A 101392-nucleotide genomic window follows, 5' to 3' on the forward strand; every position below is an offset into this window, starting at 1 on the left:
AAATTTTCATCTGCCAGGGTTTTTGTGACAGGAGTCCTGCTGGCACAGTGGTTAAATACTTGAATGCTAACCAAAAGTCTGGTGATTTGAACCCAACAGCCGCTCTGAGGGAGAAAGATGTGGCAGTCTGGTTCTGTAAAGATTACAGCCTTGGAAACCCTATGGGGCAGTTCTACTTTGTCCCATAGGTTCTCTATGAATCAGAATCAACTCGGTGGCAACGGGTTTGGTTTTTTTTTTTGGAGGGGCGGCTAGAAGTTTCCATGCATCTTTAGCCAGTGGCATCCTATGAGCTGTGAAGGGTTCTCAATTGGTTTTGTCCGTTCCATGTCCATGCCAGGCCATGCCATTACTATCTCTTCTTTCCCATATATTTCAGCATGAAGATGAGTTCTGCCACAATTCTGGTTGGCCCTAAGCTAAGTAGAGTGAGAGAGCCAAGATCTAGTTAGAGTGCCTGTCCTAATAATAATACACCCACTCCTCACTTATCAACATGGTTAGGTCCCAAAGACCAGGTTGCTTTGTGAAAATCGAGGATAACCACATCAGATCACAAAATGGAGGATGACTACATCATTACATAACTGCCAGGTACATCATTACGTAACTGCCAAGCCACTGAGAATCATGGCCCAGCCAGGTTGACACATAACCTTAACCATCACAACCAGCATTACTCTGGCCTCACACCTCAGTGTTCTTTACTGCCAGACATACATCTTAATGTGCAAAATAGTCAGATAGTAGGTTTTTTACTATTGTCATAGATGCAAAATGTCAGATAATGAGATAGTCAATAAGTAAGTGTAATAACAACAACATTTATTGCATTCTTACTGGGTACCAAGCTCTGTACTCAGCTCTTGCAGACATGACTCATTTAATCCTCACAAAAGCTCTATGTGGTAGCTAGTATCCCCATTTTACAAGTGAGGAGACTGAGAAACAGCCCGAGGTCAATAGCTAGGGAGGGGTAGAATGGAGATGCACAGCCAGGAAATATATGATCTCAGCGCCTCACTTTCATCCACTGCACCACACTGAGTCCCAAGTTGGGGGACAAATATACAGTTATAAGAATCCATTGGACCTCTTTCTTAACTTCTCTGCAGACACTTTGAGAAGGAATTCATTCTCCCCTCCTCATAGTCACGTGGGGCCAAGACTAGGAGACTTTTAAAAGGTTCCCAGAGAGGGGAACATCCTGCTGCTTGGAGTGAAGCACAGCATTTACTTTTTGACCAAAATATTTCTTTACACACCCTAAACTTCTCCAGGGAGAGTGACCCCTACTGGTTCAGGCAAGTTGTCCATGGGAACCCTTTAGCCCTCACTACACAGCGAACTCACAAAAATGTATGGGGTTGAAGAAGTCCTCATTCAAACCCAAGGTAACCTTCCTGTTCTTTTTGTATACAGTAAGGACCTCTTTGAAATGTAGCTTCCTCTTGATTCTGTCCTAAAATTCAGAATTGAAGGGACGTGGAGAAATTCTGCCACCCATATGGCTCTGTAGAAGATTTTGCAACGGTTGATTCCTTCACTTTCCCTTCGCCTAACATTCCTGCTTTTTCCCTGAAGGTGGTCTGCGATCATAGTTTCAATGAATTCTTGGCAGCTTGTTGAATTTAGAAAACACTATCCTTTCCCCCACTGAATTGTCTTGGTCCCTTTGTCAAAAATCAATTAACCATATTTCATAGGACATCCCAGTTAATTGGCTGAATAATATATTTAGTGCTTTCGTTTTACCTCCTAGTTTCTTTCATAGTGCCTGAGGTCTTAAAAGCTTATGAGCATCCAACCAAAGTACAACAATTGGTCTCTATTTGCCAGGAGCAATAAAGGCAAAAGGAGAGTCTGGAATAGAAGGAGGATATGGAATGTGTCTCCATGAACAACTGCCCCCTTTGCCATGAGACCAGAAGAACTACCATTACTGAACATTTTGATGAGAGATTCTATAGAAGAATCCTGATCAAAGGTGGGAAATGTAGAAGAATTTCAAAATCTCATGGACTCCTGACTTCCTGGGGCCATGAAAGTTGGATGAACCCTTGAAAATATTGCCCTGAAATAATCTTTAAACCTTAAAACAAAAATATCATCTGAAGTCTTCTTAAAACCAAATACTAGTTTAGCTTAACAAGTAAAAAATGTCTGCCTTGAGCATTATGCTCTTTTAAGAACTATGTATATGGGATCAAACTGACAACAGCAACTCGAAAGATAAGAACCTTAGGGGGCAGTTAATTTATGCTAATGGAGGAGGAATAACTCAGAAAAAGAGGGTGAGAATGTCACTAAATGGTTCATGTAGAAACTGTTGAATTGGTGTATGTTCTGCTGCATATATTCTCAACAACAAAATAAATAAAATTAAAAAAAATCAATTGACCATAAATGTATGGGTTTATCTCTAGACTCTCAATTCTGATCCATTGATCTCTGTGTTTACCCTTATGCCAGTACTACACTGTCTTGATTACTAGAGCTTTGTAGTAAGTTTTAAAATTGGGAGGTGTTAGTCTTCCAACTTTGTTCTTCTTTTGCAAGATTGTTTTGGTTATTCTGGGTTCTTTGCAATCCCATATGAATTTTAGGATCTACTTGCCAATTTCTGCAAAAAAGTCAGCTTGGATTTTGATGGGGATTATGTTATATCTATAGACCAATTTGAGGAATATTAAAAGCTTAACAATTTTAAGTCTTCTGATCCATAAACAGGAAACCCTAGTGGCGTAGTGGTTAAGTGCTACGACTGCTAATCAAAAGGTCAGCAGTTCGAATCCTCCAGGTGCTCCTTAGAAACCCTGTGGGGCAGTTCTACTGTGTCCTATACAATCGCTATGAGTCGGAATTGACTCTGCGGCAATGGATTTGGTTTTTGGGCTTGATCCATAAACATGGAGTGTCTCTCCATTTATTTAGACCTTTTAAGATTTCTCTCAGCAATGTTTTGTTGTTTCAGTGCGTAAGTCTTGCACTTCTTTTAAGTTTGTTCCTACCTATGTGTTTTATTCAGTTTGATGCTATTGCGAATGGAATTGGTTTCTTATTGATGAGCTTAGAATGTGTTCTGTTCTCTGGCATGCTGGGGGGAGAGGTATTTGAAATGGTTCATCAAACAGTCTTGGCTAATTGAGAATGATCCTATGTGATATATATGAATGCTCAAATGTCAAAGTACAGTAAAGTACCACCAATGACCAAAGCCTTACCAAAACCATTGAGTCTTCAAGGAGTCAGAAGGTGCTGCAGAATGTCCCAGAGAGTCAGAGTTGCCACGCTTAGCATCTCCACACTACTGTCTGCATGCCTCCATCAACAGTCATGTCACGTTGCAGCACAGTGATCTGCCTATGCCTATCCCTTCCTGCCCTGTGAGTGCATGAGTATAAAGACCACGACTTACTATTTTTGCATCCTCAGTGTGGAATATCATGCCCAACACATGGTGGACAGTCCATACAAGGTTACCACATGCCATGACATGTTATGACAAACAGACTTGAGAGTTATGACAAACAGACTCAACAGTTTACATGGCCGTTACTGTGGGCTCCACATACCAGTAATTGTCTGTGCCACCTGCTGGAAGGGCAGGTTTAAATTGCCTTGTTTGTTCTTATTGACCTCAACCCTCCCTGACCCAACTTAATTGGACCAGGACTGGAACCAGCACTAAACAGGGCTATCAGAGTCCTCTTGTGAGACTCTGGAAGTGGGACACTGAAAGGCTGAGTCAGGTCTGTTTGCAGAGCTAAGTTACAAGGCTATGGAGCCATGGAGAGCCAAAGCCATCTGCATGATTGTGAGACAGCAGCAGCCACGAGGAGGCAGACGAAAGCCAGTCTGCAGAGAGGAGCAGGAATGAGGGTCATAGAGTAGAGAGGCAGCTGCCTCATGCCCTGCTGGCTCTGTAGTTTCCTGTTCCACTGTGAGAGGCCAGGCTAGACTTTATTTCCAAGAGGGCTCTAATCTTTCAGAGGCTGCCCACTGCTGGCAGTCCACCCACCAAACCAGGCCTGCAGATGTATTTTAATTGGCTCACACACCATTTAAATACGTTTGATCCAACACACTAAAAATTGGAGATTTCACATGCAAATCCAGATTTCTTCCTTGAAAATGGGAAGGTCTGGGCATGCTGGACCCACAATGCAATAAAATCACTTGGAACTGAGTAGTGGTCGCCCCTTTTGGACAGGGCCTGTGTGCCCCTTCACCACAGTCCTCATCTCTTCCTGTTGCTTCTTACTTCTCCACTGCACTCATATACATCCCCTGGCTGTCCTCTGTAGGAAATTAACTGCTGATCCCAATTTTATAATGAGCCCCTTCTTAATTTGAGTTAGCCTGAGTAAAATTTCTGTTCCTTGCAACTGAAATAGCTTTGACTAGAACTCTGTGGCCTACACATCCATGGCAATACAGAATTTTATTTCTGGACTCTCAATTCTATTCCATAGGCCTATATGTTTCATAGATCATAGATCTCAACCACTGCCCATCCAACAGCCAACACCTTCTTTCTTTTGTGCCAACAGGGTCCCAATTTATGTTAAGAGGCTGGTGGATATCTCTTGGTCCTATGGCAGGTAGGCCCTTCCCCAGCCCTAGGGGAAGTCCCGTGTTTGGTCTAAACCAGTCTGGTGATACCTTACCTTCTGCCAATGATTGGTCCAAAGTGGGCATGTGATCCAGGTATGACCAATGAGAAGCAATGATGAATTTACTGGAAGACTTCCCTTTCCAACCAAAAACAACAGATCCTTGTGAAAGAAAACCTTTCGTGACTGCTCCTTTTCTATTTACTTCATTTGTAAATGAATATGGTGCCTGGCACTTCAGCAGCCATCTTGTGACCATGAGGTTCCAAGTATAGGGTCAAATGACTAACATGCAGAGGATAGAGAAGGAAGACGAAAAGATGCTTGGTCCTTGATTATAACACTGAGCTCCTGAACCTTCCTGGAACTTCATGATTCTGGGCTTGTTGTTAACAATAATTATTCTAATGGTATAAGCCACTGTTGATTGGGTTTATTGCTATTTGCAGTTGAAGGTATCTTAGTCCTTTGATATTTGTTAATATAACCAGGGGGGTCTCTTGCTCTCATCATTCAAGACTTTCTGTTGTTTAACATTATTAAAAATGAATGATTAACCACATTCATTTTAAAGTCAATTCCTAAGATTCTCTTTCATCTCTTTGCTAGTACCACCAGGGGCATGTATGTATTCTTGAGAGAATACTTGAAGTAAGGAAAACAAAGAAACCATATAACCCTGGTTACATTGAACATCTCACCAGTTTCTAAAATCTTTCCCAACACTGAGAGAGATAGATGACGTTTCCTTTAATGAAAATAGGAGCTTTTGGATAGTTCAAAATTAGCTACAAAGCATCTTCAGCTAAAGGCCCCACTATTTCAGAGGCTTGGACAACTTTTGTAGCAGCTCTTGTATCATTCAGTAACGTGGATTTTTTTTTTTTTTTAAAGGGCAGGCTATTTAGAAGGTAAAGAGTTTTCAACTTTCATTTTCTCAAGAAGAGCACCACACTACCATTAAACCAAATCCATTGCTGTCGAGTTGATTCCAACTCATAGCGACCCCATAGGACACAGTAGAACCGCCCCATAGAGTTTCCAAGGAGCGCCTGGTGGATTCGAACTAGCTCCCCTTTTGATTAGCAGCCATAGCTCTTAATCACTACACTACCAGGGTTTCCACACTACCATTACTGTTCGTTTTAATCTAAGATTCTATAGAAGAATCCTGCTCAAACGGGGGAAAATGCAAAAGACAATTTCAAATTCTCATGGACTCCAGACTTGCAAGAGCCATTGAGCTGGATGAACCCCTGAAACTACCGCCCTGAGATAATCTTTAAACCTTAAACCAAAAATGTCTCCCGAAGTCTTCATCAAACCAAACAATACTCATTACTGTAGAGTTGTTTCTGACTCATAGCGACCCTACAGGATATAGTAGAATTGCCCCACAGGGTTTCCAAGGAGCAGCTGGCAGATTCAAACTTCTGATCTTTCAGTTAGCAGCCGAGCTCTTAACCACTGTGCCACCAGTGCTCCAAACTAAATGATAGGTTAGCTTAACTAGTAACAAATGTCTGCACTGAGAATCTTGCTTTTTTAAAGAACTATCTATATGGGGTCAAACTGACAACAGCAACTTAAAAGATCAGATAGGAAACTTAGAGGACGGTGAGTTTATGTTAACGGGGGAGGAAAAATTTGGAAAAGGAAAATGAGAATGGTTATACAACTCGAAGAATGTAATCAATATCACTGAATTGTACATATACAAATGATCGAAGTGGTGTATGTTCTGCTGTGTATATTTTCAACAACAATAACAAAAAATTAAAAAAAAAGAACGCCACAGCCCTCAATTGCAAGTCCCTGTACCCCCACCCCTGGAAAACATTCCTACCCCCAAACAAAACCTCTCATCCCCTGCCTCCGGCTCCACTGGGTTATTTGAGGGCAAAGGGAGCTGACATGAGCATCCTGCAAAGTCTGGCCAGCTGGAAGGCCAAAAAAGACAAGGAAAGTCTTTGTGTTACCCAAGAGAGCTCAGCAGCCCAGAAATAATGAGCCACAGACACTCATGGTACAAGGACATGTGGGTGTCAGAGAGAGGTAATTCTGCTAAGCTGCATCCTCTCTGACACCATGGGTTGAGGGTGCTGCATCTGTGGTCCCGTAGTTCAGGGACATGGGGTTGTTTGCAGTCGACCTAGGACTTGAGCCTGAAGAAGTCGACCCATTAGAAGACAGTGTCATCTCCAACAGACGCAAAGTCATAATGTTGGCACTCAAACGTGTAATTTTCTCCACTTATTGGAACAGAGATGACTATATTAAAGCCAAGTGACCAAGAACAAGATGACCTCGGATGGACAAAGCTTCCAAGACCATTATGCCAAACAAACTGTCACTAGAATATTATGACAACTAACAAACTTGGACCCTTGACATGTCCATCACCAACATGTTTTAATAAGAGATGAACGTACACATTTGGCTTCCTTGCAATGTTTCCTTCAAGCAGATATCTCCAAGCTGAGGGTCAGTCTTCTCTGGATTTTGATGGGATCTGGCAGCCTTCTCCCTCCTTCTCTAGGTCCCCCACCTTCATGATGGGGGAAAGGTTTATGTAAACCGAACCCCGGAGGTGGACGCTAAGACAGAGCTCCAGTCTTTCCTTCTAAACCAAAAACCAATTGACTTCCCTCTCTTCCTTTGAAAATGTACAAATGTCACACATCTAGGCACTCCCTCCCCTCCCCGCCCCATGGCATCCCTGCCATGAGGTCTATCACTGGAACCCCAAGAGCTGCCTCTATGTGATGGCCAAGCCTGGGCAGCCTAGCAACAAGGGAGGAAAGAAGAGCTTTCCTTCAGGAATCTGGGTTTCCTGACCCTACGGGAGTGTGTGGTTGGTGTAGCATCCTTTCTGCTTCTCCGCCCTTTCAGCCATCCACCCATGCTCATAATCCACAGCGCTGGTGCTTCACAGAGAGAAAGAGGAAACCTGAGTAAACTGTTTTCTTCCCCCAAGAGTCGCCATCAGACTGGCCAAGGAGGGAACCAGAAAAGATGCCCGAAACGGCCTCTACTGCTTCCAAAGGGGAGGCCCCTGCTTTGCCTTTGGACTTGAGTCTCACCTCTCTTCGGCCTCAGACACCCAGCTCCTGGGGTAACAACTTTCTGAGGTTGTCATCTGGTATAAGCCCAGCTGTTCCCATGGACATATCTGGATCCCCTGAAGCCAGAGACAGCAACTCCAGAGGAGGGTGGGGGGCACATGGCTCAAGTTCAAATGCATGTCCATCTGCCAGAGTCATCGCTAGTCAGGCCCTGGGGAGGCAGACAGAAGGGCCACTTTTGGACATTTCTCAGACCCTAGGAAATGTTGCTCAGGCCACACCCAGTTACCTGCAATTTCAAAGAAGAAAGCCTTGGGACCAGGGATATAGGAGAACTGACTGAACAAGTTGGGTTGGGAAATGGCAGGTGTCAACTCACCTGGATGGGCAGGTGTCACATGGGTCTGGGCCTGGTCTCTGTCTACAGAGATCAGATCATTTGTTGTTGTTCACTCAAGATGTGACCAGCTGATTCTGGATGGCGTCACCGAACACTTCCAAGGTGGCACTTTCCCCATGCGGAGCCACAAGTTAGTAATGTACCTCCCCTGACACATACAGAGAACCCCCCAGAGCCAACATCTTTCCATCCCTGGGTGAATCTTGATGAATATGAGCAAATGGAGTCAAGACACAAAGCCCTGTTGGTCCAGGTCATACTGTCAGGTTCTTGGTGGTGGCAGTGACAGTCAGGTCCCCCAGCTGGGCTCCACCAGCTCTCTGCAAGCTATAGCCTCAGAGATCAGCTCAGCCCCCCAGCAGTCACTACTCTTGTGAGCCAGAGTTCGACCTGGGGATACCAGTGCCATGCGTCCCGCATCCGACCATCTCCTGGCCCCACTCCCGGTGGCTGGATTCCTGTAGTCCACGGCCTTTGGTCTCGATGGGCAGAAAGCAAGAGGCCAGGGCGGCCAGGAGGCAGCAGCCGCTGTAAACCACCAGTGTCAGGTACACAGAGGATTCCAGCATCACCTGGGAAAGGAGATGTACACAGGTGAGAATATCCCTTCTGAACCGGAGGCACCATCAACTGTCAGTAATCTTAGCGAGGCCAGGCCCTGCTGGAGTGCTCCATGCGATGGTCTCATTTAGTCCTCTGAGAGCTGGGTAAGATAGGGACTTTATCCCCATTATTCCCATTTTATACAGGAGGAAACTGACGCTCAATAAGGGTAAGTAGCATACCTGTGATGATTCATTTTATGTGTCAACTTAGCTAGGCTATGATCCTCAGTGGTTTGGCCAGACACTGGACTGATCACTGTTCCACGATATGACGTGACGTGACGTGACGTGACGTGATGTGATGTGATGTGATGTCACGTAATGTAATGAACTTCCATGATGTGATGTGATGTAATTAACCAATGAGTTGAAAGGGGGCTTGCCCTGGGGGTGTGGTCTGGCTCTAGAATGTAAATGGATATTATGGCAGAGGTCTCTCTTGCAAACTTGCCTTCTCCGTGTCTCTCTCTCTCTCTCGATTTTGCACTTTCCTTGTCACCTGACCTAAAGGATTTTAGGATCTTAGGATGTAAGCCTGCAGAAGTTTCCAATCTGCCACCTAACCTGCAGATTTGGGACTCACCAGTCCCTACAGCTGCATGAGCCATTTTCTTGAAGTGAATCTCTCTCTCTCATTACACACACACACACACACACACACACACACACACACACACACAAAATGAAATAAACCAAACCCATTGCTGTCAAGTTGATTCCAACTCATAGCAACTCTGTAGGACAGAGTAGAACTACCCCATAAGGTTTCTAAGGCTGTAATATTTATGGAAACAGATTGCCACATCTTTCTCCCTTGGAGCAGCTGATGGGTTCGAACTGTCAACTTTTTATTAGCAGCTGAGTGCTTTACCACTGTGCCACCAGGGCTCCATATATATATTTGTGTGCGTGTGTGTGCGTGTGTGTGTATATATATATATATATATATATATATATACATAGACTGTATTTTTACACAAATAACACATGTCTTCTATGTCTGTTTGCCAACCATGCCCTCCCATTGCAAGGTATTTTTGTAAGAAAAGTGCTATGCTAGTATTTTTACAACGTGTAAAAAAAGTTTGGCATAGCAGTACTATATATATATATATATATATATATATATATATATATCGACTCGACGGCAATGGGTTGTTGGTTTATATATATATACACATACATATATATACAAACACACCTCACTAGTTCTGTTTCTCCAGAGAACCCTGACCTAGACAATATCCAAGTTCATAGAGATGATAAGGATGGGACTGAGATCTGAACCCAGGCCCGCTAGGTTTAAGAGTGTGTACTTTCCCAGGGCGGTGTCTCTGCCAAATACCCCAAATCACACAGCAGAGCTGAGTCGCATTTCCTCATCTGCCAAATGGGCACAAGGGCAGTAACTAATTGCCATCAAGTTGACTCTGACTCATGGTGACCCCACGTGTATCAGAGTAGAACTGTTCTCTACAGGGTTTTCAGTGGCTGATTTTTTAAGATATAGATTACTGGGCCTTTCTTCTGAGGCACCTCTGAATTGCCAGCTTTTCCATTAGCAGCTGAGTGTGTTAACCATTTGCTCCTCCCAGGGACTCCAGGAGGCCGGTAGCCACCTCCTGATGAGAGGATACCTGGGCAGCACCTGACACCATGCAGACACACGGGAAGTTCTCAATCGTTATTAGTCAGTAATGACACACAATGGCCCCAAACAACAAAGCAGAATAGAAATACTTGGCTACAAACAAACTGGATATAAAAAGCAAAATGATTTTAAAATAACATCTCTAAAAACGGACAGAGACCCATCAACAGAGGGATGGAGAAAGAAAATGTGGCATGTACGTACAATGGGAGATTATTTAACCATAAGGAGAAATGAAGTCCTGATACAGTAAAACCTGTGAAAGCTGGAACCTGTATAAGGCAAAAACCTGCCAGAGAAGGAAAGCTCAAATAGTGTCCATGAAAACAAGCAATAGAAAAGTGGTAAGACTGTACCCTGTCAAAGGCGGAAAACTCGCGAGACCTGGAAAAACAAGGCAGTCCTGCTGAGTTCTGGTTCTCACAGGTTTCACCATACGTGCTGTGATATAGATTAGCCTCAAAAACATTATGTTGGATGGAATAAGTCAGATACAAATGGACAAATATTGCATGATCCCAGTTGTATGAAGTAATCCAGAACAGGCAAGTGCATACAGACAAAAGGTTATTAATGATTACCAGGGGCTGAAAGAGGCTGAGAAGTTATTGCTGAAGGGGTACCGAGTGCCTGTTTAGGGTGATGACAAACGTTCGGAAATAGATAGTGGTGATGGTAGAACAACATGGTGAGTGTAATTAATGTCACTGAACTCTGCACTCAAAAATGGGTGAAATGCGATGACTGCCCTGACAGGGAACTCAACAGAGAATCCCCGATGGTCTGACTGAGACTAGAAGGACCCCGGAGGTCATGGTCCCTGGACCTTCTGTTAGCCCAAGACAGGAACCATTCCCAAAGCCAAGTCTTCAGACAGGGATTGGACTGGATTATAGGATAGAAAATAATACTGGTGAGGAGTGAGCTTCTTGGATCAAGTAGACACATGAGACTGTGTGGGCAGCTCCTGTCTGGAAGGGAAATGGGAAGGCCAAGGGGGACAGAAGCTGGCTGAATGGACTTGGAAATAGAGGGTGGAGAGAAGGAGAGTGGTGTCTCATTAGGGGGAGAGCAACTAGGAGTACACAGCAAGGTGTATATAAATGTTTGTATGAGAGACTGACTTGATTTGTAAACTTTCACTTAAAGCACAATAAAAAAATAAAAATAAATCTCTGTTCATAGACAGATACTACTATATAAAATAGAAGTACCTCTTCTAATTGTTTATAATATAGGTGTGGGAAGTATATTTAATAAAACTTTTATGACAAAAAAAATTTTTATTTTTTTTATGATTAAAAAATGGTTTAAATGGCAAATTTTTTGTTATATAAATTTCACCACAAAAAACGTTTTTAAAAAGGATAGAAATGCTTCAAGGCACACACACATAGAGGTGTAAAATCTGCAATAACACCTAACTGTCCAACACTCAGAAGCAGGGACTGGGGCATTTGTTTTCCACTAAATCATGTTGGCTTTCGCCCACATTGTTTTTGGCCAAGTCATCTGGAGCTCCCAGGGCTTTCTGCATAGGAAAGTCCTGGCTTTGATTCCCAGCTTCCTCCTACTTCCCATGTGTGTGGTCATGGGCAAGTTCAAGTGCCTTTCTTCTTCTGAGCCTATTTGCTCATCTGCAAGCAATACTTCTTCTCCGTAGGGTAGGCTGTTAGGATACAACAAGGGGATGCACCCAGAGAGTTCTGTAGAAGGTTCAGCACATAGTGGCTGCTGGTAACACACTGGCTTTGTAACTGCCCCCCTCCCCGTATTTGGGGTGACACCTACCTGAGCAATGAACGGAGTGATGAGAGCACCCACTCTTGCCATGCCACTGCAGGAGCCCAGGCCCAGTGCCCTCGTTGCAGTGGGGTAGACCTGAAACACAGCAGCCAGGTAGGGACTTCTGAAAATGCAGGTCCCTCCCTCCTCCCCAGCTGAGGCCTGACAGGCGAGTCCCCCGCGGGCAGGCCTCAAGTTAGGGTGATGCCACTAAGGGATGGGAGACTGGAAAGGAGGTAAGAATTCAACTGAAAAAGAGGGCAAAGGGCTGAGCTGTGGGAGGGAACCCAGTATGGGGGTCCTCCTTGCCCTCGGTGGTGGGTGGTCCCCATAGACCCCTCCCTCCAGGAACTGCACAATCAGGATCCAGGTCCTGCTCCACCTGCCACTTTTCGTTAGTGGCATCACCTTGAAGCACTACCCTGGACTTTTAAGTACTTTCATAGATACAGTGATTTAAATGCCCACGCAGTTTCCCCCAAAATTTGCACTCGATTGTAGAAACATGACTAATCTCCCCCGTTGCAAAGTAAGAAGGGACTGGGTATCCTCCAACCACAACTGGTTGCCATTGAGTCAGCTCCAACTCATGGCGACCCATGTGTGTCAGAGTAGAACTGTGCTCTGGCCTTCTGGGTTACAGTTGGGTTCAACCAATGGGAAGCACCACTGGAGGATGGGAAGGGGGGAGGAGAGAAGGGCTGGGGTATTTATTCCTCTGCTCCCTCCCTCCCAGGTTGCCTCAGGCCTGCTGTGTCACTCAACTAGATGTCAGCTTCTCTCAAAGCCACCCTCTCCACACAACTCTCTCTTGGGACCCAGAAGGAGCTCCCTTCCCTCACCTCATTAACCTAGGGTGGCTACAGCTGCCCCAGCCACCCCCGCCCCACTGCTTTATCACTTGTTGGTTTCCCTCAGCCCTGCCCCCACGCCACTGTAACTAGTCCCTTTATTAAACTCCTCTTAACTACCTAGTTACCCGGTTTGACTGATGCATGCTGTGACATATATTGGTATCGGCAGGGAAAAATTTGGAAGAATATACACTGAACTATTCAAGAAAGTTGTCTCTTGGACAAAGGGGATGTGGGGAACTTCCATTTTTGGTTCTTGATAGTCGTGTAACATTTGGATTTTTACACTGAGAATACATTTTTCTAAGCAGGAGAAAAAGACTGAAAAATGAGTTAAAATAGTGAAAAGCTCCACAGTCCCCACGCAGAGCCAAGAGCAAATTTTCTTTCCGAGGAACCCAGGCGGAGTATTTCTGGAGAGCTCCCACCCTCCCAGCCCCAGCTGCTCCCAGACACCTCTCCTACCTCAGGTGTGTAAACATAGGCTGCTTGGAAGCCTCCAGAAATAAACGCTCTTGCAATGAAGAGTAACATGGTGAGCACATTTCTAGGGAGGAGGGAGAAAAAAGCAGATGAGCAGCTATTATTTCTGTGAGCTTGTTTCAGCAAAGTCCTATCTGCCCAGGCAGAATGGGCACCCCAGTAATTGACAAAGGCCACCCCCCCAACACACACTCATGCAGGCACGCAAGCTCATGTGTGTGCACACATGCCCACTACACACATTCCAGTGGCCATCTCCATAGGCCTGTTTTTATAAGTGTATCATTCTCTAAAGCACCAGGCTGAGAAACAGAAATATTTGAGGTACCCAGGTTGAAGGTAAGGTTGGAGAGAAGTGATAGAACCAAGTGAAAGCTCAGACAGGAAATTCTGGGGCAGGAATTGAGCCAGGAGCCAGCTGAGCTAGGGAAAGCAAACATCTATCCAGTACTTTTAGGATAGTCCTCAGCCCCAAACCTCCGTTCAACTGTTCCGATAGGTGTCCCAGAACGCCAACATTTTCAGGTCTAGGTTATGTCTCCCAACCTTCCTCAGGCCAGGATGTGGCCCCCTGGTTCCTGATCAGGTTTGGTCTGGAGCCCTTCAGAGTTCAAGAGAAGGACAGGCCACTTGCATATTTTGAGGATGGAAAAATGGAGAAACCCCAAAACAGAATTAGAAAACAGGGTCTATTTTAAATATTTCCATTTGGCAGATTAATGCTTTAACACACATATAAATCAAACAGCTATATGCCTGGTCTTATTAGGAAATGGTGTCAAAAGTCTAAATTTGATGTAGTTGGGGTGAGACCTTGGTCAAAATGCCCTCTTGTCCACACCCCCGTCAGAACCCTCGACCCTGAACCTGATCTTTTGGTCAGTTGTGAGGCTGTCACGAACCCCAGTTCTAGCAAGTGGCTAGTAGGGAACAGGCGAGACCCCTCAGATAACCCCAAGGAGGTGTAATCTGCAGCCTGCAAGCCCAAAGAACCACTGACCACAGATATAAACCTCGGGGCCAAAGAGAGCTGGTCTACCACCCACCTTCCAACACAGATAAATAGCAGGAGGCTGCAGAGGAAGAAGATGGCGAAGCACAGGGCCATGGTCTTCTTGCGGCCCAGGCGGTCGATAATCCACAGAGTCACAAGGACACCTGGAAGGGGAGCAGGGGCTCTGTGAAAGGCAGCTTCTGACGTGGCCACCAATTACTCCACTTCCTGGTCTTCACACCCCGTGCAATTCCCTCTCTTTGAGTGGGGGCTGGACCCAGCAGCTCACTTGTAATGGCTAGAATATGGCCAAAAGGATGGGATGCCATTTCTGAGATGAAGTTATAAAAGATCTGACTTTGTCTTGCTGGTGGCCTCTCTCTCTGGCTCTCCTCATGGGTTTGCTCTGACGGAGGGGGCCACCTGGCAAGGAACTAAGGGTGGCCTCTAGCCAACAACTCTATGGGGCAGTTCTACTGTGTCCTATAGGGCCACTGTGATTTGGAATCGACTCGACAGCAACACGTTTGGTTTTTTGGTTTCTGGCAAATAGCCAATGAGGAGCTGAAGCCCTCTGCCCCACAACCTTCAAGGAATGTGAGTGACTGTGGAAGTGGGTCTCACCCTAGTCGAGCCTTCACATGAGATCACAGACCCTGGGCCAGTACCTCAAAAGTAGCCTCTTGACAGATACTGAAGCAAAGGACCCAGGTAAGCAACTACCAGATTCCTGACCCACAGAAACTGCGAGATAATAAACATGTATTGCTTTAAGCAGCTAAATTTTGGGTTAATTTGTTATGCAGTAATGGATAACCTAACAGGTACCCAAGGAGTCTGAATAACGGCATTCACTGAATCCAGGTGAGATGCGTAAGTTGGAAGTCAGAAACAACTGGGTTCTAAGGTTTTGTCTGGCTTCTAACTTGCTGTGTGGTCTTAGGCTAGTTCCTTGCCTTCTCTGAGCCTCAGTTTCTTCATATGTAAAATGGGAATAAATAACTCTCTACCTCAGTAGAGGCAGTATAGCAAACATAGCGCTTAGTAGTAATCATAATTAAAATTTAGCCTAAGCACTTTTACATCTAGTATCTTGTGTAATCTTCAAAAATACCCTCCAAGTTCCAGACAGAGCAATTAGGCAAGAAAAAGAAATAAAGGGCATCCAAATTGGTAAGGGAGAAGTAAAAGTATCCCTATCTGCAAATGATATGATCTTATACACAGAACACCCCAAAGAATCCACAAAGGAACTACTGGAACTAATAGAAGATTTCAGCAAAGTATCAGGATACAAGAGAAACACACAAAAATCAGTTGAATTCCTCTACACCAACAAAGAGAACTTCAAAGAGGAAATTACCAAATCAATACCATTTACAACAACCCCCAAGAAGATAAAATACTTAGGAATAAATCCAACCAGAGATGTAAAAGATCTATACAAAGAAAACTACAAGACACTACTGCAAGAAACCAGAAAAGACCTACATAACTGAAAAACATACCTTGCTCATGGAAAGGAAGACTCAATATTGTGAAAATGTCTCCTCTACCCAAAGCGATCTATAGATACAATGCAATCCCAATCCAAATTCCAATAACATTTTTTAATGAGGTAGAAAAACAAATCACCACTTCGTATGGAAAGGGAAGAGGCCCCGGATAAGTAAACATTACTGAAAAAGAAGAACAAAGTGGGAGGCCTCACTCTACCTGATTTTAGAACCTATTATACCGCCACAGTAGTCAAAACAGCCCGGTACAGGTACAAAAACAGATACACGGACCAATGGAACAGAACTGAGAACCCAGACATAAATTCATCCACCAATGAGCAGCTGATATTTGACAAAGGTACTAAGTCAATTAAATAGGGGACAAAACAGTCTCTTTAACAAATGGTGCTAGCATAACTGGATATTCATCTGCAAAAAAATGAAACAAGACCCATACCTCACACCATGAACAAAAAACTAACTGAAAATGGATCAAAGACCTAAATAAAAAATCTAAGACAATAAAGATCATGGAAGAAAAAATAAGAAGCCCTAATACACAGCATAAACAGAACACAAAACATAACTAACAATGTACTAACACCAGAAGAGAAACTAGATAACTGGGAGCTCCTAAAAATCAAACACTTATGCTCATCAAAAGATTTCACCAAAAGAGTAAAAAGATGACCTACAGACAGGGAAAAAAATTTTGGGCTGCAACATAACCGATCAGGCTCTAATCCATAAAATCTACAAGATATTGCAAAACCTCAACAACAAAAAGACAAATAACCCAGTTAAAAACTGGGCAAAAGATATGAACAGGCACTTCACCAAAGAAGACATTCAGTCAGCTAACAGATACAAGAGGAAATGCTCACGATCACTAACCATTAGAGAAATGCAAATCAAAACTACAGTGAGATACCATCTCACACTGACAAAAAGGCTAGCATTAATCCAAAAACACAAAGTAATAAATGTTGGAGAGGTTGTGGAAAGACTGGAACACTTATACACAGCTGGTGGGAATGTAAAATGGTATAACGACTTTGGAAATCCATTCAGTACTTCCTTTAAAAGCTAGAAATAGAAGTCCATACAATCCAGCAATCCCACTCCTTGGAATATATCCTAGAGAAATGAGAGCCCTCACACGAATAGATATATGCACACTGTGTTCACTGCAGCACTGTTTACAATAGCAAATAGATGGAAACAACCTAGGTGCCCATTAACAGACGAATAGATAAACAAATTATGGTGTATTCACACAATGGAATACTATGCAATGATAAAGAACAATGATGAACTCAATAGGGGGAGAGCAAGTGGGAGAAGGGAGTAAGATGTATGTAAACCTACATGTGACAGACTGATTGGAATGGTAAATGTTCACTTGAAGCTTAATAAAAAAAAAAAAAAAAAGAACAATGATGAATCCGTGAAACATCTCACAACATGGATGAATCTGGAAGGTATTATGCTGAGTGAAGTTAGTCAGTCAAAAAAGGACAAATATTTTATAAGACCACTATCAGAAGAACTCAAGAAAAGGTTTAAACAGAGAAGAAATCATTATTTGATGGTTACGAGGGTGGGGCAGGAGGGAGAGGGGAATTCTCTAGATAGCAGACAAGAAGTAGAAGGGAAGGACAACACATAATACAGGGGAAGTCAGCATGACTGGACCAAAGCAAAAGCTAAGAAGTTTCCTGAACACAACCAAACACTTCGAGGGACAGAGCAGCAGGGGCGGAGGTCTGGGGACCATGGTTTCTGGGGACATCTAGGTCAAGTGGCATAACAAAGTTTATTAAGAAAATGTTCTGCATCCCACTTTGGTGAGTAGAGTCTGGGGTTTAAAGCTAGTGAGCAGCCACCTAAGATGCATCAATTGACCCCAACCTACCCGGAGCAAAGAAGAATGAAGAACACAAACTACACAAGGAAAATATTAGCCTAAGAGACAAAAAGGGCCACATAAACCAGAGACTCCATTAGCCTGAGACCAGAAGAACTAGATGGTGCCTGGCTACCACCAATGACTGCTCTGACAGGGAACACAACAGAGAGTCCCTGATGGAGCAGGAGAAAAGTGGGGTGCAGGATTCAAATTCTAATAAAAAGACCGGGCTTAACAGTCTGACTGAGACTAGAGGAACCCCAGGAGCCATGGCCCCCAGACTCTCTGTTAACCCAGGACTAAAACCATTCCCAATGCCAACTCTTCAGACAAAGATTAGACTGACCTATAAAACATAAAATGATACCGTGAAGAGTGTGCTAAATAGTTCAAGTAGATACACAAGACTAAATGGGCAGCTCCTGTCCAGGGGCAAGATGAGAAGGCAGAAAGGGATAGGAGCTGGCTGAGTGGACACAGAAAATCTGGGGTGGAAAAGGGGAGTATGCTGTCATATTATAGGAATAGCGACTAGGGTCACATAACAATATGCATATAAATTTTTGTATGAAAAACTAACTTGAGCTGTAAACTTTCACCTAAAGCACAATAAAAAAATTTTTTAAAAAGTAACAAGGAAAAAAAAATACCCTCCAAGATAAATGCTACTAATAGTCGCATTTTAAATACAGGTAGTCCCTGAATTATGAATGAGTTCCATTCCTAAATCTGTCTTTAAATCAAATTTGTACCTAAGTCGGAAAACAGTTAGGTACAATTTGTATCTAATATCAGTTAGTCAAATGCTTGTCTTCATATATAGTATATACTGTACCTTTCTATGCATAAAAACATTAAAGAAACACTTCCAGATACATTAAAAACATTTTTAACATAATACAGTAATAATAATAATAACGTTTTGATGTGCATCACACCGTTTGTTATTAAAAACTATTGTATATACCTCGAATTTTTAATATAATAATAGGCTTTATGGGATCATTTCGTAACTATGAGTTGCATGTGTAAGTTGGATGTTTGTAACCTGGGACTGCCTGTACTTATTCAATCAATAAATTAAGTGCCTACTATATGCCCGAGCCCTGGTGGCACAGTGGTTAAGAGCTCGGATGCTAACCAAAAGATCAGCAGCTCAAATCTACCAGCCTTGGAAACCCTATGGGGCAGTTGTACTCTGTCCTATAGCATCGCAATGAGTTGAAATCGATTTGCTGGTAACAGATTTGGTTTGGTTTTTGCGTACTACATGCCAGGAATTCTTCTAGAAGCATGGATGTGTCAGTGAACAAAGAAAAACAGCAAAACAATAACCATAATAAATAAGAAAAGAAGAGCCTGAATTTCCGAGAAGTAAAGGGAATTGGTGAGTGGCAATGCTGAGTTTAAGTCTTAAGACTTTCATCTTACCCACTAAGCTACAGGAAAGGGCTTTAGAAGAAAGATAGACAGTGTAATACAGGATTGAAGACTCTGGGGTGGGACCAGAGCTTTTGTTTCAGCTCTCCTGGCTGTTGAACCTTCAGTCTTAGTTAAGTTTCCCGAGAAGCAGACTCTGGGCAAGGAGGCAAGTGAAAGGTATCTACTTGGGAGGTACAGTTCCTGTTCTGCTGGACAAGTTATTTGACCTTTCTGAGCCTCAGTTTCTTCAGTTGTAAAATGGGAATAATTATACTACCTCACAAGATTAAATGAAAAGCAATTAGCACAGTGCCTGGTATAGAGTAAAAAAAAAAAAATTTTTTTTTTTTTTACTCAATAAATACTAGATGTTATTACTGTTATAATTATTATCACTCCTTTCAAAGGAAAAGATAGCTCACCTTCGCATTATGTGCAGGCTTGGATTTTCTACAGCTCACTGACCTTTCCCAGTGTGACTGGTTTGTGAAGCAATTCTTCATGGGTCTCTCGTATTTCTGCACATGTCGTGAGCCAAGGCACTAGCTGCCCTTTCATTCAGACTCTCATTTCAAGGATGTTTGTATAACAAGCAGCCTTGAAGGATAGAATTAGTGTCTTCCTCTGGAGCAAAGGGCAGATTTGTTTACTGTCCAGTAATAATGGTGTCTCGCTGTGGGGCAAAATTTGGACAAGTTTCTGGCAGTCCATTACAAAATGTTTGAATTCTCTAAGCTTGGCGTTCCTCAGCTGTATTGCAAATCCATTTCATGGATAGCATCTACCTGGGCTCTTTGCTTCACAATATACTACTCATGCTGATATCCTATTCATGCTGCTTGCTGTGCCATGAGTAATAATGTCTTTAGTCTCTGACCCAGGAGTCTCATATCTTCTACCAGCATGCATGTAACTGGGTTGGTAAATTTGTTAATAGTATTCAAGTGGGGTAAAATCTCAGCCCCTTCACAGTTCTGGAAAACTTATAACTAAAGTTTAAGGAAAAAAAAAAATCCCCTGCTCACCTAGAAATGGGATTTGCTTCTAAGTAGCACCAGATTGTGCCACCAGCCCAGCAGCTCCACGTTCTCAGGCTTCCCTGGCCCAGACCCACCTCATGCAGGTGTTTTACCTGGGAACTCAGAGAGGGTAGTCCACAGCAGGTCCATGTAATCATCCTCATTCAGGTACTCACAGGCCAGGCTGCATTTGGCCTCTACCGTCTTCTTCTGGCTGGAGACTGGGGGGCAGAAGGGAGGCAGAGAGAGAGAAAGAGCTGTATACCAGGCCTTGAATCATGTCTTCTTGCTCCCCACACCTCCTTCTCTGGATATGAGATAGCTGGGGTTTCCATCTCTAAGTATGGAAAGAGCCCAGGTTCAGAGTCAGACAGACTTCACCGTGAATCTCAAGCAGCAGTGCTACAGTTTCATCTTTCTGAACCTCAGTTTCCTCGTAAAACTGGGCCTAATGAAACCACTGTGCAAGGTAGTCGAGAGAATGAAAATAGGTTGTGTATGTGAACATGCTTAGCCCAGAACTGGCACATAGCAGGTGCTTTTGTGGAGCTCTGCTGACGCAGTGGTTAAGAGCTCGGCTGCTAATCAAAAGGCCAGCGTTCAAATCCACCAGCCATTCCTTGGAAACCCTATGGGGTGATTTTACTCTGTCCTATAGGGTCGCTATGAGTTGGAATTGACTTGACAGTAATGGGTTTAGGTGCTTTTGTGGCAGACGGACTCTAGGGGGAGGCCTCCATGATCCCTGCCGTTATGGGTTGAATTGTATCCCCCAAAGAGACATGTTAAAGTCCTAACCCTGGTATCTGTGAATGTGACCCTGTTTGGAAGTAAGGTTTTTCTTTTGTTATGTTAATGAGGTCAAACCAGAGTAGAGTACAATGGGTCCTAAACCTAATTACATCTGAGTGGTGTTTTACAAGGGGAGTACAGAAACAGACATACTGATACACACAGGGAACATATCATGTGAGGTTCATCTATAAGTCAAGGATCATCAAGAAATGCCTGGGGCTACAGGAGCTGAAAGAGACAAGGATTTTCCCAGACGGCTGTCAAAAAGTGAGGGACAGCCTAGCCCTGCCAACACCCTGAATTTGGACATTCAGCCTCCAAGACTGTGAAACAATAAATTCCTGTTCTTGAAAGCCACCCACTTGCGGTATTTTTGTTACAGCAGCACTAGGAAACTAAAACATCTGCCTCCTGGTGTTCACATCTTTCTGGGATTGTGGGTGGGAACTGTGACTGGGACTTGCTTCTAACCAATGAGATACAGCAAAGGTGACAGTGAGCACATGATCATGTGTATGTGATCCTGTTACATAAGATTGTAATGCCTGTCTTGCTAGGACCATGTCCCACTGTCTCCCTTGATGACCATGAGAAGGCAAATGGCCATGCTGGTAGCGCCCGTGGCAAGGAACAAAGGGCTTTTAGTCCTACGACCACAAGGAACTTCATACTGCCAGAAACCACATGAGCAGGGCATTGGATTCTTCCCCAGCTGAGTCTCTAAATGAGAGCCCAGTCTTGGTTGACCCCTTGATCGAAGCCTAGCAGAGGACTCATCTAAGCTGTGCTCAGACTCCTGACCCACAGAAACCGTGAGACAATAAATGTGTGTTGTTTTAAGCTACTACATTTTGAGGAAGAGTTTTTTAATTCTCATGGAATCCAGATTTCTGGGCTTCGTGGAAGTTGAGGTGACCTACCCATGTCGTTGCCCTGAGATGATCTTTGAACCTTAACTTGGGTAAAGTGGTTTCTGAAAAGTCACCTTTAAGTAATTATCTATTACAGCCGGTTTCAACAAACAGCAATTCCAAAGGTCAGACTAGAAGCTATGATTTAAGGTCGATCAGTAATTATTTTAATTGTTATTCAAGAAAATGCTGCATGAAATCCTGCAGGACCACAAATTGTTTTATCATCTCTATTCTGGCCCTGTTTCCATGGCAATGTGTAATTACCAGCAATAAATGGGACCATAAGAATCTGTAAAAGAATTTCTTCTTTGGAACATTTTTGACTCTCTAGTTGGAAATGATGCCCTGACTTGAAAATCATGACTTCCATTGATTTCTATTATTGGCTTAATATTATTTTTGTTTTAACAGTTTGTAGTAATATTGTTATTCAGCAATAGGTAACTAATGCATGCTCATTTCTGCTCATCTCCATCACCCTTCATCCTTTATTGAAAGTAAATCAGAGTGGAACCTGGTGGCCAAATACATGATGGCAATAATACTCTCACTCTTGGTCCAGGATGAATTAATTGTGAAGGGTGAACTCTACATTGCTGTATTCCAGCCCTTCCTTTACCCCCAAAACACTGGACTGGTCTCCTAAAGATAAAGGGGTAACACCTATCTGAGTCAGTCATTTAATAAGTGAAACTCAAAGAAGGTGAGTGTACCCCAAACATGAAAAGTGCTTCCCACAGCTTCCCCGTCTCAGATGGTGGCATCTCCACGCTTCTAGTTGCTCAGGTAAAAAGCCCTGAAGGTATCCTTGACTCAGGTCTTTGTTATATTCCATAGTCAATCCATCAGTAAATCCTGTTGGCTCAACCTTCAAAATCTATTAGAACAGGATCAGCTGCTTTTCAGCACTTTTACTGCAGCCATATTGGTCTGAGCCATCCTCATCTCTCACCTGAATCACTGCAATAGACTCCCAGCTAGCCTACCTGCTTCTATACTTGCACCCCCCTCCTGCCTTTAGTCTATTGCTAACACTGCAGCCAGAGAGGTCCTCTTAAAACCTAAGTCAGATACATATTTAAAGTGCTGAAAGAAAACAACTGTTCACCAAGAATTCTATACCTGGAAAAACTTTTTAGAATGAGGGCAAAATTAAGTCACTCCCAGAAAAACAAAAGCTGAAGGAGTCTGTGATGACTAGACCTGCCCTACAAAAATGCTAATGGAATTCTTCAGCTAGAACTGAGAGAATAAAACATGTCCTGCCTAGTGCACCCTTGAAGAAGACCTGGTGGTGCAATGGTTAAGCACTCAGCGGCTAACCTAAAGGTCTGCGATTTGAATCCACCCAGCGGCTTCATAGGAGAAAGATCTAGTGATTTGCTTCCCTAAAGATTACAGCCAAGAAAACCCTATGGGACACTTCTGTCAACACAGTGTATCCTTACGGGTCGTCTCCGTCTGTCATTGTCTTTCAGCTATTTTGTTGTTGTTAGGTGCTGTCCGTGGATTGATTTTCAACTCATGGCGACTCCATGTGACAGAGTAGAACTGTCCCATAAGGATTTCTAGGCTGTAATCTTTACAGGAGCAGATCACTAGGTCTTTCTCCTGCAGAGTTGCTGGGTAGGTTCAAACCACCAACCTTTCGGTTAGCAGCCAAGGGCTTAACCGTTGCACCACCAGGGCTCCTTTGAGCTATTTTACAATTCTGCAAATCAAAGAATTCTGACAGTAATGTAAATTATTCCTGTCCATAGAAATGCAAATAGCATCTGGGGGTGGGGTGGTTTGCTGATAAAGACAGGTTGCAATACTCACTGCTGCAAATGTCTCCTGCTTGAAAAATTTCTGTGGTGAGCAACACTAATCCATAGTAAGAAAACGCATTGGAAAACCTGCCAGGAAGTAAGCAAGAAAGGTAAGGAAATGAATGAACATAGAAACGCAAATCTCCTTTTCCCCTTCCCCTTGGGAGGCACTTCTGTGTGCCAGTCTTTGGCCCTGGGCCACACTGGGCCTATGGGAGCCTTACTGGGGTTCTCGAAGCAAGTAGGCAGACTGCAGGTATGAAGCATGTCGTTGTTGCTGTCGTGTGCCATCGAGTCAATTCCGACTCATAGACACCCTACGGGACAGAATAGAACTGTCCCCATAGGGTTTCCAAGGCTGTAAATCTTTACAGAAGCGGACTGCCACATCTTCCTCCCGAGGAGCCTCTGGTGGCTTTGAACCACCAACCTTCTGGTTACCAAGTGAGCGCTTTAACCGCTTCTACTAGGGCTCTTTCCCATAAAGATTACAGCCTCCGAAACCCTGTGGGGCAGTTCTTCTCTGTCCTATAGGGCTGCTATGAGTTGGGACTGACTCCATGGCACACAACGACAACATCTTTAAGAGCCTCTTTGTAACCTGCAATTTAGGTTTTTCCTTTAAAATACAGATATAAAGTTTCCTTTAAAACTATATTTATCTGCGTAAAATGTGAGTCAAATTAAAGAAAGAGATTTTTAAAATAGCAGTACAGGGATACCTGGATAAGGCAGAAATCAGGAGAGTGAAGCCCAAACGAATGCATTTTTTTTTTTGCAAACGCACACAAATAAAAGAGCCAAGGGTTCTCTGTGTTTCACATTAAAACAAAACCCCAAACAGCGGTACCATGGAAGTGGGTAAAAGTGATCAACAAGTAGCTCTTACCATATAAACCACAGCAACAAAGTTGTCCATCTAAACTGGGGTGTGAAAAGGTCCCTTATTTTGCCTCGGTCTTCCTGTTTCAAGACAAAGACAGGTTTACTCTGCTCACCTGTAGGAGCCAGGGACAGCCAGCTGGTGGCCTGAGATTGGCAGCAGCCGCTGCTGAGAGGGAGGTTTCTTGTGGGTGGGACATGTGGGGCTCTGGAACCCAGGACTCAAATCCACAGCAGTGCAGCTGAGGAGCCTGACTCCCAAAGGATGGACCCAATGTCCCCCTCTGCTCTGGACCTGGAGCTGGGAAGCAGACTCCTCAGGCCTGAATCCCTCTGGCTTCAGACTCAGGGGCCAGTCCAGCGGTGTCCAACCATTTCACACACACACACACACACAATTAATTATTTACACACACAATTAATTATTAACAATTAATGTGCTGAAAATCGATTCACCAATTTGCCAAAAGGTTGATTCACTAAGTAACTAATGTATTTTTTCACAAAAGGAGCCCTGTTAGTGCAACAGTGAAGTGCTTGGCTGCTAACTGAAAAGTTAGTAGTTCAAACCCACCCAGTGGGAGAAAGGCCTGGAAATCTGTTTCTGTAAAGATTACACCCTAGAAAACCCTATAGGGCAGTTCAGTTCTGTCTCATGGGTTAGAATGGATTTGATGGCACCTAACGACAACTTATTTACCATATCTTTTGCTTTACAATGTCTTTTAAAAAATATGCTTAGTAAATATGAGTATCTTCTTAGATATATTTAAGGAACATATCTCTTAGCAGCATTTTGAGGAAGGCTCATTTATTTAAAAATGAAGGGAGCCTTAGTTGTGCAGTGGTTAAGTGTTCAGCCGCTAACCAAAAGGTCAGCGATTTGAACCCGCCAGCTATTCCACTGGAGAAAGATGTGGCGGTCTGCTTCCTTAAAGATGTTGTGTACCTCGGAGTTGATCCCAACTCATAGCGACCCTACAGGACAGAGAAGAACTGCCCCAAAAGGTTTCTGAGGCTGTAATCTTTACAGGAAAGAGCATTAGTAGAAGCAGTTAAAGCTCTCACTTGCTAATTGAAAGGTTGGTGGTTCAAAGCCACCAGAGGCTCCTCGGGAGAAAGATGTGGTAGTCCGGTTCTGTAAAGATTTACAGCCTTGGAAACCCTACGAGACAGTTCTGCTCTGTCCTATAAGGTCACTACGAGTCAGAATCGACTCCACAGCAATGGGTTCGGCTTTTGGTTTTACAGGTGAAAAAAAATTACTGGTCATAAGGTGGTTTAGTCTACCTGTGAGTATGAATAGGTAGACTATGAAGGCTATGAATGGTCTGCGTGAATAAAAGTGTTTTTGTAATATATTATTGAAAAGAAGATAATATTCATTAAATATGCTTACGGAATATATTTGAGAATGTCTTATTTAGTATATTTATGAATAGATTCATTAATATATAAATAGGAAGAGATTCATTACTATATTTATAGAAAGAATGTATCAGTGATTAGATGTATTAATAAATATAAATCAATGGCCTTCCAGTTGACTCTGATTCATGGCGACCACATGTGTGTCAGAGTAGAACTGTGGTCCATAGGGTTTTCAGCGGCTGATTTTTCAGAAGTAGATAGCCAGGCCTTTCTTCCGAGGTGCTTCTGGGTAGACCTGAACCTCCTGCATTTTGCTTAGCAGCTGAGTGTGTTAACCATTTGCACCACTCCAGGACTTCAGTATATACATAGAAAGAATATGTTCATATTTTCTAAATATATTTAAAAAGAATATTTTTTAAAACACATTTTTGGTAAATTGTTCCATTTGGCACATTAAGTCAGGGAAATTGGCTTTTGGAGAATTGGTCTGCTTCTGGAAAGCTCTTCTCTCCTCTTTTGCTTGTCTCAGGATTCACCACCTGCTTGGCACCTTCCTGGACCATCCTAAGAGAAGTGAGCTCTCTGCGTCTGTGAGTCTTGGTGCCCCGGGTACCCTCGCTGGTTTTCCCTGCTGCCACGGAGCAATCATGACCCACCATCGAGTAAATTGAACCCCATTGCCAGTTACCCTGGAACACCCAGAGATGGCCCAGGGCAGCAGCTCCACCCAAAGTGACGCCTACAACCAGAGCGTTCACTCTGGCAACTTTGGGACACGCTTTTGAAACTGCTGTGTGCTTTCTCCACCTAGTACATCTTCAAAAACAGATCTCTCCTGCACCCCCAAATGTTTGCGATGGTCCACTGTACTGCGCCAGCCATTTCCAAGTGTATTCAGGGTATGTTTTGTGGCCTGTACATTTGTCAGACCATGCCAAACAACTTCTCCTAGCCTGATGAAAATCCATCCAGTTCTTTTTGCATAAAATGGAAACGACCAGATATACAGTTTTATTTTTAAAACATAAGTTCCTTGTAAAGTCTGTTGTCTGCTTAAGGGTATTTGTCATGTTTCTCTTATCTGCTTGGATAATCTCTGAGGACAGGGACTGAAGCCTAAATCTGTACGCCTTCTCCCAACACACATACACACATATTCACTTACGCACGCGCACACACACGTACACTCATGTGCACGCACACACATATTTTCACAATAGTGGATCCCCTGATTGCGCTGCAAGGAGAGCAGTGCCCCATCCATTAATGAGACACAGCGTGCAGTCGGCCCCCTGGATCGGAAGCTCTCATGATGTTTTTAATGTAGTTTTATCGCACCGCCGTTGCCAATCAGTCACAGAAGCCATTCAGACGGCACTGGAGCCGAAAGGTGAAGCCAAAACAGCCCATGCTCGCGAGAGTGGTTCCAGGATTGATTAGCGGACTTGACATTTCTCCATTCAGGGGCTTTTAGGACTTGGCAGTGAGCACACACAGATTGGGGTGTCCAAATTCCTCACGCAGGTCCTGACCAACTGGTCCCCACCCATCCCATGTACACACACACCTATGCCACAGACACACACATCCCACCCCATGTGTACATGCTCACCGACGTGTGTGCTCACAGATGTATACACCCCATCTCACGTACATATGTTCAGCTACACATGTGCTCACAGATGCATATCCTCCACCCTGTGTGCACACGCTCACCATGTGTATGCTCACAGACCTGTACATCCTACTCCATGTAAACATGCTCACCTATGCACACATGGACACACAACCCACCCTGTGTACACATGTCACCCACATGTGTGTTCACACGCATGCGCACACTCCATCCTGTGTATACACACTCACCACATGTGTGCTCACAGACACACATGCCCCATCCCATGTGCATGCTCACTCATGTGTGTGCTCACAAACATGCATACTCTACCCCGTGTGCATGTGCTCACCTGACACACATCGACACACATGCCCGATGCTGCGTGCACACGCTCACCCACACACATGGACACGCATGCCCAAATCAGTCCTGGCACTGACCTGCCTGGAGATGATGAGCTTTCCCAGTGGCATGGGGGCTCCGTTTTCTGTCGCTATCCTCTTCAAGGTCGTGATGGCCTTTTCCTGGTTCCCGGACAGCACGTCATACCTTGCACTCTCAGGCAGCCACTGTGGGGACAGGAGACCCAGGAGTGCCCAGTGAGGGTGGAACAGAACACGGGTTCCAGCCACAAACTCTCATCTGTACGTGTTGACAAGACTGGGGGCTCTGGAGCCAGGGGCCTGACTTCGAATCCCAGCTCTACCATCTATTGTATCAGGTGTGTGACCTAATGGTGGCTCAGTGGTTAAGAGCTCAGCTGCTAACCAAAAGGTTGGCAGTTTGAATCTACCTGCCGCTCCTTGGAAACCCTACGGGGCAGTCCTACTCTGTCCTATAGGGTCGGTACGAGTTGGAATCGACTCGATGGCAACGGGTTTGGTTTTTTTTTTTGGGGGGGGGGTGTGACCTTGAGTAATTACTTGACCTCTCTGTGCCTCCATTTCCCCAACCATAAAATGGGGATAATAATAGATTCTACTTCTAAGGTTGCTGAGAGGATTAAATGAGACAATCTAGGCAAGGTGTTTAGCACAGTATCTGGCATGGGTTAGATGGTAGCTCATAACAATAACACTTTGTCACTGCTATTTTTTTTTATTATTATTACTACTGCTTGGAGCCACTTTCAGAGTCCCAGGAAGGGAGGAATTAAATTAAGACTGCCACTCCCACCATCATCAGAAACCTCACCCTCATCTCTCAGGAAACTATCCCCCACCTGTGTGTCTTGCATCATCTTGCAAACTCAGCCCAGGAAAACAGGCCTAATGGAGCCCCAACCCTAAGTGAGCAGAAAAATACATTTCTGTAAAAACGAAGCACCAGCTATCTGTGAAACTGCGGGCTTAGTGGAGTAGTAGAAAGAACATCTGATTCAAATTATAGTTCTGGCTCTAATTTGCTGTGTGCCCTTGGGCAAATCAATCCATCTCTCTGGGCCTCCGTTTTCTCATCAGTAAAACAAGGAGGTAGCACAGATTGTGAACATCCACTAAAATTCTTGCTTCCCCTTTCATAGTTTAGAGTTGTCCTGGGAAATGGCTGCCCAAGGAAGGACTACATTTCCCGGTCTTCCTTGCAGAAGATGAGGCCATGCGATTTGTTCTCACCAACAGCATATGGGCAGAATATTCCTGGCTAAGGTATTTAAGAGATGAGTATGCCGTTACCACCTGCCCTTCCTCAGTCTGATGTTTGCATGCAGAAGACTCCAAAGACCTAGAGGATGGCAGAGTCACAAGCTGGAAGGAACCTGGGCCAAGAATCACACCTGCCAGCCAGCAGCACCCATCTGGACTATTATGTGTGTGAGAAATAAACTCCTACTGTGTTAAGTTACTGGATTTGTAGGCTTTATTTGTTATAGCTGGTGTCATCCTAATACTATTTTAAGCATCCTAGGGTTAATCACAGTCCTACCTCAAATGGTGATTAGGAATATATATGATAATGCATGTAAAGAGCCTAGCACAGAGCCTGCGACGTAGCTAGGGTCAGGAATTATTATATTACTGTCATTACCAGGGATTATTGTAGTATTTACCACAGAGGAGACCCAACCATTTAAGGCTTATTTTGGAGCCCCAGTGGCCATAAAACGTTTCGGATGTGGTGTATGCATGAAATGATAACTGTGTGAGGTGATATTGTTAGGGGGTGTGTTTTGCGTAGAGCTGAGATGGGGGGATCATTTGAGCTCCTGGAACCAGCCCTACCTGAAGCCACTTTTTTGACTTTCTCTAATAGGCCTATTCCTCTCTTTTGCGCAAGCCAGTTTGAATTAGGTTTCTGTCACAACATAAGAGTCCCAACTAATCAAATACAGTCACCTTAAGTGTAGATCACGTAGAGGTAGGAGCCCAGGCATCCTCCACTCCCAGCTATCTCAGAGAACATCCAGCAGTATCAGTTAGGAGGAAACACAACACCCAATACTGAGCTTACCCCAGGTCCTGTTCCCTTGTCTCACCTGACATAAAAAAAGAATCTTCAAAGGTGGCTTTGGTACCCTCCTTCACCCCTTCGATACTATGAAAGGGGAAGCAAGAATGTTAGTGGTACCAAGATAGTGGAGACCAAGGGGCCAGGGAGCAAAGGCTGAGATCTCTTAAAGGATACCTACAAAACACAGGATGGCAAAGAGGAAGAGTGGAACAGCCGAGAGGATGAGCAGCCAACGCCAGCCCAGGGTGGGCATCACGAATATAGCCAGGATCACCTCGAACACTGTCCCAATGGCCCAGAAGACCTGGCATGGGAGAATCAGGGTCAGTGGCAGGGAAGCACGGTCAACACATGTGAACACAGTTACACACTTAGAGGATCACTGAAAACAAGGGCATCTGAATGCTTAGCTCTTGGGTCATTAGGATCAGGGAGGTTAGAATGGCTACCACTTTTCCTGTGGTCCACGTGGTTAGACTAAGGCCGCCATATTGTCCATCTTCTGAGGGTACCATTCATACTGTATAATATTTGTATGGTGCCCCTGGAGTTGTGCAATGTGGCAGCTCTGGTTAAGAAGATTAACATGATCAATACCATATGAGGCCCATATGGTAGTGAACACATGGGTTTTTGTCTGTTGACATCCATCTCCTTCACCCAACAGTGCCCAGTATTCTTTATCAGAATTGCCTCTTCTCTGTGGAGATGAAAATCTCTGTTTGCCTCTCTGGAGTCACTAGCCACCCTTTTTCACCTTGCTGTCTGTGTGGATGGCATCGACAGGCTGCCTTGCCCTCTGGCTTCCCCTTGGGTCTAGGCAATGGGGAGATCTACAGGAGATGGGAGGGAGGGAAGAAGGAGAGAGAGGTTGGGGTATTTATTGCCCTGGCTTCCTCCCAGTGGGGTAGTCATGGGCTGGCTGCAGTCTTCAGCCGAAGGTCATAGCTCCTGTCAGGTGGCCTTTACCACACAACTCTCTTTTGGGCTGCTAATTACTCCCTTTTTTGCCCCTTTGGAGTCCCTGGCTGGTGCAAACAGTTAATGTGCTTAGCTAATAACTGAAAGGTTGGCTGTTTGAGTCCACCCAGAGGTGCCTTGGAAGAAAACCCCGGCAATCTACTTCTGAAGAATCAGCCAATAAAAACTCTATGGAGCACAGTTCTATCCTGACACACATGGGATCACCACGAGTTAGAATCGACTCAACAGCAATTGGTGGGTTTTTTTTTTTTTTTTTTGCTTCTTCAGGCCTACCATGGTGACACCCCTGAGGGGACTTTATAAATAGTTCCTTTATTAAACCTTCCTCCTCAGTTCTGGAAGACCCCAAATCCTCTTTTGATTAAATCAACCTCCCTAAATCCCCTTTTGATTAAATTAACCACAGTCTGGTTCTGTTGCTGACAACCAGGGGCAATAGTCAAAATGTCTACCAACTGGTACAGCAAGAGCACTGACCCGTGAGAATGATGGAGGCCAGCCATAGTGTGCGAGTCTTGGAGCTGCCTCTGCCCCACCCTCATGGTGCCAAGAGTGAACTCTTTTGTTGGTGGATTATGGGGAGTTCTAGGGGATCCTAAGAGGGACAGGGTATCAGGCAACAAGGGCAGTTAAGGTTTATGATCCGCTGGCATCGACACACTTCAATATTTAAAACAACTGATTCGTCCATCCTAGTGTGGACCAGCTGACTTTGAGCCCTAATTGGCTCAGGAATGGATAAAGTCAGGATGGTTAACTTGGCCTGTGGGGTTAACGTGGGCAGTATTTTCAGCATGGTCACAGTGATTATCACTGTGGATATCTGTGTCTATTGTTGCTAGGTGCCGTTCTGACTCATAGTAACACCATGTATAACAGAACAAAACATTGCCCAGACCTGTGCCATCCTTACAATCATGGCTGTGTTTGAGCCCATTGTTACAGCCACTGTGTCAATCCACCTTGCTGAGGGTCTTACTTTTTTTGAGTGATCCTCTGCTTTACCAAGCAGTGTCTAGCAAGAGTAAGTAGCTATTCTGCCACTGCCTGGTGGAGGGGGCCGTTGGGCAGCCCCCAAGATCATTCAGATCATGCTTGGAAAATGGGTCACATGATCCTGGCAGAATGGGGGCTTGAGAGGGACTGGTTAGACCAAAAGTGTTTTAAGGCAGGACTACAGACCACTATATTGAACGATGTCGGAAGTATCAAAACAAGATGGAAGGAATACACAGAGTTGCTGTACCAAATAGAATTGGTCGATGTTCAACCATTTCAGGAGGTAGCATATGATCAGGAACTGATGGTACTGAAGGAAGAAGCCCAAGCTGCGCTGAAGGCACTGGCGAAAGACAAGGCTCCAAGAATTGACAGAACACCAACTGAGATGTTTCAACAAACGGATACAGCACTGGAAGCGCTCACTCGTCTCTGCCAAGAAATTTGGAAGCCAGCTACCTGGCTCACAGACTGGAAGAGATCCCCATTTGGGCCCATTTCAAAGAAAGGTGATCCAACAGAATATGGAAATTATTGAACAATATCATTAATATCACATGCAAGGAAAATTTTGCTGAAGATAACTCAAAAGCAGTTGTACAGCCTCCATGTACAACTGTACAGAGCAGACCATGTCCCATCTGCCTCAAGTCCAGAACACAGCTGTGCCCAGTCACCTCAACGTCACTTCTGTTGATCCCTATGGCAGACACCTATTGCTGAACTCGGGCTCTGCTGTCACCTGAGCTGCTATGGCTTCTTCTACAGCTGCCACTTCCGCTGCTGTGGAAGGGTCAGGAGCCCCCTGTGCTGCGCTGCAGCTTGGCTCCCACAGTTGAAGAGGGCTACAGTTAGGGGCCAGAGAGTGAGCTGTCTCACCAGCAGCTGCACAGAACTCTCTCTGCGTGACATGGCCTAGTATGAGCAGGAAGGGGAGCGGTATGTGTGGTACTCAGCCTTTTAAAGACTGGAGATGATAGCGGGGTGGGTGTGGTTAAGATTCTATTTCCTTCTCTGGAAAGAGACCCATGCTTCACAGAGGAGGCTAGAGCCATCTGTTGGTTGTCCGGACAGTCTCCAAAAGGCGTAGTTATAGTCTTAAATATTTCTTCAGCTTAAGCCAGCAGTTCATTTGACCTGTTGAGTTCTTTGTGTGTGACTCCAACCAACTTGTTCCTTCTGGGAGAATAATAACATACTTAGTTTGTTAGTGAGAATATCGTTCTTTAATGGGGTGTGAGCAGATCTGGGTTTCAGACCAGTAGATAAGGGAGCTGACATTTGTTGAGTGCCCTCTGTACAGGAAACCTTGGTGGTGTGGTGGTTAAAATCTACAGCTGCTGCCCAAAAGGTCGGCAGTTCGAATCTACCAGGCAGTCCTTGGAAACCCTATGGGGCAGCTCTACTCTGTGCTATAACCAAAGTAACCACTGCTGTTGAGTCGATTCTGACTCATAGCGACCCTATGGGACAGAGTGGAAACCCTGGTGGCATAGTGCTTAAGCACTACGGTTGCTAACCAAGAGGTCAGCAGTTCAAATCTGCCAGGCATTGCTTGGAAACTCTATGGGGCAGTTCTACTCTGTCCCACAGGGTCACTATAAGTCGGAATTGACTCAACGGCAATGCGTTTGGTTTTCTCAGTGTACATTGTATCATTTAATCAACACAATAAGCCTCAAAGTGTCTTATTCCTCTCTTACAGGTGAGAGAAGTAAGGCTCCTAGATGTAAAGTATCTTGCCCAAAGTCTTCGGTAATCAAGAAGTAGAGTCAAGATTCAAACTCAGGTCTGGCTGATTCCAGAACCCGTTCTCTTCCCACTGGAAAAATCATTGTGGTTCAGGAGTCAGTACGGAAGGGAGAATTTTAACTTTAGACTTCCAGTTTGCTAATAAAATTGCTTCTTGGCTCATTAGCCTTTGTCAAAGGAATCTATTCTTATATCATATGTCTACAAGCCAAAGAAAGTCCAAAAAAGTTTAGGTTGTTTAGTTCTAAGACGCTTGTTTGAAAGCTGCCTTTAGACGCCTCTGTCCCGTGGAAGTCCTTTCTTTATTGGTAATCCAGACTCCCTTGTTCCACACGTGCCTTGCTTTGTGGCCTATGATGATACCACTTAGAGCCTGGAGTTTTCCATTTCTTCCAGCAAGTTTTGTTTTGTTTTTTGTTTAAGAGAGGAGTATGTAAGGAATTACATAAACTGGTAATCTTCTGATGTGTATAAAATCCCACTTGTGGTGACCCTGAAAATTTCATTTTTCCTACTTCAGGAAATGCATACCAAAGATGTTGGAAGGTCAAGGATAATGAGGAGTATTAACCCACCCAAAGAGATTGATAAATAAATCTCTTCATCTGAGTGAAGAAAAAAAAAAATCTGTTGCAGCAGTACATTGATAAGGAACTGTTAGAAAGTCAAGCCAGATTCAGAAGAGGACCTGGAACCAGGGATATCATTGTTGATGTCAGATGGATCCTGGCTGAAAGCAGAGAATACCAGAAAGATGTTTACCTGTGTTTTATTGAGTATGCAAAGGCATTTGACTGGGTGAATTATAACAAATTATGGATAACGTTGCAAAGAATGGGAATTCCAGAACACTTAATTGTGCTCATGAGGAACCTGTACTTAGACCAAGAGGCTGTTGTTCAAACAGAACAAAGAGATACTGCGTGGTTTAAAATCAGGGAAGATGTGCATCTGGGTTGCATCCCTTCACCATACTTATTCAATCCGTATGCTGAGCAAATAATCTGAGAAGCTGGACTATATGAAGAAGAACGTCGCATCAGGATTAAAGGAAGACTCATTAACAGCTTGCAATATACAGGTGACACAACCTTCCTTGCTGAAAGTGAGGAAGACTTGAAGCACTTACTGATGATCAAAGACCACAGCCTTCAGTATGGATTGCACCTCAACATACGGATAACAAAAATCCTCACAACTGGAACAATAAGCAACGTCATGATAAAAAGAGAAAAGATTGAAGTTATCAAGGATTTCATTTTACTTGGATCCACAATCAACACCCATGGTAGCAGCAGTCAAGAAATCAAATGATGTATTGCATTGAGCAAATCTGCTGCAAAAGACCTTTTTAAAGTATTAAAAAGCAAAGATATTACTTTGACGACTAAAGGTGTGCCTGACCCAAGCCATGATATTTTCAATCACCTCATATGTATGTGAAAGCTGGACAGTGAATAAAGAAGACTGAAGAAGAATTGATGCCTTTGAATTATGGTGTTGGCAAAGAATATTGAATATACTATGGACTGCCAGAAGAATGAACAAGTCTGTCTTAGAAGTACAGCCAGAATGCTCCTTAGAATGTCTCATGTACTTTGGACATGTTATCAGGAGGAACCAGTCCCTAGAGAAGGACATCATTCTTGGTAGAAGTCGAGGCTCAGCGAAAAAAGAGGAAGACCCTCAATGAGATGATTGACACAGTAGTTGCAGCAATGGGCTCAATGCATAGCAACGATCCCGGGGATGGGGCAGGACAGGTCAGTGTTTCATTCTGTTGTACATAGGGTCGCTATGAGTCGGAACTGACCCAATGGCAGCTAACTACAACACAGGCCACAGAGGTGGCCAAGAGTGGAACTCTCACACAGACAGAGACCAGTCTGGGTAGAAACGGGTGAAGAGCAATGATGTGGGCACAGACAGGGGCTTGGTACACTCAGCTACACTGGTCAGCACCAAGTCTCAGATAAAAGCCATTTCCAGTTCAAGAGGAACGTACCACCCACCTACCATTATTTTTTAAAAGGGAGATGGTAGATTGAATTTCTTTGTCAACTGAGGAATTTTTTCATATTGCAAAATAGCCATGTCAGAGTAGATATATCTGATCCACCGAAGTCTTTGCACACTGTTATATTTTCCTTAACTCCTTTTTCCTTCTCCCTAAGAACCTCCTTACTGTTGAGACTCTCCCATCAGAGACTCAGTATTCTCTAGAGATTCAGGCCCATCCTTCTTACCTCAATCAGCAAAATGCATTTCGCTCTGGCTTTCATGGGAAGGAACTCAGCATACAGCGTCACCCTGAGGAAGCAAAGAGAAAGAGCATTAAGGGCAGGACTGGATAGGAAGTTTGCTCCCATTTCCTGAATTTCTAGACCAACATTCCTCCAAGTGTGGTCTGTGGACCACTTACATCAGAATTTCCTGGGACAATGGCAGATCCCTAAGCCCCAGACAGACTCTCAGAGGTGGGGCCCTGAAATCTGCATTTTTAACTAACTCCCCAAATGATTCTCATATTTGATACCTGCTGCCATCGAGCCCTATCCACAACCCAGTAAATCCAGGGGAAAATATAGTGATTGAATCATGGGCAGCTTCCACCCAGAAAGTTCCCCAGGTTTCCCTCTCTCTCATGTCGCTAGTAATCTTAAAAAGCCATTCATTCTGTAGGATACCCCTCACCCTGAGTCCATCTGATGTTTCCTTGTCTCTAGACTCAGGTCGTGTTTTCTTGGCAGGAATATCACAGAAATGATCCCCAGTTCTTTGGTGGCACGGGATGCCACCCCTCCCATCGCCAGCAATAAGTGACTTTCATCCCCTGATCAAGTTGATGTCTGACAGATTTTTCCCCCTGAGATTATCGTATTTTCCATTTTTGATTAATGAGTATTTTACGGAGAAATATTCAGAGCTTATGCCAATATCCTGTTCTCCATAGAACGTCTGTCACCAGCTTTAGCACTCATTAACTATTTCTGCCTGAATCAACCACCAGTCCGGTGGTAATCAAATGATATTTTTTATTTCCATCATTCCTTCTACATTTATTAGCTAACATTCTACTGTAAGGAAGAACATTCCATTCTCCTATTTATTTATTCAGTATGGACTTACAGATTTTTATTTTATTTAATAGGTTGTGACTCATTACAACCAGTATTAATTGATGCTCAGACTGTACAAGATCTGGCCAGGGGGAGCCCCTTTGAGCTAATCCTTGTATCTTTTTGACATGTCCCCACCATTCTTCCAGCTCTTCCTTACCTTCTGGCACAACAAGATGTCCAGACTCATTCCTTTCTCCAAACCTGGAGCCACCCATTTTTCTAAGGAGCCCTGGTTCCTTTTGGTGGAGGATGGTATTTAGAAACCAAGATCTGGATGCTAGGTGTGCTCATTGCTACTGGGGCATCTTTGCTTCTAGGCTCTTTCAGTGGACAGACCTAAGATCTCTCTCTTTCTCTCTCTCTGTTTGAACCCCTAGCTGAGATCATACTCAATACAAAATTTTGAATCCTATTTTTCATTTCATTTATAAATAAGCATATTTCTTTTATTCTGTAGGATACCCCTCACCCTGAGTCCATCTGATGCTTCCTTGTCCCCAGACTTGGGTCATGTTTTCTTGGCAGGAATATCACGGAAATGACGTTTCTATCATATATATTCCATCGTATACATGAACCATGATTTCCTTAATGATATCCACATTTTACTGAGCATCTACTATGTGCCAAACACTGCTCTAGATATTTTACATGGATTATTTCATACATCCAAGAGAATAGCAGTTGCAAAAGATTATACTGGTTATCTTGGATAACTTCTTTGCAATTTTACCCAATTTTCCAAATGGTATGTTTATATTACTTAAAAAAAAAAACAATAATAATAACAAAATAAGAAGCGTGTTTACCTTTACCCCACTAAACTAAGGTCAAATAACTAACTGTGCAACATGCAGACTAGTATATTCTAATGGCAGAGTTACTCTTGTTCTTAGCTGTCAAGGATTTGTTTTTTAAATAAACCTAGAGCAAGCAGAGGGAGGCTCTGTGCACAGTAGTTAAGCACTTGGCTGCTAACCAAAAAGTTGGAGGTTCAAACCCACTAGCCACTCCACGGGAGAAAGATGTGGCAATCTGCTTCCAGAAAGATTACAGTCTTGGAAACTCAGTGGGGGCAGTTCTACTCCATCCTATAGGGTCACTGGGAGCCAGAATTGACTCAACAGCAACAGGTTTGGTGTTGTGTGCATGTTTTTTTTTTAATAGCATGCAGTCTTTTTATTTTTTTCTGTCTTAGTCATTTAGTGCTGCTATAACAGAAATACCACAAGTGGGTGACTTTAACAAAGAGAAATTTATTCTCTTACAGTCTAGGAGGCTAGAAGTCGTTAGTTCAGGACGCCACCTCCAGGGGAAGGCTTTCTCTCTCTGTCGGCTCTAGGGGAAGGTCTTTGTCATCAATCTTCCCCTGGTCTAGGAGCTTCTCGGTGTAGGGACCTCAGGTCCAAAGGACAGGCTATTTTTCTGGCTCTTATTTCTTGGTGCCATGAGGTCCCCATGTCTCTCTGTTCGCTTCTCTCTTTTATTCCTCAAAAGAGATTGACTTAATACGCAACTTAATCTTGTAGGTTGAGTCCTGCCTCGTTAACATAACTGCCTCTAATCTTGCCTCATTAACATCCTAGAAGTAGGATTTATAACACATAGGATAATCACATCAGATGACAAAATGATAGACAATCATACTGGGAATTATGGCCTACGCAAGATGACAGATATTTTGGAGGGGGGCACAATTCAATCCATCGCAATTCACCCTTTGGCCCCCCAAAATTCATGTCCTCACCACATGTAAAACATTCACCCCATCATATCAGAGCAAAAGTCTTAAATCCACTCCAAGTCCAAAATCCAAAAATTCCTCTTCATCTGTGAAATCTAAAATACAAGTTACCTGCTTCTAAAGTACAAAGGCAGAACAGGCTCGAAGTAGACATTTCCATCACAAATAGGAGAAATTGGAGGGAAAGATGGGATAACAGGCACCAAGCAAGTCAGCAGAACATATTACATTAGTATTCAAGGCTTGAAAATAATCTATTCTCTGATACCATTTACATAACAGCCACGCTGTCCAAACTCTAGGTGTTGGCCACACTCTCCAGATTCTGAGTGGAGGCCCCTCAGCCCTGGGCTTCAACTCCACCTTCCAGGCCCACTGGAATGGCAACTCTGCTCCCTCAGACTTGGACAACCCCATTCTTCTAGTCCATCTGAGTGGCAACTTCACCCTTTGAGACTGAGACCGCTCTGCTTCCTACGTTCCTTGGCCCCTCAGTCCCTCGGGCCTCACCGACTATGTCTGCCCTGCTTGGGCAAATGTTCCAAAGCTCTTTATCTCCACTGATAAGTGCTTGGAGACACTGCACTCCACCAGTAAACTTCGGCCAGAAGGCACTCAGCTCTCTTACTCCTAGCTCCACTGATAAGTGCCTGAAGACACCCCGCTCCGCCAGGACCCTGCTCCGCCAGGAAGCCTCCTTTGCAAAGGCACTCAGCTCTTGCTCCATCAGTGGGCTCCAGTGCTGTCTCAAGCTATTCTCCTGGCTCAGGTTTCCTGGTGGTATAAGGTGCCCCTGTCTCCCTGCTCACTTCTCCCTTTTATATCTCAACAGGGATTGGTTTAAGACACAACCTCATCTTGTAGATTGACTCCTGCCTCGTTAACATAATTGCCTCTAATCCTGCCTCATTAACATCATAGAGGTTAAGATTTTCAACACATAGGAAAATCACATCAGATGACAAAATGGTGGACAATCACACAATACTGGGAATCATGGCCTAGCCAAGTTGATAGATATTTTAGTGGGATCTCATACCATCAAGTAAGTAGTGCTAGGACCAGAGTTTGTCCCTTGGACCCAGGGACCCTGTGCTGAGAACCTCCTAGTCCAGGGGAAGATTGATGACAAGGACATTCCTCCAGAGCCATTAGAGAGAGAAAGCCTTCCCCTGGGGATGAAGCCTTGAATTTGAACTTCTAGCCTACTAGACTGTGAGAAAATAAACTTCTCTTTGTTAAAGTCACCCACTTGTGGCATTTCTGTTATAGCAGCACTAGATAACTATCTTCCCTTTTTTTCTCACTTAGTTTTAGAAGTAGTACATCAATGTATTACATTGTAAAAAATACTTTAGCAATAAATAAATACACAGAGTATATGATGATCCTTTCTCTTTCCTATGACACCTACTTCCATTCCCCTTCCCCGAAGCTATAATTAATAGCAGTTTGCTTTGCAAACTTCCAACCCCTTCTTTATGTATGTAAATAAGTAAGTAAATAGGTTAGTAAGTAGATAAATAAATAAATTTAGGCAACCTGAATGATTGATTGATTTCTCTTCCTTCCTTTCCTTTCCCTCCCTCTTCCCTCCCTCCCTTCCCCTCTCTTCCCTCTTCCCTTTCTCCCTTCCCTCCTCCATCCCTCCCTTCCCTCTTCTCTCCCTCTCTTCTCTCTTCCCTCCCTCCCTTCCCTCTTTCCTCTGTTCTTCCCTCCCTTCCTTACTTCTTCCCTCCCTTCCTTCCTTCTTTCTCATAACACAGCAGATGCTGCCAGCGTTCCACCCACAAAAATACCCCCATTCTTACCACTTCGATGCATGCCAGCCCAACTTCCAGTTGCCAGACCTGCAACTCTTTCCCCAAGGGCTTTCTCTGGTCACCAAAGCTTGCTTTGCCAACCTTTGTGGCAGGCCAGAAGTACAAAGGATTAAAACTTCCCAGAAACAGCCCTCAACAAATGACAGTTTCCTCATCTTTTGGGTCAATTTGGAGACAGGTGCTACAGAGTCTCCCAGAGCAATCTCCTTGCTCTTGAATCTTTGTGTCAGGATCTGCTTCCAGTAAGACGGTTTGGAAAATCTTTCCATATTAGTACACATAGATCTACCACATTATTTTAACAGCCGCAGAGTCTTCCTCATTGTGGCTGTACCATCCTTTATTTACCTACCCTCTGTTGATTAATACTTAAGTTGTTTTCAATTTCTGGAGTCCTTGGGTGTTGCAAATGGTTTAACGTACTTGGCTGCTAACCAAGAGGTTGGAGGTTTGAGTCCATCCCGAGGTGTCTCCAGAAGCAAAGCCTGGAGATCTACTTCCGAAAAATTAGCCACTAAAAAGCTAACGGAGCACAGTTCTACTAACACACATGGGGTCACCATGAGTCAGAGTCAACCCGAAGGTAACTGGTTTTTTCAATTTCTTGTTTTTGCAACCCATGCCACAACAAACACCTTTTCCTGTAATTCCTGTGCTCCATATTCAGCCATTGTTTACAGCAGTTCATTATGAAAATGAGCTTCTTGATCTTCCTCCAAAGTATTGTGATTATTACAATCACACTGAAGAATGAAAGAATGAGCAACAAAATTAGCAAGGCCGAAGAGGCAGCTGACGCTGGCATAAATAAATTCCCGCTGCAAAGAACCGCGTTTACAGCGCTTGGCAATTAGAGATCTGACCTTTGGGTCACATGCTTGGAAAGAAATGACCTGGGATCTCCATTTGGCATTTCTGCTTGGTCTTTGGAGGGGCCAGCAATGCCAAGGACAGGTTTATGAGCAAGTTCACCCTAGACACAAATCTGGAGCACTTTCTGAAGCAGGTTTCAAGGCACAGCAGGTGGGCAGCGACCTGAGGTATTAATCTATAAGGGCAACATAAGGTGGGTGCCAGCTAATTAAGGTTCCCAGCTCAGCTTTTTACAGGACTAAAGTACACAGAGAGCCCTGGTGGCACAGTGGTTAAGAATTCAGGCTGCTAACTAACTAAAAGGTCAGCAGTTCAAATCCACCAGCTGTTCCTTGGAAACCCTATGGGGCGATTTGGGTTTTTTTTTTTTTTTTAGTGTTGCTACGGGTCAGAATTGACCTGACGGTGTTGGGTTTGGTTTTGGTTGGTAGTACACAGCACCCTCTACTGGAAAATAAAAAATAAAAAGCACCCGCCCAGAGCCAGCTTGCATCTTGAGTATTTTCGTGATGCAATTAGAGATGACTGTCACTTTTTGTGCTTATTTGCATTTTCTAAATTTTCTAAAGTGCAAATACATTGTTTGTAATGATAAAAATAAATGTAACGTTAACTGCCTTAGGTTAACTAAAGTCGGTTATTTTTTGATGCCCCTCAATAGGCATACAATTACGTGGCATCCTCCTAAACGTGGTTCCTCTTTCCTGCCTGAAAGGGAATTGAACATGTTCAGACCCACAAGCTCATATCCACCTTCCCAAAATCGTCACTAAATAAGTACCAGGGACTCAGCGAGCATTCACGATTTACCAGGGCCTCATGGAGCCCCTGGGTGGTGTAAATCGTCAACGTGTTGCTTAACCAAAAGGCTGGAGGTTCAAGCCCACCCAGAGGTATCTTGGAAGAGGGCCTGGCAATCTACTTCTGAAAAAGCAGCCATGGAGCACAGCTCTACTCTGACACACGGGGGGTCATCATGAGTCAGAGTGGATTCCACGGGAACTGGTTTCTGAATATATATGCTCAGAACCCTTTCAGCAATGTTTACTCAACATGGTAAGAACTTTGGCTTCAGACAGACCTGGATTCGAACCCAGTTTTTCCATGTGGTAGATTGGTTTGCGAAAATGGCCTCAAGTGCCCCTCCCCCCATCCACCTGCACATCTATGCTCTATTGCAATGTGACTTGAATCTAGGATGGCTTTGTGATTTGCTTTGACCAACAGAATGTAGCAGAAATGATGTGTCAGTTTCAAGCCTAGGCCTCAAGAGGCCTTGTAGCTTCTGCTTGCTCTCTTGGAGCCCTGCCCAGGTGCTATGTGAGCAAGCCCGAGCTAGCCTGCTGGAGCATAACAGGCATGTAGAGCAGAGATGAGTCAGCTGCGGCCATGCTTAACCAGCCAGCCCTCGGTTAAGTCAGCAGTTGATTGAAGCCACTTGAGTGAGCCCTGCCAAGACCAGAAGAACCACCAAACCACTATACTGCAGAACCATGAGTGAAATAAATGGTTGCTGTTTTAAGCCATAAATGTTGGCGTAGTTTGTTACAAAGCAAAAGCTAACCTACACACCACTTAGGGAGTCCCTGGGTGGCACAAACAGTTAAGTGCTCAACTACTAGTTGGAGGCTCAGACCCCTCAGAGGTGTCTCGGAAGACAGCCCTGGCAATCTGCTTCCAAAAGGTCACAGTTTGAAAACCCTATGGAGCAGTTCTACTCTGCACATGTGGGGTCGCCATGAATTGGAATCGACTCAATAGCAACTAACAACAACACACACTGCTTAATAGCTGTTTGACCTCAAGCAACTCACTTTATGAGCGCAGGGCCTCAGTCTTCTCAACTGTATAATGGGCATAATAAGGTTGCTGAATGGACAAAACGAGGTATCGAGAGGAGAGCACTTACATAATGCCTAGGACTTGGTAAGCTTGGTAAGCTGATATTACTATTGTTATTATCATCCTCACTATTAATGTTATTATTGCCATTATCACCAAGGACCAATGTGAATATCTACTCTGGGGGAAGGAAGAAAGTAAAGAAGAAAGAGAGGGAGAAATGGAAGGACACAGAAAGGCACAGAGCAATTCAGAGGGCTAGGCTTCTTATTAATAATTTGTATTTATATTAAAAATCCAGAATCTACCATAAGGACTTTCGGTTGCCAAGCCTTTAAAAATTATACAGCTAAATCTTACTCATTTGGTCTCGTGAGGTTGTGCAATTGGGTAAAGCTGTGCTAAATTAATGGAAAGTCTTAATTACATTTAATTACATCAGAAAATATCTTCAACTAAATGTTTCCAAATAATGAGCTGAGGGGAGCCATTTTGTAACTAGATAAGAACATCGTTGAAGGTATAATTATTTTTATCTAAACGGTTATAGTGCAGAGAAACTCCTGTCTCTCTTGGGTGGTTAAATATTTCTTTTGTAACTTTGTTCATAGTTTTTACTTGTCCTCTTCAGAGATAAAAGAACCATATAGTGGAGTGGTTAAAGAGAATATGTTTGGAGGATCATCATAAAAAAAACCGTTGCCATCGAGTCGATTCTGACTCATAGCAACCCTATAGGACAGAGTAGAACTGCCCCACAGAGCTTCCGAGGAGCGCCTGGTGGATTCAAACTGCTGACTTTTTGGTTAGCAGCCATAGCATTTAACCGCTATGCCACCAGGGTTTCCTTGGAGGATCAAGGCACCTTTAAATCCCAGCTCTGCCATTTATAGCTGCGTGAGCCTGAGCACGTTCCTTAACTTCTGTAAAGCCCCAGCTTTCTTACCTGTAAATGGAGATGATAATACCTGTATCTCAAGGTTTTGAGAGTTTTTAAATGGTCATATATGTAAACCACAGGGCCCAGGGCCTAGCATGCAGTAACAGCTCAAAAAAAATAAATAAATAAAAATAGGAGGACTAGAGTATTATTCAATTAAAAACAAACAAATAAACAAAACCTATTACCATCGAGTCAATTCTACCTCACGGCAACCCCATGTGTTACAAAGTAGAACTGTGCTATAGAGTTTTCTTTCTTGTTGTTATTGTCAAAATGGTGTTTGCCAACTCAACACTTATCAGGTGTACTATTTCATGATATCAGTTACCTTAATCATGTTGTATAACCATCACGCATCATCGTACAGGGTTTTTTTTTTATTGTAATCTTTACAGAAGCAGATTGGCAGGCCTTTTTTTCCGTGGTGCCGCTGGGTGGGTTCAAACCACCAACCTTTAGGTTAGTAGCCAAGAGCAAACCATTTAAAACGAACAGCTAAGTGGAGAGACCTGACATTTGAGGTATGTAGGTGGGGGGCAGGCACGCTTTAAGGAATGCTTTAGTCAAAGTTTAATTTTTTTTTTTTCCTAATTTTTCTCATTATTGGTGCTGGAGTCTCTGCTTTGCTACTCTTTCCATCCCCAAAGCCCATGCTGGGAGCCCTAAGGCAAAAATGAAAAAAAAAAAAATCTCCTTTGTGGTCGAGTTGATTCCGACCCCATGTATTACAGAGTAGAACTGTGCTCCGTAGCATTTTCTTGGCTGTAACCTTTATGAAAGGAGACCTTGGTGGCACAATGGTCAAGTGCTTGGCTGCTAGCTGAAAGGTCAGCGGTTCAAACCCACCAGCTGCTTCGAGGGTGAAAGATGTGACAGTCTGCTTCCCTAAAGATCACGGTCTTGGAAACCCTATGGGGCAGTTCTACTACATCCTATAGGGTCCAATTGAGTCGATGGCGATGGGTTTTGGTTTTTTAATCTTTATAGAAGCAGACTGCCAGGCCTTTCTTCCTTGACACCACCAGGTGGGTTCAAAACACCAACCTCTAGATTGATTGCCAAGGGCAAACTGCTCATGCCACCTAGGGACCTCTATTGCTGTTGGGTAGATTCTGATTCAGGGCAGCCCTCTGTGTCCCCAAAGCCTGTGCTGAGAGCCCTAATGCAGATGCCTCATTTTAGTTTGCAGCATCTACAAACACAGGCCTGGAGAGAGGGAGAGGTACGGCCTTGCCAGCTGCTCTCTATCCTATATTTTATGCCTGTGGTGTCCTGCCCTCTCACCTGCACTGCTGGCTCTGGGGTGGGCATTTCTCCCAGAGTCCATTGGGATGAAGCTCTTTCCCCTTTGCAGCCCTTTCCCTTTTGCTGTTTTAAGATGTGGTTTTCTCTACTCTAGTAACTCTGCTAGGAGTGGTGCAAATGGTTAAGTGTTGGACTACTAACCGAGAGGCACCTTGGAAGGCAGGCATGGCGATGTGCTTCCAAAAGGTCACAGCCATGACAGCCCTACGAACACATGGCGTCTCCAGGAGTCAGAATAAACTCAAGAGCAACTCACAACAGGAGCTCTGCCATTGCAATTCCATCTGCTTATAACCTTCCAGAGGTTTCCCAACATTACTGCAGCTGCCATCCTTTCCCTGCTTTCCAACACTGTTTAAGATCTACTCTATTTCATATAATTTTATGTCATTCCCAGGAAATTTGGAGGAAGAAGAAGTAGAAAATAGTGCCTCTCAGTCTGCCATCTCGGGCAAGAATGACTGTGGACAGTCTGAATGTCTAGTTCTTTTCCTTTCCGTCAGATGGGAAGAAAACCCACGTGGTTGCTTGGAGGTTGTTCCTGCCATCATCTACCTGAGAGTCCCTGAGCAGGGAATTTTATTTGTGCTTTGATGAGTGCATTCTTTCCAGCCACTCAGGGAACACTGTACCCTTGTCAATGAATGGCTCATGAATGGGGCTGTGGCTGTGTCTGCAGGAATTCCTGGAAGAACTTGGCCCAAAGCCCCTGCCAGCCCAGATTTATGGTCTTGGCTTTGGTAATGACTTCTGCATCGAGCTTCAGTGGTTTTGCAGCCCATTCCAGAGCCGGGGCAATATGTCAACTGCTTACTATGCAGAGCCCTTGGGGGCATCAATCATGAATGAGGCGGGGGGAGGACTGAGGGAAATTAAGAGCAACTCACTGTCCTTCCAGCCTCCTAGTGGCAGGAGAAGCGTGGGGATTTGTTCCCATGTGGATCCATGTGGTCACTTCGCCTTTCCTCCCCACTTGTTCTTTCCACTATGAAACACAGTCCCTTGAGCTTCTTACCCAAGGGTAGTCTGTCGCGCACTGTTATGTGCACTTTAATGTGTCGCCATTTCATATTCAGTGACTCCATGAGGTGGGTCCATTATGATCCCATTCTAGGGAAGAGGAAAACTGATGTGTAGAAACGTTAAACGACTTGCTCAAGGTCACACAGCTATTACGTGACTGAGCCAGGATTCAGACCCAGGGAGTCAGGTTTCCCAACCCATGGTCTAGGCACATTACTTCAGAATGAGCGTTAACCTTCTAGACCATCTCTCCTAGTCATCCTCAATTGTGCCGTTCAGTAGGCTCAAGAATTCAATCACTGGACTGTCAACTCTCTGAGGGCAGGGACTGTAGTAGTGCAATGTCCAGTCCCCACTCATCAAGGCTGATCTAGCTACTTCTGCTGTCAAAGAACAAACCCACCACCAACGCTGAGCCCCCCACACGGAACCATCCCTTGTCACTTGGTGGCAGGTTATTGACATTGGATTCCTTTCATTTTAGAAGGAGCAGTGATTGATCCTGACCAGATTGGCACATGATCTGGGTATCAGTTTGTCTTTCCTCAACCGTGTTACTCAACTCTGCCGTTGTAGTGCTAAAGCAGCCACAGATAATACATAAATGAATGGGTGTGGCTGTGTTCCAATAAAACTTTATTTACAAAAACAGGCAGAGGGCCAGATTTGGCCTACAGGCTGTAGTTTGCCAAGCCCTACTCTAGGCCCAGGACAAATGCCACTCACTTAGGAAGTCTTTCCTAACCCCCCTTCCTACAACTCTGAATACTCTCAGTACCTGTCATGGATTGAATTCTACCCCACAAAATGTGTGTATGAACTTGGTTACGCCATGATTCCCAGTATTCTGTGGTTGTCCTCCATTTTGTGATCGTAATTTTATGTTAAACAGGATTCAGGTGGGATTGTAACACCCTTACCAGGTCACATCCCTGATCCAATATAAAGCGAGTTTCCCTGGGGTATGGCCTGTACCACCTTTTATCTCTCAAGAGATAAAAGGAAAGGGAAGTAAGCGGAGAGTTGGGGACCTCATACCACCAAGAAAGCAGTGCCAGGAGCAGAGCTCATCCTTTGGGACCTGAGGTTCCTGCGCTGAGATGCTCCCAGACCAAGGGAAGACTGATACATCACAAGGACCTTTCTTCAGAGCCAACGGAGAAGGACAGCCTTCCCCTGGAGCCAGCGCCCTGAATTTGGACTTCTAGCCTCCTGGACTGTATACAATTTTCTTTGTTAAAGCCATTCACTTGTGGTATTTCTGATATAGCAGCGCTAGATGACTAAGACAGTACCTTTAAAAAAAACACCCTCTTATGGCTATGCTGTGTTTAGGTTAGGAGGGTGTGAGAGGCAGCATTCATGATGGTTAAGAGCACGGATGTCATAGGCAAACTCCTGGTCCCACTTACACACTGTGTGACTTTGGCAAATGATTTTGCTGCTGAGAGTCAGTTTTCCCAACTGTAAAATTCGTATTGTAACAATATAATAACACATACCTTCTGGGGTTGCTCTGAGGTGTAAAGGCGAAATGTCTGACCGGTGCTATTATTTTTCTCATTATTTCACTTTTACAACCTTCCAGTTCTTGAGTGGTTCTATTGTTGGTGTTAACTATTACAATACTGATAATGAAAATATTCTCTGTACGAGACTGAACGAACAAAGGGACAATGGCCAGACCACGTACAAAAAGAGAACGCAGACCCACTATCTGCAGCATCCAGCCTGGAAGACAAACCACTATCTGCAGCTACCAGGCCAGAAGACAAGGCAATAATCCCTCTAACAATGAGCCTCAAACGGCCAGGACTTGATCAGTAACTGACAGCTTCCTTCGTTTTTGTCCCCACTTCCAACGTAGGACCAACCGGAGATGACTAAATAAGTTCTCCTAACCAAGCACATAGAAGTCACACCCTGGGTGATGCAAATGATTAAGCATTTGACTACTAGCCAAAAGGTTGGCAGTTTGAACCCACCACGGAGAGATGCCTCAGAAGACAGGCCTGGCCATCTGCTTCCGAAAGGTCACAGCCTTGAAAACTCCACGGAGCAGTTCTACTCTGTGCAAGTTGGGTAACCATGAGTCGGAATCAACTCAACGACGACTAACGATAACAATGATCACCAGTCCCATTAAATGCCCCATTCCTAGTTAGCCCGCCCCCAACTTTCCCATGCCAACAGCCTCCCATCAGGACACACCTGAAGTCAGGCCTTTTTTCCATCGTAAAACTTTCCTGCTCTCCTGCCTGCCTTTGAGTCTTAGCCAAATGCAAGTGAAGGTGGTTGACTCCCTTGCTATAGCCTTCGTTTGTTCTTATTTGGGTGTTCTTTGTCTAGTTCTAGGAGTCCTGCTGGTACCATGGTTAAGTACTCAGCTGCTAAACCAAAAGGTTGGCAGTTTGAACCCAACAGCCCCTCCGCAGAAGAAAGACGTGGCAGTCTGCTTCGGTAAAGATGACAGCCTTGGAAACCATATGGGCAGTTCTAAACTGCCCTATAGGGTCGCTATGAGTTGGAATCCACTTGATAGCAATGGGTTTGGTGTGACAACATTACAGTCCCTTGATGCTTCTCAGAAGCCACAGTGTAGCCACTTTTGCACCCCCTGAAGCCATGAACACACATATCTGACTGGCAGCCTATTCGGAGGGCCGCTGGGTGTTTACTTACGACTGGGGGATCCCTCCGATCCCGAAGCCCACCAGGCCCCGGAGCACCAGGATCCAGGTGTACACAGGTGCGAACGCACTCAGGATGCCGTAGTACAGGGTCCAGAGCACGCTGACCTTCAGCCCCTGCGGAGAAGGGAGACACCAGGTCACAAGGGCTTCTCCAGCACCTGCAGGTGGGGTGGTCTCTGTAACCACTTAAATGTACCCATCAGTGGGCAGGAGTGGGCAACAAGTTTCCTAGGTGGTACAAATGGTTTGCGCTCAGTTGCTAAGCTAAAGGTTGGCAGTTTGAACCCACCCAGGACTACCAGTACTGCAGAAGAAAGACCTGGTGATGTGCTCCTGTAAAGATTATAGCCAAGAAAACCCAGTGGTGCAGTTCTACTCTGTAACACATGGAGTCCCCATAAGTAGGAATCAACTCAATGGCATCTAACAATAACAATGGGACCACGTCCAAGGGTAACCCACGCAGTCAAGGCGGTGCAGGGGAAAATCGTGGGATATTTTTGGTTGTCCTGATGATTGGCACTTAGTGGACAGGGGTCAGAGGTGTTAGACGTCTCCTAATGCACGAGACACAAAAAAAATTCAGCCTACGTCCAGCACCATCTCAAATGCCCCTCCCACACAGTCCTACAGCTGAAAACTCTGTTTATAATTATCTGCACTAAGACCTTCACTCTGTTTTGCATATAAACAGGATTTTGTGTGTATGTGTGTAGTCTGAATAGACGGTATATTTCCCAGGAACGTAACTCCCATGTAATTCAAAGGAAGACTGTACTTTGTTGGATCCAGAATTTTGCAAAATTGTTCACCATTTCAGAAAACCATGTTGCCAATGCCAACACTGTTAGGGATTGAATTGTGTCCCCCCAGAATGTGTGTCAACTTGGCTAGGCCATGATTCCCAGTACTGTATGGTTGTCCACCAATTTGTGATCTGATATGATTACGTATGTGTTGTAAATCCTAACCTCTGTGATGTTAATGAGGCAGGATTAGAGGCAGTTATGTTAATAAGGCAGGATTCAATCTATAGGATTAATTAGGTTGTATCTTGAGTCAATCTCTTTTGAGATATAAAAGAGAATCAAACAGAGTAGGGGGACCTCATGCCACCAAGAAAGAAGCACCAGGAACAGAGCACATCCTTTGGATCCAGGGACCCTGCGCTGAGAAGCTCCTAGACGAGGGTAAGATTGATGACAAGCACCTTCCCCTAGAACCAAAAAAGAGAGAAAGTCTTCACCTGGAGCTGGCACCCTGACTTCTAGCATCCTAGACTGTGAGAGAATAAATTTCTGTTTGTCAAAGCCATCCACTTGTGGTATTTCTGTTAGAGCAGCCCTAGATAATTATACAAACATTGTTTGTGGTACTTGAGTCATTGATGGAACGCACCAGTCTGGATTCACTGGGATTCGACGTGTATATATAAACATACCTGTTTAAAACATGGAGCTCTGGGGCACAGTGGTTAAGAGCATGGCTGCTAACCAAAAGGTCGGCAGTTTGAATCCACCAGCTACTCCTTGGAAACCCGACAGGTGTAGTTCTACTCTGTCCTATGGGGTTGCTATGAGCCGGAATCGACTCGACGGGAACAGGTTTGTTTTTTGGTTTTTGGTATTTGCACCTTATTTCAAAATATCAGATATAAAGAAAAGGCATTAATTAAATTGCTGAAATCCAAACTTCTTTGGAGTCAGAGGCAAATATTGACGACTTCCGTTTATCATCTAGGCATAGTTGTGTAGGAACACTTGGCATATCAAAAAGAAATCTTATTCTATTAATTACGTTCCATTTTTCTTTCTTCCTCATGTCATAGTCAGGGCATGATCATTGATTTCCTTATTTAAATTATGTGACTTTATTTCTTTCCGGATATTAAAGGAGTTAAGGAAACACGACTAAATTATTTTATAACATATATAAAAAGGACCTAAGTTTAGACTCACTGAGGGACACAACCCTACAAGAGAAACCTGGGGTGTATTCCTGGAGCGTTAATTCCACTTAAAGATCTGAGAAAATACTAAGCACGAATGTAATCTAAACTATCACTTTCTATCACAACCAACACCAAACATGTTATAGAGTAGAATGCTAGTTTTACATGGATTTTAAACACGCACCATGAGGTCTGGGGAAGGCCTCACTCTGCAGGTGTCTGTCACACCTCTGAGGCTGAGTCCACCTGCCTCCCCCCCCGCCCAGGGACACTTCAGGGGAAAAGACTGAAACATTGATGTGAGCTTTATAACCTTAAAATGTCACACCCACTCCCAAACCAAAAACCAAACCTGTTGCCATTGGGTCAATTCTGACTCATGGCAACCTCGTGTGTTATAGTTTAGATCTGAGCTCCATAGGGTTTTCTTGGCTGTAATCTTTACAGAAAACCCTTGGTGGCACAGGGGTTAAGTGCAAGCTGCTAACTGAAAGGTCGGCGGTTCAAACTCACCAGGTGCTCCATGAGAGAAAGATGTGGCAATCTGCTTCCATAAAGATTAAACCAAAAACAAACAAACAAAAAACCTCATTGTCATCAAGTTGATTCCGACTCATAGGGACCCCATAGAACAGAGTAGAACTGCCACATAGTGTTTCCAAGGCTGTGTAATCTTTTTTTTTTTTTTTTTTAATGAGTCTGTGTACTCCTTGGCTGAAGGGTGAGCCACAAGGGTGACTACTTCATTACTGAGCTAAAAGGGTGACTGGAGGCCATACTCTCAGGGTGTCTCTAGTCTCTGTCAGACTAGTAAATCTCGTCTTTTGTGTGTGTGTGAGTTAGAATTTTGTTCTTCGTTTTTCTCCAGCCCTGTCCAGGACCCTCTATTGTGATCCCGGCTGGAGCAGTCAATGGTGGTAGCTGGGCACCAGCTAGTTGTGCTGAACTCAGTGCGGTAGAGGCTGTGTTATTTGTGGTCCTTTAGTCATTTAGACTAATCTTTCCCTTGTGTCTTTGGTTTTCTTCATCTTCATTTGCTCCAGACAGGATGGGACCAATAGGTGTATCTTAGATGGTCATTCACAAGCTTTTAAGGCCCCAGATGTTACTCAGCAAGGTAGGATGTAGAACATTCTCTTTATAAACTATGTTATGCCAGTTGAGCTAGGTGTTCCCCGAGTGGCTGCAACCTTTACAGGAGCAGATTGCCAGGTCTTTGTCCCACAGAGCCACTAAATGGGTTTGAACCACCAACTTTTTGGTTAGAAACCAGATGCTTAAGCACTGTGCCACCAAGGCTCCTTTGGTGAATTGTTCCTGTTGTTATCGTTAGGTGCCTCGAGTCAGTTTCAACTCATAGCAACCCTGTATACAACAGAACAAAACACTGTCCAGTCCTGCGCCACCCTCATGATCGTTGTTATGCTTGAGCCCACCTCCGAGTGGGTTTGAACCCCTGAGGGAGCAGGAGATCAGTGGGATGCAGACCCCAAATTCTCATAAAAAGACCAGACTTAATGGTCTGACTGAGACTGGAGGAATCCCGGTGGTCATGGTCCCCAAACCTTCTGTTGGCCCAGGATAGGAACCATTCCCAAAGACAACTCATCAGACATGGAAGGGACTGGACAATGGGTAGGAGAGAGATGCTGATGAAGAGTGAGCTACTTGTATCAGGTGGACACTTGAGACTGTGTTGGCATCTCCTGTCTGGAAGGGAGATGGGAGGGTAGAGAGGGTTAGAAACAGGCAAAATTGTCACAAAAGGAGAGACTGGAAGGGCTGACTCATTAGGGGGAGAGTAAGTGGGAGTATGGAGTAAGGTGTATATAAGCTTATATGTGTCAGACTGACTTGATTTGTAAACGTTCACTTAAAGCTCAATAAAAATTATTAAAAAGAAAACAAAACAAACTAAATGAGACTAAAGGGGCACAGCTACCCTGAGGCAAGGACCAGAAGGCAGGAGGGGACAGGAAAGCTGGTAATAGGCAACCCAAGTTGAAAAGGGAGAGTGTTGACATACTGTGGGGTTGTTAACCAATGTCTTAAAACAATATGTGTACTAACTGTTTAATGAGAAACTAGTTTGTTCTGTAAACCTTTATCTGAAGTACAGTTAAAAAAAAAAAAAATTCTAGCTCAAAAGGAAAGACCAGACTTGCTGGCCTGACAGAGACTGGAGAAACCCTGAGAGTATGGCCCCCGGACACACTTGCAGCTCAGTAATGAAGTCACTCCTGAGGTTCACTCTTCAGCCAAAGATTAGACAGGCCCATAAAACAAAACAAGACTAAAGGGGCACACCAGCCCCGAGGCAAGGACTAGAAGGCAGGAGGGGACAGGAAAGCTTGTAATAGGGAACCCAAGGTTGAGAAGGGAGAGTGTTGACATGTTGTGGAGTTGTTAACCAATGTCGTAAAACAATATGTGTACTAACTGTTTAATGAGAAATTAGTTTGTTCTGTAAACCTTCATCTAAAGTACAAAAAAAAAAGATGCACTTAAATTTTTTTAAAGCAAGGTGATATTAAAAAAAATTAAGTATAATATATAACATAAGAGAACAGGTAAGAAAGGAATCACTGATCTTTCAGAAACCCTGGATTTAGTCCAATAATAATAAAGCAACATTTCTGTATCCCTAAGCCTTCGACTGTGAAATTGGTACCTGCCACACATACACTTAATTCCCTCCTTTTGGTTGAAGCTAGCTTGATAGGAATTTTCTTCCTCTCAACCCACGGAATCTTGAATCAGACTCAAGATATAATTAGCAGCAGGGAAAATAAAAGGAAAGAAGAAAAACAGCAGGAGAAGAGGAAAGGAGGAGAGAAGAGGGGACCCAGACTGGTGCATGGAGGCTAAGCCCCCCTCAAGGGGCTGCCCAGGGCCTGTGTTATCCCTGTGAGGTTACTGGGTGACCTGTCCTGCCAAGTCACAGCAGATCACAGCTGGCTGTGGTTATGTCTGCTGCCCAGAAAACAAGGCCTCAGCACCCATGGGTAAGTACCGCCATGGCCATTATGAAGGCCAGGCACAGGCAGCGAACCCATTCAAATGCTGCCCTAGAACCTGCAGAAATGCCCCCAGGCCTCTGGGCTCCTCGTTAACTAGAGGCCTTATCCTGCCTCACATCTGCCCTGCCCTTTATGGATTGTTAGCTCGTTCTTTCATTCCTCCATCCATTCATTCGACATATGTTTATTGAGTACCCCGTGTGCCGGACACTGGAAATGGTGCTATACATTATTCACTCATTCATTTGCTCATTCAATTATTCATTTAATATGCATGTATTGAGGACCTGCTGTGTGCCAGGCACTAGAGGCATTGATATACATTATTCATTCATTTGTTCATTCAATATGTATGTGTTGTGTTTATGGCAGGCTCCAGAAATACTGATAGATATTATTCGTTAATTCATTTATCCATTCACTTATTTAATATACATGTATTGAGCACTTGCTGTGTACCAGACACTAGAGGTATTGATATATATTATTTATTCATTCATTCAATGTGCATGTATTGAGCACCTCCTGTATGCTAGGCATTGGGCTTTGGGCCTGGGGCTACAGCAGGAAACATGACAGCCAGGGTCTCTGACTTTCATTTCCATCTTAAAAGCCACTTTCACATCCTTACTCTTGATGAGGATTCCGTGGGAGTTCCAAAAGCAATCCTGTAGGAAGAGATTGTTATTTTCATTTTCACTTCATAAATGAGCAAAGCCAGGGTAAACGAATACTTCCTTTTATAAGGATCAGCACAAAGCTGGTTCCTATGAGGGGGAGGTTAAAGAGGTCCCAAGTGTCTAATAACCTTTCCAAGCTGCTGTACCACTGCATGGAAACCCTGGTGGTGTAGTGGTTAAGTGCTACAGCTGCTAAACAAGAGGTCAGCAGTTCAAATCCACCAGGTACTTCTTGGAAACTCTTTGGGGCAGTTCTGCTCTGTCCTATAGGGTCACTATGAGTTGGAATTGACTCAATGGCAACAGGTTTGGTTTTTTTGGTACCACTCCATCCATCATCTCTGACATCAGCTTACTCCCTCTCACCTCAGTACTCTCCCTCCTGTATTTGGGTTACCTAATTTCTTGCAACATCTTACAAAACTTATGAACCACATAAAGGAAATGGCTCATGAGGTTTTGGAAGCTGGCAAGTCCCAAATTCATGGGTCAGGCAGAGACTTCTCTCTGGCCCTCAGTCTCTGCCCAAAGGCACTCAGCTTTCTTGCTCCGTGGGCCGGAAAGCCCACTGTACTGTCTCCTGTGGGTCGCTGATGGTTGCTGCTGCAGGTGTCTCCTTCTTTGGTGGTGATGGGCTCTTCTCTTTGTTCTGGAATTGGCTTTCTTCTAAGGCAAAACTGACAAGTCCCCTTGGTAGGCCACAATTACTCTATACACAATCACCCAGGTGGGGGTTGCAAGACCACGGCTATAAAGGCCACACAAAAAGGTAATTAATTCACCACAAAGGGTCAAAGGGGTTAAGTGAATTGCTCAAGATCAGCAAGGCACAGAGCCAAGACTAGATAGAATCAGGACTTCCAATCCCAAATGCTGTTCTTTGACAAACCACTCTCTTGCTCTAGAGTCTTTGATGGCTCCCCATTACCCCTGACAGAGAACATAAACGCAGGATGCGGGTTTAATCTAGCAAGGACAGGTGGGCCTGGGTACATGAGAGAGAATGTGTCCTGGCTGTCAGCCTCTACTCAGCTCTACCCAAAAGTTGCCATGACAGAATGTAGGTCCTACACTGGCAGATTACCCAATTTTCAAGAAATGCCCTGAATCCATTTATTTTTTGTGAAAAAATGTATCATTTTTGAAATGACGGCAACTGATTCAAAATCCTGTAAAACACTGTGTGGGATAAAGAAAACGCATCTCAGGGCTATATTTGTCTCATGGGCCACTAGTTTGCGACACGCAGCCTAGAAAAGCCAAGCTCATCCTGGCATTTGAAGCTCCTGCTCTAAGACACTGGGTCTCACTGCTACTCAGGTGCCAGACCTGCAACCCCCAAAAGGAACACACCAATGTCACACAGCCTTGGCACGGCCTTGTCTGGTCACCCCCACACTCTCTGATCTCGTATTATCCAATCATGCTCATTTACAATGAAAACACAGGGTGAGGAGACAGAGTCCCAGCACCGACCAGCCCCCTCCTTTTCTTCCTTTGTCTTAGTCATCTAGTGCTGCTATAACAGAAATACCACAAGTGGATGGCTTATAACAAAGAGAAATTTATTTCTTCACAGTAAAGTAGCCTAAAAGGCCAAATTCAGGGCGTCAGCTCCAGGGGAAGGCTTTCTCTCTGTCGGCCTTCTCATCAGTCTTCCCCCGGACTAGAAGTTTCTCCTCGCAGGGACCCCAGGTCCAACAGACGCACTCTGCTCCCGGCACTGCTTTCTTGATGATATGAGGTCCCCCCTCTCTGCTTGCTTTCCTTTCCTTGTTATCTCTTGAGAGATAAAAGGTGGTGCAGGCCACACCCCAGTGAAACTCCCTTTACATTGGATCCGGGCTGTGAGCTTAGTAAGGGTGTTACAAATCCACCCTAATCCTCTTTAACATAACATGATGATCACAAAATGGAGGACAACCACACAATACTGGGAATCATCACCCAACCAAAATAATACACACATTTTGGCGGGGGACATAATTCAATCCATGACATCCTTCTTAGACACAACACAGACCTAGTAGCCTTTGAATTCGATAGTGACCTGATCACATTCTGAATTTTTTTTTACGAGACCCAAGCAATAATGGCTACCAGGAGCCCTGGTGGAGCAGTGGTTAAGCACTCAGCTGCTAACTGAAATGTCTGTGATTCAAACCCACCAGCCACTCCATGGGAGAAAGATACGGCAGTTTGCTTCCCTAAAGATTACAGCCTTGGAAACCCTATGGGGCAGTTCTACTTTCCTACAGGATTGCTATGAATTGAAATTAACTTGTCAGCAATGAGTCAGCAAACAGTGTTCTAAATGGTTCACATACATTTTCTCATGTAATCCTCCTAACAACCCTTTGAGCTCCTATTGTTATCAACCCTATTTTACAGATGGGGAAACTGAGGCTCAGAGAGGAGATGTGATATAGGAAATAATACTGGAGTCATTATTCCCTGTCCTTGAGTATAGAGAATGTGACCCAGCTGGATGGAGCTGGGCTCACGGGGACTCCCAAGGACACATCAACTGGGCCCTGAGCTATAAATATAACAGCTGTGATAATCTTGGAAAATATCTTTTAGGGAACCTTTCACATAAGCCAAAGCACAAAAGACTTTCCACTCTTACCTTTTTCTATTAACATTTAGTGAATAGAAAATGTGTTGGACCAATGAAGAGCCTCCTGACTGTCAGTTACTGAAACCTGCACCAATGATCGTTAGGAAAGACAACTCAAAGTGTAAGATCACAGTTTCTAGCCAACCTGTGAACAGCGGAAGCTTTCAATGGTTTTGCCCATTTGTAACGTTAATATATCCTGATGACTGTAACCTTCTTTGGACTCGGGCAGACATGGCTGTGGCAGCATGTTTGTCTGTTTTCCCATTCTTTCTTATCCTGTAATATTTCCTTGCACTCACCAGACACAGGTCTAGCAACATGTTTGGGGCACTGGAATATCAACCTGGATTCGCTTATCTCTGTGCCTTCAAGGCCACACACCAGCCACAAGCCTCCAGGAGGCAGAAACTTCTGAAGTGGCCCCCTGAGTCCTAACCCAATATGTGATTTCCCTGCAAAGTCACGCAGCAAGCAGACACCCTCACAGGAAGCTCCCAGCTGGGCCGAGGCAGATCAAGAAGCTAAGAGGAGACTGTCCACACTCCAGAGGCTCGCCAGCTGTTTGGCTCGCCCCCTATTCCTGGAGGAGTGCCAGGGAAGCTTTATAATTAGAACCTGCTCCATCCTCTCTGAGGTTGGGCCAGAATTCCAAGCAGGGGAGAAAGAGGCTCTGCAACCTGGGGGGCACATTCTCTCCTCTCTGATTTCTCACCAGCTTCCTGTTGGGTGTGAAATTTAACAGGACCATCAGTAGACCTGGAAGGGGACCTTATAGGCAGCTCCCCATCTATTTGGGATGATGAATGTTTCACTGCCTAACTTAACTCTGGGAAATAACTCAGTAATGTCTTAGAGCAGCCAAGGTCAGGGTTAAGGATATGGACTCTGGAGCCAGAAACACCTGCAATTTAACAACAGCGTTCCTATTTATTTGCACCATGAGCGTGGCAAATTGTAGGAGTAATAATAGGCATTTCTGAAATGCTTCCTCTGTACCGAGTGCTTTATGTACAATGTACCATTGACTCCTCACAGCAGCCCTATGGGAAAGACAATTATTATCTCATTTACAGATGGGGAAACTAAGACACAGAGAGGTTAAGCTACTTGCCCAAGGTCACGCAGCCTGTAAGTGGAGATCTGAATCCAAGCAGTCTGGCTTCAGAGCCGGTACTTTTCACAAGGATGCTATATTATCTCTGAAGCCAAAATGAGCCCTTTAGGCAAATATTAAAATTAGGGCTAAGCATTCTCGAGTGATGGAGGAAGACATTGAAAAATTTACTCTGCACAACACTACAACTGGGCATCGTCGGCATATTGACTCTAGAGCCAGGTTTCTCAGCCTTGGCACTATTAACATTTACTTCCACCATTGAGTCGATTCTGACTCACAGCAACCCTACAGGACAGAATAGAACTGCTGTTTCCAAGGCTGAAAATCTTTACAGAAGGAGGCTGCCACATCTTTCTCCCACAGAGTGGCTGATAACTTTGAACCCCCGACCTTTTGCTTAGCAACTGTTTAACCACCGTACCACCAGGGCTCCCGGGTAATTCTTTGTTGTGGGGGTTGTTCTGTACGCTGTGGGATACTTAGGGGCATCCCTGGCCTTTATCCACTAAATAGATGCCACAAATACTCCAAGCTAGTTGTGACAAACACAAATGTCTCCAGACATTGCCAAATGTCCGCTGGGGCCAAGATCACTCCCTGTTGAGAACCACTATTCTAAAGGGCAACCAAAATGTGGCTTCTTGTTTTTAGTTGCCATCAAGTGGGTTCTGACTCACAGCCACGCTATGTACAACAGAACGAAACACTGCCCGGTCCTGAGCCATCCTCACCATCGTTGCTGTGCTTGATCCCATCGTTGCAGCCACTGTGTCAATTCATCTCATTGAGAGTCTTCCTCTTTTTTCACTGACTCTCTACTTTAACAAGCATGATGCCCTTCTCCAGGGGCTGGTCCCTCCTGACAACATGTCCAAAGTATGTGAGAAAAAAAGTCTTGCCGTTTTTATTTCTAAGGAGCACTCTGGCTATACTTCTTCCAACACTGATTTGTTTGTTCTTCTGGCAGTCCATGGTATATTCAATATTCTTCACCAATAAAAAAAAATAATTCAAAGCCATCAATCCTTCTTTGGTATTCATTGTCCAGCTTTCACATGCATATGAAGTGACTGAAAACACTACCGGCTTGGGTCAGGCGCACCTTAGCCCTTAAAGTGACATCTTTGCTTTTTAACACTTTAGAGAGGTCTTTTGCAGATTTGCCCAATGCAAAGGTCCTTTGATTTCTTGACTGCTGCTTCCGCAGGCGTTGATTGTGGATCCAAGTAAAATGAAATCCTTGACAACCTCAATCTTTTCTCCATTTATCATGGTGTTGCTCATTGGTCCAGTTGTGAGGATTTCTGTTTTATGTTGAGGTATAATCCATACTGAAGCCTCTAGTCTTTGATCTTTATCAGTAAGTGCTTTGAGTCCTCTTCACTTTCAGCAAGCAGGGTTGTGTCATCTGCATATCGCAGGTTGTGAGTCTTCCTTCAATCCCGATACTGTGTTCTTCTTCACTTAGTCCAGCTTCTCAGGTTATTTGCTCAGTATACAGACTGAATAAGTATGGTGAAAGGATACAACCCTGACACACACCTTCTCTGATTTTAAACCACTCAATATCCCCTTGTTCTGTTCAAATGACTGCCTCTTGGTCTAAATGTGGCTACAATTCACAAAACTCAGTAAAATCCACCTACGAATCCTTATAAAATCCAAGTCTACAACCCTCTCCCCTAAGGCCCACCATAAACACGAAGATGTCTATATTCTACAGAGCTGCCGCCTGGGAACACCATATGAACTATTGCCCTTAAAACCAAAAACCAAACCCATTGCCAAAGAGTCAATTCCAACTCGTGTGGCAGAATAAACATGCTCTTCCAAGAGAGTCAGGATCCTAAGCCAATAACCCTCATAATTTCCTGGAAAATGAAGAATGTTCATCAGTAAAGTCAGTTGCTGGAGAGAACAAGAAAGTGGAGATCTCATTCATCCCAGCTTAGTCACTCAACAAATATTTACTGTATGTCTACTATGACCCAGGTATGGTGTCAGGTACTGGGGACACATCAGTGAACAAAACAGGCATAGTCCCTTTCCTCATGGAATTTACTGAATCCACCTGGCAATCCTCTGATCCTATGCCCATGGCAGACATCACCAATCAATTACAGCATTCTCGTACTGAGCCTTCTGAATCCTCAAACCCATGTTCCTGGCAGCCCCTTCTAAATTATTAGCCCAGACACAAGGGACAAAAACTAGTTTGCTCTTTAATTTTGGACACTCAAACAATAGCTATTCCTAATCCAGCCTCTTCCTGATATAAATGAGGAAACTGAGGCTCAAGAGGGAGAAGCAACTTGCTTTAGTCATACCAGTGGCAGATCCTGGCCCCAAATTAAGGTATTTTAACTTTTTCTTTTCCCCTTGTATTCCTCACTGTTTCATGATTCAGCCTTTGGATAACAGAATTCAGGATATATCAAAGTTTTTCATTATGGGTTTCTGCATTTTTTGTGTGTGCATGTTTGCCTCAGGAACAAGTAAAAAAAATATATATATATATATACTTTTAGCCAGAGAGAGGAATGAGTTGTCTACCCCCACAACAAGTCTGTTCAGGAAGAAGCCACATTAAGACCTCAGCAGAGCGTTTTCCTGAGATTATTTTAAAGGCCCAAAAACTAATGTTAGGTTCAGCCTGAAAGCAGCCACAGTTTCACAATTTCATTAACTGCTGCTCAGCTCCACAAAGGAAATGGCTCTATTTTTATAAGAGGTGCTTCTCTTCCTTTCCTTTCATTCCTTTTTTCTTCCGTTCTTTCCTCCCTCCCTCCCTTCTTCCCACCTTTCTTCCTTCCCACACTCTCTCCTTCCTTCTCTCCAACCAACGGGAAAATCACTCATACCCTCCTGAAATAGGAAGTGAGTGGGATGGTAGACGGGGGCAGAGTCTACAGAGCTCCGAGCTAAAGACCAGAGTAATCGCCTCGCCTCTCAGGTTAACAGGAAGGAGGAAACAATTTTGATCCTCTTTGGGAGGCTGGAAAGGTCTTTCCAACAGACTTCTCCAATCCCTTAACCCACCAAGATTCTCCAGGGTTTGATGGCTGCAGTTAGTTTCCAATCTTGCTGACTCTGGCCCTGTCGCATCCAGTTCTTGGTAGATATCAGTCAACATCTCCCAGGTATCTGCTGCTGGCCCATGTGTTTCCCCTTCAGTAACAGTAGGAGAGGCTGTAGCGAGAGTCTACTTCCCGTACAGCACTGTTCAAACACTCATTCATTCCTTGAGTCAACATATATTTATTGAGCACGTGTAGATTTAAGCCACTAGCATCACGGTTAAGGCAAGTGTCTTAGGCTGGGTTCTCTAGAGAAGCAAAACCAGTAAAGTGCATGTATATTATATCAAGGAAATGGCTCATATGGCTGTAAAGGCTGCAATGTCCCAAGTCTGTAGGTCAGGCTGGAGGTTCCTCCTGATTCACACATAGCCACAGGGGCTGGAGAACCCAAGATTGGCAGGTTTGAGAGCAGGGCTCTTGCAAACACTGGCTAATCCCAAGATCGGCAGGCAAGACTGCAGGTAAGCTGCTGGCTCAAGTCCCAGGAACTGGAAGTCAGGCAAACAGGGGCCAGCTGCAGGAGCCCAAACCCAGTGCGAGAAAAAGCCCCCAAGCCTCACGAGAAAGCCCACTTATATTCGATGCAGGCCACACCCCCAAAAAGCTTCCTTTCAACTGATTGGCTACTCACAGCAGATCCCCTCATGGAGGTAATCACATCATACAAATCTCATCATGGGGATCATCACATCATCATACAACTGCCAAACCACTGAGAATCATGGCCCAGCCAAGCTGACATACAACTTTAATGTTCACAGCAAGGTTTCTAGACTTAGAGCTGGGGACAAGACCTGGCTCTATGACATCCAAATTGTGTGACCTTGGACAAGTTGCCCACTCTCTGTCCCTCAATTTCCTCATCTGTAAAATCAGAGTGATAACAGTTCCTGTTTGGTTGGTTTTTATGGGGATTGAACAAGTGTGCCTTGAGTTTGGTGTAGTGCCTACCACACAAGGCACTACTTTATTTTCAGTCCGTGACATGCCAGTTGTAGGGGACCATGCCTGTTACCTACCCGGTATCTATATCCTCCTTCTTCCTTCCCAGCAGAAATCTAAGTTTGTTTAGTATCCACCCACTCCCAGCTCCAGGAGTCAATTTTGATCAGTCTAAACCAATAGTTCTCAAAGTGTTGTCCCGGGACCAGCAGCACCAGTATCACTTGGGAGCTTGTTAGAAATGCTATAATTGCAATGCAGCTAACATGGATCACATGCCTGTGATATACCCAGCATTATCTCAAATATACAAAGCAATTCACACTCGTGATCTCAATTAGCCTTCAGATATATAGGTTCTGTTATTTTCTTATTTACACATATGAGGAAATTGATTTTCAGAGAGGTCAATTCACTTGCCCAAGGTCACACAGCCAGGACTGGCAGAGTTGGGACTGAACCCAGGTCCACCTGACTCCAGAGCCCAAGCATTTAATCACTACATAAGTCTGCCGCTGGAGAAACTGCCGGCTGATGGAGGAAAGTCCATGAAAGAGCTCAATAAAGCAGTCAGAAAGGGTAGTAGTTTAGAATGAGCACGACTGGAGTGGTGGCTATTCCCTCAGCAGGGCTTTTAACCAAGTAAACCTTGGCAGGATTTATAGAGGTTGAGTCAGAGTTGACTGGAAGGCAATGGGAACTGGAACTGGAATTTCTCTCCTGAGGTCCAAGTTTACAGTTTGGAGGACCGTGGCTTCACAGGAAAAGAATGAAAGAGCTCAAGCACAGTCTAGCAAAAACAAGAGTGACATAAAATAGAAGCGGGACCATCCAAAGCCAAGAAGGTAACAAAGAAGAAAAACAGTAAGAGCTCACTGCAATTCCAGGCCACATAAATTCTCTTCTTGTTTGCAAATCCGTTTCAGGTTATGTTTGAGCCTGGGCTCCCCTAGAGGCAGACCCCGAGACAAGGATTCCAGTTCAAATAGTTTATTTAGGTGGTGATCCCAGGAAGCACCAATAGATTGTTCCCTATTGGGAGACAGATGGGGAAGGAAGGCAGACAATTCAGAACGCGCTCACGAGCAGGTCCCCACTGTGGGCTGCGATTGAGAGATGACCCACTTTAGAGCAAGGGGCTGGGGTCTTCAGCTACCAACTTTTGCCTGGCATTTGTTGAGGCTGCCCCCAGTGGTGTTATGGTGAAAGGAAATGGAAAGTGCCAGGGGATATGGGTGGGCACCAATAGCATCTTCTACAGATTGTATTCTGAAATATACACAGCTTGGCACCATTAAAACAAACAAAAAAATAAGACCAAAGGGGCACAGCAGCCCAGGGGCAAGAATTAGAAGGCAGGAGGGAACAGGAAAGTTGGTAATAGGCAACCCAAGGTTGAGAAGGGAGAGTGTTGACATGTCATGGGGTTGATAACCAATGTCATAAAACAATATATGTACTAACTGCTTAAAGAGAAACTAGTTTGCTCTGTAAACCTTCAGCTAAAGTACAAAAAAAAAAAAAAAAAAATGATTACAGCCTTGACAGAAAGCCCCAAGACTATGGCCCTCAGACACCCTTTTAACTCAGAACTAAAGCCTGAAGGGTGAACCTCAGGAGTGACTTCATTACTGAGCTGAAAGTGTGTCCAGGGGCCATATACTCCCAGGGTTTCTCCAGTCTCTGTCAGGCCAGCAAGTCTGGTCTTTCTTTTTGAGTTAAGGCTGTAATCTTTATGGGAGCAGACTGCCACATCTTTCTCCCACAAAGCACTTAGTGGGTTCACACAGCCAGCATTTCGGCTAGCAGCCAAGCGCTTAACCATTGTACCACCAAAGCTCCTTTGGCCCCTAATTAGGCTCCCAATTGCTAAAGCAGCCAGGTTTTGCTGCTTGTCAATATCATCATGGCGTGAACCCAAAGGGCATGAGCTTAGAAGAAGTTGCCTTACGGTTTTCCTGCCGTACTGGTCTGAGATGTTTCCCCAGAGCGTGGAGCTGGACATCATGCCTACAAAGACCACCTGTGGGTGGAAAGACAGCTTCCATTAGACGGTGGCAGGAAGCATCACAGAGCAAGGGAACGATGCAGCAAACCCGTGACATCACTCCCGGGTAACTGTAATAATGAATCAACATTTACTGAGTTCTTGGTAAGGGGCAAACACTATCTTAAGTGCTTCATGTTATCATATAAGTTTCAATTGTGTGCTACCAGGAATTATCATGATAACTCAGTGCAGGAGGAAAACCTTTACTCTTAGAGCCTCATGAGCTCAGAAAAGTAAAACAACAATAATTTAAAATTTATATACTTTGTCAGTTTAAGGGACATGCACAGGTGGGTTCCATATTCCCAGCAATTCAGCAGGATGTCTGCGACCCCTGAGTGGTTGGTGACCTGGGATGGGGTTGGTGGTAAGTCTGCCAGGATGGTGGGGTAAAGGAAGCTGAGGCCACAGTGTTTCCATCCAGGGTTAAGTTCTCTTCTGCTGAGCCCTTGGCAGCAAGAGGAAGGGGACACCCCACAGGACACCCCAGGGGACAAGAACTGAATGCAACAGGAGAGAAACTCTGGGCTTCCTACCGAGGTCAGCAAGGCCACCTGCCAGCTGGGCAGCTGCCATTCGCAATGCAGCTGTGGAGCAAGGATGCTCAGAATCATCATCTCCATGGCGTCGGCCATCTGCAGAGAGGAAGGAAGCATTGTCAGGCCAGAAAGGCTGAGAGAGGAAGACTCAGCCTTCCGAACGGAGGGCTGGCCTCTTGTCAGGTTCGTGACCCTAGAGAGTGTAGGAGACCCCCTCTTCTACTGCCTGCTGAGTGCCCCATCACACATCAAAACATACCGAAAAGCTCTAGGAATTAAAACAGTGTGGCATCATGTAGGAATTGACAAATAAACTTAACATTCTCATTTTGTGCATGTTTTTTCACGTTTAATAAAATATGGGCACTCCCTAAATGAAGTGGGAAGATATCATGTTTCTAAAATCTGAGAAAAACATTTTTATAGAAGTAGAGAGACAAGGATCTTTTCTCTTCAACTCACCTCAAGACTAGTTTGTCTTTGGTTTATAGGTCATTGTTCATGTAGAATTATCAGTGTGTTTAACAAGTGCAACCTTTTAAAACATACCAGAAAGCCCCGGTAATGAAATACTGTGGTACCATTACAGGCGTAGACAGACAGACAACGGGACAGAAATGAGAGTCCAGAAGCAGGCCCATATGGCCATGAGAATAAGGTATACAGTAAAGGTGGCTTTTCAAATTAGTGAGGAAAATGATGTGGGAAAATTGATGATCCATTAGGAGAAATAAGTAGTTAGATGACTGTCTCATACTATTCACAAACATTTCAGTTGTATTATTAAAAGTCTAAATGTTGTTAGCCGCAGATAGATTGGAGATTTTAATAAGGGGTATCATGAGACCCTCGAGGCAAAAGACAAGTTTTTGTCTCTGCCCATTTTTCCAGGGAGAGCTCTACAGCTAACATCAGAATCTCATAATACTCCTGAACCTGAACCCCAAAGGGCTGGGAACCACTTAATTAGCTAGAAGCCTCGATTCCTCCTTGAGGGCAATGGCCAACCACACCAAACTCCCCTGATGCACAGAGTTACATTATCGCCACTGTCACTCAGATAAACTCTGTGGATTGGAGTTCGAGCAAAGGCCCAGTGTGGAGGGAACTGTGGCCTTCCTTGTAGACTACAGAAACCCAGTCGAATAGCATGGGGGTTCCTTGGAGACTGAATGTGAAGTCAGCTCTCCCTCCCCCCAGAAATACTTGCCCAAGCCAAGCCAGTGAGGACAGACAGCTTCCATTGGAATTTCCCAAACCCAATGGCTTCCACCGCATCTTCCACCATGAAAGTATCTGGGAAGGAGAGAGAAGAGGGGAAGAAGGGGTCAGTGTACCCCAAGTTGGAGTTAGTGTGGAGGTGTCTGTGGTGGTCCCCAAAGAAGCTAATTAAAGACAGCAGATGTTGCTTCTAGAATTTATCCTAGAAAAATATACCAGCAAGTGTGAAGCTCACTGAAACATTGTTTACAACAGAGGAAGCTGGAAATCCCAGGTGTCTATCACTATAAGTCAGAATTGACTCAATGGCAATGGGTTTTATCAATAGGGATTGGCTAAATAAATTATTATACATTCATATTATGGAATATGACCCAATTGTTTAAAAGAACACAAAGGCATGGGAATATGCACATAATATATTGTTAATTATTTTTTTTAAAGTAGACTACAAAATATTGGAAACGTATATATATGCCGGAAAGCCTGGTGGCGTAGTGGTTAAGAGCTATGGCTGCTAACCAAAAGGTCGGCAGTTCAAATCCACCAGGCGCTCCTTGGAAACCCTACGGGGGCAGTTCTACTCTGTCCTATAGGGTTGCTATGAGTCGGAATTGACAGCAACGGGTTTGATTTTTGGTTTATATATATACAGACCAGTTGCCATCAAGTTGATTCCAACCCATGGTGACCCCACGTGTTTCAGAGTAGGACTGCACTCCATAGGGTTTTTTCTGTGGCTACTATTGTTCAGAAGTAGATGGCCAGGCCTTTCTTCCAAGATGCCTCTGGGTGAATTTGAACAGCCAATCTTAACCATTTGTGCCACCCAGGGACTCCTGTGCTCATCACCACCACCACCATCACCACCACCACCACCACCACCATCACTATCACCATCATCACCATCACCACCACCATCATCACCATCACCACCACCATCACTATCACCATCATCACTGTCACCACCACCATCATCACCATCACCACCACCATCATCACCATCACCACCACCATCATCACTATCACCATTATCACCATCACCACCACCATCATCACCATCACCACCACCATCATCACTATCACCAGCATCACCACCATCATCACCATCACCACCACCATCATCACTATCACCATCACCACCACCACCATCACTATCACCATCATCACCATCACCACCACCATCATCACCATCACCACCACCATCATCACTATCACCATCACCACCACCACCATCACTATCACCATCATCACCATCACCACCACCATCATCACTATCACCATCATCACCATCACCACCACCATCACCATCACCACCACCACCATCACTATCACCATCATCACCATCACCACCACCATCATCACTATCACCATCACCACCACCACCATCACTATCACCATCATCACCATCACCACCACCATCATCACTATCACCATCATCACCATCACCACCACCATCATCACCATCCACCCTATCACCAAAATCATCACCACCACCACCACCATCACCACCACCATCATCACTATCACCATCATCACCACCACCATCACCATCACCACCACCATCATCACTATCACCAGCATCACCACCATCATCACCATCACCACCACCATCATCACTATCACCATCACCACCACCACCATCACTATCACCATCATCACCATCACCACCACCATCATCACTATCACCACCACCATCATCACTATCACCATCATCACCATCACCACCACCATCATCACTATCACCATCATCACCATCACCACCACCATCATCACCATCACCACCACCATCACCATCACCACCACCATCATCACTATCACCATCATCACCACCATCATCACCATCACCACCACCATCATCACTATCACCGTCATCACCACCATCACCACCACCATCATCACTATCACCATCACCACCACCATCATCACTATCACCATCATCACCATCACCACCACCATCACTATCACCATCACCACCACCATCATCACCATCACCACCACCATCATCACAATCACCAGCATCACCACCACCATCACTATCACCATCATCACCATCACCACCACCACCATCACTATCACCAGCATCACCACCATCATCACCATCACCACCACCATCATCACTATCACCATCATCACTATCACCATCATCACCATCACCACCACCATCACTATCACCATCACCACCACCATCATCACCATCACCACCACCATCATCACTATCACCATCACCACCACCATCATCACCATCACCACCACCATCATCACTATCACCATCATCACCATCACCACCACCATCATCACCATCACCACCACCATCATCACTATCACCATCATCACCATCACCACCACCATCATCACCATCACCACCACCATCATCACTATCACCATCATCACCATCACCACCACCATCATCACCATCACCACCACCATCATCACTATCACCATCATCACCAACATCATCACCATCACCACCATCATCACCATCACCACCACCATCACTATCACCAGCATCACCACCATCATCACCATCACCACCACCATCATCACCATCACCACCACCATCATCACCATCACCACCACCATCATCACTATCGACATCATCACCATCACCACCACCATCATCACTATCACCATCACCACCACCATCATCACCATCACCACCACCATCATCACCATCACCACCACCATCATCACCACCACCACCACCATCACCATCACCATCATTGTGGTAAACATACTCATTACCATCACCTTTGTCATCATCCTCAGCATTGTGGCCACCATCCTCAGCCAAGTATTGTGTAATGATGCCGACTGGTAGGGATTGTGATGTAACCGTGCCTGCTGAAGCAAGCCATATGGGCCCAGCCTACATGTCCAGTGTCACCCTGGGCCCCCTGGGCCCTCCCCCTGCCCCTTCACCAGACCCTTCTGAGAGTGCCACCTGGGGAGGCAACATTGGCACCTCAGAGCCCCTGATCACTACCCGGGCTGATGCCCCAACTGCAGGGTGCCCTCACCATCAGTGGGATTGGCAAACTCCTTGGGCACAGCTGCCCCATCGTCCAGCTCGACAGCCTCTAGGCCCGTGCGGACCCCTTCGATCTGGACTTCATGCTCTCCGGAAGCCGTGTCATCCTCTGACCTTGCACTCTCGCCTGTGCGACGGAATTTCACCACACTGGAAGACAGAGACAATCTGGTCAGCATGGCTAGGACTCCCCCTCGATGGCCTTGCTGCTCAGCTTTTGTGCCCAAGACAGGTGAAAGGCTTTTTTCATGGTCCAGAGAGTTGAATGAGTGGAAGATGACATTTCTGTTGAGTGGGACTGCTGGGGGAAGGAAGAGACAATTTCAAGAGTTATCTTGAGGGGCTGCCATGTACAGTTGGGTAGGTTGGGCACTGTACAACTCCAGGGGCCCCATGCATATGGTAGGCAATGTGAATAAGGATATCTTTGTTCTAGACCTGAATACTGTTTGGAAGCAAGTGTGTTTCAGAGTTTAGTTCTTCATCTGCCTGTATGTAAACCAAAAACCAAACCCATTGCTGTCGAGTTGATTCTGACTCATGGCAGCCCCATACGTTAGAGCAGATCCACCCCATAGGGTCTTCTTGGCTGTAATCTATATGGGATCAGATCGCCAGGCCTTTCTTCTGCAGCACTGCTGGGTAGTTTTGAACTGCCAGCCTTTAGATTAAGTGCTATGGCTGCTAACCAAAAGCTCAGCAGTTCGAATCTGCCAGGTGCTCCTTGGAAACCCTGTGGGGCGGTTCTACCCTGTCCTGTAGGGTCGCTATGAGTCAGAATTGACTCGACGGCAGTGGTTTTTTTTGGTTTGGGGACTCACCTGTCCGCAAATAACAGAGGTAATAATTTGGTCACCCACGAAGAGTTGTCCACACAGCATTTTTTTTTCTAAGTGAGTGCCAAAATTTAAAAATTGGAAAAATTCATATAAAATACCAGATTCTTGATTTCTCCTGAAAATTTGATTATCTGGCCATCTGGGGCCTGCATTCCTAGAGAACTATGCTCCACAGAATTTTTAGTCGCTGATTTTTTAGAAGTAGATCACCAGGCCTTTTTTCTGAGGCACCTCTAGGAAGACTCAAACCTCCAACCTTCTGCTTTGCAGTCGATCACTTTAGCTGTTTGCACCCCCCGCCCCAGGCACTCTATAAATTTAAAAAAGAAAAAATAAACAACCCATTGCCATGTAGTCAGTTCCAACTCACAGTAACCCTATAGGAGAGAGTAGAACTGCCCCATAGGGTTTCCAAGGAGAGGCTGGCGGATTCGAACCGCCGACCTTTTGGTTAGCAGGCAATCACTTAACCACTGTACCATCAGGGCTCCCCTCTATGAATTAAAAAACCAAACCTGTTGCCGTCAGGTCGATTCCAACTCATAGCAACCCTATAGAACAGAGTAGAACTGCGCCATAGAATTTCCAAGGAGCACCTGGAGGATTTGAACTGCTGATCTTTTGGTTAGTAGCTTTAGCTTTTAACCACTATGCCACCAGGGCTTCTCATACAGGTTGCCACTGAGTGGACTCTGACTCAGCGATGATATAGGACAGAGTAGGACTGCCCCATAGGGTTCCGGAGGAGGCAGTTCCAGATTCGAACTGCCAGTCTTTTGGATGCCAACCGAGCTCTTAACCACTGTGCCACCAAGGCTCCCCTCTATAAACTAGGTACTGTTATTCCCATTTTAAAGATGAGAAAACATGCTCAGAGAGGTTAAGACTGTTACCTAAGATGACACAGCTTGAAGCAGCTGAGGCTCAGGCCTGGGTCTCTTCGGTACTGGATAGAGCCCTCGGCCCTGATCACTAGGCACCAGTGTCTCTCCCAAGCGCTCACACGCGTCTGGGGAATGAACGAGAGGCCTGAACAGAGCTGGCCCTCGAGGACAGGTTTGCAAGGCACTGGGCAACAGCATGTTTGGAGCGAGAATCAAAAGGCAGAGCTCAATTCCAGCCTGGCTGACAGCTCTTCAGGGCGGGAGTCCTGGAACCCAGGGAGACTCAGAACCCTGCAGGGCTGGTCACAGCACAGACGGCCCGGTCCCACTCCGAAGAGTGTCTCACTCAGAAAGTCTCAGCCGAGGACAAATTTGCATTTCTAGTAAGTTCCCAGGAGGTGCTGACATGGGTGATCTGGGGACCATACTTTGAGGGGCACTGCTGTAGTGCATCCAAGTCAGATGAACGGTTCTGCCGCCCCCCCACCCAGCTCCCTCAGCCCACACCCCAGCATGAAGCAGTCATGTGGGAGCAGCTGAGCACCCGCAGCTCACACTCCTCACTCAAGAGGCCCAGAATTCCTGTAACACAGGACTCAAAGAGACAAATGTCCCTGACGTCTGGAGCTGGGCACTCTTCCCAGCTGGAAGGCAGGCGTCATTTGGGAGCATAGGCTTGGAAACAGCCTGCCTTCAGCTGGAAGTCTGGCTAGAAGGTGGGACAGGGGCCGCTTTTAAGCTACCCTCTCTCAGCCAGGACTCCATTTTATTCAGGTTATGTGTTTACGTAGCTTTAGGGGATGCTCTAAAACCAGCAGTGTGTGCCTGCAACACAGCCCTCAAAACACAAAAGCCACAACCAAAAACATGCTGATTTGTAGCGTTTGCCAATAGCCGTGGGGTAAACACTCCCACATGGACAATTTCAAGCTACCAACAGGTTAAATAACAGGCTTGCAAAATTCCTGAGTATTCAACAATCAGTCAGCTCCCCACAGTTGGTATGAGCAGGCTCTGTTGTTGTTAGCTGCCAGAGTCACCACCAGCTCATGGTGACCCCAAGCACAGCCAAAAGAAATGCTGACCAGTCCTGTGCCATCCCCATGAGCGCTTGTAGATTGGGCCATTGTGATCCACAGGGTTTTCTCTGGCTGTAATCTTTACCGAAGCAGATTGCCAGGTCTCTCTCCTGAAGAGCCGCTGGGTGGGTTCGAACCTCCAAACTTCTGGTTAGCAGCTTAACCATTGCCCCACCAGGCTCCTAGTTGTTGTGTTGTGTGCTATGGAGTCAATTCCGAAACTACTGTTGCATATTACGACACGAATGAACCTCCAGAAACATTCTGCTGAGTGAAAGAAGCCAGACAGAAAAGGCCACATATTGTAGGATTCCATTTATATGAAAAATCCGGAGTGAGCAAATACAGAGAGACAGAAAGCAGATTGGTAGTTGCAGGGCCTGGGGGAAGAGAGGATGGGAGTGACTGCTCAGGGGCCCGGGCTTCCCGTGGGGGATGAAAGTGCTTTGGATCTAGATGGAGGTGGCGGGTACACAACGTTGTGAATGCATAAAATGCCACCGAATTGGTTAAAATGGTCAACTTTATGTTATGTGAATTTTGCCACAATAAAAAAAGAAATCTCTCATCCCTTAACACTGTCACTGATGTTCCCGGAATCCAGTTGTCCCTTTATTAAACAAATAGTTATTGAACACAGACCTTGTGCCAGGCCCAAAGGTGCTGCTAGGGTAACACAGGTGAACCAAACAGACTCAGACTCCTTCCTACAGTGCTCACAGTCTACGAGAAGGGGGAACAGGCATTAAATATATATATTTTGTTTTACTAAATATGTGGCACAAAGAGTTAAGCGTTCGCTTACTAACCAAAAGGTTGGTCATTTGAGCTCACCTAGAGGTACCTTGAAAGAAAGATCTGGCAATCTGCTTCCAGAAAGTCACAGCCTTGAAAATTCTATAACTGACCAACTTGTGTAGAAATTGTTGAATGGGAACCTGAACTGCTGTGTAAACCTTCACCGAAAACACAATAAAAAATTATCAGAAAAAGAAAACCCTTTGAAATGCAGTTCTACCCCGCAACACGCGGTGTTGTCATGAGTCGGAATCAACTTGATGAAAACTAATTTGGTTATAGATATATGTGCATGTGTGTGTGTGTGTGTTTAGAGAGAGGTATACAGATAAAGATACATAGATTGGAGTCCCTGGGTGGTACAAATGGTTAACACACTCTGCTGCTAACTGAAAGGTTGGAGGTTTGAGTCCATCCAGAGATGCCTCAGAAGAGAGGCCTGGTGATCTACTTCCAAAAAATCAGCTATGAAAAACCCTGTGGAGCACAGTTCTACTCTGATACATGAGTCACCATGAGTCGGGGTTATCTACATGGCAACTGGGTTTTATAGATACAGATACAGCTGTATCGCTATCGGAAACCCTGGTGGCGAGGTGGTTAAGAGCTATGGCTGCTAACCAAAAGGTTGGCAGTTTGAATCTACCAGGTGCTCCTTGGAAACCCTATGGGGCAGTTCTACTCTGTCCTATGTGTCACTATGAGTCGGAATTGACTTGACAGCAGTGGGTTTGGCTTGGTTTGGTTTGGTATAGGTCTCTTGCACATCGTGAGAAATGCTGTGAATAAAATGAACTGGTACGGTGAGAGAGGGTAGTGGACTGAGGGAGCAGGGAAGTCTGGCCAGGAAGGTGACATGTCAGTTCTCGAACCCGCTGAGTAAGGGGTGGTGTGAAATGGGTTCCAGGAAGAGAACCACAAATGAGGAGAGCTCTCTGTCCCCAGGAAGCAACACCCAAATCAAAAATATAAACAGTCCCTCAGAGTATTCCTGGAAGATGGAAATATAATTTTGAGCCCCACTACTAACCTAAAAGTTAGCAGTTTGAACCCACCCAGCAGCACCTTGAAGAAAGGCCTGGTGACCTGCTTCTGTAAAGATTACAGCCAAGAAAACCCTATGCAAAGGAAAGGAAGGAAATAGATATTTATGTGTGCTACCGATTCATTTTCAGGAATGAAGGGAAGGTCAATGGCTTGTCCTTGACCCTGAGGGTGACATCACAGAAGGAAATAGCTGTGGGGCCTGGTGCTCTTCCTTGAGTCTTGCTGAGAAGGCGGCTCACATCCTCCCCTCAAGGACTGTCCAGGGATCCCTACTTCCTACTGTGAGTAGTTGCCACCACTGTGACCTTTTTGGAAGGCAATATGTGATATCTTTCAAAATTCTAGATGCCCTGTGCCTCCACTCAGAATTTCTCTGCTAGGCATTTGTCACAGGGATAGGTCTCAAGAATCAACAGTTTATGGTACTAATAATGACATCTGTGGATTACTAGCTTGCCAGTGTACAGTGCTTTACATGGATTATTTTAGTTAATCTCCGCTATAACTATTTCCTAAGGTCCCTGGGTGGTACCGACCATTCAAGCCCCACTACTAACCTAACGATTGGCAGTTTAAACCCACCCAGCAGTGCTGTGGAAGAAAGGCCTGGTGATCTGCTTCTGTGAAGGTCACAGGCAAGAAAATCCTATGGAGCTCAGTTCTACTCTGTAACGCATGGGGTCGCCATGAGTCAGAATCGACCCGAGGGCAACAGGTTGGGTTAATCACTATCCCCATTTTACAGACATGGAAACTGAAGTACAAAGGGGCTGAAAACTTGCCCTATGTCACGCAGGAAGCAGCTTTGGTAAAAGCCATCTAACCTCAGAGTCCCCCTGCCCAGCCCCTCTGCTTAATTGTCTTCTAGCGCTAGCACGCTGTTGGCAGCTTTGTTTGTGATAATAATAAACTTGAAACAAACTGTCATCAGGAGGGGGGCGATTCAATAGATTATGGCATATCCCTTTAACGAAATACTAAAAAAAAGAATTGATGCTGATCTCTAAGGACCAACGGGGAAAGATTGTTTTTTTATTATTGTGGTAAACTCTACATAACAAAATTTTGTCATTTTAACCATTGATAAGTGTACAATTCAGTGACATTAATTACATCCATCCTATTGCGTAACCACCCCCGCTATCCATTTTCAAACGGTTTTCATCACCTTAAATAGAAACTCAGTACCCGTTCAGCAGGAGCTCCCTCTTGCTCACTCCCATCCACCCGCCCCTGCTGACCTCTGATAAACTTAGGTCTGTATGTACCGGGGAGCCCTGGTGGTGCAGTGGTTGAGGGCTCACCTGCTAACCAGAAGGTCGGCAGTACGAATCCACCAGGCGCTCCTCGGAAACCCTAGGGAACAGTTCTACTCTGTCCTATAGTGTCACTGAGTCAGAATCGACTTGACAGCAGCAGGTTTTGGTCTGGTAAGTCTTTGCCTATTCTAGATATTTCGTACAAGTGGGATCATACAATATTCATCCTTTTGTGTCTGACTTATTTTGCTCAGCATACGAGGTTCATTATTAAATGTGCTATAATCCGGTCCCTGTGGTCTAGGCCCTTACTACTCAAGGCCCTGAGATGGGTCCCTGGACCAGGACTCCCAGCATCCCCTAGGAGCTTGTTAGGAATGCTGAGTATCAGGCCCCTACCCGGACCTACAGCACTAACATCTGCATTTTAACCAGGTCGCGGGCAGTCTGTGTGCTGGTCTAGGCTATCTGTGCTCATATAATCATAAACATTTCTAGAAGGATACATGAGAAGCCAAAGGCTAGCTGCTCGTAGCAAGGAAGACTGGATGGGAATGGGGGGTCTTAAGGGAAGGAAGATTTTTTTCACTTTTCATTTTGGACCCTTCTGTAATGTCTGAAATTTTTAACCTGTCATCTATTACTTTTATAATAAATATCAATAACCATACCTGTACCCATTGCCATCAGTCAATTCCAACTCATAGCGACCCTACAGGACAGAGTAGAACTGCCCCGTAGGGTATCCTAGGTGTCTTAGGCTGGATTCTCTAGAGAAACAAAATAATGAAGCGTATATATGTGTGTGTTGGAGCATATATACATATACGTGTGTGTATATGTCTCTGTGTGTGTGTATAAAGAGAGATTTAACTCAAGGAAATGGCTCACACTGTTATAGAGGCTGGTGAGTCCCAAATCTGTGGGTCAGGCGTCCGGCAGGAAGCTTCTTCTGACTCACGTGGCTGCAGGGGCTGATGAACCCACAAGTGGGAGGTCAGATGACAGGCTGTTGGCTCATGGGGCTGTGGAAGCTGGCGAATTCCCAAATCACTAGGTCAGATGTCGGGCTCCTGGCTCACAGCTCTCCAGGAGCAGATGAGTCCCAGAATCAGCAGGTCAGACGACAGGCTGCTAGCTCAGGTCCCAAGAACTGGAGGTCAGATGATGACGAGCCAGATGCAGGATCCACAGCTCGAGAGAGCTTTGCCAAGGCATCCGTAAGTACATTGGATGCAGGCCGCACCCTCAAGGAAACTCCCCTTACATCAGATAAGGTGGTAACTTAAGGGTGTAGCTTGAGTAAAGGTGGTGACTTGAGTCACACACTTCGTTACTCAAGATACACTCCACACTAATTCTACCTCATTAGCATATAGAAGTTTAGGATTTACAACACATAAGATGGAGGATAATTATACAATACCACATAATAGAGGACAATTACATCAGATTACAAAACAGAGGACAGTTACACAATACCGGAAATCATGGCCTAGCCAAGTTGACATGTTACATTAACCAGTGCCAACCCAAAAACCAAACTGACTGCTGCTGAGTCCATTCCAACTCATAGCGACCCTATAGGACAGAGTAGAACTGCCTCATAGGGTTTCCAAGGCTGTAAATCTCTATGGAAACAGACTGTCACATCTTTCTTCCATGGAGCAGCTGGTGGGTTCAAACCATTGACCTTTTGGTTAGCAGCTGAGTGCTTAACCACTGCACCATGAGGGCCCCTCCTAAGTAACCATAGTGACTAACTACGGAACTCTTATTTATCACGTGGCATGCTGCTAAGCACATTACAGATGTTTTCATCTGGGAAATGGGGACAACAGAACATTCAGGACCAGTGTGAGGATTAACCGAGTTTGACGAGCAGGAAGGTTGTGGGCATTTAGTAAATACTGGCTTCCATACGGAGCCCTGGAGGTGCGGTGGTTAAGAGCTCAGCTGCTAACCAAAAGCTCGGCAGTTCAAATCCACCCGCCACTCCTTGGAAACTCTATGGGGCAGTTCTACTCTGTCCCGTAGGGTTGCTACGAGTCAGAATCGACTCGACCGCAACAGGGTTGGTTTTGGTTTGGTTTCCTTATGACTCCAAACCAAAACACCAAACCCCTTGCTGTTGAGTCAGTTCCAACTCATGGCAACCCCCTATGTTACAGAATAGAACTGTTCCATGGGGTTTTCTTGGCTGTAATCTTTATGGAATCAGATCACCAGGCCTTTCTTCTGTGGTGTCACTGGCTGGGTACGACATACCAACCTTTTTGTTACTAGTTGAGCGCAAACTGCTTGCACCCTCCAGGGACCTTTTGCCTTACAACTCCAGCCTCCTTCAATTCACCTTTCTACCTTGAACGTGGAGTATGTTGACCTTTGTCAAATGAGGCTTGGAGAAAATGGCTTAGCTACCTGCAATTTTCAACCAGGATCAGTTCACATTTCTTCAGTGGCAAACCACTAGGGCACCTTTATTTATGAAAACTTGCTTTAAAACAGACCTTTGACATTAAATTATACTCAGAAATCCGGACTACATTTTAAATCAGTTATGTTCCTAAAAGTATTTATTAACCACGTAAGCCAAGATTTCCCAAGGGAAAAAAAATTTAATATGAAAGAAGAAGAAAATAGCAGTGGCATATGTTAACTATATGGGAGTTTTGAAGCAGGCTGGCTCACAGTTTCTTGGCATTTGTTGTGTATATATAGCATATAATTTACCAAAATATCAAGGAATGTTTATTTTATATAATGTTGCTATTAAAGAAGAAGAAGAAGAACTTGAGGAAATAGCTGTCAACTTAAAGGCCTTGTTTGTACCACCATGTAATTCCCTTTAGTACCTTAATTTAGAGCCTATGACCTTGATTGGGTCTTCCAAAAAAGGAAGTTTTTTCTCGCTTTTCATCTGCACTTCTGGACTTTTATACCCTGTGTTCATGAATCTATCAGACTGAAAAGGAAGCTTAAACCTAAGATTATTCCTGGGTAGAATTCAGAGTCTTCACAAATACAGCAGTCATCTGCCATAAAGAAGAAGAAAGCCCAGGTCTGGGAAGTCAACTGACCTGGGTTTGAATCCCTCCTTTGCCATTTGGTAGCTGTGTGACCTTGGGTAGGTTACTTCACCTCTCTAAACCTCAGTTTCCTTCCCCATAAAATGAAGATGAGATAGTTCTTACCTCACAAGGTTGCCATGGAGATTAAAGAAGTCCACAGAGACAGAACACCTTGCAGCACCTGGCACCATCATTCAGTCTTTCAACAAGCGTTTATTGAGTGCAGACTATGTTGTGAGTGCTGGGGACATAAAAGGGGACAAAATAGATGTGGTTCCTTGGCCTCATGAAATGGGTGATCTAGTGGAGTAGTCCACTGATATACAAGTAAACCAAAAAGTTGTTGTTGTTGTTGTTAGGTGTCGTCGAGTCAGTTCTGACTCATAGCAGCCCTATGTACAACAGAACAAAATGTAGCCTGGTCTTGTGCCATCCTTACGATCTTTGCTATATTTGAGCCCATCATTGCAGCCACCGTGTCAATCCATCTCCATGAAGGTCTTCCTCTCTTTCCCTTGCGCTCTACCAAGCGTGATGTCCTTTTCCATCACTGGTCCCTCTTGATAACATGTCCAAAGTTCGTGAGATGAAGTCTCGCCATTCTTGCTTCCAAGGAGCATTCTGGTGTGCTTCTTCCGAGACAGATTTGTTCGTTCTTCTGGCAGGCCATGGTTATATTCAATGTTCTTCGTCAATGCCATAATTCAGATGCATGAATTCTTCAGTCTTCCTTATACATTGTCCAGCTTTCACATGCCTATGAGGCGATTGAAAAGACCACAGCTTGGGTCAGGTGCACCTTAGTCCTCAAAGTGACATCTTTGCTTTTTAATATTTCAAAGAGGTCTTTTGTAGCAGATTTGCCCAATTCAATATGTCGTTGTTTGATTTCTTGACAAGTCATTACACATTTGCAAATGGATGTATCTTGAGAAGAAAGCGAACAGGGTGCTGAGATAAAGGACAACTGGGAGGGAGGAGTGGTCAGCGAAGATCTTTCTGAGGTGGCTGAATCCAAGAGGACAAGGAGAAGACAGTCATGCACACATAAAGGGCCAGATAGAGAGACCAGCTGGTGCAAAGGCTAGGTGGTGGGGCCAAGGAGATGAGATCAGAGAGACAGGCTGGATCATGCAGCCTGAGATGGAGACCACAGTGAGGAGTGTTAGTGTTTACCTGGGACCAGTGGGAAGCCACTGAAGAGTTTCAAGAAAGGCAAGAGTGTGCAGCATGGTCAGAGTTGAGTTTTTGAGAAGATCACTGAGGCATAGACCCCCACAAGACGAAGAATGGATTGTGGAAAGGCAAGAGAGGAAATAGAGAGGGGGGAGGAGGACACCTGCTCAGTCAAGCAAGTTTGACTAAGGGGTTGATTTAAGAGAGTTACTGGGGATGGGGGTTGACTTAGGGTAGTTACAGGGGTTGGAGGATGGACTAAGAGAATTGCAGTGGGTAGGGGGCTGGAGAGTTCACCAAATATTAGTCTCCCTCTCCCCCACCTCATTCTTCCAATCAGTACACGAAGACATGTTCCTATAGGGAAGTCCGTCTGTAAGGCTCACCAGCCCATGATAGGACAACAAAGAACCACATTGTAACAAGGGTCCAGCATATTTGGTGAGCTCAGTCAACATCCACTGACAATCAGCATCGCTCAGCTTTGTCCCAGGTACCTTAGCTATGTCATATTAGGGCATCTTTGGAGTCTTACACATATTGACAAATGTGGGTGGCTGTTGTTATTAGGTGTCGTCAAGTCAGCTTGTACTCATGGCCACCTCACGTGCAACAGAAGGAAATTTTATCCCGGTCTGCTCCATCTTCACAATTGTTAGTGTGTTCAAGTCCATTGTTGTGGCACTGTATATTTTGAATGCCTTCTAACGTAGGGGCTCATCTTCTAGCAGTACATCAGACAATATTCTGTTGTGACCCATTTTCTAATTTTCAAAAGTAGATCATCAGGCCTTTCTTCCTAGTCTGTCTTAATCTAGAAGCTCTGCTGAAACCTGTCCACCATGGGCGACCCTGCTGGTATTTGAAATACTGGTGGCCTAGCTTCCAGATCATAGCAACATACAAGCCACCAGAAGATGACAAATTGACAAACGGTTGTCAGAAATATGGGTTAGAAGATGTGGACCTAGAACAGCAGAAACTGCCAAGCTTACTAAAAAATGGACTTGCTTTGTCTCCTTTAAGACAAGACCTGAGGCTCTTCTTGATCTGTATGATTTGAGAAGAGACTTCTCAGGGTCTGGACCTCTATCTCCAAGTATTTGAGGTCCTGGTATGTGAAAATGGCAGAGGTTTGCTCAACTGGGACCCAGAGAACAGACCTTAAACTTCTGGGTGTAAGGAAGAGGGAAACAGATTTCAACTCAATATGAGGTGGAGCCTTCTCAAGGCAGAGAAGTCCAGAGATGAAAGGACCACTTTAGAAGGCGGTGAGTTGGAGCTAACAAAACTATTTCCTGATTCACTGGGTAGTAAGTGTCTTTGCTATTAAAATTTAGTTCTTCTCTTGCTGGAAAACAACAAAAGCAACAACAACCATGTGATCGGTAAGTCAAACTGCCATTCTCCCTACCTCCCTGATCTAGGGTTGAAAATGCGAAGAGAGTAGGGAGCAGAAAGGTAAACGGAATGAAACAAGGCTGTGCCTTATCTTTCAGGTAGCCAAGCTGTTCAGTGGCTTAGGCTTAATTAATAATGGTAGTCCCAACTGTCAGGGAAAAATAATTCAGCTGATGGACAGATTTTCTGCATTTTGTATTTTCCATTCATACAGTTTTTATTTTTTAATCCTTTGATCTGCGTAATACTGGTCCACACGGGAATCTAGTATTAGATTGAATCTACGGTGCGCTAGATGTCCCTATATAGTGCTAACAACTAACGTGCTCAGCTGCTAACCAAAAGATTGAAGGTTTGAATCCACTCAGAGGCACCTTGGAGGAAAGGCCTGGCAATGTATTTCTAAAAAATAAGTCTCTGGAAACCCTATACACATAGGACGGCCATGAGGCAGAATAAACTCAACAGCTAACAAAAAAAACACGGCATGCCAGGCAACACCTGCCCTCACGTGGCTTTCATTCTAGTGAAGGAAGACAGCCACTAAACAATAAATGAGTGAATTATATACTCTGTTAGAAGGTGATAAGTGACGTGAAAAAAAAGAAAAAGTAGAACAGGTGCTGGAGGGTGAGGGCAGAGGGCTGCATCTTTAAAAACGGGTGATCAGCATAGGCTTCGGTGAGAAGGTGTTCATTTGAGACTTGACAAAGGAGAAGCAGATACCTTGGAGAAAAGCTTTTTAAGGTCCTGAGGCTGGAGGCTACTTGGCTTACTTAAAGAATAGCAAGGAGGCCAGTGTGGCTGAAGCAGCATGAACGATGGGGAGAGTGGAGGAAATGAGACGAGATGGGAAACAGGGTCTCAGATCCTGTAAGGCCTCATGGCCATTGCAAAGACTTGGCTTTTCTCCAAGTGAGTTGGGAGCCATGAGAGGATTTTGAGCAGAGGCAAGAAGTGATCTGACTTTTAAAGGCTTCCTCTGGCTGCTGCACTGAGAATAGACTGTAGGGAGGCAAGAGCATGTGCAAGAAAACCAAACCATCAAGGGGACCATTTCAAGCAACCCAGGTGACAGATGACAGGGGCTTGAGCCTGGGGGGAGGAGGATAGCCATAGAGGTCGAGAAAAGAGGTTGGAGTATGGATGTAGCTTAAAGGCAACATCCAGGATTCCCTGATGGATTGAAAGTTAAATATGAGAGAGAGGAGTTAAAATTGACTCCAGTTTTTGGCCTGAACAACAGGATGGATGGAGTCACCAACAACTGGCATGGGTGAGGCTGAGAGGAGTATGGCAGAGGAAGATCAGGGGCTTAAGTTTGGACATAAGCTTTCTCATGGAATTAGTCTTCTGAAAGGAGACCATGAGTTCCAGGTGCCTTGGTACCCGAACAAGTTGGGGAATAAGGGAAGCAGGGATCCAGAGTGAAGAAGGAAAAATAACACCAGCATCATTAATTGGGTCTGTACCTGGAACCAGACACTGTGCTGAGAACTTGCCAAGGATTACCCCCCTGATCCTTACAAGAGCCCTACCACGTGGACACCATCATTATCCCCATTGTACAGATGAGCACCGAGCCTTGGGGAAACGAAGTCACTGGCCTGAGGTCTCCCAGAGTCAGGGTTTGAACCCAGATCTATTGGACTCAGAGCTCAGACTTTTACCCTTGTTGCCGATTAAGGCCAGGAGAAGCCAGGGGAAGATTCATTGAGGTGATAAGCTTAAGCTCAATTCTGGAAAATAGGATTTATAGGAAAGGAGAGAGGATGGATTGAGCAAACACAGGATGAAATTCCAGCCCCTTGTCATGTAACTACAAGGTCCTGAGTGGCCCCGGCTGTTCTTTACAGCCTTCCTCATGCTACTTACTCATTCTATTCCACTGGTCTGATTTTGAGGACTCTAAGATTGGTGCGAGTGGCTATGTGCTTGACTACTAACCAAAAAGCTGAAGGTTCGAATCCACCCAGAGGTACCTCAGAGGAAAGGCCTGGTGATCTGCTTGTGATAGGTCACAGCCTTGAAAACCCAGTTCTATTCTGCAACGTATGGGGTCACCATCAGTCGGAGCAGATTCAACGGCAACTAGTTGGTTGGTTGGCCTGAATCTGAGACACATCAAACTTTTTCCCACCTCAGGTCTTTTACCCACACAGTTCCCTCTGCCTGGAATGGTCCTCATTGTATCTCTTCGCCCGGATGACTCCTACTCATTTCTGAGGGCTTTGCTCAAACACCATTCCCTCAAGAAAGCTTTCCCTGATCCTCCCTCCTCTCGTGTAGAGCTAGTCTCACCTCACCCTGCACTTCTCCTTTATAGCCCAGTTAAGACGATTGTCGTAACTATTTGCACAATTACATGTCCAGTGTCTGCCTCTCCCAAGAGACCAGGGCTATCCAAGAGAACTTCCTGCAATGAGAAATGTTCTAGACTTGGGCTGTCCGATGTGGCCAACGACTAGCCACCTGTAGCTATTGGGCACTTGAAACGTGATTAATGCAACTGAAGAACAAATTTTTTAATTTTATGTCATTTAAATTTAAATAGCCACATGTGGCTAGTGGCTACCATATTGGACCTCGCAGTTCTAGACTGTGGACCAAGGGCATGGACCATATCTACTACATTCATTTATAGAATCCCTTGTATCTATGATGGTGTCCAAGTAAATTGTTGAATGAATGAAATCTGCAAACCTTGCTTTCAAGAAATCATCCTAGAAAGGAGAGACCCAGAAAAGTCTGATTTGCCCAAGGTCAAAAAAAAAAAAAAAAAAATTATGCCATGAGGCAGAACTAGATGTAAACTCTCTGCCTTCTGAATTTCCCATACGTGATACCATCCCTGACTAGATAGCAAGTGAAAGGCAGGGGTTATTTGTGGTCTCTAAGGAACCATCCCAGAGCTGTGTGAAGGTGCCCCCAAGTCCAAATAAGGACTGTTTTCATTAGGTGCCTTCATTCCCTTCCCCCTCCCCCGACTCTGTAAACTACTTAGTGGCTTATAATCTATTAACACTTGGCCTCCCAGGGGACTGAGCCTGTTCTAAAGTCCACTCTTGCCAGTCTTCTGCAAGGTAGGATTTTTTTTTTTAAACCGTATTAGTCTCAGGAAATCTGCTGCTTGCAATTATGCGTAATATAGGCAGGGTGTGGTTTAAAAACATCTGAGTCGTGATTTTTAACCCACTCAGATTCATGTGACTTTCCTTTTTAGGTTTACTCTTTTTTATACATTGAGGTCAATAAATTTCAGGGCTAATTTTGACTTCATTCAAATGTAGTCTGGGATTTGCAGACCTGCATTTTTTGAGAGTCTAGCAGAGTGTTTTTAGAAATGATTTTTCAGATGTAATAATAATTAATATGTATTTAGTGTTTTGTGTCTTCCAGGCTTTTATATATATATGTATGTATATATGTATGTATGTACATATACATACATACGCACATATAAATATACACATACATATGGTTATGTTTTTGGCAAGAGTTTACACAGGAAACTAGGTTCTCATTTAACAATTTCTATTCACGGTATTCAGTGACATATCAGCATCTCAGTGTTCCCATTCTGGTTGTTCTGTTTTCCCTAATCTAGCTTCCCTGTGCCCCCTTACGGTCTCATCTTTGATGTAGGGTAAATGCTTACTGTTTGGTTTCATTTAGATAATTATTTGGAGGAGCAGTGTACTCACAAGTGATGTTATTTATTTTATGGGCCAGTCTGTCATTTGTCTGCCAGGCTTTTAGCACACATTATCTCATTTAATTTTCACAGTAACTCTATGAATCAAGTCCTATAAAGGTTTCTGTTTTATGGCTAGGGGAACTGAGTCCCAAGAGTTTAAATCACTTGCTCAAAGTCACACAATCAGGAAGTGACAGTCAATATTTGAACCCAAGTCTGTCTAGCTCAAGAGCCAATGCTTTCAACCAGCACACAATTTGGCCTTCCTAATAGGTATTTTTTTTTTAATAGGTATAAATGAAACCCTGGTGGTGTAGTGGTTAAGTGTTATGGCTGCTAACCAAGAGGTCAGCAGTTCGAAACGGCCAGGTGCTCCTTGGAAACTCTATGGGGCAGTTTTACTCTGTTCTATAGGTCGCTATGAGTTGTAATCGACTCGGCAGCAGTGGGTTTGGTTGGTTTTAATAGGTATTATAGAAACCCTGGTGGGGTAGTGGTTAAGTGCGATGGCTGCCACCCAAAAGGCTAGCAGTTCTAATCCACTAGGCGCTCCCTGGAAACTCTACAAGGCAATTCTACTCTGTCCTATAGGTTCGTTATGAGTCAGAATTGACTCGACGGCAATGGGTTTAGTTTTTTGTTGTTGTTGTTGTTAAATAGGTATTATAAGGAGCTGTGGTGGCACAGTGGTTAAGCACTCAGCTGCTAACCAAAAGGTCAGTGGTTCAAACTCACCAGCTGCTCCACAGAAGAAAGGTGTGGCAGTCTGCTTCCATGAGGATTACAGCCTTGGAAACCTTATGGGGCAGTTCTACTCTGTCTTATAGGGTCACTGTGAATTGAAATTGACTCGATAGCAATGGGGAATAGGTATTATATATATGCATTTATGTATATAAAATATCAGGAAGAATAATTAAGAAACTTAACTCCAGGGACTGGAACTTGGAGTTGGAAAGGAGACTTACTTTTTATTTTTGTGCTTCTCTTTGAACTTTATCATATGTACACATAATTTTTATGACTGAAACCTAATTAATTTTAAAATTTAAATAAGTAAAACCCTTTTCCTATTTTTACTTTTTTAAATTAAGGAAGAATTTGTCATAATAGTACCATGTCTATGTATTAGTAGATTAAATAGACATGAATCTTTGCATGTTTTGCAAAGTTCACCTAGTCTGACATTATTTGAAAATGTATCACAGTAAATCTGCTGTTCCCACATGTACTATATCCTTATTCTGAGTAGAAGATTTCATATTTCAGTTTCTGAATTATTTTTTAGTTGAGAGCGATGGGTCTATTTTTGGATATATTTCCTTTCATTAAAAGCAGTATGTTTTCCTGGAGTTTTAAACACTAGCAAGTGGCCATCTAAGATGCATCAGTTGGTCTCAACCCACCTGTAGCAAAGAAGAATGAAGAACACCAAAGACACAAGGTGAGCCCAAGACACAGAAAGGGCCACATAAACCAGAGACTACATCAGCCTGAGACCAGAAGAACTGGATGGTGCCCAGCTACAACCTATGACTGCCCTGACGGGGAACACAACAGAGAATCCTGATGGAGCAGGAAAGCAGTGGGATGCAGACCTCAAATTCTTGTAAAAAGACCAGACTTAATGGTCTGACTGAGACTGGAGGGACCCTGACGGTCATAGTCCCCAGACCCTTTGTTAGCCCAAGATTGAAACCATTCCCAAAGCCAATTCTTCAGACAGGGATTGGACTGGACTATAAGATAGAAAGTGATACTGGTAAGGGGTGAACTTCTTGGCTCAAGTAGACACATGAGACTATGTGGGCAGCTCCTGTCTGGAGGGCAGAATAGAAGGCAGGGGGGACAGGAGCTGGCTGAATGGACATGGGGAATACAGGGTGGAGAGGCAGAGTGTGCTGTCTCATTAGGGGGAGAGCAACTAGGAGTACCTAGCAAGGTGTATATAAATTTTTATATGAGAGGCTGACTTGATTTGTCAACTTTCACTTAAAGCACAATAAATAAAACGTAGTATATTTTTTTGAGAGACTTATACTCATTTACATTTTCCGTACTCATACATCAGCCTCTGGATATTATAACTGAGCATCCTTTAGCATTTATGAAATAATGCCATTACATAATAAGATATATTATTTGGGGATCAATTAATAAAAGCTTAAAATTAAAGTTTTAATTAATCAAAGTTTTAAAAATTAAAATTAATTTTACCCTGAGCAGTAAACATTACAATTGCCTTCAGTATTCAGAGCCTCAGAGAGCTATATCGGTCACACTAAAAGTCACTTGAGAGAATTCCTCAGTGGCTTAGTGGAAAATTTTTTTCTTTAAGAAAATGCAACCCTGCTAAGCAATAATGTATTCTTTCCAGCAATCCCAAATGAAGTCTACTTTTGCCATCCAAATGGCTAGTGCTTCTAAAAATTAAAACAGAAACCCCCAGAAATGTTCTTTTTAATGCCCTACTGCATACTCTTGGAATTTGTTTAATGAATCACCATCTGCTGGTGGTAGGAAAAATCTGTAAGAAGCCCCTCTACAAGGTCCTTGCCTTTTCCATTGCTGGGTTGTGTCCACCCAAGACTTCCAGAGGAATTTTTGTATCCCTTAAAAATCCCCATTTTCTAAGCAGTGTATTCTGATGTTCCCAAAGACAGCCTTTGAAGGAAAGTCCCACTCCAGCTAGCTGTTACAAAAACCTTTCATTCAGAAGAAGGCAAGAGGTTCCAGCCACAGTGCACAGCCCTCTCATTCACACACACTTTATAAACAACAGGACTTTGCCCAAGCCTCTCCTCTAGGAAGGGATCCCAGCTTTTCAGAAACCAGCTTGCAACATCAGTATCATTCCCTCCCAAAAGACCCTGCAGAAAAATCAGGAATTTCACAGCATAGGACAAGGGCTGGAAAGGACCGATGTCATTGCGTGGGCTCATGAATTCAGTCCACATTTCAAAACAGCAGCTAATGCTTCCTTAAAACCCAGACCTCAAGATTCCTTGGGAATGGAGAGCAATTAACAGAGAAATCATCGCACCGTGGCTCTCCATAAGATCCTGATGGATCTGAAAAATTGAACTGAGTCAGAGATACACAGGCTGGGGCTGCTGGGGTAGGAAAATGGCTTGTCTCCTGAAGGCCTAATTCCTTCCTCTGAGACAAAAAAACAGTTCCCTTTAAATTCAAGAAGCCACGCAGAGATGTTCCCCCTTCCCCGAGGGCTTTCATTTTTTAAAAGAAAGCCTGTCAGCATTTCGGTCGCCCCAATGATACTCACGGCAGCTGCCGTAGCTGGAATAAGTCCTCCTCCATCTCCGCACTGCTCGAGGACGACCCCTTTTCATGGCCCTTACATGGTGGTGGTGAACGAGAGCCTTGGAGTTTCAGCACCGGGAGGCTGGACAGCTCCCGCACCGCTTCCTCGCTCCTCCGGCAGCAGCTGTTTGGGGGAGGGAGCCCGCCGGGAACCAGCCCACGAGACAAAGCCGCCGCCGCCAGGAGACCGCGGCGAGAGTGGGCGGAGTGGAGGCGACGAAGGGCAGAGCCAGCGGCGCGGAGAGAGGGGGCGGGGAGAGCCCTTCTGGTTAGAGAAATTTACAGACTCGCTGTGCCTTATGGTGTTTTATTGGGGTGCCCATGGGGCACACTAGCCTGTGAAATGGCTGTCGAGGAACCAATGCGGACCTTGGGCAGACGACAGCTCTCTAAATGTTTGCTTGTAGGGATGTCACTGTTGTTTTCAGCATAATATTCTTGAAACCCAGGCTATTATAACAAATACAGGAATGTTAAAAAAAAAAATGTGTTTAGGAATTAAGCTGCTGGTTTTTTTTTTTTGTTTTTTTTTTTTTTGAACAACTGGGCATACAACAGAGAAAAAGTTAGACATTCCATTGTCATCATGAAGCTGAAGGTCTAGTGAAATGAATCAAAAATATAAATTAAGTATGAGAAAGACTGAAGATCGTTCATCTACTAAACAAGCATTGAGTTGTTTCTACAGCCCTGACTCTGGGGAATCAAAGGTTATAACAAAGTCCCTGCCTTCAGGGTCCTTCAGTGGTGGCCCTGCCCCCCGTCATTAGAATGTCAGCCCTCCTTTAGAACAGAGGTTCTATGAGGGTTTGTTATGGATCGAGTTGTGTCCCCAAAAAATGTGTATCGACTTGGCTAGGCCATGATTTCCAGTATTGTGCGGTTGTCTGCCATTTTGTGATTTGATATGATTATCCTATGTGTTGTAAATCCTAACCTTTATGATGTTAATGAAGAGCCCTGGTGGCACAGTGGTTAAGAACTCCACTGCTAACCAAAAGGCTGGTAGTTCAGATCCACCAGCCACTCATTGGAAACCCTATGGGACAGTTTTACCATGTCTTATAGGGTTTCTATGAGTCCGCTGGAGCAGGCACCCTGAATTTGGACTTCTAACCTCTTAAACTGTGAGAGAACAACTTCGCGTTTATTAAAACCATCTACTTATAGTATCTGTTATTATAAAAAAAAACTGTTATAGCAGCACTAAATAACTAAGACAGGGCTCACTACTATATCCAAAATACCTAGAACAATGTGTGGCACATAGAAGGTGCCCAATAAATACTTGCTGAATGAATGATTCTCAATTCAGGCTGTACATAAAAGTCAACTGGCTCCACCCCAGACCAACTGAACCCACCTGTCTGGAGGTGGAACTCAAAGCAACCCATTGCTGTGTACAGTAGATTCTGACTCATAGTGACCCCATGTATTACAGAATAGAACTGCTTTATCAGGTTTTCTTGGCTGTAATCTTTCCAGGAGCAGATTGCCAGGCCTTTCTCCTGTGGTGCTGTTGGGTGGATTTGAACCACCAACCTTTAGGTTGGTAGCTGACAGCAAACCATTTGCCCCACCCAGGGACCTACTAGAGGTGAGGCCCAGGCCTGGGGAGGTTTTTTTTTTTTTTCCATAAATCCTTTGTGTCCTAGTGTTTATTTACTTTTTTTTTTTAATTTTTTTATTGTACTTTAGATGAAGGTTTACAAAGCAAACTAGTTTCTCATTAAACAAGACACATATTCTTTTGCGACATTGGTTGCCAACATCACGACATGTCAACACTCTCCCTTTCTCGATCTTGGGTTGCCCATTAAGAGCCCTCCGGTCCCCTCCTGCCTTCTCATCCTTGCCCCTGGGCTGGTGTGCCCATTTAGTCTCATTTTGTATCATGGGCTTGTCTAAGCTTTGGCCGAAAGCTGAACCTCAGGAGTGACTTCATTACTGAGCTATCAGGGTGTCTGGGGGCCATACTCTCAAGGTTTCTCCAGTCTCTGTCAGACCCATAAGTCTGGTCTTTTTTTGTGCGTTAGAATTTTGTCCTACTTTTGTCTCCAGCTCTGTCTGGGACCCTTATTGTGATCCCTGCAAGAGCAGTTGGTGGTAATAGCTGGGTACCACCTAGTTGTGCTGGACTCAATCTGGTGGAGGCTGTGGTAGTTGTGCTCATTTAGTCCTTTGGACTAATCTTTCCTTTGTGTCTTTGGTTTTCTTCATTCTGCTTGGGTAGTTTTTAAAAGCTCCCCAGCAGCCAGGGCTGAGAACCTCTGGTCTAGTATGAACGCATGAAGACTAGAGAAATTATACCACAAGAGAGAGAACTACAGAGAAGACCCGTGATGGCAGCTCACAGGAAGTATGAGAATGACGGTTGAATGGAGGTCCACACAGAACGAGAGGAAGAGGAAAAACTTTTCTTTTTTTCTGTAATTGTTGATAAAAGAGAGAGTTAGTAGGTGATGCAAGGACACCAACTAAAAAAAAAAAAAATTGGGAACAGTTTCACATCACACACACAGTGGGTTAATAAGCCCTGAATGGCTACCAAAAAAGGACTTGTTGAAAAGACAGAGTTGAGTGTGTGCCAGGCACCCTAGTTATATGCATCACACATATTGCCCTTCTTGATCTTTACAACAATCCTGTGACGCAGATATGATTATTACCCCCATTTTATAGATGGGGAAGCAAGAATCAGAAGGGTAAGTAACATGCCCACGCTCACTCAGACAGGAGGAAGTTAATCTGGAATTCAAACCTGGGCAGTCTGCCTCCAGAGCCTACACCCTTAAGTGATAGGCTTTCTTTGGGAGTCTCAAAAGAAAGCACCCATTGTGGATATTACCAGTTGCCTCAAAATCGCTCCTGACTCAGAGCGATCTAACATATGTCAGAGTAGAACCGTGCTCCGTGGGATTTTAGATGCCTGATTTTATGGGAGTCGAGTGTCAGGCCTTTATTCTGAGATGCCTCTGGTTGGACTCAAACTTCCAACCTTTCAGTCAGCAGCTGAGTATGTTAACTGTTAGCACCACTCAGGGACTCCTTGTGGATGTAGTAGGAGAAGTTTGAATTATTGAAACATCACATAATTGTAAATGAATTGAATGTTGAGAAAATGAATTGATTATACAGTGATACTAAAACTTCAACTCATTATTCACCCAACAATACTTGACTGAGCAACAAATACTGTTTTTTATTCAATGGCTTATTCATTAACTTATTCAATGGCTACTTCTGACCTCATGTTAGACAGCCAATCACAGCTTGAATCTACAGATTCATTTCTAAAGGAATCTGCCCCACCCCTGCTGTGTAAACACCGCCTTTGGAATCACGTGACTCCCAGCCACAACCCATTGCCTCAGGAGGCAGATACTATTCCAAAACTATCCAATCCAAACATTGGTCCATAGCCTGTGGTTACATGGTTGGAAAAGGGGAGTGCGCAGTCTGGTTCCGTTTCAATGGTGGTACTCAGGTATCTCTGTGGGATCTTGCTCTACCTGTCTCTCCTTTTTTCTCAGTCCTTCTAGCCAGGTCAAGTCCTCCAGGCTCTGTGAATATTCTAAGGGCTTACCCTACTTAGTCCCCTTACTGTACCAATTCAGGTTCTGTTCATTTCCTGTGCCTGAATCAGAATTTTTGGAGTTTCAACAGAAACCAACTCATATTACTTCAGAGAAAAAGGTAGTATATTGTGGCCTGGAAGTGGAGAGTTGTCAGACCAGGACATGCCATAGGGACTCTCTTCCAAGCCCTACCTCTTACTGGCTGGGTGGCCCTGAGCAGTTTACTTAACTTTCTGTGCCTGAGTTTCCTATCAACAATACAGGAGTTAATAAAAGATTCTGTAGAAGAATCCTAATCAAAAGAGTGAAAAGTGCAGAAGAGAATCTCAAATTTTCATGGAATCCAGACTTTCTGAAGCCAAGGAGGCTGGATGAGTCCCCGAAACTATTGCCCTGAGATAATCTTTAAAACTTTAACCAAATAATATCCTTTGAAGTCTTCTTTAAACCAAATATTTACCTTAATTAGTAAAGAATGTCTGTCTTGAGCATTGTGCTCTTTTAAAGAACTATCCATGTGGGATCAAATTGACAACAGCAACTCAAAAGATTAGATAGTGTCAGGGATTGAATTGTGTCCCCCAAAAATGTCTGTCAACTTGGCTAGGACATGATTCCCAGTATTGTGTGATTGTCCACCATTTTGCCATCTGATGTGATTTTTCTATGTGTCGTAAATCTTATCTATGTGACGTCGATGAGGTGGGAATAACGGTAGTTATGTTAATGAGGCAGGACTCAATCTACAAGATCAGGTTGTGTTTTAAGCCAGGCTCTTTTGAGATATAAAAGAGGGAAGCTAGCAGAGAGACATGGGGACCTCATACCACCAAGAAAGCAGCACCAGAAGCAGAGTACTTTCTTTGGACCTGGGGTCCCTGCGCCTGAGAAGCTCCTAGTCCAGAGGAACATTGATGACAAGGACCTTCCTCCAAAGCCAACAGATAGAAAGTCTTCTCCTGGAGCTGACACCTCAATCTGGACTTCTAGCCTCCTAGACTGTGAGAGAATAAACTTCTGTTTGTTGAAGTTATCCACTTGTGGTATTTCTGTTACAGCAGCACTAGGTAACTAAGACAGATAGGAAACTTAGGCGGCAGTGAGTTTATGTTAATGGGGGAGGAACAATTCAGAAAAGGAGGGTGAGAATAGTTGCACAACTTGAAGAATGTAATCAATGTCACTGAATTGGACATGTAGAAACTGTTGAACTGGTGTATGTTCTAAGGTGTACATAAATTATTAAAAAATAGAGGGATAAATAATCATACCTGCTTCATAGGGTGGTGATGAGAATCAAGAATGCAATGTAGGTAAAGTACGTAGTAAAGTCCTTTACACAGTGCCTGGCACATGGAAAAGGCATAATACGTATTAGCTGTTGGTCATGGGTTGAATTATGTCCCTCCCCCCCCAAATTTGTATTATCAATTTGACTGGGCCATGATCCCCAGTATTGTGTGATTTTCCTATATGTTGTAAATCCTGCTTCTATGATGTTAATGAGGGAGAATGGGTGGCAGTTGTGTTAGTGAGGCAGGACTCAATCTACAAGATTGGATTGTGTCTTGAGGCCATCTCTTGAGATATGAAAGAGAGAAGCCAGCAGAGAGACAGGGGGCCTTATAGCACCGAGAAAGCAGTGCCAGAAGCAGAGCATGTCCTTTGGAGCAAGGGTTCCTGCACTGAGAAGCTCCTAGTCCAGGGGAACATTGATGAGAAGGCTGACAAAGAAAGACTTCCCCTGGAGCTGACGCCCTGAATTTGGACTTTTAGCCTACTTTACTGTGAGGAAATAAACCTCTCTTTGTTAAAGCCATCCACTTGTGGTATTTCTGTTATAGCAGCCCTAGATGACTAAGACGCTATTACTATTATTGTTCTCTCTACCCGCTGATTTCCTTATTCCCCTTTTACTCATTATCTTTTCTGCTCCCAGCTTGTTCAGGTAGCTGGCTTTTGGAGGATAGGAAGGGAAGGTGGAATAGGGGATGCAAGAAAACTAAATTCTTATCCAGCTTCATTGGAAACCCACAGAAAATGTCTGAACTGAGAAAACAAAAACTAGCCATATAAACATCTTATTCAGAAAAATGGTTGTAGTTACTAGAAGCAGCAGCTAAAAGACTGAGGGTGGAGTGGGAAGAAGAGGAACAGTGATATTTTAAAAAATTATAAATTTTTAGTACTGTTTTATTTTTTAAAAACCATGCATATGTATTGTCTTGATTTTTTAAAAATATTTTTGTTCAGATGTGTCACATAACATAAAATTCACTATTTAAGAGTATACACACCTGGTTTTTAGTATATTTGCTATGTTGGGCAACCATCACCACTATCTAATTCCAGGACAATTGTATTACCCAAAAACCGTGTACCTAGTAGTAGTTAGTACCTAGTCACCTTTCCCCACCCTCCAGCAAAAACCAATCTTTCTCCCTCTGTGGATTTACCTATTCTAGACATTTTATATAAATGAAACGTATAATATGTGCCCTTTTGTGTCTGGCTTATTTCACTTAAAGTACTGTTTTCAAAGTTCATCCATGTTGTAGTATGTATCAGTACTTCATTCCTTTTTCATGGCTGAATAATATTCCATTGTAGAAATATGGCACAATTTGTTTATCCATTTATCAGTTCATGGACGTTTGACTTTTTTCTACCTTTTAGCTATTGTGAATAGTGATGCTGTCAATATTTGTGTACAAGTTTTTGTGTGGGTATATGTTCTCATATCTCTTGGATATACACCTAACAGTGGAATTTCTGGGTCATATAGTAATTTTATGTTTACCGTTTTGAGGAACTGTGAAGCTGTTTTCCACAGTGGCTGCACCACTTTACATGCCTGTAAAGTGTGTATGGGGTTCCAGTTTCTCTACATCCTCGCTAACACTTGTTGCTATCCTTTTTTTTTTTTTTTAAATAGTAGTCATCCTAGTAAATGTGATTTCTCTGTGGTTTTGATTTGTATTTCCCTAACGATTAATGATGTCAAATATCTTTTTATTAGCTTACTGACCATTTGTGTATTTTTTTTTTTTTTGGATAAATGTCTATTCAGATCCTTCGCCCATTTTTCAATTGGATTATTTGTCTTTTTATAGATCAGTTGTAAGAGTTCTGTATATATTCTGCATACTAGACCCTTATCAAATCAATGATTTGCAAATATTTTCTTCCTTTCTGTGGATCCTCTTTTCACTTTGTAGATAGTCTCTTTTAACACACAAAAGTTTTGCATTTTTATAAAGTCCAATTTAACTATTTTTTCTTTGATTACTTACACTTTTAGTGTCATTATCTTGACTTCTAACACTAGGTATTAGTTCTACCGATCAAAATACTTTTGTGTAAATGCCAGCATACGATACATTCTCTTTTTTACATGGCTTCTTTCCTGCAATACTGTGTTTGTATTCATGCTTGTGCGTCATTGTAGATTGTTTATTCTCACTGGTCTATGGTATTCCATTGTGTGGCTATCGGGTGATTTATATATCCATTTCACTATTGATGGGCATTTGAGTAGTTCCCAGTTTGGGGTTATTACAAGCAGTACAAGCACTGAACACCCTTGTATGGGAAAGCATTTCTGTTGAGTAACATACCGAGGAGTGCATTTGCTGGGTCATCATTATTACGCATCTGTTCAGCTTGAGTGGATACTGCCAATGGGTTTCCAAAGTAGTTGTACCAGTTTGCATTTCTGGCTGAAGTGAGGGTTCCAGTTGCCTCATCTCCTTTTAATCAAAACTAACTTAGGTGTCTGAGTCCAATGGTGGTATACTGGTAGAATACTTACCTTCCATGCAGCAGACGTGGGTTCAATTCCCAGCCAATGCACCTCATGCGGAGCCATCACCCTTTTGTCAATGGAGGCTTGCATGTTGCTAGGTGGTATCAGTCTGGTGACCAAAGAAAGAAAGTCATGTTTTAAGATGCCATTTGCTTAGAGGGTATGAGTCCCAAAGAGGGAGCCCCATTCTATCCACCCCTTGATTAGCCCAGTTTTACCCTCAGAGCAGAGGTTCTCAAGCTTCACGCGCATAAAAAGCACCTGAGGAGTTTACAGTATTAACGTTGCAGATTCCTGGGCTCCCACCACCAGAGATTCCAGTTCTATAGGATTAGGATGAAGCCCCAAGTCCTTCAGATACAGGAGTGCCTAGAAATGATGTACTACACTGCAGAGGTGCCCGGGGTGAATTCCTAGCCTAAGAAAGAGCATCACCCACTTACCTTTTAAAAGTTAATTTGAAAAATAATATATGCCTGAATGCAAGGTGGCTTCCTGTGTTGGATCCTGGAACAGAAAGAGGGCTCTAATGGAAAGGCTGGTGAAATCCAAATAAGGTCTGGCATTTAGCTCATTATGATGTACCAGTGTTTATCTACCAGTTTTGGCAAATGTACCATTGTTAGGTAAGACATCAACATTAGGGGACTGGGTGAAGGGGATTTGGTAACTCTCTGAACCATCTTTGCAACTGTTCTGTAAATCTAAAATTATCCCAAAATAAAAAAGCTCGTTAAAAATAATAATAGATGCTCATTATAGTTATTTGAGAAAATGTCATACACATAGAAAATGACAATCTGAACTTTGCTTTAAAGAACTTCAGCAACAAAAGAGAATATAGATGAAGCAAATGACATAAAGCCTTAATAATGGTTTCATCTGGAAGATGGCAATACCGGACTTGTCTTGGATTGAATTGTGTGCTCCCAAAACATGAGTCAACTTGGCTAGGCTATGATTCCCACTATAGTGTGGTTGTCCTCCATTTTGTGATCTGATTATCCTCCGTTTGGTAATAAGTTGTAAATCCTAGCCTCTATGCTGGTTATGGTCCCATTTGGGTGTGAGCTGTCTGTTATGTTAATGAGGTATGATTAGGTCATGTTAAAGAGGATTAGGTTATGTTTGCTACGTTAATGAGGCAGGATTAGGGTGGGATAGAACACCCTTACTCAGGTCATAGCCCTGATCTTATGTAAGGGCTGTGGTCTTTATCACCTTTTATCATCACCTTTTATCTTACAAGAGATAAAAGGAGAGACAAGTGAGCAGAGAGGGAGGGACCTATTACCATGAAGAAAGAAGAGCCATGCATGGAGTGCATTCTTTGGACCCAGGGTCCCTGTGCTAAGAACCTCCTAGACCCAGGGGAAGATTGATGCTAAAACACATGGAGATTTCCAAGGAAAGTCAGACCCACAGATGTTAAAGGGAGACAAGGACCTTCCCCTAGAGCCAAGAAAGAGAGAAAGCTTCCCCCTGTTTGTTAAGCCTTCTGTTTGTTAAAGCCACCTACTTGCTATATTTCTCTTACAGCAGCACCAGAAAACCAAGATGGGAGACTCATCATAGTCTCTCTGTCATTGTGTATGTTTGAAATTTTTCATAGCAAAACATTTAAAAATAATAATACATGTTCTTTTAAGAACATTTATTATTTCATTGGATGGATGTACTATTTTTTACCCTGTAATACAGAAACCTCCATAGTGGGGTGTTGGTCCTTCAGGAGATGTGCAAAGTGACTTGTTGGGGAGAAAAATGTTAGATCATCTATTTGTATGAACTTTTTTCTCTCTTTTTTCAATAGCCCTTATTTTTTTGGAGAAATTTCAGGTTTATGGGAAAAATGTGCAGAAAGTACACAGAGTTCCCATATACCCCTTCTCCCTGTGAACACTGTCTTCAATTATTAACATCTTGCATGCTTGTGGTACTTTGGTTACAAATGATGAACCAATACTGATACAATATTATTAACTAAAGTTCATCATTTACATTAGGGTTCACAATTGGTGTTTTACGGTCCAATGGGTTTTGACAAATGCATAAAGTCGTGTGTCCACCATTATGGCATCATACAGAATAGTCCCACCGCCCTTTGTCATAATTTTTTTCTCATCCTTTTCATGTCTATGTTTGTTTTTCATAATTACACATACTTTATTAATACAGAACTACATGCATATATTTATGAATAAATTTGAAAACCAGTTGCCATGGATTCAACTCTGATTCATGGTGACCTCCTGCGTGTCAGAGTAGAACTGTGCTCCACAAAGCTTTTCAATGGCTGATTTTTCAGAAGTAGATCACCAGGCCTTTCTTCCAACGCACCTCTGGGTAGACTTGAACTTCCAAACTTTCAATTAGCAGCTGAGTAGGTTAATCATTTGCACCACCCAGGGACTCAGTGTAGAAGGAGAACCAAGGTATCTTGGTCACCTAGTGCTGCTATAACAGAAATACCACAAGTGGATGGCTTGACCAAAGAGAATTTTTTTCTTTCACAGTCCAGTAGGCTACAAGTTCAAATTCAGGTCATCAGCTCCAGGGGAAAGCTTTCCCTGCCAGCTCTGGAGGAAGGTCCTTGTCATCAATCTTCTTCTGGTCTAGGAGCTTCTCCATGCTGGAACCTAAGGTCCAAAGGATATGCTCTGCTCCCGGCACTGCTTTCTTGGTGGTATGAGGTCCCCCTGTCTCTCTGCTGGCTTCTCTCTTTTATATCTCAAAAGAGATTGGCTGAAGACACTGTCTAATCTTGTAGACCTCATCAATATAACTGCCACTAATCCATCTCATTAACGTCATAGTGATAGGATTTACAACACATAGGGAAATCACATCAGATGACGAAATGGTAGGCAATCATACAATACTGGGAATCATGACCTAGCCAAGTTGACAGATACTTATGGGGGACACAATTCAATCCATGACACAAGGTATTCTTGATTGCAGCCAGGTGACTAGGGTGGCCACATATCTGGTGACAGTCTCGGTTTACCCCTGTCCCCACATAATTATCAACAACAACACCTTTTACTCTCCAAAGAGTTTGGTTTGAACAATAAAGATGGTCACTTTTAGGCTGAGGAAGTCCTTCTCGCCTCCACTCAACATTTAGAAATCTAAGAGATGATACTTGTGCTCTTCCCCTCATCCATTCCTGCCCCTGGAGTCAAACCACAAACTTGTTTGGAGAAAGAGAGTGAACCAGCTACAAGAATGTGTTGATCATATAATTAAGGCAGCTGTGTGGTCAGAGGACCCACAAGAAAGGTCAACAGCAACAACAGGGGAGCCACTAGAGGGTTGTGATGTGTTACGTGAAGTGGAATTAAACTGGTTTTATTTTTGAGCCATTTTGCTGTTATTGCTATGGTTTTGGACATCAAAACAACTACGTAAGGAAAAACAACAAAAATCCTGCCAGTGTTTGAATTCTCTCCTGTTTTTATTCCCTCTGCCTGGGAACAAAAGCAAATACTTGGTACTTACAAAAGGATCTTTTTTTATTTTTTAATTTTATTGTGTTTTAGGTGAAAGCTTACAGCCCGAATTAGTTTCTCGTTCAAAAATTTATACACAAATTGCTTTGTCACATTGGCTGCGGTTCCCATAATGGGTCGGCACTCTTCCCTTTTCCCTTTCTACCCCAAGGTCCCTGTATCCATTCATCCAGTTTTCCTGTCCCTTTCTGCCTTCTCATTTTTGCTTTTGGGCAGATGTTGCCCATTTGGTCTCTTATACTTGATTGAACTAAGAAGCACATTCCTCATGTGTGTTATTGTTTGTTTTATAGGCCCGTCTCATCTTTGGCAGAAAGGTGGACTTCAGGTGCCTGGGGGCATAGTCTCTGGCATTCCTCCAGTCTCTGTCAGATCAATAAGTCTGTTTTTTGTTTGTCTTTTTGGTGAATTTGAATTTTGTTCTACGTTTTTCTTCCACCCTATCTGGGACCCTCTATTGTGATCCCCGTCAAAGCGATTGGTGGTGGTGGCAGGGCACCATCTAGTTTTTCTGGGCTCAGGCTGTTGGAGGCTGTGGTTCATGGGGTCCGTTAGTCCTCTGGACTAATATTTTCCTTGTGTCTTTGGTTTTCTTCACTCTCCTTTGCTCCAGATAGGACGAGACCAATAGATGTATCTTAGATGGCCCCTCGCAAGCTTTCAAGACCCCAGATGCTACTCACCAAAGAAGGATGTAGAACATTTTCTTCATGGACTATGTTATGCCGATTGACCTCGATGTCCCCCGAGACCATGGTTCCCAGCTCTTAGCCCCAGTAACTCAGTCCCTCAGGGTGTTTGGATGTGTCTAGGAAGCTTCTATGACTTTGCCTTGGTCAAGTTGTGCTGGCTTCCCCTATATTGTGTGTTGTCTTTCCCTTTGCCAAATTTAATCTAGTTATCTAGTTAGTGATTTCCCCTCTCCTCCCTGGTAACCATCAAAGATTGTTTTTTTCTGTGTGCAAACATTCTCTTGAGTTTTTATAATAGCAGTCTTGTACAACATTTGTCCTTTTGTGTTTGCCTTATTTCACTCAGGATAATTCCCTCCAGGTTTATGTACAAAGTCGTGTGTCCACCATTCTTTTTCCAGAGCAGACACTAAGGCCCAAAGCTGAGGACAAAGGGCACTGAGTGCTATAAATTCTAAATTGAGAGAGGTGGCAGCTAGAGCCTATCTTTGAGGCCACTCTTCTCTCGGGGCTTACTGAGAAGGGCAATGTCATGGATTGAATTATGTTCCCCCAAAAATATGTGTATCAACTTGGTTAGGCCATGATTCCCAGTATTGTGTGGTTGTCCTCCATTTTTATGATTGTTAATTTTATGTTGAGAGGATTAGGGTGAGATTGTAACACCACTCTTACTCAGATCCAATGTAAAGGGAGTTTCCCTGGGGTGTGGCCTGCACCGCCTTTTATCTCTCAAGAGATAAAAGGAAAGGAAAGCAAGCAGAGAATTGGGGACCTCATATCACCAAGAAAGCAGCACCAGGAGCAGAGCATGTCCTTTGGACCTGGAGTCCCTGTGCCTGAGAAGCTCCTCGACCAGGGAAAGATTGGTGACAAGGAACCTTCCTCCAGAGCCAACAAAGAGAGAAAGCCTTCCCCTGGAGCCGACGCCCTGAATTTGGACTTGTAACCTACTAGACTGTGAGAGAATAAAGTTCTCTTTTTTAAAGCCATCCACTTGTGGTATTTGTTATGGCAGCACTAGATGACTAAGACAAGCAAGAACGAGGCTGAGCCCACTTTCCCCTAGTCAATTAAAGGGGAGATCTGTGGGTTGGAAAATGCCTTTGGGTGAGTGTGGTATTTGAGAATAGGGGTGCCCCAGTTTCCACTAATGATTCACCTGAATCTCCCCAAAGAAAGGGAGAAAATAGCCTCTCCTTCGAAGTCTACGCCTAGTTCTAAAGACTTCCCAGATAATGGAATGCAATGTTCCTATCTGGTAGGACAATATGGGAGAATAATAACTATTTTTAGTATTAAAAAGACACCTAAGGGGATCATTCTTGTGGCTTTGTCTGACATTGTGATCACAATCTCTGAGATCTTTTTTCTGAGACACGGGAGAGCCTAACCAAAAAAACCAAACCCATTGCCATCAAGTCAATTCCAACTCATAGCAACCCTACAGGACAGAGTAGAACTGCCCGATAGGGTTTCCAAGGAGTGCCTGGTGGATTCGAACTGCTGGCCTTTTGGTTAGCAGCCGTAGCTCTTAACCACTATGCCACCAGGGTTTCCAAGAGGCCAGAAAAGAAAGCGGATGGAGAAGGTATGGAGAGCTAGCCTCGCTTCTGCCTCCAGGCCACGCTCTTCTCTTGGTCAGGGTGGAGAAAACTTTTGAATTGGGTTTGAGGTTTAAATTTTGAAATAAAAACGACAAACAGATAGTGGCGACGGTTGTATAACA

At 44.2% G+C, this 101392-nt stretch overlaps 1 protein-coding gene across 1 annotated transcript; it reads right to left on the minus strand.

Annotated features, from left to right (window-relative positions):
- Positions 1-8391: 8391 nt before the first annotated feature.
- Positions 8392-95509, minus strand: SVOP (SV2 related protein). Its single transcript, XM_010598914.3, has 17 exons — positions 95463-95509; positions 88036-88338; positions 69491-69651; positions 66460-66545; positions 65247-65345; positions 64612-64683; positions 49237-49361; positions 36126-36189; positions 30323-30448; positions 28137-28265; positions 24712-24785; positions 23833-23909; positions 20416-20523; positions 14506-14617; positions 13442-13523; positions 12129-12218; positions 8392-8653 (listed from the first exon to the last, which is right to left on the minus strand). The coding sequence occupies exons 1-17, from the start codon at positions 95507-95509 to the stop codon at positions 8447-8449; spliced, it is 1962 nt and encodes a 653-aa protein (XP_010597216.2). The 3' UTR covers positions 8392-8446.
- Positions 95510-101392: the final 5883 nt, after the last annotated feature.

Source organism: Loxodonta africana, chromosome 19 (genome assembly GCF_030014295.1).
Source record: "Loxodonta africana isolate mLoxAfr1 chromosome 19, mLoxAfr1.hap2, whole genome shotgun sequence".
NCBI classification, from domain to species: domain Eukaryota; kingdom Metazoa; phylum Chordata; class Mammalia; order Proboscidea; family Elephantidae; genus Loxodonta; species Loxodonta africana.

Bases quoted from the DNA above. Each gene is read 5' to 3' on its own strand.
- SVOP (XM_010598914.3), bottom strand. From the start codon at position 95,509: ATGAGGTGCATTGGCTGGGAATTGAACCCACGTCTGCTGCATGGAAG. The intron at 49,362-64,611 runs GTAAGGCAACTT...CCTTCTCCGCAG, and splicing joins ACCAGTACGGCAGGAAAACC to GGGCTGAAGGTCAGCGTGCT. The intron at 14,618-20,415 runs GTAAAACACCTG...CTCCCCTTCCAG, and splicing joins TACCCTCTCTGAGTTCCCAG to GTGTCCTTGTGACTCTGTGG.